At 32.8% G+C, this 144,179-nt stretch overlaps 1 protein-coding gene across 1 annotated transcript; it reads left to right on the top strand.

The window, feature by feature from the left end:
* Nucleotides 1–46,982: 46,982 nt before the first annotated feature.
* Nucleotides 46,983–134,153, top strand: LOC128217295 (RYamide receptor-like). Its single transcript, XM_052924342.1, has 3 exons — nucleotides 46,983–48,468; nucleotides 133,261–133,473; nucleotides 133,697–134,153. Exons 1-3 carry the CDS (start codon nucleotides 47,677–47,679, stop codon nucleotides 134,093–134,095), a joined length of 1,404 nt encoding a protein of 467 aa, XP_052780302.1. The 5' UTR covers nucleotides 46,983–47,676; the 3' UTR covers nucleotides 134,096–134,153.
* The last annotated feature ends 10,026 nt before the right edge of the window (nucleotides 134,154–144,179 follow it).

Below are 144,179 nucleotides of genomic sequence, written 5' to 3'. Positions count from 1 at the left end.
GTGTTCGAAAAACAGCTGGAAGTCAGCTATATAGGAGGTTTTTGAAAACTATATTTTTTCACACATATATGCAATATGTTATTAACGTTCTATTTACATAATCTTTTTTTTCTTAGTTTAAAATCAAACAATTTTTCATAGAAAATAATTATTTAACTTCTTAAAATGACTTTACGTGATTGAGATCATCATCGCGATAGTTGCGCGAAGAAGTGATTAACGGCAACGGGAAGTAACCGTTGTTATGAGTTTAAGTCGACAGTTTACGTTCCTGTAACTCCACTGTACTGCTTCTGTAGTCGCTTTGGTCTCTTTAACTTGTGCAATTTGTATGACAGTATATACGTATAAACAAATAGGTCAAATACAAACATATGTGTAACAAACATTGTAATAACATTTATTAAACTTTACTTGTGACATTTGTACTGTTTTGCCGTTAGATGTTTGTGTAATTGTTCATTTAGATGTGTTTTTATAGCATTATAATAGAATACAAGACAATTAGGTCATATACATATATTTAGAAATACATTGTAATGAAAATTGTATTTTTATTGTGTCAAAAGTGTACTGTTCAAACGCTATGCGTTTGTATTACTTTTCAGTTAGATGTGTTTTACATTTTGTTATCCTGACATTATTAAAATAGAATACATTATACAACTTATAATAAATTGTAGCAATTAATTGAATGTAATGCTTTCATGCCGCAAGATAGATTATGCTGAACATGAGTATTTTGCTTGTGAAAGTAAATAGTGTATAGCTTGTTTGTGATTTTATATCCATTGTGACAAGGATTTCTGACGTTAAGTCGTATCATTTTTGTTTGTTACGTTTACTATATCACATACAAAGAGAGCAAGCAACATAATATGCAATTATTAAAATGCTTTGTCTCATTGAACATACATGTTCTGTTGTTTTGTATATGATCATAGGATTATAGAAACTGATGTCATATAAATCCATACAATATTCTATAATTTTAATTGATTATATGTTTTCAATATATTTTGATAATCCAAGGCAAAATAAACTTACAACGGCAATTTGTTGTGTGCTCGTTGAATTCTCCATGATAATCCTCGTTCAATGAGATTACTTATTTTCTGCACATTTGGGAAGTTAATGTGTAAAAATAGGAACAGGTAACCTTGTAGCATAAACATATCATGCAAGACACTGTGATTAATTCTAATTTGACAGTATTATATGACCAATTCGGCAATATAAACGATCATTTGAAATTTGATGACTTTTTACTAATGGATTGAAAACGACCATGATAATTTTACGAAAATCAACTGACCTTTTTGACAACGCTAGCGTATCTGACTGAAGAGCTCTGACGGCAACATAGTTTTAGTGGGGTTTCAATAGAACTGTGTTGAAGACATTGGGAGGTCAGAAAAGTCCAGAACAAAATCATGTTACAGAACACAATCAGTTTGCTAATTGTCATACAAAAAGTCATTTCCCCTAGTTACCGGATAGATAACACGTAGGAAAAATGAGTTGTATGGATACTACATGAAAAACGTTCATATTTGGTCGATTTTTCAGCACTTTGCGTCTTCGTTTTTACCTTTAAAGTCGTTAAGCACTACACTGGACGTTTTATGCATGCACTTCAGACAACTGTACTTGTTTTACGCAAATATATGATCACATCTTACAATATCTCAACTTTTAGGGTTAACAACGATGCCATTAACAGTGTTGTAAAGTTGAATACTATCATTAAAAAGTATCGTTTATCTACCAAAAATATAATTCTGTCAGATAGGTGTATTATTAATTATACTGTCAAACCCTATTACCTTATGTCAGAAAAGACGAAGACTCCTGTACTCAATTTAACCCATGTTTGTCGAGCTCTACTTGTATTCATGATATAACTATTAAAAAGTACAAACTAGAGCTGTCAAAGGCGTGACGAATACCCCCAAATGACGCCTCGACACAGGATTAACCAAACCTTTTCTTTGAAACGAGGCAATTTAATACCTCTGAGATTATTAAACACTGTATCTCCACGTATTATGCTGAACCAAAATGATTTCCTTTATTAAAATACATTGCGTAATGTAGAAGTAACGCTGTTGTAAAAAAGTTTCGACGGGCAATTACTCTGTAATTAGGTAAAATAGAGTTATGGTTACTGCACTTTCTCTCACTATGCTCTAGCATTGTATGGAATCTTATTGAAATCCATCCGTTAGTTTAGAAATAAAGCTTCAGATGTAACTTGAAATATGTACGTCGAGGGATGAAAACAAAGCATTCCATGCGACACTATCTGAAGAAGCGACGCGAACTTAAAGCATATATCTTTCTCAATAACCACCCTCGCGACCGGCGGATCCCTTAGACGCACTCTTCCGAAAGTATGCCGGATAATAGAATGACTTGTCTTTGGGAATTACGCGGCTTCTTGAGAAAGGCACCGCTCACAGGTTAGAGTGAACATTTCTTGATTATCAGAACCAAGTCCTAGAGTAGAAAATAGTTCTTTACATTGTCTTAAATAGCATTGAGGTATTTTAGTACGCAAGAACTTCAAAGCAAAACAGCAATGATTAAAGGATTTGACCAAAAATCTACGCGCAAAAATAAATAATATTGCAGACAATAGTCGAAATATTTTAGTTACTGTCGCTGTAAATACAATTCACTCAAACAGCGTTTGTGAACTGACACTAATATTTTCCATCCGTATGTTTCGTGTCAAAAAAGAATATACGACCGTCTGTAAGTTGTGAAAGCCACAATTAAAGTTGTTGTTTTATTTGTTTTTAATATGAGTTTATGCACTGTCTGCCATGGTGATTCAACTTCGCATGACCCTTGCTATTTGCTATTAAATTGTTCATGGGAAAATGTGGAAAATATCTGCTTTTTTGGCATTACATATTAATTCTCTTCTAATATTTGCATAACCTTTTAATGTACTCAATGACTTTTTATGTACAGACGCATAACTTATTGCCTTATTTTAGTGTTAGACGAACATCATAAACAAAATAGATTAACCTTAAATAACGCAGAAACCTGTCGATGGAAGAATGTGAAACAAACGAAATCCTGCTTAATTCCTAGCATTACTCAACAGTTCACCTAATGCATACCCTTTATTTAAAACACACCAAACGTTATAAGACAAATTATGTATTCCTATCACCCCTTTACTGCTTCACATTTCCATTGAAGTCTTGGATTACTCATTTGAATTCAGCAGATAATTTTGCCGATGCTTTGTCACTCTGATGGACGTATCCTTTGGACGCCAAGTTCTCAACTAATACCAGTTAAATGCAATCCCGTTTGCAGTGAATTTAGTTGTCGTTTGCCGTATTTGAATGAAAGTGCTAAAAGCGGTGAAAGACTTTCGACGCAACAAGCGTGCTTTTTACTTTTTTACGATTCTGTTTATGGACAATACAAATCAAATAAAAAAAACCCTTTTGAATCGACTAAAACTGTAACCAATCAGTATCTGGCATTACTTGAGAACACTAGAATATATATTTTCTTCCGTTTTACATTATTCTCAGAGCAACGAGTAAATCCGTTTGGAAACAAGAGACAATTCCACCCATTGAGCTCTGCTGAATTACTTTTCGGTCCGAACTGCTTTTCCGACGATCAAAATGTCTGTTTCTTCCTTCATACATCCATCGTTTTATAATAAGTAAATCAGTAGCGAAGGGTCTGGTTATCTACCTCTTTCTTCTTTCAATATATCGGATTTTCACATCTTTCACTCAAACTTTCTTATTGCATTTTTAAATAGATATTTAGATAAACAATAAACTTGATTTAAACTTTACTTTATTGTATCTTGCCCTATGAACACATTTGCTTGGTAACTAATTTGATGATTTGGGAGAAGGCCGTAAGTGGTGTTGTTAAAACTCGTGTCCCAATCCTTTTGTATGCTTGGTAATTTAACTTGTTTTTCTGAAATACTATATAAGCCTGTCCATGTTGTATTGATTAATTCATTGTTATAACACTAATGCATTAAAATATCATTAAATTAAATAAACTTATTATGTAAAAGTAAAAATGAACATTGCTTACATCACGCTAGTTTAATGCTAGAATAAAATTGATTGAATAAAACCCTATATTGGCTGAGGATCGTTTGATTATTTGCTGTAGTTAATCTTAGACAGGGTCTTTAAGTAAACACAGTTCCATTTTTTGCGTGATTATATAGCATTTGCTATTCCCCTCGGTCCCTTTACAAGATTTATTTAAGAATATTTGGCTTGCTTTGAAACACTTAAACGGTTCGATCATGAACGTATTTAAATAAAGTGGTCTTTTAATTCCCACTATGTCAAACCGCATAACACCATACATCCCATTTGCCACCCTGGAACATTAACTCTTTAAACATGTCATGTAAAAAAGTAAATCTGACGAGGCATGATTTCGATTAATCATATCTGTAAGCCTGCGGCCTTTAGCCTCAAAACAACCATTACCATACAATACTTTATTGCAACATCAATTTATAAAACCCCAACATCAACAACAAACAAACAAAGTCCGAATTCCGTCCAGGTGTCGTATTCGATAAGCATGTTTTGATTGGTCTGTATATTTAGCTGAATGGAATTTCTAATACATGGATAAGGATAAGATCAATATTGAATAGTGACCCAGTTTTTAAATGAAAATAAAGTACAAATATTTTATCCATATTGGTAATTGTTTATTAGATGGCTTTTACGAAAATTATTAATAAATGCTAAGGGCATATACTTCCATCACATTGATTACAAAATGATCCAAACCATTATCAAATATAAACATATTTTGATATGTTTCATTCTTATGTTAAGTACATCAAAATTTAAAAAGCAAATACTTGTCAAACACACTATTTCACACTTCCAGTTGCTTTGTTCCTTTAATCAATAGTGTTAATAAAATTCGAGTTTCACTTTTTTGACAAAAGTATTTTTTTGTTTTGTTACAAAAATACTTCAGTTAGCAATGCAGCCAGATATCTGTATCTCACTCTGTTACTTCAAGTCTGCTTGTATCTGGATTTGACTGTGTATTACAGTCAAAATTGTAAAAACCGTTGTAAAAATATTTTTTATCTGTATTAATTGAATTTCGTTTGCCATTCATTTCCATACAAATTTGTTACTTCTGAAAAAAACGAATTGAAAGCTCCCTTTGATTTGCATTAATAGTCGTTCTTATATAGTATTGATACGCAATGCGGAAACACCTAGGAATGCGTTCGTGGCCCACTCGGATGCTAAGAATATATGCTGAAATACCTGTGATTAACAGGGTACCCGGTTCACAAACATGTTATGATTTAAACAACGGTGACGCCAACTTTACATGCAAACATTTATCTAACATATACATTTCGACATTAATAAAGAACGTTGTGTTCTGCCAATTGGTTGTAATTACAGAAGCCTATTACAATTGTTTTCATGTGTACGATGTTCTGGCATTATTCCGGGACGTAAGTAATTAGAATATGATAAAGAATACATTTAAGGAATTGAACTGAAAGCTTTTTTGTTGACCTATATATTTTCAGTTTTCATCAACAATATTTAATTTCTGCAATTCTTATGCCATGATTTCTAGACGTTACTTTGGCAAAGGAGTATTGTGATCCTATTTATCTAGTTCTTTCCAATGTTTATTACATATATCTTAAGTAAATGTTTTATATGACCAATACTAGTTGAAATATTTCAGCGAGTGAGCTTACCAACGAGAGAAATATTCACTTTTGGTATTCTCGAGGTTAAATATACTGCACAGATACACTGTTTTTTAATATGATATGCATAAAAGAGGTATTAAAACACATTTAATCGTATTTTATTTGTAACTATATGAGCACATCATTTCGGAAAGGACGTCATTAATATTGTGTCCTAGCCCTGCACGCTAATGTTTGATTTTCACAACGGACCTAAATTTTATAACAATAAAAGAAAATATTTAATTGATATTTCACTGCTTGAAACAAATAAATATCATATTTTACATTGAATAAATCTCTATAAACCATCGAAATGCATATAAGTTTAAAGTTTCGTCATCTATTTCATTATGCCAATACCTAACAAATATTCTTTATCATGTTTGTAATAAAAATATGAGAACTGATTTGTTTAACGGTCGTCTGTATAAAAAAGAAATGCAAATCGAGACTGATATTTTAAAACCCCCTGTATATCGTTATTTAGTGTCAAGCATTACAAATGGGGACATTTAATATAAAACACACAGTGGGTATAGATTTTAGCTATATTTCTATTTCCATATCTCAGTTTCTGCAGAACAGTGTCTTTTTCTAAGTATTTGTCGAAACACACTCCTGTAACTCCACGTACTGTTTCAGTCTCCTACGCAGTGATAGCCATTGACGAACAGAGAATATCAATGTCACCATAGCTGGTTTTAATTGTATATGCTTTTTTGAGACCTTTCTTTACACGCATATATGCAATATATAATTCCATTAAGACAATGTTGTTTTCAAAGTTTAAAAAAGAATAAAAGAAAATCAAATCAGAGTAAGTTTTAAATTTTTGAATGGTGTCTCGTGATTTAGATCATAATCACGTCTTTTGCCCGATGCCAATTATACCTCTACGACGAAAGGAAGAAACCGCTGTTTGGAGTTTGAAATATTTGGTGAACGTCCTTGTGACTCCACGTACGGCTAAATGGTTTTCGGTACGCGATTCTGTAACTACAGGTACAGCTTCTGTAGTCGCCATGCTCGACGGGTGCAATTAATATGACAGAAGCTAGTATAAAGACAATTAGGTCATATACATACATATGTGTAACATAAATTGCAATGAAATTTGTTAAAAAATTATTGTGACAGTTGTACTATTTAAACGTTAAATTTTTGTGTTATTGTTCACTAAGATGTGGTTTGCATGACACTACGAGGGATGTTCATGAAGTTCGTGGGTAGGCTTCGTATTTTTGATTATCAATATTTAATGTCGAAGATAATCATTTAAAAAGAGGTTGTCTAGTTATGACCATATCGCATTCTCGTGCCAAAGAAACTAATTGTATGGAACACGGAGCACTTTGAGAACGTTTTGGTAATAAAATACTTTAAATATCGTTTACATGATATAAATTCATATGAAACATAACTCAACATAAAATGGATATTTAATTGCTCAAAAACCCCTCGAAGTATTGTACAAAATTAGAATATGATCATAAACGGTATATTTTTTATGGGATTGAGAAACTCAAGGGTGAAAATAGCAACACTTAAAACCATCTAATTGACGTCAAACACGGAGCTAATATCCTTTTCTTTAACAATTATTCTCAATGCTTACCACTTACATCTCATCGTTTTTACATTTCATAGGAATTTGCATACTGTTTTCTTTAAATTAGGCATAAATTCCATCCAATTCTGGCTTAAAGCGAAGGTTTCTGGCATTGAAACTGTTTCAATATGCGCCTTAGAGGGTTTTTATGAACATTGCTATAATTTAATTTACATAATAATACATAAGAAAAAAGGAAAAAAAAAACAATTAAAAAATGAGCGATAAATTACTATTAATTGATCTTAATAATTTCATCATACAAAATAATAAAGAAAATACACGATATGATAATGCATAGCCATAATATTGGCAATCTTTGAAATATATTACATTTCTACTTCATGAAACCATGAGGCATTTAGAAAACAAAACCCATGCAACACTAATTGTTATGTTCATCAATTGACAGCCCACTAAGTCATATCCGGTCATATTGACGACCATTGAACCAAAATGATAATGTTAAACCTGTGCAATGGCTTCATACATATAATAAGAAAAAAACAACTTTACATTTTACTGACCATTCCAAGGCGGTACCTAACAATCCTTGATAAACATACCTATTTTTTATATATAGTATGTATGCACTGTGCTGTTTGTGGAGTTTTGTGCTGTTCTTCCATGTTTCTTGTTTGTGATTTTTTGTTTTTATGTTCTATGTCTTTGGCGTTTAATCAGTACCGTTAAACCGGGTTTGTGTTTAAACTTTTTGCTACTGAGCTTGTTTCTGTAGTTTTTTGCATAAATATTGGCATCGGAAAAGGTATCTTATAACGAGCGTTGACGATAAACATATCCTAGTGTTAGTGAGACTTTCAACAGAACTGTGTTGAAGAAATTGGTAAGTCAGAATAATCCAGAACAAAAGGATGCTATAGCATATAATATTTATGCTAAGCAAAGCAATTATAGATACTTTCGCTACACAAATGAGCAATAGCACATACAAGAACGGAGTTGTATGAGAACTATATGAAGGAAGTATATATTGAGCCGATTGTTAAGCACTTTGCTAAAGTAAAAAACTCGTTAAAGTTTTCGAGTTCGTTTTTGACTTTAAAATCGATACTGCACTGGAATAAATAATAGAAACACTTGTGTACTACATTATTACAAACAAGATTTGAAGCAACTAATTAAGCTGTACTTGTTTTATGTAAATATATGATCACATCATAGAATATTTCATCTTTTAATAACAACTATGTCATTACCAATGTGTAGTCGTACATTTCCAACAATCAGTTCCCTTAGATGCCCTCATCCGGAAATACGGTAGAGAGGACAATGAAAATGAATTTCGGGAGTTACGTTGCTGATTGAGTGCGGAATTGCTCATAGGTTCTTGATTATCAGAACCAAGCGCAAGAGTACAAAATGGTTCTTCTTATTGTCTCAATGGGTATTGATGAAATAATATATCAGCAATTAATTGATGTATTGCATTGAGACTATAAACAAATGTGTTCAACCATCCAACCTATTTAATTTATCAAGTAAGATCAGCTTTGCATATTACGCAAAATATGGCTCTTTATTATTCGACTTGATAATGTTGGTTGAGGTATTGCATTGCATTGCATTTAAGTCAATGTATCAGCAAATACATCATGTATTGCATTCAGCAAACTTCCGTGACATGTTTCCATCCATCCTAACAACTAATTAAGTTAATATCTTAGCAACAACTTGATGTGTTGCATTATTGTTTACAATGTCCTTGCAATCCAACAATGCTTCCATCCAACAAAATGAATAAAATCATTTAGATAATCATTGCATAGTTTGCAAATCATTACCCTTTAATTTGATAAAATTCTGGTTTAAAAGTTTGCATGAAAGCCTGCAAGAGCTCATATCTACTCATATAATTTTTGCATTAACAAAACACATGTAAGTCAATATCTTAGCAACCATTTGACGTAATGCATTGAAAGATTACAATCAACTATATATTGTTGATCATGCAAATTTTTGCTATTTATCATTTAATTTAGAAATTATGGTTAAGGTTTTGAACGTAAGCACACATAACTACAAACTCAGCAACTGAAAACTTACACTGAACATTTATACAAGGGGTCTCATCAATTCATCGTTTTAAATCATCAAGTTGTGTAACACATTTTGCATTTGATACAAATTATGACCGATTATAATCCGACCTAAAAATCATGTCACGGTTTTATACTTAAAAGCGGTGAAATAGTCGAACGCGTTGTCTCTGTGACAGCTTTTGTTTTATACGAAATCGTTCACTTAAGAGTGTACCTGAAGCATTTTAAGATTTGATTGCGTCGTCGGCATATGAATGTTCTTTTAAATGTGGTCAGGGCGGGTGCAGATTTTTAAATAAATAAAGAAAACCAGGCAACTGTCGTATATACTTTTCATCCCCTTAGCCGTCGACTGTTATGCCTGATTGCGATATTTTAGAACTCATCATAAGATTGATGTCAGAATGTGAATAAACGAAACCATTATTAATTCCTAGCAGAACACAAAGATCAATCAATGTTTACCCTTAATAAGTAAAACACTAAATGCTTTAAGACAAATTTATATTTTTCGTTCGCCCCTCTACTTTATCACAATTTGCAGACTTGGATGACTCAGAAATATTCAGCAGAAAATTCTGCCGATGCCTCATCACTCCGATGAAAGTATCCTTTTGGCGCAAAATTCTCAACTAATACCAGCTAAATGCAAATGTGCAGTGAATTAAGTTGTCGCCAACATAATTTGACCCCCCCCCCCTAAAAAAAAATAAAAAAAAATAAAATTAATTACCATACAACAATCTATGGTATTAACATTTTTGAAAAACGAATCAGTACTTAAATTAAGTACAAATAGTTAAAGAACTGGATGCATATAGGTTATAGTTTATTTGGAGGTCTTTTTTAAGTTAAAAGTCAAAGCTAATAGAAAATACTGCTATTCCATTTGTTAAATAAATGTGTTCAACCGTTATAAATTGTAAACATATCCCTTTATGGATAATCCTTTAGTATGGTATAATACTTCAACATCTTAGAGCATAGATTTGTAATAAATACTATTTCAGACTTTCATTTTTTTAGTTCATGTTATACAGAACTGAATATCAATTTCAGGTATTCGAGTTCCGCATTTTCGACAGCACCGGTTTATTTGGTGCAAAAATGCTACAAGTACTAACGCATATATGGTAAGGAAGTGTGAGAGATCGTGCAACTTTTGATAAGCCAACCCCAACTTAGGAAAGGGAAAACAAAGAGATACAATTTGTACAAAATCGTATAATGAACAGAAATTAAAGACAAAATAAGTTAAATTATACCCTTATACCAATAAAACTGGGGGTTTTGCATTTAAGGCTTAGACACAAAACTCTTTGTCGGCACTACCCCTCTTTGTTGAAGTACAAAATGTAAAAAGTTATTCTTGTCGTCACCATCTCCCTTTGCTCTAATATCCAAAATGTTGAAACCGTATTTGTGTGCAATACCTCTCTGTGTTTACATACGACATGTAAACAAACATAGTTACAAACCTAATACAATTTACATATTCTATTCAAAGTTGGGTTTTCAATTTTCATTTATTACATTCTGTTCCAGCATAAGTCTTTAAAGGACTCGTTCACGATTTGAAAGGGTAAGACGTCGACAAATCGTGTGAAATGTAAGGAAAATGCTGGTTTAAATAATAAAACTTCATCAAAATCATCAAATATTAATCCTACTGTTTATAATTATGTGAAGAAAATTGCTCTATTTTGCCAAACAGCGAAATAAATAACGCTGTTCAAAAATAAATTATTGTAGGATTATGTTGAAATGACCCAGTTACTCTTTTGTGTTTGTTTTTTAAAGTAAGCACAATATCTCAATTTCAATCAGGTTTAAAGGCCGGGGTAATAGTATTAAAACAGACAGTCAGAAAAATGGCAACTTCACTTGACCTCACAGAGCTGTCTGCTAGTAAAGACTGCCAGTACATTTTTTTTCAAATATTCAAATAATTAACTAACATATATTGCTAAAATTTGCAAGATGGTTTATTGAATGTATTGTATACATATCTTGTGAATTTCAAGTCTCACAAACAGTTATAAATACTACTTTCAAATTTGTTTTTCATAACTGTCAAACAAATTCAAATTTCCCAGCAATGTTGATTGACAGATATTGAAAGTTCATGACCCTCTAACAGCCAACTGAATTTCACTACCAATTCCTGTTGGCTACAGGTTTACTATCATAGTATGAGTATGTAACTGCTGTATAGTGGGAAACTTCCATTATCTGGGGTGATACTATCAAATGGCTTATTTTAACACAATTAGTGGAAGTATTGGTCAAGGAATATGAGACTTTATTTATCTTATCTCAAATGAGAAACCAATGGACAAATTCTACTGTACAACTCTATTAGAATCATATAACACCACAAGCCATGTAAATGTTTACAATCAAAACTGCTGACCAGAACAGATCTCATAAACCCGATTAACCACGCCTCCTCTGCCAAATATGCTTAATTGCTGTCCGGTAGGATATTTGGGGTCATGCACCCCGGCCTTTAACAAAATCGTTCCCAACATTATATAATATGTGAGTTAGTCCCTTTAAAATGTAAAGCGACTCTAACAAACAGTCAATATTTCAGCAACATAATTATGAAGGTTAGGGGATGAGATTGTTAACCCTCGCACTCTGATGAAATCCATTCTGCGAGCACGGTTCAATTTACATAAGCGATATTTTATTTGTGCCAACGGCACCTTTTTAAATACTTGCATATCGATATATATATATAGATTGCTGAAATTAAATTGTTGCCATTATAATTAGAATAAAGAAAAGTAATGCACCATAAAAAGACAGTTACTTAAAAAATGCAACAGGCATCATAAACCCTGAACCAGTCTAGGAACTGTAACACTATTTTGAATTTATATTGAAAAACATATCCTTGATATATACTATCAAATGGCTTATTTTAACACAATTAGTGGAAGTATTGGTCAAGGTATATGAGACTTTATTTATCTTATCTCAAATGAGAAACCAATGGACAAATTGTACTGTACAACTCTATTAGAATCATATAACATCACAAGCCATGTAAATGTTTACAATCAAAACTGCTGACCAGAACAGATCTCATAAACCCGATTAACGATGCCTCCTCTGCCAAATATGCTTAATTGCTGTCCGGTAGGATATTTGGGGTCATGCACCCCGGCCTTTAACAAAATCGTTCCCAACATTATATAATATGTGTGTTAGTCTCTTTAACATGTAAAACGACTCTAACAAACAGTCAATATTTTAGCAACATAATTATGAAGGTTAGGGGATGAGATTGTTAACCCTCGCACTCTGATGAAATCCATTCTGCGAGCACGGTTCAATTTACATAAGCGATATTTTATTTGTGCCAACGGCACCTTTTTAAATACTTCCATATCGATATATATATATATATAGATTGCTGAAATTAAATTGTTGCCATTAGAATTTGAATAAGGAAAGTAATGCACCATAAAAAGACAGTTACTTAAAAAATGCAACATGCATCATAAACCCTGAACCAGTCTAGTAACTGTAACACTATTTTGAATTTATATTGAAAAACATATCCTTTTGTTAAACATCTTATTTTCTTATTATTACTAAGACATCAATGGTAATTGTGAGACTTCTACAAATGTCATCGCAACCCATTTAACAGAAAATTACTTGCGTTTTTTTGTTGTAATTTTCCGTGTTAGCCTGACTTAAAATGTATCTGCGAGTAGCCTGAATCGACACGGGCTGAATAATGAAAAGCACATTGATAAAAAAATAATTTGCTGTAAAACAAACACGATTGGAACGGAAACGGTTAACCTATTGTTCAATAAGTGTTCCCGATGGGAGTGGAATGATTTATAACAAGATGAAAAGATGATAAAACAACAATATCGTAACCCACACATTATTATATAGGTGACAGACGATCACCACGTCAACATGAAATAAGGTGTGGTGAAGGTCTGCAAATTTTGGCTCGGTTGATTATCGTAGATCGGTAGCATGCTGTTTACGCAGTTGGCGATTTCTCTGTGGACACATTTTGTTATAAAACAAACAAGACACGAACAGAAACTGCCAGCCAAGTGTTCAATTAGTGTTCCCGATGGGGTGGGAATTAATGTGAATAAATGAATAACGAATGGAAATAGTGCCTAATGTGTCTGGAATATAAACTCTAAAACGCTTGAAAAAACCCTCTATATTATCGTTGATGTACCTCATTGCGATAGCCAGCACACCCACAGAAGAATTTACTGAATATCCCTATCTCAAAATGTCCTTATAGATAACCTAGTTTTCTGAAAACGAGGCTTGACGACATACATACAAACAAAAATATACTGCTAATATAATTGTCCGGAGATTAATTGAGAGAAGAAGTTCAATATGCAGGAATTTTCACTAATTAAAAACAACAGATCAAAACAGGGTGACACGCTGACGTTGCCCAATTCACCAGAAACTAGTGCAGGTTATATTTAAGGTCCAACATAAATATGAAACAGTACACGAACAAGCTCAGCTCAAAACTAAACTGCACAAATTGGTATTCTAAAATGGCATTAATATCAGGCAGCATTTTGACGTAAGATCTCAATCTTCTAACAAATAACAGGATACAAAATCTTTCATTATTTCATTTTTTTAAAATGTGCATTATTTCACATATTATGACATTGGTGAGTGATAATCAAATAACGTCTGTAAAAAGAGTATGCATAACTTGATTGAGTACAACTCTCATGCTTGAGAAATTGTTTAAGTATAATTTTACATGAAAATTATCACTTTAAAATTAGATTATTATACAATATGTATATATAAATATGTGTATCAATACATTTTAACAAACTTTATGGGAGAATGCACTTTTTAAAAAAGTAAAACACTTGAAGAGTTTGAAACATGCTATATTCGGTTGTGTTGTAAAATGAGTTCAGATCGAGAGTGGCCTTAAAGATGTTTTAATAATGGAGCCAGATCAGTCAAGGTTTTATTGAAAAAAAAATATCAAATAGCCACTCAATGAAAATAAACTGTATTTCAATTATCTTAAAATTTATCAATTTGAAAGGTAACATAAATGCCTCCTGATTGATAAAGATCGCCTATCAACAATTTCACGTTCTAGAAACTAATAAAATGTGTTTTTGTTGAACAATGTTTGGCGTTTCATTCAACTAAGTGACGTAGTAGTGACGTAGTGCCGCCTGATGTACAATACTAATCTAAAATAACACCTGTGAGCTTAATACCCTCATTTTCATGCTTTAGGATGAAATATGGGGTTTTAACAGTGAAATAACAACAGTGAAAATATGATATTTTCACTGCAAAATAAGGAGTGAAAATATCAACTTTCAGAACTACTTTTAAATTCCTTTGTTGTTACATGTACTTGCCTTGATCAAAACAGAACACTGGACTTCAGTAAATTATGTAAAAAATGTAAAAAAAATAATAAAGAAATATTTTATAAATTTAAATAAATATATAATTGGAAATTAACAACTTACCGTTTATTACCGGTTATCCCGTTTATCAAACATTTTACTGATCTTTGAAGCTGAATGTTCGAACATTTGCTTTCATACCAAACAAATTACAGACAAAAACAACTGTTCGAACATAAACAAAATTTTATATCATAGTTCAAATGTATATTGAACTGTTAACCGTTGTAGTACGTAAAATGAGCTTCCTGGAGAATTCACACACCAATTTACAGATATATCCGATATTTTTTACCCCACCCACATCTCAAAATGTGTCAACAAACTAGCGTGGCATTTACTCTTGATCTGGAAAAAGAACATTTTAAAGCGAAACAGACTGGTCTCTGACAGTAAGATGACTTAATATTAACTTACTATAAAAACACGCGTGCATACAGTCTTAAACTAAGAAGAATGGTTAAAATCCAATGAGTATCCACATTTGTTTTGCTAACACATTTGACCTTCCAAATGTTCATTCTTTCAATAGCGGCGTAGTAATTTGGTTATGTATTCATGCCTATCTTAAAATAAAAAGAGTTTTCATTATATTTTTGGAACATATGTGCACTAATAATACTTCATTGTTTACTGTTTTTAAAGCATTGCAAAAAAACGAGCGAATATTAAGCTATAAGAATGATTAGCAGAGAACTATTTCTCAGCAAACCGAAAGTAGAAAAGTTGACAGCTATAATTATGCATGAGGGGCGCCCCACGGGTAGCGGCGTAAAGCCCACCCTTTTCAAAAAAGGGGGTACTTCAGAAATAAATAAAAAAACAAATAAAACTCCGAAAATAAGCATAAAAAACTACATTTTCAATCGTGGCTTCGCCACTCGTGAAAAGATGTTTTTTTATGACACTCGTGAAATAAAATACGATCTTACACTGAAATAAACAAATATCCTCTATATCTATGAAAAGAATTCTCAGATGGCACTAACTGCGCTTAGAATAGAGAAAAAATAAGTGTAAGTTCATACTCTTATAATGACGGCAAGCACCTTTTGGTAGTTATGTTTTAGCTAATCCAATAATGCAGACGTGACTATCACGGAGAGAAGATACCAGAAGAACCATAATAAATTCTATTTTAACTAGACAAAAATGCATTTTTATCACTATAAACAAAGTGAAGGCGGTACCACGCATCATAGTCGGGTTTTCATCTGTACAATGGTGATGTATGGTATGTGGACAGTAATTAAAAATTTAATTTTACTATCATTTATTGCTTAGTTTGGAGCACAACTATAGAAAAAGAATTCAGTAAAATAAGCTTACCAAGTTTCATAACGATTTGATGAAAACTATTTAATATCAAGGGGGATTTGACATAATAACATAGTGTTTTTTTACCTAAGGTTACCCTTATTCATAATTTGCAGGCAAGTATCCTGACCAAGTTTTATAACAATTGGATAAAAAACTATTGAATTTAGGACGGGAATTTCACTTTTCAAGATTTGATATGGCGACCTAGTTTATGACCTGAGTTGACCAACACTCATCAATGTTCAAGATAACATGCAGACAATTATACTTACCAAGTTTTATAACAACTGGATAAAACAATTGAATTTATGGCGGGGATTTCTTTTTCTAAGAAATGAAACTGTGACCTAGTTTTTATCCCGATTCATAGTTGTTCTAGACAACATGCAGACAAATATTCTGAACAAGTTTTATATCAATTGGATTACAAACATTAAATCTATGACGTAAATTTATTTTTATAAGATTAAATAAAGTGACGTAAGTTTTGACCTGAGGTAACTCATACTCATATTTTTCAAGACAAGATGTTGACAAATGTTCTGACTAAGTTTTATAACACTATGAAACAAACTTCTGAATTTATGGCACCTAATAAAAACATTACCGAAAACTTAATTGTAGAAACGATAACGACATTAAACAACCAAAACTAACACAGTAATAAAATGTTTAAGTGGTACAGTCGAATGCTAGGAACATGTGTTGAAAAAACTGCGATAAAAAGGGTAACAGGTTCACAAACATGTTACGATTTAAAAGAGGTTGATGCCAACTTTACATCAAATATTTAACTGACGTTTATTCTCGCCATAAATAAATAATACGATACGTCTACCAATTAGTTATAATCTTGCAAAAGTCTATTATACATTTCTGCATGTGTAAGAGGTTCTGGCACTATAACGAAAGTTCAGGAACATAAGTAACCGGGATATGATAAAGAAAACATTTCATTCATTGAATTACCGAAAAGTTATTTATCTCATTTATTTGTGTTTTAAATCTTCATCAATTTTTTTATTTTTTTACATTTGTCAAGTCCTGATTTCAATACGTAATATTGGAGAACTAGTTATTTACATTACGTATCATAAATCTGATGTATACTTTTAATATTATCAATAATTGTATTTCCGTGTTAGATCGTAATATTTTTCACCGAGTGAGCTTAGCCACGAGTGAAATATTCATTTGTGTTTTTCTCGAGGTTTAATATATAACAATGTCACACGTGAACAAACATTTTTTTATTATATGCATGGCATGGTATTAAAGAAATTGAATTGCATTGTATTAGAAAAAACACATGCACAACTGTATGCGGACATACTGTCATTTCAGATAATATCAAATTTGATAATAACCTGTTTGAAACAGTTAAATATCATCTTTGCAAACCATAGGAAAGCATATACTAAAAATGTTTCGTCATATACTTCATTGTTTCAATATTCAAAATACATTAAGTAATTCTGTTATAAGAATATGAACACTGATTACTTTAAACGTTTGATTGTATGATATTTCTTTTTCTATTAATATTTCAGTTTCGGCATTACAGCATGTTTTGCTAAGAACTCGTTAGTACACGCTTCTGAAACTCGACGTACTGCTCAAATCACCTACACAATGATCTACCTTGACGAACAGAGGTCTTTGCTGCCACGTACGAAAATTTAATGGCTTTATAGGTTTTTTGATTGACCTTTTTTACGCGTAGTTATACAATATATTTTTAACGTGCCATTAAAGATTTTGTTTTCAAAGTTTTTTATTTCAAAATAAAAACGAACAAAGGTCTTTGCCGCCACATACGAAATTAACTGTCTTTATAGGCGTTTTGATTGACATTTTTTACGCTTAGTTATGCAATATTATACTAACGTGTCATTAAAGACTTTGTTTTCAACGTTTTTTATTTCAAATGAAAGAAAAAAATAACTTTTTGAATGGCGTCACGTCCTTTTGATCATCATGAGTTACTGTTACTCCACGTACTGCTATGAAATCATCGGTACAAGTTCCTAGAACTCAACTAAGGTACTGCTTCTGTAGTCGCTTTGGTATCTTTAACGCATGGAATTTGTATGACAGTATAAACGTTTAATGAAATTAGGCCATATACGTACATGTGTAACCTATATTGTAATGGCATTAGTGAAAACTCTGTTGTGGAAATTGAACTGTTTTAACGATATGTCTTTGTGTTATTGTTGATTTAGATACGATTTGCAAGCCATTATAATAGTATACAAGCCAATTAGGCCATCAATATAAATTAAGAAATGCAATGTTATGACTTGAACTTATTATTTTAGCAAGTATACTGTTCATTTCGGGCATTATATACTACTCTTGATGTATTTGCATACCGTTGAAATGTAATCGTTGCTAATTTTATGTACAGACACATAGATGTGTTATATTGAATTGCTTTTAGATGGGTATCATGAACAAAAATAAACAAACAGGAAATAACGCAGAAACCTGTCGATGGATGTCGAAATGTTAAAAAAAACGAAATTTTGCTTTATCCCAAATATAACGGTTTATTTAATGTTTACCTTTAATTGATTAATAATGCACCAAACGATGTAAGGCAACATATTCCGATCACCCTTCAACTACATCACATTTTCTTTGAAGTCCTGGAGCACTCATTAAAATTCAGCAGAGACCTGCAGATGCCCTGTCACGGTGATGGACGTAACCTTTTGACACTGAAATCCCAACTAATACCATCTAAATGCAATCCAATTTACAGTGAATTTAGTTGTCGTCTACTGCATTTGAAAAACAACCATTACCATAAATCAACCCATTGCAGTAGCATTTGGAGAAAAAAGGGAATCCCGTCCCGTGCTTAAATGGCAATCTTGTGTCGAGCTGTTAGGTAAGTGTTTGTTTGTATGCCTTTATGGAAATTAAACGTCAAAGCCCAGGGCATAATTGCCATCCCATTGGTTCAAAAATGATAAAATGTTTACATATTGCTAAACAGTTATTCTTAAGAGGGTCTCGCTCATGACTTGTAAAATGTTTTTTTTTGTGAGGGAATAAAGTGTGACAAATTATGAGTGTTAGAACTAAAATACTGACAGTTGAAACCCTTCAGCAAATGTTAGTAGATGCAGCGCATCACCTATTGTGTTTTAATAGGTTTTAACATGAAACAGAAGAAAGACGTTGTTGGTCAAATAAGGGCATACACTATGAGTATTTCATGTATACGGTAAGACACATAGTAATAAATATGAGTTATTCTTTCCCTTATGATGCATGCTATGTACCAACATTTTGTATGCTTTTCTTCTCTTTGTCTACATATATTTACACAATGTCAAAACCCATTTTTGTCAGCAATACTTCTCCCTGAAACACACTATAGAAACCCATTTCTGTCGGCTTGACCTTTCTCTAATTGCATTTAAAACGGGGGAACCTGTTTTAGTGGAATTACCTCTCTTTGTTTACATACTAAATGTAGTAACCTAGTTTTGTGTGCAAGTTTGTCGTCATGAACAGTATGCATTAATATAAAAATATATTATTTAGGTAAATGAGTTTAATGAACAGTACATTTATTTTTAACTATTTTTTGAATACGATTAAATTTAAACGCAACTGCCTCTAATTCATAATTGTAAGAAAAATATTTGTCAGCGTCGCTTTAAAATCAAAGAGTGATTGTCAATTATCTATCATTATTTTTATATGTGTGCTTGGGACAGTATTCTTTATAATTCTTAACCTCATCCTTATATTTGCCTCATTGATTCCAGTAAGTCTATTTGTCAATTATTTTTACAGAACACTCGAAATCCTTAGATTCTACTCTTTAACTCTAGTTAGATCGAAGTTGATTATTGAATACGCCCCGCGCTTTTGAACCCTTAGAATGATCAGTTCAGCAAAACCAAACATGAACTCCTGATGCTTAGGCATCACATATAGAATGTTGTTTCTTTTACATCAGATTGTTTAAAAAATATTTTGCAGTGTTTACTTTTGACCTTATCATTTTAATATCAAATTCATAAATAGTATACTTTTCGTCGAAATGTCAAATAGAGTGATATATATTACGTTGAGGTGATTTTATGTCATCATATAAATGCTATTTGATCACCAGTTCGTATTTCATCGCTGGTTGTGACAATTAACGTCACAATTGCTGGTATATTCTACGAATAAACAACAGAGTGACTTCGTAAATGTTGATCAGTTAAGAAACGATTATCTACTGTCGTTGAACACGGCTATAAAATTATGTATTTATGTGCACTTATATACCTTAAATATATATTTTTATTTCATAAAATATTTGTTGTGAGTTTTTATATCGATTATGTATAAACTAGCATACGAATTCCAGTAATGTCAGTTAAGTATATTGACTTCAAACGTATGTTTGATCAGTAGAACATTACAAGTACGTTAAATTCATTGATATCAACTTGGGATAAGAGTGAGGTTTGTGCACATCAACTGGTTTAAACCCCCAGTAAATTTACATTTTACTGTCCGTTCCAAGGCGGTACCTAACAATTCTTGATAAACATACCTAGAATTTTTTTATATATAGTATGTATGCACTGTGCTGTTTGTGGAGTTTTGTGCTGTCCTTTTATGTTTCTTGTTTGTGATTTTATGTTATATGTCTATGGCGTTTACCCAGTGCCATTAAACCGGGTTTATGTTTAAATATTTTGCTACTGAGCTTGTTTCTGTAGCCTTTTGCATAAATATTGATTTAAAAGTCACCATTGTTTCATCAACAAACTTCACTTTCGTCATCTTCTTTCCAAAATGACTGTATGGATTATTGAATTTCAAACTAAATAACATATTTGTTACGATATTGAATTAATTTCATAACGAGTAAGATTGGTACCATGACCACAGAAGTGTAAACTTTAAATGACATTGTATTACAGTTTTTAGGAGGAGGAGTGTGGGCTTATATGCGATGAAGATCAACATGATATTCACGTTTGCTAACCATTTGTGAAGGTCATTTACCATGGTTATCTTTATTGTTCTTTTCCTACATTTAGAACCTTTCTACTTGGAAATATCACGTACAATAGCAATAAGGAGATTTTGTTCGTCTGGACAGGTGGGGAATTTGTTCTGGGGTATTTTATCCTACAATTAGTACCACTATTGCACCCATCATTGCTGTCAATAAACAGTCACAATAAAGGCAATACTGTAAACAAACCGGCTCAATCGAACCAAATCTGTCAACGAAGAGTCTCAATCAGATTTAGACTTATAAACGAAAGTCTCAATTATTAAAAAACGGTCAACGAACAGTCTCAATCAAAAGCAGGGCTGTTAACGAACATCTTTAATCAAAAGCTGGGCTGTCAAAGAATAGTATCAATCAAAAGCAGGGCTGTCAACGAAAAGTCTCAATCAAACTTAAACTGTCCCCGTAAAGTCTCAATGTAACACGGGATGTTAACAAACAATCTCAATCAAAGCAAGGTTGTCATCGAACAGTCTCAATTAAACCAATATGAAAATATTTCAAGTTGTATCGGCAATATCGGCAATACAAAATCCTTTGTCTTGTCCTTGAACAGTTCAATAAATAAATATCAAATGAAAAACACAAAACAAAGGTTTTAACAATGTAAAAAAAATTGATATGACCTAATACAAAAACATTATTGAATGCACTAACCTAAGAAGCAACTGCATCAATGGAGACAGAACGCCTTAACGTAACATTGTATAGGAATTAACTACACACCTTAAAGTGATATTATTTTAATTTCAATATCTTTACATTTGTATTCAGTGTATGCCATTCGTGATGCCCCTATATAGTTAGAGGATTGGTTTTATCGCCATGTTTATGGATACACTAACACCTTTAGTCATGAGTTATGGATATAATCCATTATCATAACTATTGTTGAAAATAGTTACTGAAAACAGTAAAATAAAAAGAGCTTTGGCATCTATCTTTCTGCAAAATTACCGCTTATATAGAACTAATTGTATAAGAAATCTCATATAATATAAACGCACAACCAGATTATCTACTGAGATATTATCACCTTCATTAACATTATCTTTACGAAAACTACTCTCCTTTGGTGAAGATGACATATTTTTAAAATGATTAACAAACGTTATTTTTAACATGCATCACCAGATGCACAACTACCTTTCTTATTAAACCTTTTAAAAGTAATGCCAAAACTTTCTAGAATTAAGTTTAACCCAGTCAGTCTTCTCCTTTCCATAATAAAATAAGATAGCTTTACTTTTAACGAAACAATACTCGCTCCTTGCATTAAAATAGTTAAATCACGTCAGAAGCTTGCAGCTTTAACTGCACAATTGCTTCACAAAGTACAAATTTTGCTTGTCTACACTCAATATTAAAACATGTTTTGTTATACTTTGCATGTTTTCGTGTTCATTAAAATGTTTTATCATGTATCATATATGAAATATCATATACAATATCCGATAAAGTATTCATACATTTATAAATACTTATGTTACCACTAATGAGTTTAACAAATTGTTTCATCGAACATGTGTCATTTTTTTTGATCTTACAATGTTAACAAATCCTTTGATTTATTCCCAGACCAATTTATCATGAAGTACATCAATTTCATTGGAATAAATATTATTACCATTCAAATCAAATTCGAGCAGTGATACGAAAATTGGATAGTATAAAATACTTTTATTGGTTGACGGTAGTGCGTTAACTTTATATCTGATACGGTAGTTTTGTTTGGGTAATACATTTTTTTTTACATTTCCTTATAGTGGTATGCTGATTTGGTAAATCATCCGACCAACAAGCAGGGTTTAGTACACAAGTTTTAAAATAAAAGCTTTTGTTATTAACATAATTAGGATGTATTTGTTTGTAGATTGACATTAATATTTATGCAAAAAGCTACAGAAACAAGCTCAGTACCAAAAAGTTTAAACATAAACCTGGTTTAGTGGCACTGGGCAAACGCCAAAGACATAGAACACAAAATAACAAACAAGAATCATAGAAGAACAGCACAAAACTCCACAAACAGCACAGTGCATACATATACTTTATTTAAAAATAGGTATGTTCATCAAGAATTGTTAGGTACCATTTGTTAATTGTTGTTAACACAAAGCATTATTTAAGTTTGTTACTGCTTTCGTTACCAATGAACGATTGCGAAGTTTGTCCTTGTTGAGAGCTGTAATGGGTCATTGATTCAGGGCTTTACCCAAATTGCAGAAGCATTAATCACTGCGTACAGGAACTTTCATCCACTTTGGCTACTAATTCAGAGGAATCAGTGCCTCTGTGCATATATTTGAATTGAAACTACATATGCAATGAATTTGTGTTGCATTTATCATGTTTGAATCCTGCCTCATGCATATTTATCTTTTCAGTTTGGCATTTCATTAATGTGGGTGTTTCTAATAGTTTTCGGGGATTAGGTTAAATTGCTGAGAACCCAATCACATGTCAGTACAGTTAAAACAAATCGTATACAACAAGTGTCTCAACGGTCAAAATAGATTCGTTTCAGTTGAAGCAATCATTCAACGTTGACATAACCTTATGTACGGAAATTTTCGTGTTCGATGCTCCTCGCTGTAAGGGCTTTACACGGATGAATTACATGAAGTCGTCGCCGCCAGAATTCACGCTCAAAGAGACAGAAATATCAAACTCCAAGGGGTATCACATTGCCATGAGTTAAGACTTCGTCTGCGCATTTAAACCTTACGAGCATATTTGATGTCGCTCTGTATATGTTAAGATTGAACAGACACGACATAAGTGCATTATTTCTTTCATACTCGTTGCAGGGTGTGGTGGGTACAGTTTTCCAGAGCTTTTTACATTTCATATTTTGGCTGAAGTTTTATCTCTGGTTTTTACTCTCGCCTAGCATATCTTTGTGAGCAAGTGTGTAGTTTGATTGCTGATTATGCGTAATATTTTATTTGTGGACAATTTGAATAAAATCTTGTTCTGATATATTTACATTTGAAAAGAAATTGCTACATCAAATATATTGTGCTGTACCATTTATACGTGCGATATTTGAACAACATTCACCGTTTTTCACTGATCACTTTCATTAATGTTTTTCAAGTGCAGTTTTAACTTTTACGCGTTAATACTATGTGCAATATATATGTGCTGTCAATAACAAATAAAATTACCTGCTTGATGGAACACATTCACTGTTTTTGTGTGTTTATTTAATTCAAGCTTAAGATAATATATATTTTATTTTTTGGCATAAATGAAATGAAATATAAAACACATAACAGGTTTTTTTCGAAAAATATTTGAATGGAAATCTGATGGTTTACGTAACGTTTAATCGTTTGTTTTCACATCGCTTTCATAAATTTGGCATATTAACATACCCATGAAAATTAGTATTTTCAACCAGGTCTGACCGTTGATTTATTTTAGCATTATGATCACCGTTTACGATGACGTCACCAAGGTTGTAACGGCGAATATAATTAGCAATATTATCGAAAAAATCATATTCGAATAAAGGAGTTAATCTTTTCTTATAGCCAGTAAAGTTTTCCGGTGGAATTTTACTATGAATAATGAAATTTCCATTTGTATTTCAAAAAAAGGATTTACGTAGTTTTATGCGCTTATAACCGCAATTTCAATGTTATTTTCACAAAAAAAGAGAATAATTATTTTTGTCCGCACAGTGTTTTTACAACTTTTATCGGGGTTGTTTCCTCATCGAAATTAAAAATACGAGATAATGCGTATGAAAAACTACAGAAACAAGTCCAGAATCCGAGTCTGATAAATGAAAACGAACAGTTTAAATCAAACAAAGACTGTAAACGAACAATTTCAATTAAATCAAGATTGTCATATCAAAATACATTGTTAACATTTATTTTAAAGACGTTGGATCGATTTGTTCTTCATCGCTCTAATTTTACTGCTATATTTCCTGGAAAACTTTCATTCAATAGTTTACTGCTATGTTTACTAGTATTACAGTTTGCTAATTTAAAAGTTAAATTGTTGACATACAAAATAAATTAAAAAGAAATTCGTCATGAGCAAGACACTGACTTAACAAGCAATGCAAATATGCCTTATATACATTTATCAAGTCTAGTAACTACATTAATGTGTTACATTTCTATCGTTAAAAATCAATATCTATTTCTGTTCTGTTTTACCCCAACACATCAATATCAATCGTAAGATTACTGGGAGTACAAATGTCATCATAACCCACTTAACAGAAAATTACCTGCGTTATTTTTGTTGCAATGTTCAGTGTTAGGCTGACGTCAAATGTATCTGCGAGTAGCTTGAATCGACACGGGTTAAGTAATGTAATAACACATTGATGAACAAATAATTCTCGGTAAAACAAACACGACGGGAAAAATGATGTTAGGCTATTGTTCAATTAGCGTTCCAGATAGGATGAGGGATAATACATAACAGGGAGTAAAGGAGATGACACAGCGCTCTTGTAGCCTACCCATTATGATTTCAAAGTAAATGCGACAAAGATGAACTTGTCAAATGAAATATGGTTTGGTAAAATCTGCGAGTTTTTGACCGCTTTTGGAAGAAAAAAGTCGGATTTTTTACTTTTATTCAGTGAGCGGAATTGCTTTTTAATTTAAACCTTTGCGGTAAAACAAACACTACGCATTTAATAGCATACATGCAAACAAAAAATCTGCTAACATAATTGAACAGTGTTTAAGTATATTGCTGCATTCTATTTTGTAATTCTACGGGAGGGCAATTACCAAAAGCTATGCTTTCTCTGCTAAAATACGTGAGATAGTGAAACTTAGGCATTTCTATGGATTAAGGTAATATAGCATATTGCTACAGGAATATTGCCATTTAAATGATACAAAATGTTTAAGTTTGATACTTTTAAAGTTTTCACAGAGAGCTAAGAAACAAATAAATCAAACTGTTGTATTACATTCCGTCAATATCTTATCATAATAATAGCGTCTTATTTAAAAATGGCATCCATGTACAGACATTATTATGGTTAACCAATATAGATTGAACAATCAAAATAATGTCGAGGTTAATATCTTGTTATTTAAAAATGATATCCATGTACAAATTTTTTATGGTCCATTATTATGAAATAAACATACAAAATAGTCTCGATGTTATTGTATAACACAATTGTATATCCTATTGATGGAAGGGTTACAGTTAAATTTCGTTCACTAGACAATTGTCTGGTGTTCTTTCAGAGTTCGTGTAAAACACATCAAAACAAAGCTTGAGCCTGCTGGCAAAATTACAACCACCCATATTGTGCAATTAACCAAGTCAGGTTTTAAGTGATGTTTCTAATATTTTGCAGGAATTTTCAAAGAACAGCAGATCAAAACAGGAGAAACGACGTAAGTGCAGGTTATATTAAATGCCAACATATACATACAAAATATCACTACGCAAACACGTTGTGTTCCAAATGAAACTACGCACATTGGTAATATAAAATGACCTTTTGATTAAGCACCAATATCACAAATATACTGAAGTCATTTATTAATCAAAGTATTTTTAAACACATTATAGGATAGCAAGATACAAAACCTTTCATGTCATCATCCTTTTAAATGTCCTTTCAATCACAGAATCTATCAATGTAGTGTAGAGTGGTATTCAAATTATGTTGTCTTTTATGCATACAACAATCGAGTGCCCTACTATGTTTGAGTAGTTGCTTAAGAATATTTTTACACTATTATTTTCAGTGTCAAAATAGATTATTTAACGAATTATTTGTAAGAACATGGGAAAATGCAATATTTAAAATAGTATATCGTTGGTTTATTTTGAATCAAGCTTTTTTCTGGTTTCATGAGTTGGGATCCAGAATTAAGTTATGCATTTTTTGATAATGGTGCCAGATTGCAATCAGTTAGGTTTTTATTGTGCAAACATCAAATAGCCAATGATTGAAAACAATATTTCAATTATGTTTTAACAAATTGAAAAGGAATGTAAATGCCTGTTGATTCTAAAGGTTCGCCTATCAGACATGTCACGTTCTACAATCTAATGAAATAAGTTTGTTGAATAATGTTAAGTGTTTTTCCACTCAGTGACGTAGTTCCGCTTTATGTTTGAAACAATGAAATAATCTTAAGTAACACCTGGGAGCATAGCACCTATCCAGCTCTGAAAATTATTCTTAGATTGCACTTACTCTGCTTAGAACAGAGATACATTAATAGTTATTTGATACACATAGACTTACAGCAAATTAATTAATGCAGATGAGACTGTCAAAAGGATGAGCTTTCAGACTGACGAAACAAAAGCATAATTATTAACTACACAAAAACGATCTTTTCATCTTTATGAAAAATGTTGATCAATAAAAGTTAGCGTGCCTGCTTAAAAAGATAACACTTCATCTCACAGTTGTCCTAACACATGTTACATTTTTCAAGAAAACAACAACCACGACCAAAGTTTAGGATTGGCAAAAGATTTCTGATTGACAAAAACACTAATTTGTAACAGGTTGTATACTTCCCCCTAGTATTGCGGAAACACTTCAGAATAGCATGTGCACGTGGCCAACTCGAATACAAAAAAACATATGATAAAAATAAATGTGATGAGCAGAGTAATCGGTTCACAGACATTTTGACGGAATATAACAAAGAAAACATAACATTTGTATTATATATTTGAGCCTTCAGTTTTAATCAAAACTATGTTTTTTTTTCAATTCTCAATTCATGGTTTAATGAATTAACCATGACAAATGAGAACAGCCATTTATTTCGATTCAGTTTTTCTTCCCCATGATTTTATTTTATATAACGTATCATGATATATAATGAATAATTGTTTGTTTCAGAGTAAGATCGTAATATATTTCATCATATGAGCACCAAGTTTCATTTTTCATTTTCATTTCATTTGTAATATTCACTTTTGGTGTTCACGAGGTAGAATTATCCGTTTATTATTCGTCTAAAGGGAAATGAACACACGTTTGATTACATTGCTTTTAAATCATGTGTACAATATATTTACCTCTTAAATTTTTATCAAAACTTTTGTTTTACAATTGTCGTATGTTTGAAGATTTAATGGCAAATTAGTACAGTTTTTACTTAGTTATTTCCCCATAAAGTTTAACATAACGTATTATATATTTCATGTATAATTTTGATATTACTTAAATATAAATAATAGTTTGTATAAGTGTAATATCGTAATGTATTTCCTCAAATGAGCACAAAAAAGTTATATTTTATGTGTTCACGAGGTGAGATTTACTGTTTATTACATGCATAAAAAAGGTATGAACATACTTTTGATTCTATTTTATTAGAAAAAAGCGTATTACTGTATGCATTTAGATACAGCCATTTGGTGTTTGATTTGGAAAGCAGAACGGGCGTATATGGCAAAACAATAAAACAATACCAAATTGATAGTTCACTGTTTGTAAAACAATTAAACATCATTTTTACACTAAAATAAATCTCTATAAAGCACAGAGAAGCATGGTATACTAAAAATGTTTCATCATCTAATTCATTGTTTCAAAATCCAAAGTATATAATTATGTCCGATCTATGTGAGTTTGACGTATTTTAACAGTACTGTAATTGCGAATTGAGACAGACATTATGAAACAAGCTGTATAAAGTTATTTAGTGATTGTGTTCATATATATTTCAGTTATGCAGTACGTTTGTACACGTTCCTTTTACTCGATGTTCTGCTAAAATACCCTACGCAGTGATTTCCCCTGACGACAATGGAACATCTGGATTTCAGCAATAAAAGCTTTAAAAAAAAAGCTATTTTACACGCATAAAAGCAATATGTCATTACCATTCATTAAATAACGTTGATTGAAGAGTTTAAAAGTAAAACATTATTTCAAATCATATTTATTATTAAATCATATTACTTACGTCGTAAACTCAACTTCCGGTGTAAACAAACATAGTGTCTGGCGAGCGTTTTGCTTGCCTGATAGTGATACATAGTAACATCTGCATTATATGTTCAATTGTTGATAGTTGTGTTTTTTTTAATAATTTGCACATTTGTGATTATTGTTTACTATTGATCTTGATATATCTGTTTTAGTTCTACGTTAAAACTGAAAATTTAAAATCTATGATAATTTTTTTTAAAAGATTTATTCTGGGTTTATGTGAGACTATAGATTTAATAATAAAACAGTTGTTGCACTACAGTTTCGGTCGACGTGGTGATTTATCAACCTGATAAAGGGATATCAACTGAGGACGTAGCCATATCACCATATCGACCTCACTGTAGTGGAATAAATATATATTGTTGTGACAATTATACTGTTCGAACATTGTGTAGTTGTGTTACTGTTCATTTTGATTCAGGCAGAGGAAAAACAGCATTACATGATCCATTAATTTTAGCCAAAGAAAGAACACCATTACATGATCCATCTAGAATTTATATTATTTATCCTGACTTTATAAGATGTAAATGAATACTGTATAATACAAATTATAAAAAATGTGGCATTTTAATTTATGTAATGATTTTGTGACAATATAATGTTTTATTTGTTAAGTTATGAACCATATGGTATGCCATATTTGAATGGACATCGATAATATCTTATGAAAAGTAAATAGTATGTAGTTATTTTTGCAATGTTAATCCCATTGTGACGAATAGTTCAAACTTTAAGGTATGCCATCTATCATTAGGATGCAATGATTTAATGGTGAATGTCAGATATCAACATCGAGATATCGGATTATGAACACCAGGCAATTGTCTAGCAAGATATGGTCAAATGTATGCCAGCAGGCTCCATCTTTTTTTCGATGTGTTTCACACGAATTCTGAAAGATTACCAGGCAATTGTCTATTGAAAGAAACATCAAGGTAATCAATTCATCAGTAAGCTATATTAATGTGTTAAATGTCGACATCGATATTGTTTCTTTGTTTAATTTATAATGATTTACCATTATATTATTTTTGAATGAATTAAAATTTTGAGTAACACCATAATGATGCTTCTTATATGATATGATATAAATGTCATTCGTTGTGTCCAATCAAAGTTTAGTAGGTGTAGAATCCAGGAATCTACGATTCATCATTCGAGTATAGCATATTGTATAACGGTTGCAAAATTGCACACAAGTTCTGTATGTGTGTCTGAATTTTTATATTTAACGTTACCTGTAGTGATCACAGTAGGAACTTCATTGTACTTCAAACATTTACAGTTTATTTACGGATGAAAATGCTAATACGCTGTAAGTAGCAATCTCTTTATATTCTAATAGTTTATAAAACCTTGGTATCATAAGAGAATTGAAACACTTTAAAGCATCAGTATATAATGAATAAATATACATATGAAAATAGTTTTGTGATCGGATATTCATTCCGAAGAACAAACATGGAGTCACTGTGCTTTTGCTAATAAAATGACGGTACTCGGAATGACAGATGGTTGATTTTACTTAGAGACATCGGCCGATTATGTTGGAAATGGCCGATGGTGACGAATCCCGTAGAACATTCACAGGTACATCCGCTGCATGGAACATGTTTGTTATAGTAAGATGACATTAAGTAACATTTTTATGATTAAGAATGGGAGAAGTGAGCGTATCAACGCAAAAGTTGACGCAGGCAGTTTGTATCACTGAGTGGCAGTAGGCGGACATTTAAACACCCGTGAAAGGTGAAATTCGTGATGATTAAACCTAGTACTTAATGCTTGCCTATCTGCGGTTTTAATGAAAATATAGGATGTATTCTAATATCCGGTATAGCTGACATTTGGTGACATCAAAGGTATTTTACTCCGATCGGTTATTTATTTTGAGGAGCATGTATTGAGCCGCTATGTTATACAATGATATATGGAATTACTGTAAGTAATAATGTTTAAATAAATCAGCTTTACAGACCGTCGTCTGGAAAATCTATTATTCATAAAAAGACGCTTGATACCGTATTGAATTACAAAATAAAACTGCGTTTGATAAGGTAGGATTTATCCCGAAAATAATTAGACAAATAAGTTACGAAGCATTCGTTGACAATTCGGTACTATTTGGAATGAACGAAATATGGCTCCGATTCCTAGATTAAATATAAGTCAACAAACATGTAAATAGTTTGAGCACGAATCATACATCTGCAGACATTTGGTACCAAACCAGATCACGAGATCAAGGGATAAATTTTCCAATGACAAAACATTGAACGCGGTACAACGGTATTTGGAATGACCGATGGTTAAACTCCCCGGAATAAATCTTAACAACATCAAAACAAAGATGGAGCCTGCTGGCGAAATTTCTGTCCCGCATATTTTGCAATTACCCAAGTCAGGTTTTAAGTGACGTTTCTGGTATTTAACAGGAAATTTCAAAGACAGGATGACAAACTGACCATGCAAAGTTCACCAGAAACGGTATAGAAACCTAGTTTTGTGTAAAATTCCTCCATGTGTGTAATTTCAAAATGTAAAACAACATAATTTCAAACATAATAACGTTTACATAATCTATTTTACAGTCAGTGTTTCAATGAAAAATACATATACTTCTTTCCATTCCAGCATAATTCTTAAAGGGATTCGGTAATGGTGTTTAAGGGTCCGACATCGAACAATTTAATATAGTGTAAAATGTAAAGAAAATGGGTTAATGATACAACATCATCAAAATCATTAATTTATATCTCTACTGCTGTTAATAATATCTAAAAATATAAAAGAAAAAGCTTTATGTTGCTAAAAAGCGATTTGATAAAAACACATAACGCTTAAAGAACAAATTCCAGAGCAATACAAGTATGGTTAATTGCTGTTTGCGTTTTTTGCCCATGACTTTAATACGCCTTTAATCATAACAGACCGAGCAAGGCCATAGATCTAGAAAGCGTCACTGCAGAAAGCCACATCAGTAGTTTGCAAAAGGAATAAATGGCAGTCGATTCTTTACATTCCACTGTTGTTCAAGATATGTACAGTATGTGCGACGAAAGTCTATATGATATTCACGTTTATTTGCCCTTTTGAAGGTTATTTACCATGGGTAAACTATCATGTGCTGATATTTTTCTACATTTTAAAACCTTTATACTCAGACATCACGTACGATAGCATAAAGGCGATTTTGTTCGTCTTTGCACAAATAGGTGGGGGTGTCTTGGGGGTATTTTATCTTACAATCGATGCCACTATTGCATAAACAATTACTGGACAGTCTAACTCAAAGCAATACTATAAACGAACAGTGTCAATCAAACCAAGTCTATCAACAAACAGTCTCAATCATTTTAAAGACTTCTAACGTAAAGTCTCAATAAAAACCGAACTGTCAACCAACATTCTTTTCAAAGCAAGGCAGTCAGCGAATAATGTCAGTAAAAGCATGGCTGTTAACGAACAGTCTCAATTAAAAGCAAGTCTGTCAACGAACAGTCTCAATAAAACTTGAAATGTCCACGTAAAGTCTCAATTAAAGAAAGACTGTCAACAAACAGTCTCAATCAAACAAAGGCTGTAAAGGGACAGTCGTAATCAATATAAAAAACGTCAGAAACAAGTCTATTAAGTGAAAAGTCTTTGGATCAATGTTGTGCCTCAAAAAACCCAGTTTCAGAATGCATCTACTATAGTTTACTGCTAATTGAATATTTTTACATTATTTTACTGCTAACTGAAAAACTTTCGTTTACAAGAAGTATGGTTTACTAAAATTTTGGTGTTGTCATACGGAATAAATAAAAGAAATTCGTCATTAGCAAAACACTGACTTAACGACCAATACATATAAGCCTTATATATATTTTACCAGTCTAGTAAGCACATCAATGTGTATCGTAAAAACATATTATTTTCTAAAATATCTTTTTGCACCAAGACATTTATAACACTCGTAAGAACACAGGGAATACAAATGTCATCATAACCCAAATAACAGAAAATTACCTGCGGTATTTTTCTCGCAAATAGTTTTGTAAGTCTGACGTCAAATGTATCTGCGAGTAGCTTGAATCGACACGGGTTGAGTAAAGTAATAACGCATTGATGAATTAATGAAGGAATAGTTTGCGGTAAAACAAACACGACGGGTAGGGATACTGTTAGCCTATTGTTCAATTAGCGTTCCAGATGGGAGGAGAATAATGTATTACTCGGAGTAAAGGAGATGACACAGCGCTCTTGTAACCCATTAATTAGGTTTTTAAAGTTCATGTAATGTTAATAAACCTGTCAAATTGCATTATAGTTGGTGAATGTCTGCAATGTTTATGAAATAAAAAGGTAAAAATATTTTTTTCTCAGTTAGCGACATCGCTTTGTAAAACCTTTGCGGTAAAACAGACACGAAGTACGGATAGCATACATGTAAACGCAAATATATTTTTACATAATTAGTGTTTCAGTGTATTTTTGAAATTCTAGAGAAGGTTTTTAAGTTTTGCAGGCTTTAAATACGTGTGCTTGTGTAACGTTTGCATTTCTTGTTTAAGTTAATCCATCCATCACTTATACAAAATATTGCTACTGGAATATTGCCATTTTAAAGATACAAAATGTTTTAGTTTGATATTTATTTAGTGTTCACAGAGAGTTTTATTTAACAAACAATTAAATCAAACTGTTGTATAACATCCCGTCAATATATCATATCATAATAGAAACTTGTTATTTAAAAATGATATCCATGTACAAATTTTTTATGGTCCATCATTATGAAATAAACATACAAAATAGTCTCGATGTTATTGTATAACACATTTGTATATCCTAATGATCTGGATGGGCTCCCTTTAATCTTCTTTCACTAGACAATTGTCTGGTGTTCTTTCAGAATACGTGCGAACCATATCAAAACAAAGCTGGGGTCTGCAGGCAAAATTACAGCCACCCATATTGTGCAATTAACCAAGTCAGGTTTTAAGTGATGTTTCTGGTATTTTGCAGGAATTTTCAACGAACAACAGATCAAAACAGGAGGACCAACTGACGTTGCCCAACTCGCAAGAAACGATATGTGCAGATAATATTAGGGTGCCAACATAAATATGGAACTAACAGTAAACGAATATATTCAGTTCCAAATGAAACTACGCACATTGGTTATATGAAACTGACTTGCAGGTCAGGCACCAAAATCACAAAGATATTGAAAACAATTCTTTATCAAACTTTATTTCTAACACAATACAACACAGCCAATTACAAATATTACATGTCTTCATCCTTTAAAATGTCCATTCATTCACATAATATGAAATTGTAGAGTGATATTCAAATATTGTAGTTTGTAATGCGAAAATAATTGAGTGCAACTCTCCTGTTTAAGTAGTTGCTTAAGTATATTTTTACTTTATTATTTTTAGTGATTTTTTTAAAAATCATTTAACGAAATAATTGTATGCAAATACTCTTTTGGAGAATGCAATTATAAAATAGTAGACCGTCGGTTGATTTTAAATCATGCTCTACTACGATGTGTGGTGACATGAGTTGGGATGTAGAATTGAGTGACGTTCTTCGTGATAATGGTGCCAGATTGCAATCATTCAAGTTTTTTCTTGTGCAAACATCAAATAGCCAATTAATGAAAACATATTTCAATTATGTTTTAACAAATTGAAAAGTAATGTCAATGCCTGTTGATTCTAAAGGTTCGCCTATCAAACATATCACGTTCAACAAACTAATGAAATATTTGTCTTTTGAAAAATGTCTCGTGTTTGTTTCCACTCAGTGACATAGTTCCGCTTTATGTTTGAAACAATGGAATACTTTTAAGTAACGCTTGGGGGCATTGCACCTATCCAACTCTGAAAATAATTCTGAGACGGCACTGACTGTGCTAAAAACAGAGATACATTTATTTTCATTTGATATACTTAGTCTTACGGCAAGCTAATATTTTTTTATGCAGATGAGAATGTCAAGACGATAAGCGACCAGACTGACAAACAAAAAATATAAACTTATCAAACACGAGCTTTCATCTATTTGAAATAAAAATGTTGATACATAAATGTTAAGGTGCTCGCTTAGAAAGATAAACTTTATCCCGCAGTTGGCCTTACATATGTTACCGTTTGCTAAAAAATCCCAAGACCGAAGTCGAAGATTGACGAAAGATAGTTGAATGACAAAAACACTTATTTGTAACAGAATGTATACTATTGTGGAAACACCTCAGAATAACATGTGTTCGTGGCCAACTCGAATACTAAGATTATATGTTGAAAATATATGTGATGTGCAGAGTGATCGGTTCACAGACATGTTATGAATTAAACAAGGGTGACGCCAACACATGCATATATGTTTTTTTTATAACGTATCATTTATATCAAGTATATCTTTGATATTACTTATACATAAAGGATAATATTATTGTTGTTTCAGTGTTGGATCGTAATGTAGTTCACAGACTGAAAACAAATTTATGTGCAATATTCATTTTTGGTGTTCACGAGGTGAGGTTGTATGCATTCACTCTTTATAATCTGATGATTGATTTGAATAGCAGAACGGGCTTTATTTCCTTAACAATGAAACATTATCAAATTGATTTTTCGCTATTTAAGCACTATACCAGAAACCTGACTTTGTTAATTTTATTTTTTCACTGATAAATCTCTTTAAAGCACAGGAAAGCAAACCGGTTATATTAAAAATCTAATAAATTGTGTCAATAAGCAATATATATATATAATTATGTCTGTACCTGATTTATTTGGACTTGACGGTTTATAAAACCTTCATTACAAACGCTATGAAACACCCTGTATATAGCTTTTTAGTTATATATATACATATATATTTCAGTTTCTGCAGTACAGCATGTTTTCCGAAAACTCGCCGGACATTTTTCCTTAACAGGACGTGCTGCTTTAATATCCAACACATTGATCTCCCCTGTCGCTCAGAGAAGATCTCTGCAACCTCGTACGAAATTATATGGATTTCAGCAATATAGGCGTTTTTATAAAAAAAACTTTTCTTCACGTGTATATGCAATATGCAATTCAAGTTCCATTAAATAACGTTGATTGAAAAACTTGAAAATGAAACATTATTTCATATCACACTTATTATGACAAGTATACTGTTCGAACGTTGTGTGTTTGTGTACTGTTCATTTAGATGTGTAAGCAGAGAAAGAACACCATTACCTGATCCATCAATTTTAGCTAAAGAAAAAGCACCGTTACATAACCCATCTACAAATTGTATTTTTATCCTGACTTTATTAGATATGAATGTCTACTTTATAATACAAATTTTGAAAAGTGGCATTTGAATTAATGTAATGCTTTTATGACAAATATACTGTTTAATTTGTTAAGTTATGAACCACATGTTATGCCATATTTGATTGAACATCGATACTTTCTTTTGAAAAGTAAATAGTATATAGTTATCTTTGTAATGTTGGTCCCATTGTGACAAATAGTTCTTAATTCAAGGTAAGTCATTCTTCATTAGAAGGCAATGATGTGATGGAGAATGTCAGATATTTACACCAAGAATATCGAGATTAAGACCAGGCAATTGTCTAGCAAGATATGTGTGATTTTTTTGCCAGCAGGTTCAAGCTTTGTTTTGAGATGTTTCGCATGAATTCTGAAAGATTACCAAACCATTGTTTATTGAAAGAAATATCAAGGTAACCCTGCCATTAGTAAGATATAGAAATGTGTTAAATATTAACATCGAGATTATTTCTTTGTTTAATTTATAATGATTTACCATTATATTCTTTTTAAAGAATTGAATTTTTGAGTAACACCATAATGATGCTTCTATTATGATATGATATAAACGTCATTGGTTTTGTCCTATCCAAGTTAAGTAGGTGTAGTTTCCAGGAAGCCACGTTTTATCACTCATACTATTTTAAGACGAACGGAACGAGTATAGCATTTATATAATTGAAACAACTGAAATTTTCATATTTAGCGTTACCTGTAGTGATCACAGTTGGCAGTTCATTGAACTTCAAACATTTACAGTTTCTTTACGGATAAAAATGCTAATACGCTAGAAGTAGCAATCTCTTTATATTCTAATAGTTTGTAAAACCTTGGTATCATAAGAGAATTGAAACACTTTAAAGCATCAGTATATAATGAATAAATATACATATGAAAATACTTTTGATATCGGATATTTATTCCAAAGACCACGCATTGAGCCACTACACAGTTGCTAATATAATGACGGTGCTTGGACTGACAGATGGTTGATTTTAATACAAGACACTGGCCGATCATGATTAAAGTGACCGATGGTGACGAAATTAAAAAACCGTTCCATGGAACATGCACGCTAAAGTTAGATGACATGAAGTGGAATCTATAAGATTAAGAATGGGCGACGTGAGTGTAATATTGCTAAATCTGACACAGGGAGTGTATATCGAATACGTGGCAACATGTGGACAACTAACACCCGCGAAAGTTAAAGTTCTTAATGATAATGTCTAGTTCTTAATGATTGTATATCTGCTGGTTCATTGGTTGAAAATGCAGTTTATATTCTAATATCCGGTATAGATGACATTTGATTAAATCCAAGGAATATCGTTCCGAGCAGCTTCGCATATTGAAATGCTGTATCGTGCCGCTATGCAATTCAATGATATATGGAATGACCGTTGATTATTATGTCCAAATAAAACAACGGATATAAACCATCGACTGGATATCTGTCATCTATAAAACGCTTTATGCCGTGTTAAATTACTTAATCAAGTTCTGTTTGATCAGGTGGGATATTCACCGAAAAACATTAATGAAACGCATTCGTCAACAATGCGATACTGTTTGGAATGCACAAAATATGGTTCCGATTCCAAGAATAAATATGATTCGACAAATATGTAAACATCTCGGCTAGAACACAAAGCATAAATCTGCAGACGTAAAATTACAAATTTAATACACCAAATCCAAATCAAGAGATCAAGAGATGAATATTTCAATGAGAACAAATTGATTGAGATACAATACTTTGGCTGACAATACAACGGTATTTGGAATGACCGATGGTTCAACTGCCCGGCATAAATTTTCAAAACAAAGCAGGAGAATGCTGGGAAAATTCCCCCCAACACCAAATTTCACAATTAACAAAGTCAGGTTTCTGTTATTTAACTGGTATTTTCAAAGAACAACAGATCAAGACAGGAGGACAAACTGACGTTGCCCAATTCACCAGAAACGAGGTAAGGGCAGCTTAGATTTAAGTGCCAGCAAAAATATGGAACCAGCATACAATAACACGTTCAGTTTCAAATAGAACTGCACACCTAAATAATTATAAATGACATTTAGATCAGATACCAATATTACAAAACTACTCAAGTAAATCCCCAATTACAATTCATTCAAACAATGTACAGCATAGCAAGGTACAAAGTTACAAATATTTATTCTTCGAAATCATGGAGTCAAATAAGTGTTTTAAGATGCATTACCGAAAAATTTAATTTTAAAAACATGAGCGAGTCCCTTTAAGAAAGGTACCTCAAAATCATAAAATAGCATGGATTTGTAACATATTTTAGTTCAGGTTTTCATTTGATTTGTTATCTTAATAAAGATTTGAGTATAAATAGCATGGAATTTTATTCCGCATCTTATAGGGTACCAGTTTATATGTACCAACAAACCAACCTTTAAGAAGGGAAAATGAATATACACCCAAGCGAGGGAAACTGTGTGATGAACCAAAAAAAAATCATAGATTAAATAATTCAAATTATACCCATACTATTTTTTTCTATTTTTTTTAAGTTCCTAACTTAGACTGAAATATATCTTTAGATATATTTGGTAATAGTGCATACAGCTCATGTGGCATTGTAACCATTGTAATAATAGGAGAGGATATTCCTTGTAGGATGAAACGTTTTATGAAAATTTTCATTTTTTGTCGATTTATTTTTGTTATAAACTTCAAACTTAAGCACTGAAATGTAACGTATACACCAGGAATTACCATAAGAAAGGGCGTAACTAAGGAGCGCAGCCATTTTACGTGCACTGAAATATCAGAGTGGATTTAAGGTTGCTCGTAGATATAGCGTATCACTTAATGTGTTTTAATAATTTTTAACATGGAATACAAGCTTACTCACATGATATCTTGTTACAAAGACGTTTTCTCTGTGACTCAGAAACATCGGTCTGGCTTCCTTTTGCTGGAACAGGAGAAGAAAAACGCTTTTAGTCAAATGAAGGCATACGATGTAAGTATTTAATGTGTATAGTCAGAAACATATTAAACAAAATATGTGTATTACTTTCCCTATGACGCAGACTATGTTCCAAATTTTGCCTGCCTTACTTCTGTTTGTTTACATACAAAATGTAAAAGAAACCCAGTTTTGTCTGCATTACTTCTCTTTGCTCTTTCTCTAGTTTTGTTGGAATGACCTCTCTTTGTTTACGTACAAAATGTACAAACCTAGAATTGTGTGCAATTCATCCTCTTGTTTAATTGCGAAATGTAAAACAACATAAGGTCAAACATAATAACATTTACATAACCTACTACACAGTCAGGTTTTCAATGAACAATACATATACTTCATTTAATTCCAGCATTAATTTTAAAGGGACTCGTTCATGTTTTTTAGGGTCGGACGCCGAAAAATATTATATATTCGTGTAAAATATAAAGAAAAAGCATGTTTCAATTTTAAAAAAAAACACCATAATCGTTAATTAATTGTCTTCTGTAAAAAACTATTTAAAAATATGACAGAAAATTATTTTTTTCGCATAGCATCATCGCTCTGCTGTACGAGAATGTATAATAATTGTAAATTGTTGTTTGCGTTTTTGTGTCAGTGACGTTAATATACCTTTAGTCATAACAGACCGAGCTAGGCAAAAGATCTTGAAAGTGTCACCGCAGAAAGCGACTTCAGTATTTTGCAGAAGAAATGCATGTCAGTCGATTCTTCACATTCCACTGTTGTTCAAGATAGGTACAGTATGTACAGGGGGGGGGGGGGTTGATTTAATGCGACGAAGATCAATTTGTATTTACGTATGCTTGCCATGTTAGAAGGTCATTTAACATGGGTATATATTACCAAGTGTGTAATGATATTTTCCAAATTTGTAAAACCTTTCTACTTAGAAACACAACGTACGATAGCATGCATGCACTTTTGTCCTTCTTTCCACGAAAAGGAAGGGGATTTTGCTGGGGGTATTTTTTCTTTCAATCGATGCCACCACTGCACCGACCATTGTTGTCAACGAACAGTCTCAATCAAAGCAATACTGTAATCGAACAGTCTCAAGAAAATCAAGACTATCAACACATAGTCTTAATCAGATTAAGACTTCTTACTGAAGTCTCAATAAAAAACAAAACTGTCAATCAACAATCTCAATCGTAGAAAGGCTGTCAACGAAAAGTACCAATCAAATCAAGGCTGTCAACGAACAGTATCAACCAAAGCAAGGCTGTCATCGAACAGTCTCACACAAAGCAAGGCCGTCAACAAACAGTCATAATTAAAGCAAGACTGTCAACGAACAGTTTCAAGCAAAGCAATGCTGTCTAAGTTAAATCTCTGCCAAAAGCAAGTCCGTCTACGAACAGTCTCAATGAAAGCAAGGCTGTCAACGAACAATCAAAGCAAGGCTGTCAATGAACAATCTCAATCAAAGCAAGGCTTTCAACGAACAAAGTCGATCAAAGGCAATGATGTCAACGAATAGTAACGATCAAAGCAAAGCTGTCAAGGAACAATTTCAGTAAAAAGAAAGGCTGTCAAAGAACTGTTTCAATAAAAAGCAATGCTGTAAACGAACGGTACCAAGCAAAGCAAATCCGTCAACGAACAATCTCAATAGCAAGGCTGTAAACGTAGAGTCTCAATCAAAGAATGTCTGTCAATGAACAATCACAATCAAAAGCCAGGCTGTCAAACACTAGTCGCAATCAAAAGCAAGGTTGTCAATCAACAATCTCAATCAAGAGCAAGGCTGTCAACGAGCAATCTCAATCAAAGCAAGGCTGTCAATGAACAGTCTCAATCAAAAGCAAGAATGTCAACGAACAGTTACAATCAAAGCAAAGCTGTCAACGAACAATCTAAATCAAAGCAAGGCTGTCAACGAACAGTATCAATCAAAGCAAGGCTGTCAACAGACAGTCTCACCCAAAGAAAGGCTGTTAACGAACAATTTTACTCAAAAGCAAGGCTGTTAACGAACAGTTTAAGTTAAAAGCAAGGCTTTCAACAAACAGGGGCAAGGTTGACATTAAATGGTCTCAATCAGACTTAAAATATCCAATTAAATCTCAATAAAAGCAAGACTGTCAACAAACAGCCTTAATTAAAGCAAGGCTGTCCTTGAAAATTTTCTTTTATTAGAAATATAAATTGAAGTGTTGTCATACAGAATAAATAAAAGAAATTCGTCATAAGCAATAAAATGACAACAACTAATGCAAATACCCCTAATATACTTTTAACCAGTCTAGAAACTACATCAATGTGTTACATTTCTATAGTTAAAACATATAGTTTCCTAAAACATCTGTTTTGTTTCAAGACATCAATATCATTCGTAAGAATAATTAGAGAACAAATGACATCATAACCCACTTAACAGAACATTACCTGCGTTATTTTGTTGTAATTTTATGTGTTAGCCTGAAGTCAAATGTATTCGCGAGTAGTTTGAATCGACACGGGTTGAGTAATTTAATAACATATTGATAAAGGAATAATTTGTGGTAAAACAAACACGACGGGTAGAGATACTGTTAGCCTATTGTTCAATTAGCGTTCAAGAAGGGATGAGGATAATGTATTACTCGGAGTAAAGGAGATGACACAGCGCTCTTGTAACCCACTAATTATGTTCTTAAAGCACATGTGATATAAATAAACTTGTCCAAATGCAATATGGTATAGTGAATGTCTGCAATTTTTAGAAAATTAAAAGGTCAGAGTTTTTCTCAGTTAGGGACGTCGCTTTGTAAAATCGTTGCGGTAAAACAAACTCGAAGTACGGATAGCATACATGTAAACGCAAACATCCACTAACTAATTAGTGTTTAAGTGTATTTCTGAAATTCTAATGTAAGGTATTTACCAAAAGCTATGCTTTACATGCTTTAAATATGTGTGCTAGACTAAGTGTAACTTTTGAATATCTATGGTTTAAGGTAATTCATCCATCATTAATACAAATTATTGCTATTAGAATATTGCCATATTAAAGATACAAAATGTTCAAGTTTGATATTTCTTTAGTTTTCACCAATATATTTTATCTAAAAAAACATCAAATAAATCAAACTGTTGTATTTCATCACGTCAATATATCATATCATAATAGAAACGTGTTCTTTAATAATGTTATCCATGCACACATTTTTTATGGTTCATCATTATAAAATACAAAATGGTCTCGATGTTAATATTTAACACATTTGTATATTTTAATGATCTGGATGGGTTACCTTTAAACTTCTTCATTACAATTGGCTGGTGTTCTTTCAGAGTTGGTGTGATCCACATCAAAACAAAGCTGGGCCAACTGGCAAAATTTCAGCCACCCATATTGTGCAATTAACCAAGTCAGGTTTTAAGTGATGTTTCTGGTATTTTTTAAGAATTTTTAAAGAACAACAGATCAAAACAGAAGGACAAACTGACGTTGCCAAATTCACCAGAAACGAGGTAAGTGCAGATTATATGAGGGTGCCAACATAAATATGGAACTAACAGTACACAAATATATTCAGTTCTAAATGAAACTACGCACATTGGTAATATAAAAATGACTTTCAGATCACGCACCAAAATCACAAAGGTACTGAAGACAATTCTTTATCAAACTTCAATTTTAACACAATAGAGCATAGCCAGATACAAAATCTTTCATGCATTAAAAAACGACATTTTTTTCACATAATATGACATTGTAGAATGATTATTTAAATATTGTAGCTTGTAATGCAAAAATAAATGAGTGCAACTCTTATGTTTGAGAAATTCCTAAAGTATATTTTTATTTTATTTTTTTAATGGTTTTTTAAATTATTTAACGAAATAGTAGTAAGCACATAATCTATGGGTGAATGCAAGTGTAAAAAAAGTAAATCGGTGGCTGATTTTAAATCACGTTTTATTCTTATGTGTGGTAACATGAGTAAGAGTCGAGAATTAAGTTACGTATTTTGTGATAATGGTGCCAGATTGCAATCAGTCAAGTTTTTATTGTGCAAACATCAAAAAGCCAATTAATGAAAACATATTTCAATTATGTTTTAACACATTGAAAAGTTATGTAAATGCCTGTTGATTCTAAAGGTTCGCATATCAAACATATCACGTTCTACAAACTAATGCAATAGTTGTTTGTTAAACAATGTTTAGTGTTTGTTTCCACTCAGTGACGTAATTCCGCTTCATGTTTGAAACAATTAAATACTCTTAGTAACGCCTAGGGACATTGCACCTATCCAACTCTGAAAATTATTCTCAGACGGCGCTTACTGTGCTAAAAACAGAGATACATTAATTGTCATTTGATAAACTTAGTCTAACGGCAAGCTAATTAAAAATGCAGACGAGAATGTCAAGAAGATAAGCAACCAGACTGACAAACAAAAACTATAAACTAATCAAACACGGGCTTTTCATCTTTTTGAAAACAAAAATGTTGATACATAAATGTTAGGGTGCTCGCTTATAAAGATAAACTTCAACCCGCAGTTGGTCTTACATATGTTACCGTTTGCTAAAAAATCCCAAGACCGAAGTCGAGGATTGACGAAAGATAGCTGAATGACATAACACTAATTTGTTACAGGCTGTATACTATTGCGGAAACACCTCAGAATAACATGTGTTCTTGGCCAACTCGAATGCTAAGATTATATGTTGAATAGATCTGTGATGAGCAGAGAAATCGGTTCACAGGCATGTTATGAATTAAACAAGGGTGACGCCAACACATGCATATATTTGGCTGACATTTAAGTTGTAATTTACAATAGAAATCATTATATAATGTTCGCATGTGTACGGTTCTCTGGGGCACTTTTCCAGAAAAAAGGTTAAGGAATATGACAAATAAAATATAACAAAAAATTACATTGATAAAAGAAATTTGCGCCTTCAGTTTTCAACAAAACTATTTATTTTTGCAGTTCTCAATTCATGTTTGTTTTTAAATAAACCATGGCAAATGAGTCCAGTTACCCCTTTTTATTAAGCTTTCTTCCCCATGATTTTTAGATAACGTATCATTTATATCAAGTTTATCTTTGATATTACTTATACATAAAGGAAATTGTTGTTTCAGTGTTCCATGGTAATATATATCACAGACTGAAAATAAATTGATGTGTACTATTCACTTTTGGTGTTCACGAGATGAGGCTGTATGCATTCACATTATGTCATCTAATGTTTGATTTAAATAGCAGAACGGGCTTTATTTTCTTAACAATAAAACAGTATCAAATTGATATTTCGCTATTTTAAGCAGATAAATCTCTGTAACGCACAGGAAAGCAAACCAGGTATATTAAAAATCTAATTCATTGTGTCAATCAGCAATATATATATATAATTATGACTGTACCTGATATATTTGGACTTGACGGTGTAAAAAAGGTCATTACAGTCGCAATAAAAACACCCTGTATATAACTATTTAGTTTCATATATATAATAGCTATTTAGTTTCATATATATATACATTTCATTTTCTGCAGTACAGCACTTTTTGCATATAACTCGTCGGTACATTTTCCGTTAACAGGACGTGCTGCATAAATATTATACGCATTGATCTCCCCTGTCGCGCAGAGAAGATCTCTTCAACCTCGTACGAAATTATCTGGATTTCAGCAATATAGGCTTTAAAAAAACAAAAAAAAGTTTTTTTACACATATATATGCAATATGTGATTCACGTTCCATTAAATATCGTTGATTGAAAAGCTTAAAAGTAAAACATTATCTCATATCACACCTATTATGACAAGTATACTGTTCTAACGTTTGATATTTGTGTTACTGTTCATTTAGATGTGTAAGCAGAGAAAGAACACCATTACATGATCCATTAATCTTATCAAAAGAAAAAACACATGACCCATCTACAATTTGTATTATGTTATCCTGACGGAATTAGAAGTGAATATATTTACAAATAAAAAAAAATGCCATTTCAATTGAAGTTTTACTTTTGTAACACACATTGTTTAACTTGTTAAGTTATTAACCACATGTTATACCATTTTTTGTAATTTCGTGTTAAAAATAATTAGTATGTAGCTATATTTGAAATTTTATTTACATTGTGACAAATAATATAGCTTGAAGGCAAGCCATGAAGTTTATTTTCATATTAAGCGTTATCTGAAGTGTTCACGGTTGGCAATTAATTCACTGTACATCAAACATCTAGTACAATTTATGTACGGATGAACACGCTAATACGCTGTAAGTAGCCAACTCTTTATATTCAAATAGTTTTGTAAAACCTTAGTATCAAAAGAGAATAGAAACACTTTAAAACATCAGTATATTATGAATAAATATACATATGAAAATAGTTTTGTGATCGGATTTTTATTCCAAAGAACATGCAGCCACTGTGCGTTTGTTGATAAAATGACGATATTTGGGATGGCAAATGGTTGATTAAACTACAAGATATCGGCCGAAAATGTTTGAAAGGGCCGATTGCGACACGATCCGGAGAAATTATACTGGTACAACCGTTCCATGGAACATGTACGTTAAAGTTAGATGACATGAAGTAAAATATTTATGGTTAAGAATGGGTGAAGTGAGCGTATCATCGTTAAATCTGACACAGGGAGTGTATATCGTATAAGTGGCAGTAGGCGGACAATTAACACCCGCGAAAATTAAAGCTCTTTATGATAAAGCCAAGTTCTTAATGATTGCATATCTGCTGTTTCATTGGCTGAAATTCCAGTGTATATTCTAATATTCATTAAAACTAACATTTGGTAGATTCAAAGGTATATCGCTTCGAGCAGCTTCGCATATAAAAAAGCTGTATCGAGCCGCAATGCCATCCTATGATATATGGAATGACCGTTCGTTATAATGTCCAAATAAAACAACGGGTATTAACCATCGACTTGAAATCTATCATCTGTAAGACGAAGCTTTTTGTGGTGTTAAATTACGCAATCAAGCTGTGTTTGATCAGGTGGGATATTCTCCGAAAAACATTAATGAAACGCATTCGTCAACAATGCGATACTATTTGGAATAAACGAAATATGGTTCCGATTTCAAGATCAAATATAATCCGACAAATATGTATAAATCTCTGCTAGAACACAAATAATAAATCTTCAGACATTAACTACACCAATCAAGATCAAGAGATCAAGATATGCATTTTCCAATGAGAATGCATTGAACGGGTCACAACGCTTTGGCTGATAATACAACGGTATTTGGAGTGACCGATAGTTCAACTGCCCTAAATAAATCTACGAGTATAGAATTAAACTGGAACCTGTACCATCTGTTAGTAGACATTTTATTTCATCTTTAAGTACCAAAATCAAGCTGTTCTCGCTCAGGTGGGCAGTTCACCCTACCGCAATCACAAGAATGAAATAACGAACATCTGTTTGATTGATACTGTTCACGTGGTTAAGTCGATTCATGTGAACTCTATAATGTTTCTGATTCTGCGATCCCTTCTTTCATAGATGGGTGGCTTGCAGTGGCTCGCTGTTTTCCGATATGCTTCTCTTAGACTCAGAGGCATTTCTACAGGAGATTCCTTGACGCATTCTCTGTATGTCTGTATTCTGCGAGTAATTTCAAGCTTTCTCGACAATAAGTGCGACCATTAGCTATCAGAGAAGAGTTCTTTCGGGTCTTACCAGAACTATTGCATTATCCGAATGCTGGATTATTAGATAAAAGGAAGAAATAAATTTACACAATGAAACAATAACATGGACTAATTAATAAGATAACGTGTATAGCGTGGTAATAATGGAAATATATGAAGTGTTTGGAATTAAACAATAAAGGAGTTTTAGAGATATTAAAACTGGAATTTATAATGAGTTTTGAAATTCGTCGGACATTTTGATATGCTTCGATTAAAAAAAACAATTAAAAAAACCCAACATTTGTCTATTCACAAATGTCACGGATTTTAAAATTGGATTTTTGAGGTATTGTGGAACATCGTACGGTTTTTCATTTGACATTTTTCGAATCGTTAACATTGAATTTTTTCAAGTTTATTTTTTCACCTATGTATCATAACGCTGTCAACAGATTTTTTTTCAATGAAATTGAATAACGGATTTATCTCTTTTCTGTCATCGTTGGAATAATACGAAAATGTGCAACGATAACATGTGCCTGGATCTGCGTGACATAAATAATGAATCATTTACACATTACAACATATCTAGGATTGTGACTAAAACAGGTTTAATTCCTAATACTAATCAATCAAATTCCACCTATTCCGAGAAAACCCTTTCTGGGGATTCTGCCGTAGGATTGATAGTCCTCTATTCGTTCACAACAATATTTTCCATCGTAGGCAACGCCTTTGTGATTTTAGTATTTGCCCGAGGGCGTAGGTCTAGAACTGACCTAAGGCCATTTTTAATAAATTTAGCCGTTTCAGACCTCATAATGGCTATTTTCTGTATGCCTTTCAGCTTCATATATGCAATGCTAGATAACTGGATATTTTCAAAACCAGTGTGTGTGATAGTTCTTTTTGTGCAAATGTTGTCCGTTTCCGGGAGCGTTTTTACCAACATGGCCATAGGGATAGACCGCTTTATGGTAGTGATGTTTCCGCTTCGATCAAGACTCACCAAAAAACGCGCTAAATACGTCATAGTGTTAATCTGGTTCGGGGCTGTAGCATTGTCATCCGTGCAATTTAAGGTCGCCCGTGCCTTGGATACTGAAGATAGGCAGATATGTACCGAGATCTGGGATACCCCGGCTCAGAGGAAAATATTCACAGTTTTTGTGTTTGTGCTAACATACGTCGTTCCTCTGCTTATATTATCCATAACATATTCTATTGTTGGAATGTTGCTATGGAAGCGGACTGCACCCGGAAATAGAGACAGAGCAAGGGATATGCACCAGCTGCGCTCAAAACGAAAGGTAGGTTGAAAAATTAACCAATATTGTAGTTCCAATTTTGTTAATGCTATTAAAATAAAAAAAATCAGTTTGATTGTGAAAACAACAATAAGCTGATGCATAACTACTCTCGTTTCATTTTTATGTCTACATACGAGAAATTTATTTAAGAGGCCTATATATCGTGCCCCTGAAGGGTAACGACATTTTGCTGGATAATCTTGTAAGCCTACATTTTTAACTAGCATAATATTCCCCACATACATAAACTGAGACGGACAAAATATTCCCCGTTCCTTTTTATTTTCTTTAATGTTGCTGTAAAATATTATAAAATAACATGAATAAAATTTTGAAGAATTTTGTTCCACTTATGCAAAAATTGGTTGGGGCAAAGGCGAATCAAGGAACGGAAGTGAAATGGTTTAAAATGTTTGCAGGGGTCAATATTTTTTCTAGTCCGAAAAAGTGCATTTTAAGCGTATTTTTCTTCTTTTTTTTTCTTCGATAATAACATAAATAGTATGGGGATTTTGTCCGGAGGGGATTTTGTCCGTCTTCAATGTACCTGTAAATCACTCTCACACTCTGACGCTGCGTTTGCTATTTTTTATCCATTATACTCTGGAGGCTAGTGCGCTATTATAATGCATATTACTGAGATGATAAGTGTTTTCATAAATATATGGGTAATACGATAGTGTTAGAAAACCAGGCTCAATTTCCCATCGATAATCAAATCGAATCAAAGCAAGCATTTCAATTAACCATCTGACAATAATCGAAATTTATAATATAATTTGGGAATATATCCAGTTTTACCATTACGAAAATTTAATTGGTTGATTACGGAATCCATAAATGTGATACTATAATCACGCTTATTTGAACAGTTATAAAATCTCCATTAATTTTTACTGTCTTTATTAAATTACAGGCGCGTAGCTAAGGCCAATTTATGATTACGCAGATCGATCCCTTGGGGGAATATAAATCCCTTCAACCCCTACCCCCCTTTCAAATTCGATTTTTTTGGTATGCCAAAAACTTCCACCTGTCAGAATTTCATTACGCAACTGTGTATTTTCGTACAGAAAGCTACGCGCCTGACTCAATGAAAAGATCATAACAACAAAGCACACATGTAATTATTTCGCATCAGTTGCAAAATGATGCACACCGCATCAAGAAAGTTATCTCAGTATTTGATTCATTCAAAAGCATACCTAATAGTTAATAATCTTCAATGAAGTGCTTTATTGACAATTTCTTTAAAAAACAAAACAGCTTCATGTCATTACACTGTTCACAAAAGAAGTAAGTTACAAACGATATCAAAAATTGGATCAAGAACAGAATGTTTCGATACCAGATCCCCGGGATTTGCACAGGAATGCGGACCCCTACACAAATGTGACGAATGTTTGACACTGCCATTATGAACGGGAGTAACCTTGTTAAAAGGAGCTCAACGACGAATTACCAGAAAGAAAAAAATGTTCACAAGATTTTAACCGCATTACAAAAAATACCTTATAACCGGAAGTTACATTGATAATTACTATCGTTGCTCCGATTTATCGATTGCACTCAATAATCGTTTCATCACTAGTATATGTTAATCATAACTATAGGGATAAATGATTTAAATTCATCCCAAGTGATAAGTTAAAACCGTCTCTATTTACAATTTCAGCAAATCAAAAATTATTTAACAAAAAATATAGGAGAATACAGGAGGATTTTTTTTCTGTCTGAAAAAATGCCCATATACATATATGTATAAATTAAATATACTAACTTTGCGAAGGACAACAATTTCAGGGCGAGGTCAATGACGTATATGTTTTTTCCTGTTTGTTATGTGTGCCAGTATGCAATAAAAAATCAGAGAGCGGAGTACTTGCAAAGAATTCGCAAAAAAATAAACATAGCTTATGTAACAATGTAACAGTTATACGATCTATGTTCATAGCTATGGAATATATCACGTTCCCCTGTTTATTGTTACTACATAAAAATAACAATACCGTAAAGCTAATTATTTAGTTGGAAAAGATTCAACGAAATAATTTTTATTATAACTCCTACGATGTTATCTCCCTTGAATTCAGAAAGGTTCTTAGCCTCCACGTACGCATTCCTTTTGCATTTCATGTATTCATACTTGAAGAAATTCAATTTGATTTCATTGTCGTTTTATTTCGTTGGGAATATTTTCGAATTAGAAAACAAATCAACCAATGTTTCAAGACCTTTAACACGGTTATATGATTTTAAACATTATCACGTGATACGCCTGAGTGAAACAAAGGGAAGTTACCGCTGATTAATGTTATGAAACAGAACGTGTGCTCGTTTTTATTTTTATATTTTTCGTTTGACAACAATGTTCATATAATGCATAACTGTTTGGTTGGTGTAATTAGGATACACCGATTAGACCATACACTCGCATAACATCATGCCACCGGTAGTGATTAATATGATATTGTTATAAATTATAGAAACATCGTTGTTAAATAAATGTCTTTTAATTAAATAAGAAGAACATCAAACGATTAAAACAGGACTATACATATGTTATTTTTTAAATTGATATCAAAATATTTCATTTTGAAAGTTTTTGGCGTTCAAGGTTTAAAATTGACAGGAAACCAAACGGTGCTGTTTCGTTTCACCATGATATACATAATACGTGTTCTGCTTGTGCCAGTGTAGTATTGATCTACATGTTTACCATATATGCCTATGTGAATAAATTTGATAGTTGCTTTAATGACCTCCGATCATGGTTTCTTGACAAGTATGTGTATGTAATCCTGCGTGTTGAAATTTATTCCACTTGTTAGTTGTAATAACAAACCATCTATTCAAGGCAAAGAGTAGAAGAAACCTGCTAATCGGTGGGAGTGTTGAAGTTTCAATTGTGAAATTATCGTTATAACCATAAACCCGCATGTTCATAAGATATCGAATTAAGTATCTATACAAAATCTTTTAAATATTTGATTGCGCAATATTGCCAAAGATATCCAGATTCCAGATTCCTAATCACGATGATTAAATGCATTTGTTTACATGCATAAGTTGAAATAAACCTCTGGTTTTGGGCGGTATTCAATATACAACTTATGGTCAAACATCATTTTATTCACACTATAAGTCAGTTAATAAAAACAAGTAATCCGATTAGCTACATCGTTCTTAGATCAAATTAAGACCAATATTGAGTACCACCCCTGTTCTATAATAACTTAAGCATCTGATATAATACTTATCTACTATTTATTGAAAAGCCACACTTTTCCAGAGCAATTACTGTCATATGTTTACGAAGCTCTCTGCAATTAAATAAAAGTTGTTGTTACATAAATAAGATAAAATGGATAAAACCAGACCGCCTTTCAAATGATAAAATAATTAATCGTCTATGATCAATTTAACTCAAGGTATTCGGTACATTAAGTCCTGTTGCCTACTATAGTTAGCTCAATGTTATACCTTTATCTTTGGTAAGAAAGCATTACAAAAATGACTAATAGAATGCGAAAGAAATCTCTGAAACAACTCGAAAATATTTTTATCGCCTGAAAGACTGGTATTAAAATACCAACTTAACTGTTATTCACGTTCGCTTACAGTTAATTAATATCACACGCTTAAATCCTGAAAGGAAAAAAAACCCACATGTGTTTGTAAATTGTAACAAATGTAAATTATCTTAAATTAAACATCTTTTAAATGTTACTTAAACGTGCTAAAATGTTTCGCGAATTTGAAATGTATAGCGTTGAGAGTTTATAAATATTTAAGGAGTTACTTAAACAAGAAATTGCTTTTAACATGTAATTCATTTCGAAGAAAACTATTTCTTAAGAAATTTAATTCAATAAGTTGTTCTCGAAAGACATAAAAAAATCGTTTCGTATTGTGTTTCAAAACCGGAGAAGAAAAACATACTGCCAGCACTTTTATCCATATCTGGTATAAAAGAACAACGTCTCTCTCCTCCACACAAACTGAAAATCACTTATCCTGTCATTTGTGTGCAAACGGTTATATTACTAACAGTTGGTTGCAAAATCCACTTTTTCACATGTTTCAGTAAGATATTAACCATTTTACAAATCATCCTGTGAAACGGTTTAGAGCAATTATTCCACTATAAAACATAAGGTTATGAAAAAATGAGATGAACATTCATAATAACTTTTACATAAAGTCATGTCAATGCATTTATAATAGCGTTTGGCCCAAACTTCTAAAATATATTATTTTGAATGCAAACTTTTTAAATGTTATGCTAATTTTTATTACAAATGGATACAAATTACAATTGTTATAATTTAGACTTAGATGACTAAATACACCCATAATGGAACTCTCCAGACGTATGAGGGTTTCAACGTAGAGGTTCGAATCCATTCAAAAGCACAACTATTTACATTTACCTTGTTTGTTTTCTTAAGCTAGCATATTTATATAGAAATAAATATTATTTTGTCATTAAAAAAGTAAATAAAAATATTTGTAAACATAAATAAAAGCTTCTTTGAAGATTTTATTATTTGCAGGCCGAGCTGAAATAGGAGGTTCGGAATTTCAAAGACTGTAAAACATTATGATTTTTTTGCATACTTTTCCATTGTTGAAGTTATTTATTAATAAAGAATAGGTCATTAATATTTCTAAAACTTGTCGATTTTGCTTTAAAACGTCAATGCTCCAATGATTACAAACAACACGTCAAAATGTTGTCAAATCTGATATCAACGCCTTTATGATATACACTATAATTAAACTAATTATTTGGAATAATGAAGGTATAGAATAAATAGGTTATTTAACATTGCTTTGCACAATACAGGGTATATTTGGACTCGTACATACATGTAGCGGTCTATCGGCTCGTCCAAAATGATTTTCACAGCTGTGTATGAGTATATGATTTCACAGAAACTTTCTTTACGTGGACATGTACGAACACAAACACGTAGAAATTAATTTTAATTTTTACTATGTTGAAGACTATAGAATCTCAAAATGTTAAAACTTGTGCTGACGTAAGCATCAATTGGTAAAAAATATCACAAATTATGATGACGACCGATGATTTGTATGTACCATGTGCTCTGAAAACAACAGTAACAGTTTGCTTGAGATTTTTTTTCTATTAACAGCAATGGCAAGTGCAAAAAAATATTATATATAAAATAAACGCTTCGGTTATAAGTCGTCTTGATCTTATTAAACATCAATGTACGTAACTCGAATGATAATAATCTGAATTGCCATTCAGCTGTGATTTTCAATGCCTCATCAAAAAGCTTTTTCAATCAAAGAGATGGTATTTATATATTGTTAAACATACTCTGTTAAAGTACTCTATTTCTGACAGGAAAAGATTAACACACCACGGTTACTCTGATAGGTTAATCATTAAATTTGGAAAGCTTCTGAAGTGCCTGCGAACATGATAATCCTTAGCCGAGGTTAGTTATTAATTTTGGGAAACTTCTGAAGTGCCTGCGAACATGATAATCCTTAGCCGAGGTTAGTTATTAATTTTGGGAAGCTTCTGAAGTGCCTGCGAACATGATAATCCTTAGCCGAGGATAGTTATTAATTTTGGGAAACTTCTGAAGTGCCTGGGGACTGGATAATCCTTAGCCGAGGATAATTATTCATTTTGTGAAGCTTCTGAAGTGCCTGCGGACTGGATAATCCTTAGCCGAGGTTAATTATTAATTTTGGGAAGCTTCTGAAGTGCCTGCGAACATGATAATCCTTAGCCGAGGTTAATTATTAATTTTGGGAAGCTTCTGAAGTGCCTGCGGACGGGATAATTCTTAGCCGAGGATAATTATTCATTTTAGGAAGCTTCTTAAGTGCCTGGGGACTGGATAATCCTTAGCCGAGGATAATTATTCATTTTGGGAATCTCTGAAGTGACTTCGGACTGAATAATCCTTAACCAGGCCATGATGGTACCAAATACTAAAATAAGACGTTGACAGCGTTTACAGTCCGTGTTTTCTTTACCAAATTTGTAAAAAGTAACGTTTGTTGGACACAAAGAGTCGAACGTTTCCAAGGAGATCCGAACACCATTGTCAATTGGGTTTATCGTCTGTAACAATGTCTAACCAGTCAGTGCTGCCTTTGGTTTTGCAGCATTTTTGTGACATGATTATTACTCTGGGCTGGCTAAAATCCAAACATGACGAGTATTTTCACAAACAATAATACATGCGCTATGAGTTAATTCTTTTACGTAACAATAGCTTTGAGACCTTCGGAAAGTTGAAAACTTCATTAAATTATTGACGAACAGAGAGGTAGAGAGGTTGATAAATTTTACTAATACTATTGACAAGGGACGAATTGTCGAAACTTTGTAAAAGTTCACAACGTGATAAAATATTTATTGTTTACATTTAAACGTGAACACTTGGATGATGTTCTCATATATTTTTATATAAACATGCACACTTAGAACTACAGCAGATCACTAGTGTATGCATTCACTTTCCAGAGCAGTGAAGTTTTGAAATTTAACAACGATGACGGTAACAAATTTGTTTTGAACAATGGGCACATGGTCAATATTTATACTAACCTATTTCTATAGAATGTCTGTAGGAGTACAATAGTATTGTCAATTCTACCGAGCGTTGATTGACCTTAATTAAACATTTTTTTTGTTATGTGACTTTCCCCTGAAAATGAAACTAAAGGGAACTCCGTAATAACGTCTGTGTTTGCGGTCTGACCAAACGGGAAAGCCCAACAATTCCGTTATTCATTTATTTGGTCAAGGCACATCTAAATTGTTCATAAATCATTGCATACATTTAAAACAAATTTAAGACGAATGTCCATGATGCAATAAGTGTTATACAGCATATTGTTAAACAAAACACAAAATACAAAAATTCAAATGTCAGACACTATATTCTCACAATATGAATTACTTATTAACAGCACGTAAACATGGTTTGAAAATAAGAAAGGAAATAAAAATACCCTCATCTGACAAAACACCATTTAGATTGATAAACGATATTTATTACAAAATGTATCAACCTGTAAACGCGTTTGTTGAATTATTCTAATTTGCTTTGGTTATTGATCAATTCAATAAGAATAACAAGTATAACAAACATAAATTTTGAGTGATAAGTATTGAACTACTTACTAAATAATGCATTTATGGAAACTATTTATTACTGATAACACGATTGTAACCGTGTATTTAATAGCTGAAACCGCACAAATATTAAATGACTGGTGAGTAATAAAAGATTTACAGTGATCAACTATCGTCTCATAAGTCAAGAATACCGTGTTTTTTGCACTTTTATTTCAAATTAAACACGGTATCCTTCATAAGAACCATTGTTTTCGATATGTATACATCCTTTTCGGTAAATTAACACAATTGTATTAATTATGGTCCCGCTATTTGGAAGAAAGAGTACATCTTTTAAGAAAGTGAATGGCTGCAACAACTGTTCCTGTAAAATACATTGCATTATAATCAAATAACAATAAACAAATAATCGTTAAATATTAACCATGCAATTATGATAAGGTATTGTTGATATATGTACAATTGTACGCGTTGGAGAATCTATGTAATACCGTTAACATTATCTATCTAAGATTAATACTTTCTAATGATTTAAAGTATCTCTAGTTTCATCTACCATGCGTTCATCTACTCTTCATCTCAAAGCCAGTGGCTGAAACTACATTGGCAATACATGCTAAAACAGAATTTCCGCATTTTCCTGCGTGAAGTTTTGTTTGAGTAGGTTCAAAATCAGTTATTTATCAGTAGTTTTACAAAATTAATATTAATGTGTTTTGACAATCTGACGATCGAGCAGTTTTTCGTACGTTTCATTAATTTGAGATCATGTCTACCGTTTGTTTCTTCCGAAATTTGAGTCTTTAATAAGCAATTAAGAAGTCGCATTTATGAGGCAATTCTATCTGAGAAAGATACTTCGACACTTTTCCGTTTTTTCCAGTTAGCCAAACATACATAAATAAATATATATAATGTTTTATTTTGTGAGGAAATCGATTGCATTTGAATTTTGAATCAATTCCAATGAGGATTAAATCGTCCTACACAAGGCACCATTTGAATGTCTGCTTACCTGCCATGCGTTCAATAAACGCGTTTGCGGCGAACGTTTCTGTTTGGTTCTCCGCTTGCTGTGTTTGCACTGCGTTGCTAAAGGGATACACCGCAAAACCGTTTGCTTACGTTTGGTAAACGCTCGGCCTACTGAACGCAATGCCGATTAACGTCGTTTACTTTGATTTTTGTAAAAGGTCTTTCTCGTTTAATGTTTGCTAGGCCTTATCCTGAACGATTTTAAAATGACAGGTTATGTAATCATATAAAGCTACAAAAATATATTCGATACAAAAAATATATGGCTAATTCTGAATACAATTTCATAATCTTTGTAACTTGTTTCTATTAAAGAAAATGATCCTAATATTTCACATCGAGAAAGAGACAGCTGTCTATTTTCATAAATTGTTTTTTGTACCTTTATATGAGACGAAAGGTAAGAAATGTGTGTCGAAACAAAACCATTACTTTACGTATATCATATAACAAAAACTTCCTTAGAATTATATAATGATAGCCACTCGAATTTCGGTATAAATGCAATGAACAAGGTCTCACAATGGCGTTCTGAAAGTCGTAAAATGATACCATAATTATACTGAATGTGACAGTCTACTCTCATCAGTCATCATATTTCCAGAGGTCCACAGTCCGTGTCGTAGGGTAAAAGCTAAACAGTTTTAACTGACATTGAAAAGATAGGCAAATAGTTTGTTTTATTTTCACCGCACTTGGTCTGCTTTTCTTGACGGATTTGCGTTTCAAACGCCATTAGTTCTCCATATATGAATAACGCAGCATGCTGTTCGGCGTCAGTTAACTAAATATGATCAAGTTCGTCTAACACCAAGGAAACTATTCCCGACATGGTAGATGAGACTAAGTGCTGCTGTGATTGCCCGAGTATGTAATATGATACTTCCTTTACAGCACCAGTCTCTTACCGTCTGGAATGGATATTCAGAAATATTCGTACGTTTCATAAAGGTCTGTGTTTTGGTTGATGCATAAGCCATATGATCTGATATTTCTTGAATAATTCAGTCCTAGTGGCAAACTATTTATTATGCCAGTTAATTAGAACTCTTCTATACGAATTATAAGAACCAAAACGAGATGCGTTTTTGGATATGCTCCTTGAAAACACCTACATGACATACGAACGCACGAAAATTTGTGTATCTACAGTACATAATCTTTTTTTGAGAAAAAAAACAACAAACAAAAACAATTCGTTGTAACACGATAAGCATGAGACGCCCCTTTGCATAATGAATGAAAGTGAAATGCTTGAAAAGTGATCGTTGCCAATTTATGATAAACAGTCTAATCTTGCAAAAATCAACGCAATAGGAATATTTCTATTTCAAATAGTTTAAGGCAGATGGTAATGATAATTTTGTGTACAAATTCATTTTTAAGATTTTAAAATGTTTACAAATTGGCTTCATAAAAAAGACACAGTTTATTAGATCGGTTAAGGTTTGGCAGCGTAGGAAAGATATCTTACGCTAGAGGCGAACATGTAAAGTGGTGCCTACGTCATACCCAATAAATTTCTTGTCGTGCAAAACGTCTTTTAGCTTACACTTCAATTTTGAGAATAAATTGTAAGATAAATTCATATTTATTGAATGTAGATGCATGAAAATCTTAATTGAATAAGTCTTTATCAATATTTCAATACTTCAAGCCAATGTTATAAAGATAACTAATTACATTTTAAACTGTTAAAGATCAGAACAAAACATTTATTTATAACCAGAATGCCTGAGACATTTGAAGCCAAATACTGTTCAAATGACGATACATACAATACTTATACATTTAAAGCTATAAATCACAATCAAAAAACAATAATTATAAACAATAATAATGAGTTCATTTTTATAACCATCTGTTCAAGATACGCATGCATTTTTTTATACAAACACAATTAATGTTGTACTCTTTATGGAGGGCGTTGTAAAGTGTTTCATCTAATATATAAACATACTAAGAGATTTATATTAAGATTCGTCTTTGAGTTTTTGAACCGAATAAAATTTAGTTTACTCGAAGAAAAAACTGATGAAAGTGACAAATGAATATAAGACAGAAACTTTAGACAAAAAATTAAGATATCAAAGCAAGTGTAGTTCTCGGTGTGAGAAAATGCTGTAAAATACAAGATATAAGATATTATAGCAGAAAGAAAATGACAATTTTTAACCCTCTTGTAAATTCTTGTACACTATGTTGGGTCCAAGGAAATAATCTCACTCCCAAATCTCCCTAGTTGATAATCATGTTCACCGTAAATCGTAATAATACGGACATCATAAATACTTTTCACGCCAAAGATAACGTTCATGGATGTGGAGATGTTCCGTAATAGCAATATTAACAACATCAAATGATATCAAAATGTAATAAAACCAATCATCTGATGTTCGATCAGCCAGTATCAAAGTCTAATATTGTAAGAATAGCCCAATATACTCAGTCAGTTAAGATCTCATTGCTGATAACAGGGCAAGAAAATGTAGAGTCAATGTATCAGAAAATATACGATAGGTTGCAAAACGCTTATTTTACGTCACAATGTACGCACACAAACACACAGAAATCGAATGTATGTTAAAGCGGCACTAGACACCAGATGACACATTTGCAAGAAAAAAAGAAAATTATAAAAAAAATACGTGAAATTAATATCGTTATGTACAATGCATTGAAACTTACTGATTGATCACCTTGCTTACGAAACATGTAATTGTCGCTGTTTTTGCGTATTTTTCAGCTTTGAGTTTTTCTGGGTATGTCAACCACGTTAATATCAGTGCATAAAAAACGTCGGTATGTATCAATGTACTAATTACGTGACTGACTCTACCATGCTAATTATTGACACTATAAACTGGGAAACCATAATGCGCTATATTTATACAGGTAAACTCAGATAAGACAGCGATGAAATATTCTTTTAATCGTGAAGAGTGACAACTTATCGGCCTAGTTCGAATTGACATTTTAGGCTTGTTTTCAGGAATTACTGTATTTGTCGCTTTTATGACCATCTTGTGTCTAGTCCATTGAGAGAGAAGGGACCAAGATAATTGAAATTTTGCTGACGTTAGCATGATTTGAGTGAAATTCATCACACATTTTGATAAAAATAGATTTGTATTGTATCGACCATAAATTGTGTTGACGAAATCATCACATGTGTTAAATTATCACAAATTCAGATGACGTAAATTTCGTGTACCATGTGACCAGAAAAAAAACAGTCTCGGTTTGCTTGAGAATGTTCATTGGTACAAATGGCAAGTGCGTAACTATTCAACACGAAGTGAAATTTAAGATATACGTCATAGTTATAAGTCGTTTAAAGTGACACTCTTATTGAGAATCAATACATAAACATGTGTAACAAACATTCTTTTTGAGTGATAAACCTGTATCTACCTACTAAATAATTTATGGAAAATGTTAATGATTGATAACAATATTGTAACCTTGAAATAAATAGCTGAAAACGCCAAAATATTACATGATTGGTGAGTGTTAAATTTTTTTTTGTGATCTACTACCGTCGCATAAGGTAGAAATACCGAGTTTTCTGCACCTTTCTTTCAAATTAAACTCTGTATCCTTCATAAGAACTATTGTTTTCGACATTTATTCATCCTATTGGTATACTAAAATAGTTGTATTAATTGTGGTAAATCTTTTTTCGTAGTAAGAGTGCATCTTTAAGCTTTCTTCATAAATCAAAGTATCTTACTTCAAAAACTTCTTCACAACATCAATATCTGGTAAAGATATATATCGCAATTTAGCTGTGATCTTCTATGCTTCTTAAAGAAGCTTGTGTAATCAAAGAGATGGCTACTATGATATGTAAATCATTAATTTGGGGAAGCTTCGTTTGTGTCTGCGGACTTGATAATCCTTAGACAAGCCAGGATGATACCAAAGATTTAAAATAAGACGTTTTTAGCGTTTACAAGCAGTTTGTGAACAGATTTGTTAACAGCAACGTGTTTTTGACATAAAGAGTCTTACATGTCAAAGGAGTTCCATCCATCGTTATCAATTGAGTCTGCTTTTATACGCTCTTACCAAGGCAGTGCTACCTATGTTATTGCAGCATTTTTGCGCAATGATTATTACTCTGGGCTGGCCAAAATCCAAACATAATGAGAATTTTCACAAACAATAACGCATACGCCAGCAAGTCATACTCTTACGTAGCATAGGCTATTAGACCATCGAAAAGCACTGCAAGATATTTTGTAATGTTTAAAATAATGTTCTTCTCATCCCGTTGGTGCTGGTCAGCTTGCCTGCCTTATTTATTAATGTGTTTGCTATTCCATTTGATTATATAATAAATACAATGACAATAGGGGCTAAGGGGCAAACCTGACAGCCGACACACTCAGTGCATATTAATATCACTAGATCTTTAAGCGGCTGGCACACTTAGATTGGACTGCCATCCAGCGGTCAATCAATGATCAATACAATTGAAGATATAATATATTGTGAATATATTCCATCAAATTCTTTACGAAAATGAGAGACATTGTATTTACTTATACTACTGACAATGGGCGGATTGTTAAAAACTTTGTTAAAGTTAACAGCGTGATTAACAATAACGTTATTTACTTTCAAACGTAAAGATCTGGTGATGTGCTTAGAGATTTAAATATAAACACGCACACTTAAACAGCTGTGTCATATCTTGTTTGAAATACAGCAGATCAAAAGGTTATCCATTGAATTTCCAAAGGCGTTAAGATTTGACAAGTTAACAACGACGACGATAACAACGCTGTTAACTTCAACAAAAGTCTGAACAATCGACACGTTGTCAATATGTTTAGCATCTTACTTCTGTAGAAGGGTTGTTGGAGTACAGTATTATTGTCAATTCTACCGACCGTGGATTGATCTCTAATTAAACATTTGTTTCACGATGTTAAGAATAAATTAAACATCGTGATATGTTCCAATTTTTGCGAACTGACAAAAGGCGGAAGCCATACATGTTTTATTCATCAGTTTTTAATTCGCATCTGCGTAGATTCATAATACATTCTAGATATAAAAACTTACTTAAAACATGTATTCATTCTGCATTATAAATAATACAGCCAGAGTACAATACTATGGATACAATTTGTAAGACAATACATTTTCTCGCATTATGTAACTATAGACGAATGCGCGTATACTAACCGATTTGACGTCTATACAAAGCAGACATAGAACAACTAGGGTTATATGTTGTACAGGAGTCGTCGTCTTTTTCTACTCTAAGGAAACAGAGTTGGGCAATTAAAATAACAATTCATTTATCGAACAGAATATCTTTATATTACCGTTTGTTTTCTTGTTCTTGTCTTGTGGTAATTAATCTATTCAACAAGATTATATAAGGCAAACGGCTGCTAAAATGTCTCCTGTAGTTTCAATCGCATTATGACGAAATAAGCCATTACTTTAATGTTCGCAATATAACTGCACCAGACGGGATGTTCTGTTTGCTAGACATTTATGAGGATTTTCACAAACCTGTTTTGACACACTGGCGTATAAGCCGTTATCTTACGTTCTAAGGTTGAGAGCAATTGTAAGTTTAGCTGTTGTTTCTGAGATCTCAAAAGTAGAGGAGATAAAACAAATATGATAATCACTGTTTTAAAAAGACAATTTCACCGAATTCCGATCATTTCGCAGAAGCTGTTAAACAATAGTTTTTTAATAACCAAGCAATCAATAAAAGCTAGACTAAGTGTTGATATCTTAAAGATCGTACGCGTAGGAGAGTCTATGTAATCTCGTAGGTATTACTATCTCAAGTAAATACTTTCTAATGATTTCAGATATCTCTATTGTCATCTGCTATGAATCTTCTCTTCATCTCAGAAGTCTTTTCAATCACCGCAGTCGTAAAGTGGCTGAGACTACGGTGGCTTTGAATGCTTGAACAGATTTTCCGTATTTTTTGCTCATGCTGGTTTCCTTTAGTTGGTTCAAATCCAGACATTTATGAGTATTTTTACAAATGTGTTTTGACATGCTGGCGAACGAGCTATTATCTTTACGTAATATTGAATATAAGATCAGTGGTACCGGTTAATTTCTCCGATATCAGAGTTTTTATTTAACAATAAAGTCGGCGCTCTTGGATGCCTACTTGCAAACGTTTATTTAGGTAAATATATCGGTAAAACAGATTTCGCCACTCTACCGCTACATCCAGTTAACCAAATATATATAAATGTAAATGATGTGCGGAAATTGAATAATTTTTAATCATATAATTCAATAAGGATTAAATCGCCCTATAAAGGGGGTCATTAAAATATCGGTTTACCCTATGACCGTTGTTTGTCACTCATAAAGTGCCTCACCTTAGGCCTCAAAATAAGAACCGAATCGTTTGACTACCGGTGTTGACTGTAGTGCAACACAGAACATTCGGAAAAATGGTCCGTCGAAAGCAGATAGTTCAGACAATAAAAGTCTCGCTTCGATTGAGACTGTTGAATTGCAGCATTGAAATTTGAAACAGTGTCAACGTCCCCAAGCGCAAGCCCTGGGTTTATTCAATGGTAATTTTCAGCTCAATTTAAATAGAAAAAAATTGACAACACATTTAAACGAATTGGCCAAAGACGGACATAAATACATCTGGTTTATACATAAAATAAAGAACAAAATGTACATCAAATTAAACGCTATGGCGTTTTGGATAAAACTATGTATAACTTATCAAAATGAATATTCGACTGCGATCATGACATTTACATTCATACCTTGCTAAATACTAATATTGCAGTTGAACAAACTTTGTTATTGATATACTTCAAAAACACATGCAAAGCTGTTTCTGAATACAGTTTTCTTATTTGCTTAACATGCGTCCATTTAAGAAAATAATCGTAGAATTTCACTCTGAGAAAAAAACAGTCCGGTTTATTTTAATTTCTATTTTTCTATTACTTTTTACCAGATGAGTGATAAGAATGAATTTTGGCAGTGATTCTTGGAGACACTTATATGACATGCGATAGCACAGGAGTCTTCATGTATCTATATGATCTCTGTTTGAGTAAAATACAGACAATTCTTGTTAACATGATTAACATTTGACGTTTTTGATACAATGAATAAAAGAAAAAATGCTGCAATATTGCTTGGCGCATTTTTTTTTTAAATATTGAATCTTGCAACAATCAAGGCAACGATTTACATGCATTTGATGATCTATTTTTACTGGAAATTATTAGGTTATAAGGTAGACAGATGGTACCGTTGATTTTACGTGCACCTTTAGGTTTAGATGTTTACAAACTAGACTCATAAAAAGAAACATGTTTTGAGATCGGTTAAGATTTGGCAGCGTAAACGATTGTAATATTTTAAGCCACAGACGAAAAAAGTGGAGCTGACGTCAAACCCAATTTCTTTTCATGTCGTGCTAAAAATAACGTTATATTGGTTGGATGCATTCATATACATAGGCTATTTCTAAAAGTATTACGTTTTTAACAGTTTTAAAGCTACCAAAACTATTTGGTGAGTTTTGATAATTAATGTAATATCTGCCTAATTTCAAGCTGCTGTATTATTATTAGTAGTAGTATCGTGGTTTTCGGGTTGCATCATAACTTAAAAGTTACGCAAAAAGTGTTGAAAGAGCACCTTAATAAAATTTAGTTATTTATGGCAAAACTGGTGTAAGTGATCTGGTTTTTATTTCATACACTTAATCCAGTAGACTTCTATGCATATCAATGTTTAAAAATAAAATATAGATCTGCAAGCAAAACAAGGAAAGTAACTCATTGTCAGCCTTGTAAATGCTGAACACCATTATGGTGTGAATTTCTTGCACCACTGTGATTATCTTATTTCCAGTTTGAAAGATTAAGTTTAAAATCATGTTCATCGGTAATTATAATATTCTGACATCATTGATACTTTCCATGCCGTTTATTTAGTTCATGTATGTCGACATGCTTCGTAATAGAGATATTAAAAACATAAAATGTTATAAACATGAAATAAAACCATCAAAGTCTCAATTATGATAACTGGGTAAAAAAAGTTTGTCAAAATATCAGATAGTAACAAGTAGATACACAAACACGTGAAACAGTGTTTAAGAGATATCATTTGGAAGATCAAAATGTTTAAAACTGTGTTAACGGAAGTTTATCATAAATTCTAATGAAATAGTATTTTAAGTACCATTGGACCCTTTAAAATAGTCTCAGTTTGCTCGAAATCATTGTCAACAAGTGCTTCACTAACAAAAACGAAGTAAAATGTAGAATGTTCGCTTTTGTTATAAGTGGTTTAGGCTTTCTTCATAGATCTAAGCATCTTAACTCGAATGCGCTTTCGCATCATCCAAATGTGATAATGATCTAAATCGCCAGTCAGCTGAGATCTTCTGAACCTCTCAAAGAAGCTTGTTAAATCAAAGAGATGGTGACTCTGATAGGTTAATCATCAATTTTTCAGATGATTCTAAAGTTTGTGCCTGTGGACTGGATAATCCTTAGCATAGCCACGATGGTACCAAAACATTAAAATTGGACGTTTTTAGCGTCTACAGTCAGTTTATTATCCAATTTGATATCAATCAAAAAGTGTGAGAAAAGCTCGTTTGGACCCAAAGAGTCTAAGATGATTATGGATACAGACCACTGTTGTCTGTCGGTAAGACTGGCCTTGAGGCCAGTGCCAGTGCTGGGTTTTCTAGCTTGTTTGAGATACAATGATTACTTTTGTTTGGCAAACATCAAGAAAAGTATGGGTATTTTAACAAACATTGACGCATTGGCGAGAAAGTCATTTCTAACAAAAGGTTCGAGACCATCGGTAAACAATGCAAGAGATATTGTCGTGTTTCAAAGTGTTATTCCGAACCAGTTGATGTTTGTCAATATGTTTTTTAATTGACTATTTTGTTTTTTTATTTAATTACAAATTCATTAAAAAAGAAACTGTCGATACAGTCCCATCAGCCGAAACACTCAATGAATCTTAATACCACATGATGATGCGCGAAGAGCACTCTAGGTATAACCTACCATTCAGCGACCAATACACGAAAAATAATTCTGGCAATAATATTGTCCATATTGGACATCGGCAATAAGTGGGCAATATTAAAGACTTGATCAATATATTGATGAAATGAGAAAGTGCAAATACTTATTGACAAATTGACAACATAAATCATTCTAATATAGAAAGGTTGTCGGAGTACAATATTATCAAGCATTGATGAACACCTTCTTAAATTGGACTACTTGATATATTCTGTGCTTGCTGCCTGACCAAAGGCAGAAGACAAACAATTTATTCATTTTTTATGAATGTTCAGAATATATTATATATGGATAAGACCAATATATCATCTCTGTAATAAGAGTAAAATAACCTTTAAAATTCACTGTTTTGAATACTTATACTTATCAACTTTGCTTATGCTAAACGATATATATCTACCTATACAAGCAAACATCGAACATCAGGTATAACATTTTCTAAAGGAGTCTTCGTCTTTTTCACATTTTAAGGTAACAGGGTTTTGCAATTATATTAACAATACACTCATCTGACAGAATAATATTTTGGTTGATAAACGTTATTCCTTACGGTATGTATTAACCTTTTAATATCTCTGTGTGTTGTCTGGTTTGGGTTTGCTTTTGCGATTGATCTATACAGCAAGGTAACAGAGAGTGAATGGCTGGTAACATTGTTCCTGTAATTCCCATTGCGTAATTACGAACACAGACAATACTCTGATATCCGCAGCATTTCTGCACCTGACAGGATGTTTTGTTTGCCAGACATTTATAAGGATTTTAACAAATTTGTTTTGACACATTGGCGAACAAGCCGTACACTTAGGAAACAATACGTTCGAGGGAATTTGTGGGTATCGCTGATTTTTCTGTTATCTCAAATAATATAATCGAAGCCAAAAACCTGATTAACAACTATATGTAAGAATCAAAGAATAAAACGATACGATTATCTTTGTAATAAAAAAGATTAATTCATTGAATTTCGACCGTTTCGCGGAAATGATATAATAAAGTATCTGTTAAACAATAGTTACTCAATAACCAAGAAAGAAAAGGTACTGTTGATAGCTGAACAAATGTACGTGAAGGAGTGTCTATGTAATCCAGTAGACATGATCTATCTAAGATTAATACTCTCTAATGGTTTGCAATCTACCATGAATCTACTCTTTAATTCTTTTCAATCACCGCAGTCGGTCGTAATGTGGTTGAAACTACGGTGGCATTGATTGCTTTAACAGATTTTCGGATTAATTTTTGCTGCAGGGTATTTCTTTGAGCAGCTTCAAATCTAGACATATATCAGTTTTTAACAAATGTTTTTTACCGTACTGGCGAGCGAGTTCTAACTCTTATGTTAAATTTAAAATCAAGGGTACCGTTTGTTTTCTCCGGAATTAGAGTGTTTAATTAGCAATTAATTAGACGCCCTGATACCTAGTTGCAAAACATTTATGTTGTTATTCTTTCTGAAAAACATACTTCGCAACTGGAGCCTTGTATGCAGTGAAAAAATAAACATAAATTTCAGAATGTTGTTTTAAGGCTGAAAAATTTACGTATTTGAATTCTGAAATCTTATTAAGAAGAGAATCGTCCTACACAGGGGGTTAATTAAAATGTCGATTTACCTTAATATCGTTTCATGTCGCTCGTTCAGTGGTTGCTAGGCCTTAACGTTGTGCTTCTTACCAGGGTCTTCGTTAAACTAGTTGTTATAAGGGTATGTGAATATGGGGTGCCTGGTGACAGCTTATTATTCACATAACGTGTTTTGTGTGCTGGTAAAGAAGGAATGTAAAACATGTACCAAACCTAAATCGTTAACCGTTAAGGGATGCAACATATGTCGTTTACATCAGATTTCAGAGAAAGAGTAACAATACAAATTGAAATAACGTTGTGTATAATGAACATCCGGTTTCTTAATTGACATACATTAATTAGCAAACATTACCTTTCAAATGCTTCCAAAACTGTCAATTTATTATTGAGGTTAATCGAGCTATAAGGGAACTATAGGGTCCGAATCTTAATGCATATCATAATACGATATGATTCATTTTAGAAAAAGCAGTCCGTACACGTGTATAAGGCGTATACCTTTACAACTTGATATAAGATGGTTCGTGTAAATAACATTGAATCATTAATCATAATCCGAAAAAAAACATAACACCAAAATTGTAATTCTTGAAGCCACTCCAATGGTTGAGCAGGTACATATGTATTAATGCTATAAACACTAGATCACAATGTTGTAATGAATGTCGTAAATTAGTACTATCATCAAATTAAATGCGACAGTAGGCACTCAACCAGCGGCATGTTTCCAGTGGTCCAAAGCTCATGTCGTAGGGTGAAAGCGAAATAGTTTTAGGTGGCATTAATAAACATACGCATTTAGAAGTTTTTGGATTTCACCTCACTATGTGTGATTTTCTGGATGGACTTACAATAAGAAAACCATTAGGACTCACCATATGACTAAATCAACATGCTGTTCACCTCCACTTTACTTAATATGATCAAGATCGACTGTCTACCAACACCCCGCAAACTATGCCTGGAATTGTAGGAGAGCTTAAGTGCTGCTCTGAGTGCATGTGGATATAATCTGTTATTTCTTTTGACTTCATCATTGTCACACTCCCTCTAAATGTTTGTGGGAAAATGGGTAGTCAGAAAAAGTCGTTATTTTCATACAGAATTGTGCTTTTGTTTGTGGCAAACGCTAAATGATTCGATGAATTTAGACATAATTAACAACTAGTTATTTTACGTTCTGTTCTTTGACATATATTAAGGTAAGGCTTCCATCATCAAAGGATGCAAATATATGTTTATGCATTTTTGATTTTAACATTGAGATTATTAACATTTCGAATTCATATTGATTAACCATTGCATTATTTTTGAAAGGATTACATTTTTGAATAATATTTAAACACCCTAATTATGCTTCTATTATAATATGAAATATTAAAAGGAGGCTGTAGAACATAATTTACTCATGTACATTAATTATATAGTATTGTATTTAAATTTGTTTCTAAAATTACCTATTGTCTATATAAAAAAAACTCAAGGGGAAAACTTCAAATATTATATAAATATTCAAACTGAACGTTTTGTGACTTTGAAATGAAACTTTACCAGTAGCAAAATTTGGTATCAATGATGAATATATACCCTTTAAAGATAACAACAACCGCGATGAGATGCTCTTTAGCAGTGTTTTCAGATAAATGACACACGATCACACGAATCTTCGTGTATCTTCATGGTATATATTGGAGGAAAAAGGTAACAAATTCTTGTAAACATGATTAAGACGACTTGTATAACACGAGACGCCTCTTTCATAATGAGTAGAAATAGAAATGCTGGAATATTGATCGTTTCCAATTTACAATAACATTGAATCTTGCAAAAAATCAAGGCAATAACACACATGCATTTGATAATCTATTTTTACTTTAATTAATTACTTTCTTTGAAAAAGAAGGCAACCGTAAATTTGTGTGTACTAAAACTTAATATGCTAACAAACTGACTACTTAAATTTAAAAAAAATATGAGATCGGTGAGGATTTGGCAGGAGAACGGTTCAAATATCACATGCTGGAGGCGGTCATAAAATATGGAACTTACATCACAGTCAATTTCATTTATTGTCGTGCAATAGCGTTTTAGCTAAAATATCAATTTTTAAAATAAAAGGAGTATATAGGTATTTGTTTTGACTTATAGATATACATCTTTACCAATAGATAGTTTAATTATTAACGCTGAACATTAGAACGTGATAATTTGCACAACGTAAAATATAATTTAAATGCTATCATTTAACTTGTTTTAAGTGGCTATAGAACCCCTGATGTATAAAAAAGTTTTAATATACCTTAAATGTAGATCTTTCTTCGAACGTTTTCAAATGGTCTGAAGAGATCAAGTTAATTCGCTTAAAACGTAATTTTTAATTTAAATACTAGCACTTGACTCTTTTTCAACTGGCTCAGAAACCCCCATTGGTAACCGAATGTGATATAGCGTTCATGTTACCCTTTCTTTGAACGTTTTAAAGTGTGCTGAACATATCTTGTTAGTCGTGGGTAAACAAGGGGCTCGACCTGTTGACTTGCATCGGGCATTTTGGGCGTATTTTTCTACTTTTTATCTCCTATATTAAAATGAATCGAAAACTTGGACAATGTTAGGTGGGGGCTAGGGGTGGAGGGAGATCCGCTAGTGATTCTTATTTTAATGTTTACCTTTAACTTTATTGGTAAAGCATGCTATCATATCATATTGTCTTTGAATTTTAATGAAAATATATTATTGTCGGCTATAGTAGAAGCATCCGTCAGTAAATGAAGCATCCAAGATCAGCAAATATCAGCTTAAATGTAAGGTTTATAGACCATTGTATATAATCAAAAAATAATCAACAATAAGTTATTACCTTATCACAAATTATTTATCCAAAGGCTGTCTGCAAGTTGATACATATAAAACGTAAACGTTTTTATAAAATAACTAGTTGATGTTATGATTTATAATCAAGTGTCTGTTTATTACCGTCATAAATATCGTTTGTTCTCTCATCACTTGACGTTCATATGTTTTTAAGGTGTAAAATCAACAGACATAGTACTTCGAGCATTTCTCAATTTGCAACGATGACATAATAAGCAAATATTGCTGTACGCCAAACGCCCACGCTCCCCGAGATACCAAATAATGAGAATTGGACGTGTTTAGCGTATACAGTCAGTTTATTATTCAATTTGATATAACTCAAAAAGAGTAAGAAAAGCTCTTTTGGGCCCAAAGAGTCTAAGGTGGTGATGGAATACAGACCAGCGTTGTCTGTCGGTAAGGCTGACCTTGAGGCCAGTGCCAGGGGTGGGTTTTCTAGCTTGTTTGAGATACAATGATCATTACATTTGTTTGGCAAATATCAAAAAAGTGTGGGTATTTTAACAAACATTGAAGCAATGGCGAGCAGGTCATAATCGTACTTAACAAAAGGTTCGAGACCATCAGAAAACAATGCAAGAAATATTGTCGTGTTTCAAAATGTTATTCCGATCCGGTTGATGTTTGTTAATATGCTTTTGAATTACTTTATTTGTTATTTTGTTTGATTATAAATGTATTAAAAAAAACACTACCGATACAGTTCCATCCGCCGAAACACTCAATGAACCTTGATACCACTTGATGATGCGCGAAGAGCACTCTAGGTATAACCTACCATTCAGCGACCAATACACGAAAAGTAATTCTGGCAATAATATTGTCCATATTGGACATCGGCAATAAGTGGGAAATATTAAAGACTTGATCAATATATTGATGAAATGAAAAAGTGCAAATACTTATTGACAAATTGACAACATTAATCATTCTAATATAGAAAGGTTGTCGGAGTACAATATGATCAAGCATTGATGAACACCTTCTTAAATTGAACTACTTGATATATTCTGTGCTTGCTGCCTGACCAAAGGCAGAAGACAAACAATGTATTCATTTGTTTTTATGAATGTTGAGAATATATTATACATGAATAAGACCAATATATCCTCTCTGTAATAAGAGTAGAATAACCTTTAAAATTCACTGTTTTGAATAAGATTTGTAAGACTGTGTTTTTCATAGTTTCTACTACTTATCAACTTTGCTTATGCTAAACGATATATTAACATCTACCTATACAAGCAAACATCGAACATCAGGTGCGATATTTTCTAAAGGAGTCTTGTGTTTCTTTTTACATTTTAAGGCAACATCTTTTTACATTTTAAGGTAACAGGGTTTTGCAATTAAATTAACAATACACTCAATTGACAAAATAATATTTTGGTTGATAAACGTTATTCCTTACGGTATGTATTAACATTTCATCTCTGTGTGTTGTCTTGTTTAGTTTGCTTTTGCGATTGATCTATACAGCAAGGTAACAGAGAGTGAATGGCTGGTAACATTGTTCCTGTAATTCCCATTGCGTAATTACGAACACAGCCAATACTCTGATATTCGCAGCATTTCTGCACCTGACAGGATGTTTTGTTTGCCAGACATTTATGAGGATTTTAACAAATTTGTTTTGACACATTGGTGAACAAGCCGTAAACTAAGGTAACAATACGTTCGAGGGAATTTGTGGGTATCGCTGATTTTTCTGTTATCTCAAATAATATCATCGAAACCAAAAACCTGATTAACAACTTTATGTAAGGATTACAGAATAAAACGATACGATTATTTTTGTAAAAAGAACGATTAATTCATTTGATTTTGCAGAAATGATATAATGAAGTATCTTTTAAACAATAGTTACTCAATAACCAAGCAATAAAAGGTAATGTTGATATCTTAACAAATGTACGCGTAGGAATGTGTATATTATCCCGTAGACATTATCTATCTCAGATAAATACTCTCTAATGATTTGCAATCTATCATGAATCTACTCTTTAATTATTTTCAATCACCGCAATCGGTCGTAAAGTGGCTCAAACTACGGTGGCATTAATTGCTTTAACAGATTTTCGAAATAATTTTTGCTGCAGGGTGTTTCTTTGAGCAGCTTCAAATTCAGACATTTATGAGTTTTGTTACAAATGCTTTTTTTTGCCGTACTGGCGAGCGAGTTCTAATTCTTAAGTAACATTAAATTTGAAATCAAGAGTACCGTTTGTTTCCTCCGGAATTAGAGTGTTTAATTAGCAATTAGGTAGGCGCCCTGATACCTAGTTGCAAAACAATTATGTTGTTATTCTTCCTGTAAAACATACTTCGCAACTGGAGCCTTATATGCAGTGAAAAAAATAAACATATATTTCAGAAAGTTGTTTTTTAGGCTGAAATATTTACCTTATTTGAATATTGATTCATTCATTTTAAAAAGAAGAGAATCGTCCTACACAGGGGATAAATTAAAATGTCGATTTACCTGAATATCGTTTCATGTCCCTCGTCAGTAGTTCAGTAGTTGCTAGGCCTTAACGTTGTGCTTCTTACCAGGGTCTTCGTTAAATTAGTGGTTATTGGGGTATGTGAATTTAGGGTGCCTGGAGACAGCTTATTATTCACATAATGTGTTTTGTGTGCTGGAAAAAAAGGAAATTAAAACATGTACCAAACCTAAACCGTTAACCGTTAAGGAATGCAACATACGTCATTTACATCCGTTTTCAGTTGAAAAAAAGTAACAATTCAAATTGACATAACGCTGTGTATAATGAATATCCGGTTACTTATTTTACATACATTAATTAGCAAACAAAACCTTTCAAATGTTTCCAAAACTGTCAATTTAATATTGAGGTAATTCGAGCTATAAGAGAACTATATTAAAGGATCGGAATTATCATGCATATTATGATACTGATTCATTTTATGAAAGAACAGTCCGTACACGTGTATAAAGCGTATACCTTTATATCTTTATATAAGATGGTTCGTGTTAATAACATTGAGTCATTAATCATAATCCGAAAATAACATTACACCAGACTTGTAATTCTTGAAGCCACTCCATGTATTAATGCTATAAAAACTACATCACAATGGTGTAATGAATGTCGTAAATTAGTACTATCATCAAATTGAATGCGACAGTCGGCAATCGAACAGCGGCATGTTTCCAGTGGTCCACAGTTCATGTCGTAAGGTGAAAGCGAAATAGTTTTAAGTGATATTAATAAACATACACATTAAGAAGTTTTTCGATCCCACCTCACTATGTGTGATTTTCTGGATGGACTTACATTAAGAAAGCCATTAGGACTCACCATATGACTAAATCAGCATGCTGTTCACCGCCACTTAACTTAATATGATCAAGATCGACAGTCTACCAACACCCCGCAAACTGTTCCCGGAATTGTAGGAGAGCTTAAGTGCTGCTCTGAGTGCCTGTGGATATAATCTGTTATTTCTCTGGCTTCATCATTGTCACACTCCCTCTAAATGTTTGTGGGCAAATAGGTAGTTAGAAATAGTGGTTATTTTCATACAAATTTATGCTTTTGTTTGCGGCAAACGCTAAATGATTCGATGAATTTAGACATACTTGACAACTAGTTATTATACGTTTCGTTCTTTGATATATATATTTAGGTAAGCCCTCCATCATCAAAGGATGCAAAGATATGTTCATGCATTTTTGATATTGACATTGAGATTATTATCATTTTGAATTCAATTTGATTAACCATTGTAGTAAGGATGACATTTTTTAATAAATTTTTGAACACCCTTATTATGTTTCTATTATAAAATGAAATATTATAAGGAGGTTATACATGTATACATTAATAATAAAGCATTTTTTAAAATCTGTTTCTAAAATTACTAAGTGTCTATATAAAAAAAACTCAAGGGGAAAACTTCAAATATTATATAAATATTCAAACTCCACGTTTTGTGACTTTAAAATGAAACTTTTTCTGTAGAAAGATTTGGTATCAATGACGAATGAATACCCTTAAAGATAACAACAACCGCGATGAGATGCTCTTTGGCAGTGTTTTTGGAAACAAGTAAATGACACCCGATCGCACGATTCTTCGTGTATCTTCATGGTTTATATTGAAGGAAAGAAGGTAGTAAATTCTTGTTAACATAATTAAGACGACTTGTATAACACGAGACGCCTCTTTTATAATGAGTACAAATAAAAATGCCGGAAAAATTGCTCCTTTCAAATCTATATTGAATCTTGCAGAAATCAAGGCAATACCACACATCCATTCGAGAATCTATATTTACTTAATTTAATTACTTTTAGAGAAAATTTGTGTGCACTAAAATCTAACAAGCGTACAAACTGACTACTTAAAGCAAAAAGAGTTATGAGATCGGTGAGAATTTGGCAGGAGAACGGTTCAAATATCATATGCTGGAGGCGGTCATAAAACTGTGGAACTTACGTCACAGCCAATTTCATTTATTGTCGTGCAATAGCTTTTAGCTTAGATATCATTTTCAAAAATAAAAGTTTATATGTATTTGATATGCCTTATAGATAAACATCTTAAGCATTGTAAAAACTATTTTTAAGTTTACTAACGTTGAACGTCAGAACGTGATAATTCGCACAACGTTAAAATAATTTAAAATGCTATCATTTAACTTCTGTTTACTTGCTATAAAACCCCTGATGTATACAAATATTTGATATACCTTTAATGTGAATGTTTCTTCGAAAGTTTTCGAATGGTCTGAAGAGATCATGTTAATTCGCTTAAAAGGTAATTTTCAATTTAAATACTAACACTAATGACTCTTTTTAAACTGGCCCAGAAACCCCCATTAGGAACTGATTGTGATATAGCGTTCACGTTACCCTTTCCTTGAACGTTTTAGAATGTGCTGAACATATCTTGTTAATCGCAAAACATTTATGCTCATTGGTGGGTTCATGATTTGATGTTTGAGGGGGTGGATAAACAAGGGGCTCAAATTTGCATGGTGCATTTTGGTCGTATTTTATTACTTTTTATGTCCTATATTGATTTTATCGAAAACTTGGACTATGCTGGGGGGGGGGGGATCCAATATCAGCAAATATCAGCTTTAGTGTTCGAATTATAGATCATTGTATATAAAGATATAATCAAGACATAATCAACAATAAGTAATTTCCTTACCACAAGTGATTTCTCCTAAGGCTGTCTGCAAATTGTTACAAATAAAACATAACGTTTTTATAAAATAACTACTAGTTGATGCTATGATTTATAATCAAGTGTTTGTTTATTATCGCCATAAATCTCGTCTGTTCTCTCATTACTTGGCGTTCATATGTTTTTAAGGTGTTAAATCGACAGACATACTACTTCGAGCACTTCTCAGTTTGCTACAATGACGGAATAAACAAATACTGCTGTACCAAGGAAGTTAGATGTATTGCTATGCACCCATCGATTGTAATCACGCCCCCCAGGTCCGGGGAATAGTGGGGACTTTGATTTTCGGTTCAGCCATTCCCGGGTAAAATCCCCGCACTGCGGGACAAACTTCTAGTAAAGTCTCCGCCAAATGCCCCCATACCCCGGGATATCTATATAAGGCCCATTCTCCGCTATTTTCGGAGCGAAAACAAAACCACCGCATAAACTCGACACTGTGGGGCCACCTGAAAGGTAAAAACACGGCCCACTTCCCCCGCTATCCTTGCCCTGGTGTACCCAAGGACCTGGTGGTTGGGTGGGGTGGGGGGGGGGGGCGTGGCTACAATTGACGGGTGCATTACTGTATGAGAAACGTTCTTTAAGTCATCGGAAGTTATTTGACATTGCATTGATAACCGACGTACTATGTATCAAAATGTGTTTCGTTTGTTAAGTACAAGGATTTGGTCTCGGATGTCTTCTCTAAATTTAAGATTAAGAATGCCACTTCAGATTTCTATTTTGTTTAAGTCTGAGTTATGCACATTCTTTATACTTGTTATATTTTAAGTTCTGTCTAATACCTGCACTCAGAGAGAAAATGTTCATAAATATCTCGGAGATTAAATATTATTTGTTTGAACAGAAATTGGCTGTCTTCCGGCCTGATGCACAATTGATTCCATAAAAAATGACGATGCATAATTTCAAAGTGAGTGAACTATCGTAGGAGAACTGCGACATACCGTTGTTATTGTTAAATAAATTTGGATTGAACTGAATTTCAAAGAAATGAATGATTGTCATATACGTGAAATGTTAAAAATGGTAGTGTACAACCCTATTTTTCAATATATTTTATGACCAAAACTTATTTGGAATATAACTTCAAGAAAAACTTTATCATAGTACACGACCACTAAACGCCATTCTGCAGTAAAAGTGTTCTTACACGGTACCACATTCTCCGATGGTCGAAATATGTCCTTTTAATAAAATTATCAAAGAAAATTTTAATCATGTACACGTGTAAAGTAGTAAACAAAGGCCACAGCTGCACAACGGAAGTGTCGACAGCTCATTTTTTTGCACCGCTATTGAGAAGTGGAGCTGGCGTTGAGCGGCCATGTAGTATTTCTCTACTCATTAAGTCGTTCCAAATAATACCAAAATAAAATGGGGAACCAGGCATCTAGAAATCATATAAGTGCACATATAATTATACATAAAATTGTTCATCGGATCCCATAAGTAAATTTTGACTCTTTTGGTTGATTTGTCGGCAAAAGCGATGAGGTGAAAATAATTAAGTGTAAACATTCTGTAACTGAGAAGAGTTCCATAGATGCCAACTAATAAACATAAATCATATCAAGTTATGAGCAGTTTTATATAACAATGGTAATGAAATCCCGCTTTGTTCTGATTCCATTAATTTATCATATTTTCTGTTTATCTCGGTTAATGTTTTTCACGTATCTTTTAATTGTTAATATAGTTGTTTTTATTGTTTCACATAGAACAGTTCTTTTTGCAATGATATTTCACCTAAAACTAGTTGATCATTACATGGACTGTAAAACCAGCATTTGACAGAATACATTATTTGTCTAGGACTATTGACCGGTTGCATGAAATAAATTACTTGTCATTGTTACGGCCGACACAACAAGTTTAAAATGTGTTGTTCAATAATGATAGATATAATATTACTGACAAGGTAATATATAATATGAATTATCCCGCGGATTGTCAGTACAATTGACCGGCAGATTATCAATACAAGCGCCTCGCGGCTTGTAAATTCTTGTAAGCAATTCGCGATCACTTTCTTTTATTTCTGCAACTAGTTTCAAATGGTCCTTTTTTGCAATTTCGACAAACAGAAAAATGGTCCAAATAAAGCAAAACAAAACATTCATATAGTCTTTTCGGCATCAACGTATATTTTGACCCTTCAAGGTGACTTACTCGGACGCTATCGTTTAATACATAATCATGTAGAATGAAAGAAATAAGTTTGAACGGATTGCAGAAGCCGAAAACGTGTTGTTTGGCAGCTTATTTTTCTCTGCATGGTTTCATTGCGAATTTACTATTACCTTGCATTTTCTTCAATTACCAGTTTTATAACATACGTGCGTTATTTTCCAATGAAGCTCAAACCGTTTGGAACGAAAACATAATAGATCATTTCCAAGCATATTGCAGCTATTATATGTTAAGGCGTTATAAACCGGAAGAATGGGGATTCATATCTTGCTCATTTTCCTCTCATTTGCAGTTTTGGTAAACATTATGAATTACAAATTACTACAGCGCGGTAAAGAGAAAGCTTATTTTTTATACTTATTTTTACACTGTTTGTCGTATATTGATTGTACACAAGATGCACATCTTGCTTCGATGTCATACCATTACTTAATGCATTATTTAAACATGGTCGGAAATAAAATAAATAGACAAGAAAAGCTGTGCTTGTCTGTCTCCGGTTTAAACACAGCCATCACCTTTCAATTAAGTCAATAATTGGGTTAAACACGGTTTGACATGCGCGCTTGCTAATCCTGAACTATTTGCGCCAACCCTTTTTACATTTACTTTACATACCATTGAATAAGGTAGAAGCAGCCGGCTCTCTTGCGAATCAATGTTTAAGTAAACAAAAAATAAACAATCACTATTACAAATACATCATAAACTAAACAAGTATATGAAAAGCAATTTGCAAGGCTAAATTAATAATGGGTGGACTATTCTAGAAACGACAGGTTTAATATGTTGGAAATCATTCATACTTCTATATGCCTGTCTCTCAAAGATACATTGGACGATTAACCATATTTCTTTACGTTGGAGTTTTACTGAAACGACAAGTTTTAATGTGTTGTTATTCATTCATAATGCTATCTGACTGTCCCTAAAAGATACATACTATTAGGTTGATCGAAAATATTTCTTATCGTTGGATGATTACAGAAATAACATGCTTAAACATGTTGGAATTAATACACACAGCTGTCCTCCTTTTCTCAACAGATACATGGCTCGATTAAGGATATTTCTTATCAGCGGATAAGTACCGAAACGACATGTTTTAACGTCAATTCATTCATACGGCTAGTGCATGTCCTTCAAAGATACATTAGTCAATTAACCATTAGATTATAGAAAAAAAAAAAAACAATATGTTTTTTTTCATATTTTTGAATTATTCCACACCGCCAGTGCTTGCCCTTCAAAGACCTATCCAGCGCGTATTCCAACTTTTGACCTGTGATATGTACGCCAATAATGGGCGGTATTGGAATATGATCAAATCATTGTCTAAGAGAGTTCAATTAAAATCTCATTTTCTTATTAAATCCGTAGAGAAGGGATGATGGCCCAAGGTTATCTGATCTCTAACATTAAAGGTAACATTGATAAAACACACTGCAATTCTTGATGGTATTCTAGAGATAAGATAAAATATTTTTATAAAGGTCAGGGTGTTATCGATATATACTTGTGACTTGACCGGTCGCCGACTTCTGGCAGCGACAAAAACAACCACTGCAGACTTTTAAATTTGCAGACTGACCGTAGATGATTGTCCGGTTGTTTGCATGACCTATGGCGCTTTTCGCGTATATCGGTTCTACGATCAATTGATGGCCGACTTCCACTTAGATCGGTTGTACAATCGTTTGCAAGTCTGATGGCCGACTTCCACTTAGATCGGTTGAACAATCGTTTGCAAGTCTGATGACCGACATCCGTCTAGATCGGTTGAACAATCGTTTGCAAGTCTGATGGCCGACTTTCGCCCAGATCGGTTATACAATCGTTTGCAAGTCTGATGGCCGACTTTCGTCAAGATCGGTTGAACAATCGTTTGCAAGTCTGATGGCCGACTTTCGCCTGGATCGGTTGTACAATTGTTTGCAAGTCTGATGGCCGACTTTCGTCTAGATCGGTTGAACAATCGTTTGCAAGTCTGATGGCCGACTTTCGCCCAGATCGGTTATACAATCGTTTGCAAGTCTGATGGCCGACTTTCGTCTAGATCGGTTGAACAATCATTTGCAAGTCTGATGGCCGACTTTCGCCTAGATCGGTTGTACAATCGTTTGCAAGTCTGATGGCCGACTTTCGTCTAGATCGGTTGAACAATCGTTTGCAAGTCTGATGACCGACTTCCGTCTAGGTCGGTTGTACAATCGTTTGCAAGTCTGATGGCCGACTTTCGTCTAGATCGGTCCTACGATCATTTGCAAGTCTGATGAACGACTTTCGCCTAGATCGGTTGAACAATCGTTTGCAAGTCTGATGGCCGACTTTCGTCTAGATCGGTTGAACAATCGTTTGCAAGTCTGATGACCGACACTCGTCTAGATCGGTTGAACAATCGTTTGCAAGTCTGATGGCCGACTTTCGCCCAGATCGGTTATACAATCGTTTGCAAGTCTGATGGCCGACTTTCGTCTAGATCGGTTGAACAATCGTTTGCAAGTCTGATGGCCGATTTTCGCCTAGATCGGTTGTACGTTTATTTGCAAGTCTGATGGCCGACTTTCGCTTAGATCGGTTGTAAAATCGTTTGCAAGTCTGATGGCCGACTTTCGTTTGGATCGGTTGAACGATCATTTGTAAGTCTGATGGCCGACTTTCGCTGAGATCGGTTGTACAATCATTTGCAAGACTGATGACCGACTGTCATTTGTCAAGAACTCATCGGTTAGCAATAAGTGCTCGCACACTATTGGCCGACATTCGTAAGGGAATCGGCAACTTTTCAAAGCTGTTTTCACACCTGCATATATTAAATGCTGGGCTGCATGGAAGACACAACATATTGAAAAAGATCTTTGCTAGCATAAGCGAGTACAGCTAGATTTCGTCAAACTAACAAAGTCATAATTTTCTATTCTCGTTTTTGGATATATTTTTTTTTTTTATCAAATTTCAGTTATTCAAAACTAAAGATAATCGACAATCCTTACCGATAATAAATATGGTCACGTGATTTACACAGTGGCAAAGATTAATGTATTGTTAGGGAGGTACCATACTCTACATGGAGTTGGGGCAAAAGCTAGTCAAACGGTTCACAAGCTAGTGCCAACCACTCTCCAAATACTTATTGTTAACCGTCAATATTTGGAAAATATTTGGCGAACAGTCGGCGGCTGATATTTGTTTAACTGCCAATCAGTTGCTGACTAAAATTGATATGCGTGTGGCGCCAACTATTCCTAGACGATTGTTTGATCAGTTATCCACCCTTGGGTAATGGATGGAGCGCTAGTCATACCTTATAACGACGTTTGGTGGGCAAAACGAAAATAAGTAACCATTTACATGCTGAAAATAAAACAGTTGTCGGAAGGCAAAGATCGATCGTGGCTCATGTACTATCAGCACTTCAGTATTTGAAAACGTCCTTGAGTACATGATAAACAAACAAAATCCTAAAAATCCAATTTATTTAAATTTGCTAAATCTCAGTTTTAAATGAAATCAGATGCTTAAAATACTTGCACAAACATATGTGGCAGCGATTTCGTCCCTGCTATCTTTTTAATGCTTCATAACACTAATAGTCCTAAGTAAAACACTAAAGAATCATTTCTTAATTGCCCATTATATTTCTACCACAAAAGCAAACACATGCTTGTGTGATTAGGAAGTCATATTATCTGCAATGAGAATGCATAATCGAACAATAAAAGTTGCATTGATGTTATAGACAGAGATTAAGAAAAGCTGGCAGAATCTTCGAAAACATGCACAAAACATTAGCTTGAGGCCATGATAAATTAAACGTTAATCAGTAGCATCTCTATTATTTCGAAATGTCTTATTGCATGTGTTCCGTAATAAAGAACTTATGCAAAATAACATATTTGCATATTGATGTGCATCGTGTAAGTTAAGTGAAGCTGCCGTTTAAACTTGATTTATTTTGCAGACATTGTGAAGAGATTAATATCAACTCATGCACTCGATGGCACGATGTTGTGGGGCTTGGTGACGTTCAAATATGTTGCTATGATTTTTCTTGCATCCTGTACACAAGTACATGCCCTGTTAACAAATGAACAAAAAGTACGACTGAATAATGTGTTTGTTTACTCTGCGCAGAAGTGATTACCTCAATCTAAACTATACCTTGCAAGATTTAATTTACCATTGTATAGATATTAACCGTTAAAACGTTAACATCAACCGTCGTCCATTAGGATAATATTTTGTTGTATTTTTGTTCTAATTGCTTATTGACAAGGTACACATCAAACGGTGCAATAAGGACGGATTTAGTAAATTATTTGGCCATTCCCTGAATTTGTGCTTGGAACGATAGTCATGTAGTAACCAATGGTACCATAATAGATCTTCAATTATACTGTAAAAAGGGGATTTTTTTTTATAAAAGTATGGCCTGCATTCACATTTCGAGTTGTTTTAATGTAATAAACATTTCAAGATGTTTGGCACAGCATATCGTTCATTGTGATCTAAATATAGTTATAATTTTGCAAAGTAAAATTATCCATTCTTCACTGCTGGGAAATATGTGTTGAGTTTACCTTTGAATCTCACCTGAGATGAAAAATCCAGCTTGAATGAGAGATGGCAACACCCGAATTTGGAAAGACAATTTCTCACGCGGGTGGAAATGTTGCTACAATATTGACGCATTCAGTTGAGGGGGAAACTAACGTCACAACATTCCCGTTGGCAGTGCAATATCTTGGCTACAGTAACGATAAAAACACATAAATGACAACACCTCTTATGATTTATCACATATCTTAGGCTGCAGTAAATGAAAAATCTCGTTTACACAAGATGGCATGTATGTGTACATGTCTACATGAGACAGTACGTTCCAAGTTCATGTTTTACTTGCACCTAGGGCTTTATCTGTCAATGTAGATATCTGTAAATCGCATCAAACAACTGTAACCGTAAATATACATCAACCTATTAAAGCTTAAAATGCCAGGGCCCTTATTCATTGGTTTTACTTTTGTCTCTTCACGGTTTGTCAATCAAGGTGATATTTATGACTTTTTGTCTGATTTAAGATATCCGAATTAAGAGTGTGGCCCCAATTTTTCGAAACTTCTTAAGCTTAACAGGCTTATTTCAATTAGCCAAAATACATACTCAAATTGAATTATGATAAATGTAAAATGGTTTATTGTGATTTTCATAAAGTAAATTTCTATTTTAAGTATAAACACTCTGAAAGAAGTCAATATTACGTAATTTTTGGAACACCAAAAATAATCAGATTAGCTTAATCCTGTTATAAGGGACGTAAGAAGTTTCGAGAAATTGGGGCCTGATTCTCAAAGTCTGAGTTTGGTTTAAACAATATTTATTTCGATATAATATTTACAATTAGTTTAGTTCTACAAATTTGAGCATAATCCAAATTAACAAAGACCAAATACGTAATGCATTAAAACAGAAAAAAACATGTAAATTATGCACAAAACATACCCATAATTGAGAAGAAAGCCTTCAGGCTTATATTATGTCTCTCTTCTGAGTTTGAGCCACATATTCAAATCGTTTGTAAATATATGCCCTGCATCTAAGTGAAACCATACTTGAAGATATTTTACATACATATGCATCTGTTTTAGATTCCAGCAAGCATTAAATTCAAAAGGACAACCATTTCATACAAATGAAACAGACAAAACAAAACGATTCCACACATATACCCCAATTTCTCGAAACAACTTATGAAATCACTACGTTTGTTTTGGTACCATTTGCGTAATATTTACATAATTAAGAGTTATTAGACTTAAAAAAACAAATGATATTTTCGATTATTGCGATAAACTATTTTAATTAGTAAAATCAAGACAATAAGGAAAATTGGATTACTCAAATAAGATTCGGAAGCTTGTTACGCATAAAAAATTGGGGCAGGTTACTCGGATATTTGGATAAATTAGAACTTGGCACAGAAACAAGTGATAGAGTTCTTTATTATAAAAATCTTTTTATTGTCCTCGTAAATGTCTTGGTTCCTTGTTTATATGCAGTCTAACTCTTTGAAGGAGAGTTAATGTTACAAAGGCTTTTTATATCGCACTTAGATATATTACAACTCGGAGGCTAATCTGTAATTAGTTGTTGTACAACACCTTTTTAAGCTTAGGCAATAATGAGCTAACCGCTATTGTCTTCTTCCTTTCTATGTTATTTCAAAGAACATTCTGTTATAAAGTCAACAAGATATTGCCAAAAAAATGAAATGTTATTTCAAATTATTTTCTTGATATTACATTGAACTAAAATATTTAATAATCAAACAGTCCCATTTTTACTTAAAAACGAATTCACTCGCTTTTTTAAATAGGTTTTTTGTTTTTATTTATTTACGGTTGGTTTTTATACTGAATAATATTACAGGTATATTACGCTAGTTCTCTGACAGCTCCATTCAGAATGCTTATTCCAATACCTGGTGACCACAACTTTAAAAAAGGGTTTGGTAATTTTGAAAAATGTATAGTTTCTAAAACATTGTAAATGAAATCATCTAAACAAGATATAATTTTGGTCTAAATTAATCAATTCCTTAAACAAACGTAAGAAGCATGGAGAGCACAAATGCTAAACTGTTAAAATTAATGAGTATTTTTTTGTCTGTTTTCTGCTCATACAATTTGTTCGAATGACACTATGGATTTATTGGGATACTACGCAAATATGAGAATTACCTCAGAGGGGTGAGCGTACATGTGTGTGTTTGGGAACGTCTTTGATTCCAGTACACCAAGGTCATATTTGCAAAGCCAGTAAACTTCACTTCTCGTCATTGCATTATTGAGAATGCAAACAGATGACGAGGGTGCCTCAACAAGAATGTAGTAACTAACTAATTTGCAAGAAGGACTTACTACATTTTACAAGTAACCCTTAATGTGCAACAGGAAACGTTTGCCGTGAACGTGCTTATACTAGTCAAGAACAAACCACTTAGTTTGATCATTAACCGACAATGACATCGCGATGAAACCGTGACGGATTGAACACACTGAAGCACCAACAGCATTCTGTTATTGAATGGCATGATCAAGCCTCACTGTAACACACCGTCAAGCAACAGATAAACACAAAAAGTGCACAAAAAGTTGAAATATGACAAATGCAACAGAAGCATTTAATTTCAGCTGACTTTATGTAAACTTGTAGCGTCCGTATAAAAATACAATATTGTTTGTTTATTGCATAGCTATCTAGTTTTTGGCGCGAACATGAGGGGTCATTAAAACTGACCTGGTGATTCTTAAAAATAGAAACGAATAACTGATAAGGATAGGCTTATAGGGAGCAACTTACATCCATATTCCATAGTGTACAAATCACTATTAATTGTCGGTTATATTATGTTCGTGAAACTTTAACTGGTCATGCCTTGTAGGAAGCGACTGTTTTACATTTACTTTCTTAGAATTTTCTTATTGAAACCGAGTTTTAGTTTATGTTTTCGAAGGTTCTTTCTTGATGTGTCATTTGATCTTATGACTTCATTTCAATCCCATATTGAAAAGGACACAAAGGTTCACTTTTTTATTTCACAATCAAATTAATCGGGTAAATAGTTCACACATTTCTGATGACAATATATTGTCAATTACACCCGAAATCACAAAACCCTGCACACAAAGCTGATGACTGTGGATCGATAACATTACACACAACATTTTAATTAAAATTAATACCTTAACACGTGCTGTTTTTAGTAACATGACAGCCAACCCGACCTTCACCATGTGGTATGCAGGAAATGACATCAGAAGGCAAGTAACCAGGCAACCTGCATATGCATTGGTTATATAGAAACCTTAAATGATGATAATAGTTAAAAAGACTTTAATGTTATTGTTGTCAAGCCTGAACATCATGAATTCCATTTCATACACAGGCTTCGAATAATAAATCAAACGCACACAGAAGGCATACTTCAATTTTTTCCACTTAGTTTTCTCATTGGAATGTATTGTGTAATGATCCATTCAATCATAAAATGAAAATCATTACGAAACATAAACACTTTGCTTTGAACAAGGTACGTTATTATGAAATTTCAATAACGGTAAAACGAATACCTCCGAGACTCATGATCATTTTGGTGCACATTATGTAGTATTTTTTAGACATTCCGCAAACGCTTGCAGTATGTCATCTGCACATTAAGATAAAATACATTTATGTTGTAGTATTGTGTAGAATTTTGATTAGATAATTTCTGACGTTTATAACGTTAAAGAACCGTCAAGTATTTAGCACTTGCAAAATAAAGATCAAAGAAAGGAATAGTGTTCATTTCAATTATTTGTAAATGGCTCACAATAAATAGAAGTATTACATAAAATAAAACACATGCTTTTGCCATTAGAAATTCATAATTGTGCAATGAGCAAACACATCCATTTTAGCGAACAATATATCTCTGTTTTTAGAAACATGTTTTAGAATGGTTGGCTAAAATGAAAACAAGCATGATCGACCTAATTTCGAAATCCTTTCGAATGATATTTATAATATGCTGCTTGAGTTATATTATAACAATTGATTGTTTATATCCAGGTTATAGAAGTATGTTAGATCTCTAAGATAACCACATTCTACTTTGTTTGGTTAAAAAATTATATTGTCACTATTAATACGTTAAAACTTTATATTTAGAGATAAAAGTTACAGCTGATATCTTATTCTACATTCAATAAACAAAATTCAAAACATTTCCTGTAAAATACGTACTAATCAAGTTCTTCAAAACTCAAATAAAATGTACCCGTGTCTCGAATAGCACCATGTCCTTCTCCAGCAACCTGTTCGTCTTCTGCAGCACCATGTCCATCTGCAGTGCATCACCCTGTCTTTCTGTAGCAACATGTCCGTCATCTGCAGCACCCTGTCCTACTGCAGCACACTGTCCGTCTTCTGCAACACCCTGTCCTTCTGCATCACCCTGTCCTTCTGCAGTGCAGCACCCTGTCTTTCTGCAGCACACTGTCCGTACTCTGCAGCACCCTGTCTTTCTGCAGCACCCTGTCCTACTGCAGCACACTGTCCGTCTTCTGCAACACCCTGTCCTTCTGCAGCACCCTGTCCTTCTGCAGTGCAGAACCCTGTGTTTCTGCAGCACCCTGTCCGTCCTCTGCAGCACCCTGTCCTTCTGCAGCACCCTGTCCTTCTGCAGCACACTGTCCGTCTGAGTTATACTCCATTTGTTCCAACCAAAAACCAAACGGACAACAGACGAGCGTCGGCAACGGCTTTTGTTGCTCTTGTGTCTAGAACATGTCAACACACTTTAAATGTTTCAATTAATTGCATTGCTTTTTAAATGAGGCGCCGTCAACACCACGGTTTTGATTTTTTAACCGTTTTATTAACCTTTTGGGAAACATCTTTCCTGCTTTCATCACAAGCTTGGTTCTACTGTTTACAATTTTGCGTTTTTTGTAACATGCCATAAATACACAGTTTTAACGTGTTTAGCTTTGCCTCTTTTAAACACTTGAGAGAATGATTACCCTGATGGTTTTGCTACAAATGGCATTTTTACTTAACTGGTAAACTGTTGCCCGACTGATGTTTCACTTTCACGTATCTTATCAAAAGCAACTGATGAAATGCAATTAATGGATTTCAGAACATAGAGGATAAAAACACCAACAAAAACGGAGCTCCCATCGAGACATATGAAAAACATTGATGTTTTGTTCAGGTAAAGATCAACAATACTGTTTTAAGTGGAATATTTATAGATTGATACGAACATCAAAGACATATTACAATATATATTCATTTCAATACAACAACGAATCCTTCCAAGGGATAGGGCTTAGTGGCGAATGATTTTAATGTGCCAAGTTAGATGAGAACGAATATTATTATTAATATATGCTTTCCGGGGGTTTATAGAGATAAAATCACTGTTTCAAATTTAAGCTTGCTCTGGAGCACAATTTAAACGTCAGTGCGCACAGGGCACACATTTTCATCGACGTCTCTAGCGATATAACACTACGTTCCCAATTTGGCGCTCATTTGAAAAAAAAACAACAACAACAACCTACATTGTCAATTTACATTCTTTTAAGGCATGATTAATATCAGTATCAGTTTGACATCAAATTCACCGCATGAACACCACTAAAATAAAGCTTCATTTGGTGAAATAAATTGCGATTTTACACCAAAACACACATTATCCGTTTTTTAACTTATTTCACAAAAGCATAATAACTGTGAGAAGATCATCGATATATAATCACTAATAGAACTTACTTCAAATTACATGCCAATACCCAAAACAAAGCAACGCTCTTTGATGCTAGGTATATTTGCTTTTATAATTGCACAAGAATTAGAAAATACTGGGTTTATGATACATACTTGAAAAATCGCAGCATATCAACTAAAGTAAACGTAGACTAACGGCTTTGTGTTTCTGAAAATACTAATAAATAAATCGCTTATTCTGTATTTTTTTGCAGAATAAATTAGGAGACAAGTAGAACATTTGGCAGTGATTTCTTTGTTTGCGTCTATACATATCGGAAAGTTAACTAAAGGCGAAACTTACCCGTAACATTACTATCGTATAACTTAATGATAACGGTGTTCCCTTATGCAAAAATATGACACACTCGCGCTAAAGCACTCGTGTTTAATTATAGTGAGTCGGTTTACTCGGGGTGTGGGTTACATATAAATAATGGTACATTGATAAAAAAACTTCCTAGAAGACCCTCGAAGTTAATATGGTGCCTTTCAGGCGAAAACTGGTAAAATTTGTCCGCAAAACATAATATATATGTTATTCCTTTTGCTGTCAATCTGTGAACGCTTTTCATTTGCAAATCATTGCTTACAGTGTTGCCACACGCCTTATCGTTTGTCTCAAATATCTGTTAACCAATATAGCGTCCCGGGACAATTCCAATTTAATTAAGAACCGAGTTTGAAGAGGTTCCGTTGCTATAAATTAATTATAGAACACTTTGAGCGTGACAAAGTTCTGTTAACAAGACATAACGACAGTGTCCACTGAGACGATGTAACCAATTTGATTTTGTCAATTGTCTGACAAGTATCTGTGTTGAGTAATTTACAGGACCCTTTGAAACATATTCAAGTTGGATTAAGCGTACATAATTAATACGGGACTCTCCTTTTGACTGAGTATCTGACGTAATGATATTAAAGAAGCAGATAATGTATTGTTCAGGTGAGAGACCGTAATACATTTCACCCGGTGAGCACAAAAGCTATATTTCACGATTGGCTTTTCCAAGAGTGAAATATTGACTTTTATTGTTCACGAGGTGAAATATTACGATAACAAACATGTTTCTATTAATAGGATACCTGAAAAAGATGCTATTACAGTTAATTGTAGTTTTTCCCCACCAAATTATTTGCGTAACGTCATTTCGGAAAATAACGTCGTTGAAATGTTCAAGCACTGCGCGCTTACGTTTGAATTGGATACATTTGAACCAAGTTCTTATTTCCCTGTCACTGAAATATCATTTTTATTTCGCTGATTAGTCTCTATCAATCACCGGGAAGCATAAACATAAATGTATTTTACTGTATGTAGTTGTATGCATAATATGCATATAGTGTATCCTTTATGGAAAATGGAAAATAAGCAAAGGCTCATCAGTTTTAATTCGTTCCTATTTAAAGTTGTGATATTACAAGTACTTTTTGCACTATATGTTTTTATCTGTTGCCTGTCGGTATGTTACCGTGAGACTTGAGCATTCCATTATGTAACGGAAAGCTGTTGGTGCTCCAGTGTATTAAATCCTTCACGCTTTCATCAGAATGTCATTGCCGGTTAATCGTCCAACTAGGTGGTCCGCTCTTGACTAGTATAAGCACGTTCACAGAAATCGTTTCCTTGTGCAGGTTTAGAGTAACTTAAAAACGTAGTAAATCCTTGTAATTCGGCAAGTAAATGCAGTCTTTTGAAAGCATACTCGACATTTTCGTTCTCAGTCATAGCAATGCTGTGATGAGCAGCGAAGGTAAATGGCTTTGCAGGAATGCCCTTAGTGCAGTGGGTACAACACAGTTTCAATATACACACATGTATTCTCGACCTTCGATGGATGATTTTTTAGCGAGTTCCTATGATTGTGTTCCTACGCAACATGTGATGCCATGTATGTGACATGGACTTTTTTGTTTTTAGGATGGTATGCTATTAACACGATGGCCAGGCGAGAAGTGCCACTGGGATTATCTGTTGTTTATAATTCATTATGGTGTTATAACAAGTAACAGGTGAAAGTGTTTGGAGTCCTAAGATAATTGTAACGTAAGCTTTACAAAATGTTCAAGCAATTTGCGAAGGTTTCTCATTTAGTATTTATGTTTAACATTTGACTTAACGTTTTTTATATATAGAATGTATGCACTGTGCTGTTTGTGGAGTTCTGTGCTATTTTTCCATTTTTCTTGTTTATGATTTTTTTTTTTTTTTTTGAAATCTATGTCTTTGGCGTTTACCCAGTGCCATTAAACCGGGTTTATGTTTAAATTATTTGCTATTCAGCTTGTTTCTGTAGGTTTTCACATAAGAATTAACGCATCTCTTTCAGGATATAATTGTGCATTATTTTTTTCTGCACCATTTGTTATGTTAGTATGTTGTAAAACACAATTGACATTTTTATCCCTAACTCAAAGTAAAGACTTCAATTACAAGTAAAAAATACAATAAAAATAAAACGTCTCGTTCACTTTATACTGTAACTAGAGAAAAGTTTTTCCAAAAACACATTAGATAGTATCATTAAAATAGTATAACTAACCCTAAAATTATAGATAAGTGTGCAGAAACCTCTTCTGTTTCCTTTCTTGAGAGGCAAAGTAAAGTATCCTTGGTGTGGAACGAACCCACACCATGTTGAGTGAGAGGCGGACACCTACCCTATTTGTACACCTACATTCATTTGTCCTGGCTTGCTTTAAATAAGTAAAATTATAGTCCTAGTTGAAAGTTTCTTTAGCTAAACCATCATAAACATTTTTAATTCAACTCGAAGACAGTAAGCGATGGAATCCATCGGTTATATATGTCCTAGAAAATATGTAGTCTAATATAGGTACAGACAATTTCGATGAATGACAGGTAATTAATAAGATAATAAGAATGAAAGTGGATGAAAATTGAATGGAGTATTTCTTTCAAAAAACAGGTGTGTGAAAAGATAACAGTAATGTTTGAATCGCAGTAAATGTGCCATACCAAGTAAAATATATATCAGAAAGATATTTTCTCTGAAATCCATAATATATGGAAATTATAGAGACAAGTCCGGTGGCCAGCAATATAATGAATGGACTTTAGAGACACAAGTTTCAGATTTAACACACACTCAACGAGAAACAAACAATACTTAATATATAATACCACTTTACTAATAAGCTTGTGTAGGAAGCGACTGTTTTGCATGTTCAATTGCAATCGTAGAACTTTCTTATTTAAACCGACTTGTAGTTTATATTTTTCAAAGGTAATTTCTTGATGTGTTATTTTATCTAATGACTTCTTTTTAATATCATATTGAAAAGGACACAAATGCGGAAGAAAATTCATACCTTCTTCATAACAGTACATTGTCATTAACACTCGAAATTACAGAGACAAAGATCAGATGAATATGGATAGATAACATTACAAACAGTGTTTTAATTAAGCGTGATTAAATACCCCCGACACATGCTGTGTTGTGCAACGTGACGGCTAACTTGACTTTCATTATGTTTTATACAGGAAATGACGTCATAAGGCAAGTAAGCAGGCAGCCTGTAAATGTATGGGTTAAACAGAACCCTTAAATGATGAAAATGGTTACGACATCTTTCATGTTATTGTTGGCAAGCCTGAACATCTTAAATACCATTTAATAAACAGGCTTCGGATAATATTTCAAACGCCCACAGAAGGCATACTTCCAATTTCTTATGATAAGGTTTCTCATTGGAATTTATTGTGTAAATGATCCATTTAATCATAAATGATAATCATTACAAAACATAAACAATTTTGAATATACAAGATGCATTATTATAAAATTTTGAATACGTAATTAACCGTTAAATTTATAACCCCGGCTGCTGCATATTATGTTATGTTTTCTAAGACATTCTGCAAAGGTTTGCAGTACGACATCTGCACATAAGAATAAAAAACATTTATGTTGTTGTATTGGTTAGAATTTTGATAAGATAATTTTTGACGTTTATAGCATAAAAGAACCGTGAAGTATTTAGCACTTGCAATATCAAACACAAAGGAAGGAATTGTGTTTATATCAATCATTTGTAAATGGCGCCCAATAAATAGAAGTATTACATTAAATAAAACACATGCTTTTGCCATTTGAAATCAATAATTCTGCAATAACCACAAACATCCAAACTACGAAACAAAGTACCTCTGTTTTCGGAGAGAAATTTTAGAATTGTTGGCATGATGCAAAAAAGCATGATAGATATAATTTCGAAAACCATTTGAATAAAACTAATAAGATGCTGCTTGTGTTCTATTTCAACAATTCTTGTATATAGTTTGTCCGTACTTAAATCCCTTGATTGAAAACAACAACGAATCGTTTTGACTTTGTTGGCTTCGTCGTCGTCGTCGAGCAAGATATATTATCTCATTATAAAGAATAGCATTTAAGATGTTCACATATGTGTGATTTTAGCTACAGATTCATGAAGGATGCTGCACCCTATTCTTTTTTCGTAGCAACCTTATACACAAATAGAATGTCCCAAGTCTTCCCTTCTGTCTTCACATAATTAGATGCTTAAGATAACCATATATTACTTTTGGTTTTGAAAAAAAAATATTATATAGCAATAAATAGGTTAAAACCTTACATTTAGAGTTAAAAGTTACAGCTGAAATCTATTTTTAATTCAGTTAACACAAAACGGAACATTTTCTGTAAAATACTTAATATTAAAGTTCTTCACAACTCGATACAATGTACCTATTTCTCCTATAACACCCTCCTGTCCCTCTTCTGCAGCAGCGCCTTAGCTTAACCCCATACGTACGTCACAACATTTGCTTCAATTAACATTTACTTTAATTTTGAGTTATATCCCATTTGTTCAAACAAAAAACAACAGACGAGCGTATGCAATAATTCTATAAATTGAGTTGTTAATGAAATTAAGCGCCGTCGACATCACGATTGTCGTTTATCTAAAATCGTTTCATCACCCTTTTGGAAAATGTTTGTTTTGCTTCCTTTACAAGCTGATTTCAATTACATAAAAGTTTGCCTTTTTTGTCACATGCGATACAAACACAGTGTTAATGTATTTAGTTTTGCCTTTAATATAAACTCGGGAGAATGATTGTTTCACTACAAATGGCATTTTTATTTTACTTGTAAACAATTTCCCCATTTATCTTTCGCTTTAACGTATCCTATCAAAAACAACTGGTGAAATGCAATTTATAGAATTCAGAACTTTGAAGGTAAAAACACACCAGCAACAAAACAAAGCTCACGTCGGGACATGTGCATATTTTTATGTTTTGTCCATGTAATGATCAACTATTATTCATAACAAACATTATATGTACGTGTTTTCCTTTCTGTCAACCTTGCTTACATTGTTGTCACCCGTATTATCGTTTGTCATTCCAATTTGATTACAACTGTGTTTGAAGGGGTTCCGTTGTAATAAATTAATTTTGGAACACTTTGAGCGTGACAAAGATCTCTTAACGAAAGATAAACTCATAACGACAGTATCCACTGAGACGATGTAACCAATTTGATGTTGTCAATTGTCTGACAAGTATCTGTGATGAGTAATTTACAGCAGCCTTTGAAACATATTCAAGTGGGATTAAGCGTACATAATTTATACGGTACTCTCCTTTTTTCTGAGTAATTGACGTTATAATATTGAAGAAGCATTTTTCCTGAGGTGCTACAAATTTCATTTAAAGAGTCAGTAATAAAATATTAATTTCGTTTAAAAGAACACGTGCGTTATCTTTAAACAAAGTCTTCACTGGATACTGATAGTTTGATAGTTCTCCAAAGTGAATCCCGCTTATATCTCCTGCATCAAGGTGCATCACCTAAATAACAGTTGAAATTGCAATTGTTCTAAATGTGGAAGTAAAAGTATACATGTCCATTCTTTTTCAATTCTCATTTTCTAGATATGATGACGATGTCGTTTGGGACATTGCCTTGAGTGGTAAACAGAGACTACAATTTTTAGTTTTCCAAAAGCACCAATGCTAAAATGTTGTAGTAATTCAGTAGTTGTTTTCGTGCTTTTTACTCGTATGATTATTTCAAATGATAACAGAGTTAAATCGCTATCCAGTAAACCAGAAATTCATGCATCGAAGATCGAGAATACATGTGTGTACTTCGAAACTTTTTGTACCAATTGCACCAAGGGCATTCCTGCAGAGCCATTTACCTTCGCTACTCGGCATAGCATTATTGAGAATGCAAATGTCAAGGAGGCCTCAACAATACTGTAGTAACTAACTAAATTGCAAAATGGAGTTACTATATTTTTTCAAGTAACCCTAAATGTGCACCAGGAAACGTTTTCCGTGAACTTGCTTATACCAGTCAGAAGCAAACCGCTTAGTTTTATCATTAGCCGACAATGGCATAGCGATGCAGGCGTGAAGGATTGAACATACAGGAGCACATCATTCCGGTATTAAATGGAATGCTCAAGGTTCACGGTAACACACCGTCAGGCAGCAGCTTCACACATAAAGTGCTGAAAGTAGTTGTAATATCACAATTGCAACATAAACTTGTTATTTTAGGTGGCAGTATGCGTGCTTGTACCGGCCATAAAAGAGGGTTATGTAGTTTGCTTACAACAACGGTATCTAGTTTCTGGACAGGTTTTTAGGGGTCAGTTAAACTGACCCAATGGTTCTTAAAAATGGAAACGAAATATTACTGATGAGCCTTTGCTTTTAGGGAGCAACTGTTTTGCATTTTCTTTTTTCACGTTGTACGATCTTGATAAAATGTCGGTTATGTAAAGTACTTGAAAATATTATACCATTTAACTGATAAGCTTGTGTAGGAAGCAACTGTATTGCACAATCAATTGCAATCGTAGAACTTTCTTATTTATACCGACTTGTAGTTTATTTTTTCAAAAGTTCTTTCTCGATGTGTTTTTTGATCAATGACTTCTTTTCGGTAGCATACTGGAAAGGACACAACGATCACTGCTTGATATCACATTGGAATTAATTACGTTAGGAAAATTCATACCTTCCGCATGACAGAATATTGTCATTTACAGCGAAACAGCAAAACCAAGCACACACATCAGATGAATGTGGATTGATTACATTACAAACAGCGTTTAAATATTTAAAGTGATAAAATACCCCAACACTTGCTGTATTTATCAAAGTGACGGCCAACTTGACCTTCATCTTGTTGAATAGAAAATGACGTCTTAAGGCAAGTAGGCAGGCAGTCTTTATATGTATTGGTTATACAGATCCTTACATAATGATATTTTGGCAAGCCTTTACATCTTGAATACCATTTAATACACAGCTTCGGATAATAATAACTCCCCCAGAAGGCATACTTCCAATTTCTTCCAATTAGTTTACTCATCGGAATTTATTGTGCTAACGCTCCATTCAATCATAAAATGAAAATCATTACGGGACTTAAACAATTTCCTTTGAGTATACAAAGTACATTATTATGAAATTTTAATAACGTAATAAACTGTTACATTAATAACCCCAGGGTTCATATTGCTGCACACTATTAATGTTTTTAAGACATTCTGCAAAGGCGTCAGTTATGTTGTAGAGTTTTTTTTTGATTTTGAATTGATAATTCCTGATCTTAACAGCACTTGCAAAATAAAGAACAAAAGAAGAAATTGTGTGCATATCAATCATTTGCAAATGGCTCACAATGAATAGAAGTATTACATTAAATAAAACACATGCTTTTGCCATTAGAAATCCATAATTGTGCAATGAGCAAACACATTCAATCTACCAAACAATGCATCTCTGTTTTCGGAGAGATATTTTAGAATTGTTGGCAAAAATGCAAAAAGCATTAAATTCAAAACCTTTTGACTGATAAATATAATATGATGATTGTGTTTTATTGGCACTTTTTTGTTTATATCTTGGTTTTTGTAATAAATTCCTTGAATTAAATCAAACAATATAGTATTGACTATGTTGGTATCGTCGTATAAAAAAAGCACGTATATGTTGTTCACAAAAAAAATATTCATAATGTACCAATGATATTACAAGGTAATTTTGTGTTTAAAGCTAACTTATGAAGTGTACTGCACCCTGTCCTTTTTGGTAGCACTCTTCTGACCTCATGAGAAGCCCTAAAGTCCACCCTTCAGCCTTTTTATAATTAGATGCCTAAGATAAACACATGATACTTTGTTTTGATTAAAATTTAAATATAAATACGTTAGAACTTTACATTTGCAGTTAAAAGTTACAGGTGATATCAAATTCTAATTGCAATATACACAATTCAACAAATTTGCTGTAAAAAAACATATTATTTAAGTTCTTCACAACTCGATACAATATACCCGCTTCTCCAATAGCACACTGTCCCTCTTCTGCAGCAACCTGTCCTGTTAAAAAGCTGACTTTACACCCTAGGTACGTCATAACAATCGCTTTAATTATTTCCGAGTAATACCCCATTTGTTCAAACAAAACACACCAGACGAGGAGCGTTTGCAACTTTTTTTTGTTATGTTTGTGTCTAATAAATAACAACATGCTTTAAATAATTTAATTAATTGACTTTTGTCTGAAACTAATCGCCGTCGACACCACGATTTCCATTTAATTGAAACTATTTTATCAACATTTTGGGAAATGTACAGCTTTGCATATTTTATCACTGTCCATACATATACAGCTTTTACGTGTTACGTTTTTTTTTCTTTTATAAACACTCGGGAGAATGCTAAACATGATTGGTATACTACAGAGGCCATTTTATTTTACTGTTAAACCGTTTCCCTACAGATGGTTTACTTTTACCATTATAAAATCACCTTTTTTTCTAGAACTTACTTCAAATGATATGCCAAAGCCCGAAACAGGCATTTTTGATTTTTGTACTGGAATTTGATAATACTAAGTTTATCATACATACTTAAATGCTTTGTAAGGCCACTACTTTTTTATTTTTTGGTTTACAAGAATTTTTGGGAAAAATGTCCACCGGGCGGTCGAAAAAAAAAAGAAAAAAAAAAGGAAAAAAGTCACAAAACACACTCTTACTTAAAGGGTTAAAATCAGAGAACAACATAAAAACATTGAAAATTTATATCATTTACATGACATTTTAAATTTTTAAACTGCTATTAATGCATGTTTTGATACACTCAAAGTTTCAAAGTTCTAATTAAACACACAGTTTAAATCTTACATACTATGCATATAAAACATCAATGAAATTGACTATAAAACATGTTTACATGTATAAACTACACTTTTTATCAAAGATACATTGATTATCACTCAGCAAGACATTTGTTAAGGTTCAAGGGTATGCTAAAGCAAAAGGAATGCAGAACACTAAACTGAACAATATAAAATTGAAAAAAAGAGAAGGCAATTTTACGCATTAAAATACAAAAAATTGCACTGTATTTAAACAATACATAATATTTTCTAAACATTGTTTCAGTTATTTCAATATTGGAAAATGCCAATAAAGTGAAATAATTACCAATTTTGTAAATAAGGAAGCAACATTTTATGAAGACATTTGAGCTTTAACATTGTGAAAGCAATTCCTGAAAAACTAAAAACCAAACTAGACCTAGATTTGAGTTTTAATAACCTTTACCATGGTGGGTCCTAGTTGTGTGTAACCCGATCCATGCTAAGTTCGGATATTTTCGGACCGGGATATTTACCACGGGATGTTCACCAAACCCATTTCAAATTCAAATCTTTCAGCAAATTACCACATCAGTACATAAAAATCACATAACAAAATAATAAATCTAGCGTGTGACTTAACTTTATGTACCAATGATAGTAACAGAGAAATCCATAATTATGTATCGGATATTTTCATCTTCTCCCAACTCCGCCATTTTGTGTATACACGAGTTCACAGGGCATCTATACTTCATGCTTGTTTATTTTTCATTTTAAAGAGTATTCCTTGGTTACAACAACAAATCTCATTTATAGTGAAATATCAAGTTCATTACAAATTTAAATGGACTTATTCAAAATAGTTTTCCGTGTTGTTTTATCTAAATGTTTTGCACACAACTCCTGGCATTAGTATTAAAATGTCATTGAGACATGTGTTCAACTCTTTCATTGTTTTTACTCTACTATTAACCCAAACATGAATAAACATGTAATCTAGAATAAACACAAGCTTTACCTTGACTCAATAACAAGTATTTCCAAACCATTTTGTGATTTCAAATCCATAAACACCATCGACCGAACTTGTGAAATTAGGTCACCGGTATCAACTTAGAATTTTTACTTTCGATTTCACCACTCACACTTAGTGCACTGTTATTTGATATTTAACCATAAAATGTTATAAAATGTTTTTCTCACACATAATTTACAGATGTTTGTGTCTACTAATTCGATGGCAGCCGCTGACAATTTTATTTTTTATCTATAAACAACACTATTTTCATGACCTAAATTGGCGGGGAATAACAACAATCACGTGACAGTTATTGTTTGTGTCGGCTGTTAAATTTGCCAATGTTTATTGCTATTGTTATTTTAACAACTCCTGCATATTTGAATTAATTATTTCATACAAAGAATGACTGCTATCGTCAATTCCGCCATTGCCATCGGCGCTGCCATAACAGTTGACTGGCTCACATGCTATCACTATAAATTGGCAAATACGGCCACGGAACAACAAACCAGTCGAGATCTACTGCATTCGTACTCTTGTCTGTGCGTTTTTCTTTCGTTTCGCACCAAAGTCAATACGGTCGGGAAAATAATTTTGAAAAAATAGTGAAATTCATTTTTTATTTTTATTGTACTTTTCAGAAAATTAGACACGCCGGTTTTGTAAACCAATTTATATAAAAGTAGTGGCCTAATTCTCCAAAAAAATAAATCAATATATCGCTCATTCTGTAGTTTTTCCAATATAAATTACAGAATGGAATCCAGTAGAACGCTTAGAAGTGATTTCTTTGTTTGCTATATATACATATCGGAGCGGTAACAAAAGGTGAAACTTACCTTTACAATTACTATCGTATAGATTAATTATATCGGTATTAACTAACGCAAACAAATGATTATACACTCCCACAAAAGCACTCGTGTTAAGACTCGAGTTGTAGTTCACATACTAGAAGTGGTACAATGATGAAAAAAAACATTTTATACGGCCAAAAACCGAAATGTGGTGATTTTCAAGCAAATCCCAAATTAGTCATTAAATATGATAGCACTTTGTACACAAAACATAATAAAAACGTATTTTCACTTTATGTCAATCTGTGGACCTTTTTTCATTTGGAAAACTTGCTTACAGTGTTGTCACTCGCATTATAGTTTGTCTCAAATACCTGTTAACCAATAAATGTTCCGGGAAATTTCCAATTTAATTAAGAACCGTGTTTGAATAGGTTCCCTTGTAATAAATTAATTATGGAACACTTTGAGCATGAAAAAGTTTTGTTAACAAGAGATAGACTCATAACAACATTGTCCACTGAGACGACGTAATCAATTTGATTACGTCAATTGTCTGACAAGTATCTGTGATGAGTAATTTACAGGACCCTTTGAAACATATTCAAGTGGGATTAAGCATACATAATTCATACCGCACAATCCTTTCGTCTGAATATCTGATGTAATGACATTAAACTAGCAGATAATTATTTGTTAAATTTTAAGACCGTTATATATTTCACTAAATGCTATATTTTACGAGTGGCTTTTCAACGATTGAAATATTTATTTTAAGTGTTCATGAGGCGAAATATATTGCGATAACCAATATTTTTTTGATAATTTGGATGCGTGGAAAAGATGATCTAACCGTTAATTTTAGTTTTCCAGAAAAACCCACCAAATTATATTTGTAACGTCCTTTCGGAAACTAACGTTGTTGAAATGTTCAAGCCCTGCGCGCGCTGACGCTGATTTGGATACAGTTTAAAAAAGAGAAAAAAAGTTTTTATTCCCCGTTTGAATCTTAGAAATATCATTTTTATTTCACTGCTTAGTCGTTATCATTCACTGGGGAGCATATGATAAATTTATATTCCTGTATTTAGTTATATGTATAATAAGCGTATGTTGTATCCTATATGAAAAATGGAATATACAATGTACCATGATAAACAATTACAATTAAAAAAAAACAATTTACTGGTATGGTGCACTGATTGAAAGTCAAACGGACAAAAACAATTAACAAACAAAACACCCGGGGATCAAAAACAACAACAATACATTATTGGCTGATATACATTGGAAGCAGGGAAATTATTCGAGCTCGAGTTCCTATGATTTCGTAACTTCACCACATGTGATGCCATGTATGTGGCATGACCTTTTTGCTTCAGTCTTTAGGATGATATGCTATTTACACGAGGCAAGGCGAGTAGTGCCTCTGGGCTTTTATCTTTGTTTATGATTAATTATGGTGTTATAACAGGTGAAAGTGGTTCAAGTCCTTTGATAATTGCAACGTAAGCTATACAAAATGTTTACGCAATTTGCGATGGTTTCTCATTCAGTATTTATGTTCTTATACTGACTTTATTTTATTTTCTGGCTTTCATTACTTAAATTCTCCGTTAGTTTATTTGCATCGTTTATTATGTTACTAGTATGCTATTAAACAACATTGACATTATAATCCTTACCCAAAGTAAAAACCTTAACGTTGGAAATGTATAATTGAATTGAATATATCTTCAACGTTAATGTTTTACCATGAGTTAAAATGATAATGTAAATAAAAACTAAAACGTCTTTGTCACTTGTAACTGTAAATAGAGAAAATTATATTTACCAAAAATATACTTAAAATAGTATAATTGATATATTATTACTAACCCTATAGTTATTAGCAAATTTTTTGTACCTTGGACATTTACCCTGGTACTCATTATAGTATCCCTATTCATAGCGAAAGCAACTTCTGACATAAATATTTTCAAAATTTCAAACATATTTAAATACAAGAGAGACGTCAAATAATCGTAATGTTCAACGTCATGCTATATCTTTCAGCATTCTTCCAAACGTAGTTTGTATTTTCAATACACAAATAATCCAACGCATACAATAGGTTGTGGAAGGTCACAAGCGTTTCTAGACTTGTTTTCAAAAACGTTTAGACTGAAAAGTCGAGAGTGTAAGTGTAATTTGTTGGACACTTGTCTCTCCTTAATAATTAGTGTTGAAAATAACTGATTTTATAACCTGTTACATCTACTTTGTCCAAACTAATAAAAGTAATTATAAATAATAAAGTGTTATCGTTATTAGAGTCTGAGTCTCAGATTCAGTCCTAAGATGTAAGTGAAGATGCGTGAATGGCGAAACGATACACAAAAATGCATTTTTCCTATGCACTTCACTTTTCTTGGTTTGCTTCAGCTAAAGTTTCATTAACACCTTTCATTCATAGCGTAAAAGTAAGCGCTGAAATACACCGGTAAGATTTTTTATAAAAAATACGAGGTCTCAGACAATTTCAATGAATGACAGGTAATTATTGAGGGAATAAGAGTGAAAGTGGTGTGAAATTGAATGGAAAAAATGCTTTCAAAAATCAGGTGTGAAAAGGTTACTGAAATGTATGGATCGCAGTAAAAGTGCCAAACCGAGTACAGTATATGTCAGAAAGATAACTCCATTAAAATCCATAATATAATGGAACTGTCAGGGATAACAAATACCATTTTAAAAGGCACACATTTCAGACATACCAGACCCTAAACGAGAGACAAACAAGGTCACGACAATCCTGTCTTAATAACTTGTTTGTATTATAGAATTTCAGTTAAAAAGAGTTATGAAAAAGTGTTGCAACCTGTCCGTTTGTGGTCGCACCTTTCTGTCCTCATGGAGACTTACATGGGAACCCTAATGCCTTGATGAATTGAATTATTGAGATATTCAAATATTTCTTTCGTTTTGATTAAAACTTTAAATTTGATTATAAATTCGTACACACTTGACATATTTCGCAAATAGTTGAAACCTATCATATTACTTCCACTAAGCACATTTCCAAGCATTTTCTGATCTTCAAAGCCGGAGAGAATGTGGCCTTTTTCCGTAAGCATCCTCAGCCTTTTCCGCAACACCCTATCCTTTTTAAAACCTAGCTAAAACCCTAAATTATGTGTGTGACTGTACCTTCTGTGAATTAATATGGTCAGAACATGTCCTGCAAGAAATAATAAAGATGAATATCTTAATTAAAACGGAGTAAATGATCGAAACGGATTCATTAGCATGGGGGTGTTATCTTCGAAGCCTATTTATTTATGGCGAAATAAATTCGCAAAATGAAGCGATCTCAGTTCCAGAGATTCCAGGATTGCAGCCATTTTATTGAAAACCAAACAAACAATGTATCTGATATAAGAAAAACACAATACAGTTTGTCTAAAAGTGCAAACCATGTTTCTCAATACAACCCATGCACAGTACGTCTGCTACCTATACCAAGCGAGTGTACACCATTTGTATATGTGTCATGTATTTTTTTAAAGTGTACAATGAGTCAGAACCTACTTCTCAAAGACAGCCACATCTCCGTAATTGCATACCAATTAAAGTTTACTCATTTAACAAGAAACACACATTGTACTTAAAAACACATTTACTGCCCAAAATTTACATAAAACCCTCCTCTTCTAAATCGTTAAACAATAAACAAGATAATTTGATTACTTAGTCGGCACAAAAAACGAAGGTCGTTATTATAAAGATTGTTTTATTGTGCTCGTAAATGTCGAGGTTTCTCGTTATCTTATGTTTTTCTCTATACAGAAGAGTAGCTTTTAGAAACGCTTTTGCTGCTTTTATTCTCCTAATATATTAAGTTCAGAGTACATTTGCAAGTAAAAATACAAGTTAAAGCCGCATGCCTTCAAAACAAATGTTGACGTTAATATATAAATTTTAGTTTCACCTCCTCATACGCGTTTTTGAATTATATAAAAACCAAAGGAACGAAATTAAATGAATATTGTTGAACAAGTTGCTTTGTTTTTAAAACCTGTTGTTGACATGCTTGAAAAGTACGGAAAACGTTTTACTTTAAAAGGTAAGGTTTTTCCACTACTTTAAAGTGGTACAGCCTTGTCAGCCAAGTTTCGTAGTCACTCCCCCATTCAATTCGACAGATGTCCTATGCAATATTTAAAGCAGACCGCAATTTTTCTATTCATATAAAGTCCCTTTCAACATGATCAAGCTGAACATTTGCGACACGTGCATTGATGAATATATTTACTCGCGATTCCTGTCCTATTTGCCCGGCGCCTGGCAACAAAGCAATCGGTATCCAATATTTTATAAGCTGCTTTAAATGTGTTAGTAATTGTAAACCTGCTTGAACTGAAATTTAATGCTTATTCAATAACGAAATAATTCAGAACAAAACAACGTTTTTACGATGTAATGAAATAAAGATTTGCACCTTTGAACGCGATTCTGAAAATAGACTCCAGACGTTACTGAAAATAAGCTTAGTGAATATAGAATATCGCGGGTCTCAGGTTGCCCCTACCTTCACCCACAGTCAAGATTGTCCCGAAAAATCGTGTACGAGTATAGGCTTGAGCTATCACGGGATCAAAGTTATCTGATAAAGGCAGCCAAATAACATGTTTTGAAATAAATATCATTATTTCAGAGAACAAGCGTTTGTACAAAACATTCGGTATAATACCGGTCCTGATTGGTCAGTGCACCTAAAATAAAATAATACGTAAATATTGTCTGCCGTGAGGGTGACAGTGCATAGTGTTTACCTTCAGTTAATACTGTCGACCGAGGAGAAGCCAATGTTAACAGTATTGTCCAAAGGTTTACAATACGCTCTGCCATCTTCAATGCAGTGAATATCTATTCAAATATACAGAACAAAAACTGTCGAATTTGAAAGTATTCGATTAAAATTATCATATTTTGATGCGTCTTATGTAAATAAATCATTTACACTAACAGCTGCAAATCTTGCTTGCAATTTTGCAACAAGTGTCAGCTTGTAAACAAAGCTCTCAGGTGGTACAGAAATTTAGTAAAAAAATTTCAGTATATCCTGTTTTGCAAATGTTAAATGATTAGAGGTGAGGTATAATAATTAGTATCATAATTTTCAAATAAAAATCGAACATGGAAGCGTAATAGTAGCGTTTTGTCAATTTCATGCGGACAGGGAAACACTCATGGTGATATTGCGGGGTGACAGTCGAAAATATTACTATGGCATTTTTACTATATGCACTATGAAATCAGTAGTAGCGCTTTAGCGTTTGAAAAAAAAATCGTGGATTTCTAAATAAATGGCATATAATCACCTTCATAAATGCATCACTTGCACAAACAAATTAAAACATAGACTAGTGTTCATTCTATCCAGCAGATATTGGCTCAAATATCGGATTTTCCAAATAACCCATGCTGTTGCAATTATAAATTAATAAACTATATAATATGTGAGATCATCCAAACTTGCAAACAATTTAGAGCTGAGTCAAAATTGTTGGGAAAACGCAGCAAGGCGTAATAAACCTCAATTTAAATACCATAAAAAATTATTCATTTCAATAAAGAAGGAAATATTCAGCTAATGTTTTTTTCTGTAAAAGCTATGTATGAGCAAGGTTTCGAGGCTAACACGTGCATAATAAACATTGACAAAACTCAACAAGAGTTCCTCAAATTTAATGGGTATCCTGTAGGGAGCGCGAACTACAACTTTTACCTTATGTCAAAGGGGTTATCTATTAACCATTACCGATGTGCATACTTCATCTGAATACTACCCGAAATCGATCATTTCATTATGAATAGGAAACGAAAGTTCGACGCCGACGCGAATGAAAGAGAGGACGACGGCGATGTCAGATAAATTAATCACTCTTTGTTTATCACTATTTTACTTGCAGAGTTATGAGTTACGAACACTCAAATTAAGTACCTTGGTTATTTTGTCAAATGAAATCGACTAAAAAATCATTAATGTACGACGTTTTTATTTCGGTTTTGGGAGATATTGTTCTCCATGTGCGTCTATATCCAAATTCTGATCGTGATATTGCTTGTTTGATTCTGTATCCTATGGAGAGGAATACAAATATTCAAATAGATTGTAAAAGTCCCCCCATGCTGGTTTCATCATGTTTTTAAAGCTATCGATTTTTTGTAATACCTTTTTGATGGTTGAGTAAATGCATTCATTAGAAGAGATCTTGTCTGGATAAAGGAATAAGTCTTGGGAATTGGACCTTATTTAAAACACGTAATATTGTTATAAAATGTAATAATATTAATATTATAGTATAATATGTAGAATTTATAAACGATTTAATATATATAAAAAAAAACGTAATAAATTTACTTCTTTGGATAAATCCATGAACGCTGCCGAGAGCTTTGGACTAAAAGCGTATTTCATACGAAATGTGTAGATTACCATTTGTTTAATGATAACTTATACACGTTTTTCTTTCAAATATAATACAACAGATAGAAGGTAGTTCAATATTAAATATTTCAAACCTTACTAACATGATGTTTATACCGATAAGATTAAATGGCTTTTAGAATTTGTTAGCCGCTTTATCCTCCAGTTTACTATTTGTTTAATGACCGTTCACAGGCGGAAGCCGAAACAGTTTTTAGTAGCGATGTTTTACTTTTTGTGTCAGACTCAAGTCAACTGTAAAAACCAACCCAGCTGTGTTGTTCTTTCTGCTGCTGTTCGTTGTAGTGTCATTTGTTAGTGAATTCGTTTGTTTACAATTGTGTGTACAAATGTGTGCATCAAGTGAACATTTATTTATGCAGATTTCTTTTGTTTAAAGAGCGTATCATGGAAAGCCTCGAGCATTCTGTAAGACTTGAGACAGAAGTGTCCGCAGAGACGGTGTAACCAATTAGACTTTGACATTTGGCTGACAAGTTCTACGTAGAGATACTCAACGGAATCTAAGAAATTGGATTGTTTATACATTATATATACGAGACAATCCTTTATGGTTAGTAAGTGAGCTCATATTACAAACATATTAATAAAAATAAAAAAAATATTTAAAACACCCATACATTTATTTCATACGAGACAACCATATTTGTAAACATAAGAATAATGATTTAAATTAAGTACTATTATATGCAACAAATCGTTTTGAATAAGGTCACAATAACTGATGATTCAAACATTTCAATTATAAAATGCCCGTCATATATTGCTGCCTCAATTGTTTTATTATGGACCAAATGATCGCAAGCTAAACAGGTGACAAATGCATCAAACCTGTTCGTTAAGGACGTAAACAAGCCCCCCCCCTCTCAAAGTGTAATCTATTTATTTATTTTCGTTTCGGCTGATGAAATCCGAAAATACAACTTGCATAATAGTAGGCATAGCCATAAACATTTATCACTGTAATTAAAAAAAACGAACATTTTACTTACTCAATAATAATTACCGCCCAAATTCCACAGGAAAACATTTTCTCAATCATAAAACAAAACACCATTTCCGTGGATAACGTAATTACCTAGTCGGCACAATCACAAGCAACTGAGTTGTTTATGATACCTATACTTCTACCTTGTAAATTTTTGGGTCCTTTTTGTTTTCTGCTTCACAAGACATAGAATAGAAGTTGTTCGACAAATTAACGACCTACGACGGGAAATACTTCTTTTTTTAATCATAAAACAATGCACCGTTTCCTTGGATAATTTAATTACCTAGTCTGCACGGATACAACCAACAATATTTTGTTGTTCTGGTATTCTTTATTTATGAATAATTTACTTTGTAATCATTAACTGCTTGACAAAGTTAACGACTTTCTTTTGATATTGTTAAAGACGTTTTTAATAATATATTGTTTTAGTAAAATGAAAGCATCAATGTTTTAATTTATTTATATTTTATACCTTATGTTTTTATATTGTTATAAAATAACAGACAAGTATAGTGTATTGCCAACATAAAAATTGATAAATATCTGTAAGGAACGTTTTGATTTCATTTATTATGCGACCTAAGGTTTTTTATGTAAGCAAACACGACAAATCTGTTAAAAGATTACAATTATTCACGCTATTAAAAGTTTAAAATAATACCTGCATTGATGATTTAAATGAAATTCTTAATAAATACAAGCAAAATAAAGGACCTAAGTTTTTTTTTATGTAAGCAGACACGACATATCTGTTAAAAGATTACAATTAATTACGCTATTAAAATTTTAAAATAATACCTGCATTGATGATTTAAATGAAATTCTTAATAAATACAAGCAATATAAAGGAATCGTGATTATTTAATACGTTTTCTTATGTCTCGTGAGAAATGCATTAAAACACATGGTTTTCCAATAAAATTCATAAGCTCTACAATAATCATGATTATGCATACACCCAAACACTGTACATCCGTTTGAGAGGGATATTGCCAGAAGATCCACAGAGCATGATATAATGTATTAAAACTTTGAAACTTTGAAACTTTGAATCAATCACTTAATAGTTTTTAAAAGCCAAATTACAAGTCTGTTTTTTTTAATTGGAAGCATATCACAGTTTTACTATGGTTTGTTTTACAGAAAACTGAATTTTAAGTGTCTCTGTTACAAAACATACGATTAAACCAATATCATTACTTGCACTTGTAATACAATTAAGCGCACTCAACGAATTTCACTATCAAATAAACATTAAATTATCATTTTGGAAAATAATTTTCTTCTTTCATTACTCGTATATTTAAATAATTTATAATAACAATCCGTGTTAATTTTTTACAAGCTATAAAAGGGCATTTAAAGTTTTTAGATGCCTATCCGAGATATTATATACTATATTACCTTAAGTCTTGAATTATTTCTAGGCTGTCAGAGTAGCAGCATTATATCAGTGCACTGCATAATGTCATCCAATCTGAAAATGTGTGTTTATCATAGAAGCATAAAGACTTCAACAAAATAGTGAAAACATGTAAAATAAAATTAAAAAAACAAACAAACAAATGGCATCAAACGAAACAAGCTGCTATTGTCCACCTTTAGTTCATTCTGATCATTATTTAAGTCACACATGTCATGTAAAAAGAATTATATTAAAAACTAAAAAATAAAAGTTAATAACAGAAACAGGGAAAGTGACGGGATAATAAACAATAATGAAGTTTGCAAGTAATGTAATGAATGTGTAATGAAATTTAAGTGTTTGATGTTGAACGAATCAGTATATATCTATTATTATTCGATGTACATGTAATTAATTTTTTAGACATACTTTTGAAATTGCATTATCGGACCCAGCAACATATTGAAAGACAATTACATCATATACACTGAAACATAGCTTTAAATGCTCAAAACAATCAGGTACAAACGGCAACTGTCTTTGAATACCTTGGTCTGTATTGGACTTATGAACTGAAAACTGAACCCTATTGGTAAGATCAACCATATTTGCAGAACAAAACACCTAAACATAGTTTGCAATGTTTCACTACTAGGCCTTTTTCAAAAATGACGAAAAATAAGCTGTTGGTTCATACGCCCCGGTAAGGCGAACCAGAATCAACCAGGAGCGAGGTTCTCGAGACAAATAGCACCAGCCAATATGTTTCCGAGAGATATCAAATAAACCAAAAAGAAAGTAAAATGACAACAGTCCAATAATGTGGCAAAAAATCTTGTCCAAGCATGTGACTCGACCTTAGAATACGTGGAACAATGCCCTGTTGTCTGTTTAGAGACAACACTAAATAACGCTAGGACGTTTTCGTACTAATTTGAGTATCGGTGATTTAAAAGGTATGCTTAGTCAAAATAACTTTACAATTGTTTGCAATTGCAAAAGGAAAACACAAAAGCGTGAACCGTGTTTCTTTTCATTTTTTTTTATTCTGGTCAATATTAATGAACATGCACTTACACTCAAATCATGTACTAATGTTTGTGAGGCTATTTAAATAGTATTGCAAATGTTCCACAGAGCAAGAACTAATCAAAATCCTTTCACGATTTAATCAGTGAATAGTTTTAAAGAGCCAAAATACAAGTCTGGCTTTTGAAATGGTTAACGTTCCACAGTTATATCTCTCTTTTTAATTATTTTGTTCTCAAATTGGGTGTTTCTTTTACAAATGAACACAATATAAATATTTTAATTCATTGCATTGGGTATTAAATTAAGCGATTGTTTCTTTCAATCTGTCATTTTATTGTCCATTTTTGGAACTCATTATCTTGCTTTTGTTATAAGTTTATTTTTTAAAACTAAAAAGTACAATCCTTGCTTATGTTTAACAAGCAATAAATGTACAGTTTTGTTTGTTTTTCAATATTAACCAAAAATTGACTACCTTGAGTCTTATTCTGGTTAGCCTGTCAGTGGACATGTTTACTAAAGGCTTTGTACCTGTGCACCGAACAACGTCATTCAATCGGAACATTTGTTTATATCTAAGAAACAATATGACCCATACAAATAGTCAAAAAAGAAAACTGAAACTAGACCTCGAAAAGCTTGTATTATCTTTTTTTCATTCCGATAACTCATTAAGTTGTGCATGCCAGGTAATAACTAGGATGCAAGACTAAATAATCAGAGTTAATCATAGGAAACAGAGATCACATTGTTTGGATTAGAGCATAATGAAATGTTATGGTCATGTTTTGATAAAAATATTATTCGATTTATGTATTATTTAATATTGCAGCAATCTGCTTTCAGGTTCGATACATTTTTTTTTAATAACATGTACTTACGAGTTAGCACTGCAATTGAACGAGTGTAACTACAGGGACAAACAAAGAAACCTTACGTTTATCAATAACAACAAAATACACAACGCTACAAGGCAACACACAATGGACAACCATGCAACTATCGCTATTGGTCAATGTTGGATACTCTGCATTGGCTCGGTATTGGCTAGATCAGTAAAAACTAAGTGGGGAATAAACGTTTTTTGGGCAGCCAGCCACACACGTCATCAGTATTGATCAACACCTGCAGCAATAAACATTCAAGCCTCATCGGAACCAGAATCATGTTGAAAAACAAAAAAATGCAAACAATACAAACTTTTCAATTTGATAACGACCATATACTGACGTCACCTGTGAATGAAAGCAAATATCTGTGGTGGAATAAGGCACTAGAAAATCCGTTTTTTTATATTATTAATATTTGCAGAACGAAATATCGATGTGAAGCTGCTAGGCCTTCTTTCAATACATCAATCAATGACTGAAGATATTGATCTTTCTGCAGTTATCATTCTTTTGTGGATTGATTATTATTTTTCGTGCGTTCGTGCAGTATTGCAGATCCATGAAAAATTCGTTTTCAATTTATACTAGATTATAAGCATTCAACCTCACAACCTTGTCACACAATTTATATAATAGAGAACAAAAATCAGCCATAGCGTAAGAATGAATTTTCTTTGTGCTTTTACTCTGTAGAACCATTTGACTTTGCTTACTAACAGCGATACCATACATATCCACTCTTGTCGCATCTTTTTGTCTACCACTTTTACATTCACCGACTACTTACTAAGATACATGTTCGCCGCCGTTCTTTTTAGTAAATTATTCATGGAAAATTTCTAGCGGGACAACATTCTGCTAGACACGAGAACAGCAGCGTCCGTTACGAGCATATTACAAATCAGAGTCGACATTTGACTTACAAGTTCCGTGTCAAGATTGTCAAAGGCATGTATGAAATGGGATTAATTGTTCATACATAATATAAACGAGACAATCCCACTTGCTTAGTATGTGACATTCTTTTCATCGTATTTGAGTTACATAACGCTTACGCCAGTCACATTCGAGTTATTGCCTTTATCATTATCAAGAGATAACCACTTTTTCAATATCTGCCTTTTCTTCATTTACAATTCTTAGAAATGGACAGATTAGCGTTACATCGAACGTTTAATAATTAAAGCCGTTAACTTCTACATTCTACATTCTTGGCATATATGATTCGACTAGATTCATTTGTTGTCAGAGGATGTATCTGGTCGTTAAGTACTTGAAGCTAGTTTATCTATCTATATGATTTGCTTTACTCTTTATGTCGTTGTCTTTAAGTTGATGCTAGCTCCGATTGTTCTTATATCTTTGAATTTGATTAATTATTGATGATTGTTGAGACATGTGACATTGGATATCCATCAATTAGTTTTAACCCCAGTGAACGACGCGTCAAAGACGGTTGTGCAGCCTGCTATAACTATGTTTGATTGAGTCGTAAAAGATTGTCCACATCATCAACAAAATATTAATTTAATGGTGTAATTTATGCTTCCGAACAACTGCTTCAGGATACAGTATGTGTACAGTAACCTACCATCACAAATAATGTGTTATGCTTGCACATTTAGATAACATGGAGTTGTCTGAAAGATCTAGCCTATTAACATGTTTTAAACATCCTTGGTAATACGACTGGTCCTAATTCCTCATTGCCGTTAAAAGACACTTATCTGTAATAAAGATGTAGCGAGTTCATAAACAATTATTTGATTCATGATTTAAATATCGTAGAAACACATTTATATTTGTAACTTGCACAGACAAATTAAAGGCTGGAATTGTGCTCATTCCATCCGGCTGATTAGGGCTCATAAATTGGCAATGCATTGAACGCATGCTTTTGTAATTAGAAATTCATTAACTGTGCAATATGTAGGAATGTCCAAATTTCCAAACAATGTATAGATTTATCTAGTATGCTTTTTTGGTTGGCAAAATGCAACAAAGTATAATGTATGTAACTTTGAGTACCCTTAAAATTAATTAAGTAACAAAACGCAGCAAAATATAACTTATGTATTGTATATAAAAGCTCGAGCTAGCACAGTAACTCTGGCTTTATTCGTTTGAAGATGATGTTTGCATCAATTTTATTGTCGGTTGGGCCCTAGCCTCGTACTTCTAATACGGGTTTATTATTTTTATTTTCGACTTATGGGCTCACTGTTATTCAACAATAACATTTATAAGTGACATCTCAATTTAAGTGGTGAAGAAGTTTTTATTACACGTTTGTTTAAAATATTAACTATTTCAATCATTTTTCGATAGAAGGGGATACAATGATATTGATTAATTGTAATAGGCCACCAATGTTGGTTTCATCAAATTTATTTGTCCATCGATATTATTTAAAAGCCATAGTTTAGTGTAAAAGTTCATGAATAACGATCTTGTGAGGATATATTGTTAACCTTGAGAAATGGATCTTCTTTAAGTCACACTGTGTTGTTATTAAACGTTGATGAAATACAAGAATGAAATAACCTAAGAAAATTTAATAATTGGAACCTTAAGATAAAGCCAATACCTTAAAGGCAACATTGGGACGAAATGAGTGGATTACGGTTTGCTTTTCCATTCGAATAAAATATTGTATTCCTTTCTAACTTTGAGATTTACTCTGATTATTAGATTATTTTATAACCTTGTAAGCCGATTTAGCTTCCAGTTAGTTGTTTTGCATATTGACCGTTTACTGATCGTTTACAAGGCAGTACCCGAAACAAATAGTAGTAGCAATGTTTTACTATTTGCTTTAGGCTCGATATCAGTTATAAAACATCGGCGCAGTTGCGTTTTTTTCCTTTTGCGGCTGCTGGTTCTTTTATCATGTAAATTCGTTTGCTAACAGGGCTGGGTACATATTTGTGCATCTGTTGAGCAAATGTCTATACAGATTATTTTGTTTGTTGAGTTAATCATGGAAAGCTTCGAGCGTGACAGCATATTGTGAGCCATGAGACAACAGTGTCCGCTGGGACGATGTAACCAATTAGATTCTGACACTTGTCTGACAAATTCTGTGTTAAAATATTCAAAGGAGCCTATGAAACCTATTCATACGAGACAGCCATATTGGTTGAGTTGTATAAACAGAAAAAAAACGTTTTCACTAGCAATATATATAACATATTTATTTGAAAAAGGTCAATATGACCAATTTAAATAGTTCAATGTTCCAATATCATATAATGTCCATTGATTTATTAATGGCCAAGTTAACACAAGTTGAACAGAATAAACAACAACATCAGGCTTGCCAGGTTAGAACGTTAAACAATCTCCGCCGAGTGCAATACATTCATTTAAACGTTTTGGCTGATGAGTCCGGAAACAAAACTTGCATTAAGGTAGTCGCAGATCTGTAAATGTGAAACCATTTAAATTAATGACTGCAACTAGAAAACAAACCTTTTATTTACGCAATAACAATTACTGCCAAAATTTTACGGGAAGTCTTTCTTTTCTTTTTCATAAAAAAATACATTAGTTATCTGAATAATTCAATAACCTAGTCGGCACAAACACAAGTAATACTGCAGTATCGTTCTTTATGATATATATTATTGTATTGCCGTCGTAAATAGTTTGGATCCTAGTTATATGTTGTGTTTTCCTGTTCCAAAAGTGTTTGTTTTATTTTGTAATTCTTTTCTGCTATTTTCATATAAATGTGTTTTTGTCAGATCGTTAAAAGCAGTGAAAATTAAATACTTAAACCCAATGCTTCAAAAAGAGTTGTGTATCTTATTTTATATATTATTTCTTTGTCATTATTAACTGATCAAAATCATATTGACGAGTTTTCTAATGCTTTTGTTCAAAGAATTTAAAACCATCCATTCGTAAAACATATAGACACATATATTTTCCATTTAAGTTCAATTTCTAAACAAATGAACCATCCGAAATTTACAATTCCAAAAACTGGTATTATAGTATGTTGTCAACATGAAAAATAGTTAAGCTTTGTCAATAAAGAATCTTAGACACAAAGACAGGTGACCTTTTCAATATAGTCGTGTTTTGGTTTTACTAAACACTGGGTTGTTTCTGAGGAATACGGTTACGATAACAATCAACAGGAGGTAACCTGGTAGCCTGTTAACCGGGTTTAATGAATACTTAGATATGAACTTATTCACGAAATCAGACTTTTATTGTTAGTAAAAAGATTGGTGTCTTAAGGGAAAATTAAGACTTTTTGAATCTTACTCATTTAAAAACGGGATACCATTTAAAAGGAACAGAACAAGCTCTTAGTGTGTCGGATTAAATTGCAAATGCGATGAACAATATTAAATATTTAAATATTTTTGATAGTGTTTAAACATGGATATACAAATTACAAACATAAAAAGATATATCGTCAAAATGTATAAATTGTATAACCTTCACAAAACGTATGTAACGCTTTATGCATCATGTGTATTGTGTTACATATGTTCAATTAATCAGATTTCTTTATTCATTAGAATTTCATGTGTAAACGATTAAATAAGTCATTAAACGAGAGCCTTTTTGGGAACGAAGCAAGGCTCTTCCCCTTTGATTAAAAAGCATGAATTACGGCTTTTAACTATAAAAAACAAAGTAAATTCCTGGTTAATTTTGTTTATTTTCCCTACACTAGCGCATTCAAGTATGCGGTTTAGGTATCTGCACAGATGAAACAAAATGCATTTGTAAAAACATAAACATTTTCGCATAAAATGTCTTGGGAAGATCTTTTGGTAAATTGGAAAGTTCTTTGTTCACTTATAATTAACGGAATCATAATTGTCAATGTTTTACATTGTTTGAACAATTGTTTGTAAGTGTACGTTAAAGAACTAAAAATAAATTAGTCCAATCGTGTTGCCGAAAAGTATTGACTTAGTTTGCTATTCAAACATAGAAAACAATGCTCCGCTCGTCTGCTAAGAGACAAAGCTTAATTAATCTCAGTCGATTTCAAAGTAATGAGTGGATTGGCAATTTAAATGACATATTAAGTTAAACGCATTCAAATTGCAAAATAAAGGAAAGAGAAAGGAATCGTGCTCGTTTAAAACATTTGGTAATGGCTCATTAGCCCTGAATTAAAAAAAAGTAGTTTTTAGATATTAAAAATCATAAAATTCAATACTCCAGAACATGTACTGACTCCCAAACCATGTATTTCTGTTGTGTATGATATTTCAGAAGTATTGCTAAAAGTTTCACAGATCCTGAGCATGACAGAACTAATTAAAATATTTTCGTAAGTTAATCAGCACATAGTGTCACAGTATTACCATACTTTTTAATTATACCTTTTTTCCTTTACGGTGTGTCTGTTTCAAATGAACACGATTAGAATAATTCAATAAATTGCAATGGTTATTACATTGGGCGAAGTCAACAAAACGATATTCACATTTTATTATGCTAGTGATTAATTCCACCCTGCTTTGACAACATGTTTATCTTTATAATTAAAAACGAAACAAAAAACAATACTTGTTTTTTAACCTGAATTATCGTTAAAAAATTTCCATGCTAAATTAACAGATAAACTATGAAATACCCTGAGTCTTGTTTAAGTCTGATAGCCTATCATAGGGATCTTCTAATAAAGATACCCTGGACTCTTGCTGTGCATCGACCTATGGCATTAAATTTGAAAATGTGTTCTACTATAGAAACATAATTACTTCGACATAACTATAGGTAAAACAAGAATGAAAGAGAACAAATGAAGAAGGTGAACAAAAAAAGATAAAGAACGAAACTTTTATTGTCCACCTTTAATTTACTCCAATAATTTATTTAGTCACGCATGTCATATGCCAGACTGAATGATAAGAGTAAATAATAAACTTCAATGAACTTTCGATGTAATGTTTAGAATATAATAACAAATAATGGTCAGATTGTGATGGAAAAGTATGTATCTAATAATATTTGTATACTCTATAACGTTTGCTTATACATACACCAATGTGTTTACACTAGAATTGTTATTAAATAATTGAAACTCCAGGGACAAGCTCAGAAGCGTAATATCAACCAAGATTGCGCGAATAAAGATCAGGCAAAGATACACAAAACAAAAAACATAACGCTACAAGACGATCTAAATTGTAAAGCAATTAACTTATCATCATTGTTGAACGCCGCATTGGGGTGGTAGGTGAAGACTAATTAATAACTTACAGGTGTTTTTCGTAGGGTTACATGCAGCCAGCCCCAAATGTGCCGAACATTAAAAATAAAATAAAAATGCTTTTTCGGAGCCAGCATCATTACTTTTGCTAAAGAACACAAACATCAAAAACAACAATCACACCTCACGTGTTAATGAATTCCAGCATCTGCTGTGTTAAAACAACACTGAACTTCCCTTTTGGAAGATCATTTATGTTTGCATAACAAAAGTTCACAATATCTAACTGCTAGTAACAATCAACGATTCAAAGTACTGATAGTTCTTTAATAATTGAGTAGAAGTCACACTGACAAGTCAAATTGCCCTAAACTTTCCTTTACACGAGTATAGTATACTAAAAGTCACATAATGCACCATACTGATGCAATCGCATTTGATAGGCAAACAAGGTGTACCAGAATCACGGTATTTAGACACGAACAAATTAAGCTAATGGATATGGTAAGATGTTTTGATCACGTTTTATAATTGCAGGAGTATCTGTAGTGAAACAGGTGTTTGACATCTTTATCAATACACTACATTGGTTTTCCTTGATGAAATTACCGTGTCTTTTAAAGAAGCATCAATGTTTTAAAAATAGAGACATTAAATTTCTTAACCTTAGATTGTTAGGAGTTTGACCCCTTTAAAGATAAAACAATGGAAACTTCAGGGACAATCCCAGTAGCCAAAGCTTAAAAAAATACCATGTTTACAAGCACAATGCGATACACAAGGTCATAATACAATATATACAGATGCATTAAACTGTCTTTTAATAAATGATAGGATGTCGCCTTGAGCATGCAGCGGTGAAGAAAGCACACTATTAAAGTATTCTTGAGTATAGGTAATAAAGCTAACACACCTTTCCAAAACGTTACAGTAAATACAAATGAGCTCTCAAATACATGTTCCTTCTGCTACTAAAATGTAATGTCATGTAAATTTTGCTTTTTGTCTGCGTTGCCATACATGTTCACTCTAGTGGCAAATATGGGCATACCACTATTTCATTATATGAATTATTATTAAGACATATGTTTCCCGACGTTCATTAACCTTAATTTCATCGTAGAAAAATTTGTAGCATGAGGCCTCGGAAACATCTGTGTACCGAACACACTTCGAAAATTGGGGAGTAGCCATTAAATATCACTGTCAATTAATTTACTGCTATGACTGATAAACTTAACGTCAATGGTGTTTGTACAACAAAACAGCAACATCCCGGATGTGAAATCAGATTTACCACGATCTTGCAGCCTGTTCGTAATGTACAACAGGAAGCGTGATCATATATATAAGTCAAGATATAAATATGCAGCTGCAGCCAAATGATGTGTGTCACTGTTGTTGAAAATACAATTTCCAGCCACTCTGAATGTCATAAAAGAGAATGAGAAAAAATATGTGAGTGTTCGTACAATAGTATGTAAGTCAAGAGAAAACTACTAAGACTGATCATTAATCGGCGATTAATACGACGGAAGAATGATATCAACTACGCATAAACAGCAATTCTATTTGATGGAATGCTCAAGATAAATGCTAAGACACTTACAGACTAAGATGTATTTTCCCAAAGCATTCATATTTAACGCTTAGAGTCGATGTAATTTCACAGGCGGCCTATATTTGCCAACGTCTTGTATCTAAATAAAATCAAAATAATTGATATCACTCCTGTGATTTTGAAACGTGCCAGTAATTGTATACCTGCTTTTTCTCAAATATTATGCTAATCTTGATAACATTCAGAATATTCATTTCTACGATATAACATAATTGAGATGTAAAACCTTCTAGTCCTGTCTCTGGAACTCTGATTCCCAAGGTAAGCGGAAATATGCTCGGTGACTTCAGAATGTTGCGGCAGAAAATGGTTGCCCATAACCTCACCCACAGTGTAGATGTATTATTTATTTTATGGTGAAAATTATGTTCCCGAATAGTGTTTATGAGAATAGACTAAAGCCTTCACGATACAATTAAAATGACCTACTTACGCAAATAATGTGTTATGACTGCACATTCAGGCTAAAATAGCCTGCAAAAAACATGTTTTGCAATATATTTTATTGCTTTAGTGAATACGCGATTGTACAATATTCTCGGTAATTTGAAGGGCTCTAATTCTTAAGTGCAATTAAAAGACAATAATCCGTAGTTAATTTCAAGCGATTTCAAACAATTTTCGTGGATTTCTAATTTTCATTACATAGAAACACCTAAATACGTTTTCCATTCTCCCAAAAATATTAAAATATAAAATTGTGTTCATTCCATCTGACTGATTATGGCTCATATATCGGCATCGCATTAAACGCATTGTTTTGCAATTAGAAATTCAAATAGTTAAGATATGATTGAGACTTTAGGCAAAATGCAACAAAGCATTATAAATCTTACTTTTAAACAAACTTTGAAGTTGATTTATCAACATTATAAAACAACGATTCAACTCATGATTTTTCTGTCAAGGCTAGAGTGAGTGCACGCTTTGGAATCTTACAACACACATTGCTTCAATAAACTAGAATGCCGCGAACTGTATTTGTCGTCTGTAGGGAGCGCCGATCAAAACATTGAACAAGTGAGCACAACACTAACAGGGTCATCTTCCGACAACTATCATTATGCATTCGGAATAAGAATACCATACCAACTCATTCAAACGTTTTGGACAGGAAACGAAATTGTTTCGCCGACGCGGAATACAACGCGGACGACCCTCAATACCTTTTCGTAGGCAACACACATAGGTATCGCTATGCTATTTACAGAACAAAGCGAACAGAGCAATACAAATAATTACCTTGGTTATAAAATAAAACGAAATTGACTAAACAGTTTATTTATAAATGACATGTTGCTGTTGCTGGGAAACATTTCAAGTTTTATGATTCTTTTGTTTAATTTATGTAAAATTTCCACCCATTTTCATTGCATGCACAATTGTAATTTATTGTCACTGTTAACACAAACGCATCCAAACACTGATGGTTAAATTGTCTTGTTTTATTCTGGTAATTGCTACATAGGAAAGTATAATTAAACTGATACATTGTGTTAGCCCACCCATGTTACTTTCATCAGTTTTAACAATGTTTTGAATATTCTAGTGACTGTTAAGAACTAAAACTAACACTTTGACTTACATAAATTACATAATTAATATTCCGCCATTTTTACACATTATAAAAAATACGCTTGCAGCCTAGACCATGATAATGTCAACATATTTTTTGTGGAATTAGCAGTCAAACATATATGTTAATAAATAAGTGATTTGATATTGGCCCTATTATTTGTCCGAGGGCAGTCGTATTGGCACGAGGCCGAAGAATCTTTATAATTTTTGGCCCTGTTTAATAAGCCAATTAAAATCTTTAATAAGCGGGGTTTATATCTATATAAATTTTCGGCCCCCGGCTGCTAACTGATATAGATATTGGCACTGTTATAGAGGAGGCCTTTGTTTTATTGGACGAGCCAAATGCTGTGTTTAAAACACGCAATAAAAAGCCATACCCTTCTTGCGAAGAATAAGTTATAGCCTGTTGATAAAACGGCTTTTATTTTTCCATTAGGAACGAGTTGAAGGAAAAATAGCAGGACCACACAATATTTCTCCGTAGGTAATCCTATCAGCCAATTAGAAATTAGAAAGTAAAATCAACAGTCACATCATTTTGTTGAAAGGCATTAGCTTAGCTTATTATGTGTCTTAAATTGTTCTTTTTTTCGCGAAACGAGGTTCGGCTTGTCTTTTAAAAGCCGATAATAAATAAAGCCATGAATACTTCGAATAAATGAGTGCAATGGTGATTTAAATGACGTTCAAAATAAAAACGAATTCGAATTGTTTGCACTTGCAAAATACAAGCAAAACAAACGGAATCGTGTTCATTTCATATATTTGCTAATGGCTTTTATAAACACATGTTTTTGCCACTCATCAACTGTGCAATAATCATGAGCATGCAATGTACCATCGTTTGGGAGAGGAATATTAAAATCACTGCCAAAAATTCAACAGAGCATTATAGAAGTAATTACATATTTTTTATTATTCAATTAGTAAATAGTTTGAAAGAGCCAAATTGCATTTCTGGCATTTGTTATTGAAAGCGTTTCACACGCTTTTACAATATTATCTTGCTTTTCTAATTTAGATAAAAGCAAAACAAATTGTGTGTTTCTGTTACAACAAAACTCGATCCAAATTATTCAATTTATTGCATTTGATATAAAATCAAGCGAAGTCAACAAAACGAATTTCACTTTCAATTGAACATTTTATTATTCTTTTTGGGAATTCACGTCCTCTTTGAAATACTCGTTTGTTTAGTAATAATTCAAAATTTTGCAAATACATTGAGTCTTGTTTTATTCTGAAAGCTTGTCAGAGGGCACTTCTTATAGATGCTGTAGCTGTGTACCAAAGGACGTTATCAAACTTCGAAATGTTTGTATAGCATAGAACCAAAATTACTTCAACACAAAAGTCAAAACAAGAAAAAAAAGATTAAAACAACTACATCAAAACGATAACGATCGAAACAGGCTGTTTTTCAGCTTTAAATTCATTGCATTTATTCATTAAGTTACATATTTCATGTTCCAATGTAAATGCAAAACTAGATGCTACGATTTTGTAATAAAAGTACAGAGATCATGTCGAGCTAAATTAAACATAAATGAAGTGTGCATGTTCTGTGTAGAAAATAATGAAATAGAAATAGTATGTATTTATCAATATATGATTTAACACCCGAGAATCGCTCTTTAACGTTAGACAAAGTATAGTGTTAGATTTGCATGCACTTATGTGTTAGCGCTAGAAATGTAATAGAACAATGGAAACTACAAGCAGAAACACAGAAGTCCATAGATGTGTCTACACTATTACAGCCAACGCACTTTTATTAATGCACATGTCTCTAGGCGTTTCCTTTGTCACAGAACAAAGCACTGAGAATCCCTTTCATAAGGTCAAAAATATTTTCAGATCAAAACAGCTTAACTTTTTCACGATGTGTAAAAGCTAGGTCATCTTCTAAAAGTATAATCCCTGATTCAATATATTGATATTTCTGTAATTATTGCGTTAACATCACGAAAATAAGTCGTACTTTTATGCGAGTTTATAATACATGTAGCCACATGATACATCATAATTGTCCCCGCTGATAGACATATATCGAAATCACAGTATTCAGACATAAACGTATTAACCTAACGGTTCTGAGTTCATGTATTTTATCACGTTTTATATTTTCAGCAGTACATTTAATGAAACATGTGTTTGGCTTCTTAACTTACAAACTATTTCTGTCTTCGTTTTTTTTCTATTAAGGCACTTCTGCCGTTCTGTTTTTTTAACATATTAAACACAAATTCTAGTAGGACAACATTATGTGAATTCATGAAATAAAAGCAGTGCTCGTTAATATTATGTTACAAAAGAGATTCTAGCATTTCTTTGTCAATTTCTGTGTCGAGATTTTCAAAATTTGCTTAGTATGTGACATAATCATTATCCAAACATAGTTTAAAAATAAAAGCACTTGCTTTTGACTTTTGCCAATGCCCATATTGTTCGAATTACATAACGCGTACGTTAGGCGTACAAGGGTTATGAACCTCTTCATTATCAAGAGATAAATCTTACGTTTTTGTGTGTATATTTAAGTTCGATTAGTTTTCTAGTTCCAAAACAAAATGTATTCGGGTAGGTCGTTAAAGCAGTGAAATAAGAATAAACGCCTCACGCGTTCAAATGGAATTTACTTATATTTTCGAACATACGAAAAGCGTTATTGTTTACATATTACCCAAATTCTTAATAAATGAACAGTCCGAAATGTCAATAAATGGTATATTGTTTTGTCGAAATGGTTACGATTTGGCAGTGAAGTGTCTTAATAACTCAGATATTTGATATATTTAACATAGTTGTCTTTTGTTTTCAACAAACCTTGGACTATTTCCTATAAATACGGTTAAGAATACAGTTAACCGAAAGTAACCTGGTAACCGGGTTTATTAAAAATCTTGTCTTGGAAACAAACCAATCAACAAAACCAGAAACAACGTTATGGTAGGTTTCATGAATACTACAACCTTTTTTGTGGAGGATAAAATTTTAAATGTTAATGTAAAGTATGATTATCTAAGATTCAAAGACGTTTTGCAGTACGTAAAAATCTGTGTAAATACGGTAACATATTACATGTTTATATTGTCAAAAGTTTTAAATGGTGTGTTCATCAGTCAAAAGAGCAAATTGTTTCGATTTTAGAAGTCATTTGTACTGTGATATGCATGCTCATTTTATTAGGCTTATTTTACCCATTACAATTTCAAGTCTTAACGATCAATTAAGTCATAAAACGAAAATCAAGGTGTTTCCTTTGTTTATAGAGCATAAACTAAGAGTTTAAACTAAAATAAATGCACACTAAAAGATGAAGTTTATTCCTCAAAGTTGGTTTAAATGTCTGAGCACTTGTGCATTCATTATGCTTTCAAGTACGCCGCTATAAAATCTGCACACATGAAACAAAATACAATTGTTCCTAGGTATGTCCCGATAAATCATTTTGTTAATTGGTAAAATAGTTACTTCTCTGATAAATGACGGATGGAAAATTGATTATTGTTTATGTTATTAAATTTCTAGTCACTATAATGAACTGAAACTAAAACAAGTACATAATTAAATGACTTTGTACCGAGTATTCCGCGACAGTTACTTAACTATATTTATGCTTGTAAAAATAATATAATGAAAATTCCAATGATTGTCTGAAAAAACCAGTCGAAAACCAAGGTGATTTTTAAGCATACATATCCTTGTCTTAAAAAAGGTTTTGGTTTATACGCTTAAATAAAGCTGACCACGGTCCATCAGGAGCGAGTTTACAGAAAATAATAATAAGACTAGACAATACTTTCCCGTAGGAAATCAAATAACCCAATTAGAAAGAAATAACAACATTCCAATCATGTTCTCGAAAAGTATTAGTTTACTATATGACTTAAGTTTCTTTTTCCTGCAAGCCAAGGCCAGGCTTGTCGAATTAAAGACAGCACTAAATAACGCTATGAATATTTTGAAATAATGAGGGCAATAATGATTTAATGCCTTTGTAAAAACACTATCAAAACGTTTGCAGTTGCAAGAGGCAATTAAACGGATGGAAAGATTATCTGTTCATACGTTTGCTAATGGGTTAAGCACTTCATAAATAAACATATGGTTTGCTACATATATTTATAAAATGCGCAACAATCATGAGCATGCAATGTATTTCTGTGTGGGAGTGGTGCTTAAAAAGTATTGCTTAAAGTTCAACATGATAATAAAGAGAGAAATCAAAATATTGTCATAATTCAATCAGTAAATAGTTTAAAAGAGCTACAAGAGAAATCTTGCATTTGTAATGAGAAACGTATCACAGCATAACCATACTCTTAAATTTCGAAATAAAAATCAAATTGTGTTTTCTGTTAAAATAGAACACGATCAAAATAATTCAATTAAGTACAATTGTTGTAAAATCAAGCAAAGTCAACGAAAAATTGATCAGTTTCAATCAACCATTTTATTATCGCTTAGGGAAATTTACGTCCTGTTTTAGTACTCGTTTATTTTAATAATTTAATATTACGATCCTTAACGCTTTACGGTTCTGAACATAACGCAGGGGAATGAAACATACCCAAGTGTTTGACTTCTTAATTAGTTAACCTTTTCGGTCTTCAGTAATAAACAACCCTCTGTTTAAAATGAGGAACAATGTTTCAAAAATAAAAACTTACTTTTCGTTACCTGAAATTGTTAAGGTCTTTGACCTTTTTAAAAGAAAACAACAGGGACAAACGCAGTAGCACAATATTTGAGAAAAAACATGTTTACAGAACAATGTTCAAGGTCAAATAGATATTTATAGAGAAGCGAACAACATCAAAATGCGACAAAAACAGAATGCATATATGCATTGAGCTATTCATTATTCCAGGGTGGGATACCACATTGAAAAGGTTCACTACGGATTTAAACTTCTTGATGAGTACTCAAACACCTGTCCAAACATTTATAAAAGCAAAGACATACGCCCAAGGGGTAAGGTCAACTTTACTTTTTGATACAGCTTGCATTCTCGATAAAGGATTAAGTCGTTGCTTCAATTATCTTGTATCTGTATAAATCTCACAAATCTCATCGCGTGAGTTTATTCATTGCCTCAAAGTTCTGTTCATTTTTAATACTGGCTAGTTTTCGATTTATTGAAATATGTAGCCAAATAATGAAACAATGATAGTAAATTAAATATGGCTATCGACCAAAAATGAGTTCTATATTGAAACGGACCGGATCTCTTAAAGTATCCATTTATTTCTCTTTTTTAAGGTAACCATACATTCAATAAATAAATATGTGTTTCACACTATTACTTCACATTAATATTTATTTAATAATATTTAAGTTGCATGTTTGCCGACAGTCTCTTTAATAGATTAATCATAGACAAATTCAAGCGTGACAACATACTGTTATACATGAGATAACGACATTGTCCGGTGAGACGATGTCACAAATTGGATTCTTAAGTTTGTCAGGGAAGTTCTGTGCCGAGATATTCAAAGGAATCAATAAAACGTATTAATTTGAATGGATTGTGCATACATAATATATCCGAGACAATCCTATCCGCTCAGTATGTTGCATAATCAAAAAATATTTACATATTTACGAAGAAGTGCGCATTGGATTCCAACGACAGTCGTACAGTATCAATGGCCCTTTTCGCTATCAAGTGAAAAACACAAACTGAAGGAATGCCAAAGAATCATGACGTTATGTAACAGTTCATGGAAATGGACAGTTAGCGTTATACAAGTATATTTATTATTGCTAAAATATTTGAGGCGTATATAAGACCATGATCCTAGCATGTGTTGATTAATTTATTACTATTTCTGCACTTCTTGGCACTGTTTCTCCGGCTGGTTTAATAAGTTGGCAGCTGATACCTGTATCTTGAAGTTGAGTTCTTAAAATTCGTGTATATTTTTATATAGCTTTTCCATTTCATATTCAATGTAATTTAAGCAATCATAAGAAATCATGAAATCGGTGTGACTACACATATCATATACACATATCGATATTTCGTTCGAAAATCAACTGTAAAATATGATAATTGTACGTTAGAAGTATTTGAAAAGGGTGTAAATATTGCATTTTTCAATGAAAAGCTGTAAGTAGTTTATTAATACCGAGTAGCAGGACTTGCAGGAATCCTTGCAAACACTAATGAGTTGAGCTTCGAAAAACTTCTTTATAAAAGTTATTAAAATCTGAAGTCGGCAGGCCATTCACAAAAATAGATGCAACGTTTCGTGGTGTTGAACGCCTCTATGTAAGCCAGTGTGATTCTAATTGATGAACTTTATACACCCAAATAATGGAAACTGAAAATTTGAAGGCTGCCTTCGCCAGGCGCGTTCTAAACAAAAAAAAGTGAATCCTGCCAGTGATCAAGTTGGCAGAGAAATTATCGTATGCACTTATGACCAACAATTGTTTTGTACAATTTTCATTCGTAAATCAAACATCATAACATTTCTTTACCAAGATAAATGTTGCTGTAAAAGCAAAGCCGGAAGTCACCCAGTACATCTATGTCAAACTCTGTCATTCATTCCGATGCATTGATTACATTTTGAACAATTATTTTGCATTGTGATCATAATAAAGATTTAAGGTTTTTGTTTTTTTGCTCCATTTCGTGAAGGATTTTTACCAAAATATTTCATTTTGAATTTGAAAGTATGTTATGCTCTCATCTCCGAATGACGAAATTGTGGAAATACTCAAACAAATTCTATGGAGCAAAAACATAATTTCTGGTGCCAGATCGCAAATACGATGGGTTTAAAATAAATAAATATATGTTTTTGCATTTGCTTAATTTTTAGTCAGTCTTGTTGATCACCTTCCTTTTAAACTTGAAAGGACGAACAAAAATTACCGGCAAGATATGTAGAGGAAATGAGATGTCATATTGGTTACAGACAATTTAGATGAATGGCAGGTAATTAGAAAGATAATAAGATTGAGAGTGGATGCGATTGATGAAAAACATGTTTTTACATCCTACAGGTGTGCAGATATACCCACTGAATTGCATTCCAACTGCAAAACCAATTCCAGCAAAGATGTTTGAGATTTTCGACTATGTCCAAACGTTTTGTCATCATGCGTACTGCATTAGAATACCTCTATAACCATATTCTCAAGTATCACACGACGTCACAGAACGTGAAGGAATATAGCGAACGTCGCGATTTGATCTTAATAAAGCTGAAAACATTGCAGCTGTCAGCCTTTAACATTAATTATTATTTAACCAATCGCTCAAGTGAGCAGTTCGTCATCAAAATTGACTTCACTGCACATTTTCAATTTTAGCCTTTTGTTTAGTTTTTACTTATATCCAGAGTACGTTATAACCGTTTTTTTGTTTATCTTGAAAAAAGACTGACAAAAATCGGACCAAATTATGTGTTCGCTATAATTGATATTTCGTTATATCCGGAGTCAATATATCCGAATTAAACTGTTAAGCGAACGGCATGATGATTCGTTATGAATTTTTTGCTGCTGTGTAAATTTAGCAAAGATGATACAAAGAATCGCCAGGCACTGATAATCGCGGAGAACTTTTAAGCACAAATCAACGGGCCCCATGGAATAAAACTGTGTGTACTGTCATTTACTATTAGAGATTGCGAGATTTGAATAAAATAAATAAGTCCTGCTGGTAAAGATTAATTACAGCATATCTGTGTCAAAACTTTTGATCAGAAATTCCCAGAAAGGGTATTCACATAGGGGCTTTTTCAATGATTAAATAGAGGATGGCTTTGAGCGTGACTACATGTTGTTGAAAATAAGATAGACCATGATTTCCAATGGAGTCCGCTGGGATGCTGTAACCAATTTAATTCGTACATTTGTTTGGCAAATTCTGTGGTGATATTATCAAAAGAACGTTTAAAACATATTCAATTTGGATTGATTGAACATAATGCAGATAACGCATTTGGGAGAGTTGTGTATGCCGAGTAATCGAACATAATGATGTTAAAAACATAGACTCGTCGTGATTGCTTCAGAGCATTGCATAAGTCAGAGTATGATATAACATTAATAATAACATTGTTTTGTTCTATTTTGTCAGCCTGATGACGTCAGAAAAGGTCATGGTAATTTAGACTATCAACATAAGAGAACCATGCTGGTTGATATCGAAAACAATGTATATCTTAAAAGAGTGTGTCGAATTATTTTATTGAAAAGTATCATCATTGTTGGAAAATCTTTTTTAAATCAAAAGTCTTCACATTCAGTGGCCAAGATTTTCTGTTTTGTCGTTAAGCATTTCGTTGTGTGCACATTTCTCCTGTCTATTTATTATTGTTACAGTAAATCCATCGATTTAAGTCAATCCTTGTATATTCGGATATCCATCCTATGCGATTCTTTTGGGACTTCCAGAAAGCAAACTTTTTAATTGGGGCATTTCATAAATATTTAGTTTGATTTTTGGCGTTTTCAGAGAGCAATTGTTTGACTTTTAGGATTTTCAGAGAACTTACGTTTTCCTTTGGGGACTTTCAGAGAGCATAACTTTTACTTCGGGGCCTTTCAGAGCATTAGTTAATAATGAAGGCGATGTTTGCCAATCTCTGGTAAAATAGATCATTTATTATGAATGTCTTTATGAACTGTTTACCTTTAATATTGCTGTAGTTTACGAGTTATTAAATTCCAAAAAAAAGTTGCAGATTTAAATGTGGTAACTCGGAAGATGCAATTATTAAAAATATTCAAGATGTTTAATATTCCGATCATAGAAATTTAATTGAAAGTTAATCCCCTTTTGAACTTTGAATTATGACATAATGATCGCCTGAACCTTTTTCTATGAAACAAATAACTACCACTCTATTACATTCGCCTGTATCGGAGAGTTAAATTCTTAAAAAAATGGTTATCTCTTCATATAGCTTTTTCATTTCCTATTCAATGTATTTTAAGCAATCATTTACAATCATAATATCGGTGTCAGAGAACAGAGTCGTTATTAAATAAGCATGTATAAATCTCTAAAATAATCGACATGGTTGTACAAGCATGTGTGTCTTCTCTCTGTGAGTATAATATGGAGCAAAAACGTACCTATCAACTGATATATAAACAAACCCAATCATGCAACCGCGTAAAATATTTTTGCATTAATCAAAGCATAAAAATCCATATGCTCAACGATCTCATTCTGCACAATTGTTTCTTATTACAGACCAGCTAATGCAAATTTAATTACAATATGTTGCACCGTTATTGATATAATGAAAAACTATTCAAAAACATTGAGACAAGGTAATATGATTTAAGTGCCCAAGCAATTAGATTGATTCTAAAGTTATGGTTTCTTAAGCAACTGAAGTTGAAAGGAGGCCAACATTGGTACAATTAACAATATTTATATGAAAAACAAATCCAGTTAACCTATCTTAAAATATGCTTAAATTGTTTTGTAGTAAAGACAATTATATTAAAGACAAATAAAATTAAAAATACGATGTTATTTTTCATAAACGATCTGATTCTATCTGTTTGGATGGAAGTAGTTGTAAACATCATTTAATCATGGCATTAAATATTGGTCTTAACAAGATCGGATTGCGTTGTATGAATAACCAACATAAACAGTGATTGAAATCAGTAATATATGCTCGTAAGATTTACTTAATTTGCATATTGAATACAACCTCTGATCTGTAATTAAGCACTCCTTTGAGAGCATTGTCAAACGGCACTTTTGTGTGCTACAAGTCATTTAAATTGGAAGTCCCAGTGCCAATGCCAAGTTGAGGACGACTGACGGCTTCAAAAAATGAAACTATTTGAACAATAGGGAAACGTTCGACATTTCTATATGTTTGGAGTTTTATATGATTTCAAATGTCACTACCAATCTGCCACATGCATTTGTCAGGCAGACAGCTATTCTACAAGTCCGAGTTCCTTAGACTAATATTCACCCATAGGGCTCCAGACGTGCTCAACACTGATTATCTTTTAAACTGAACACACTTGAGATCAAACTTTGCCTTCGCTGGAAATTTTGAAATGCAGCATATTTAACCAATTTAATAGAACGATAAATATATGAACTTGGTATGCAGTGCCTATTATACATGCATTTCTATGTTAATACTAAATTTAACATTTGTCCACATGGGCAATGGCCTTTACGAATTTATGTAAAAAATAGACTTTGAACACTTTGAAACTAAACAAGCAGACGATTGTTCATACCATCTCGTAAGCGTTCAAGTTTCTGTTTTTATCACTTTGTTTCCGGATACTAAGTTTCTATTTAATAACACGCTACTTACAAACTTCGACAACCAGCCTCGAGATTCAAACAGCACGCATTATTACCCCTTTGGATATATCCGTGTTGATTAGATTATATTAGCAACCGTAAGGAAATTATGTCAATCGGACGCAAGATAAATTTCAAATGGTGGGCTTTATATCCGTCTGCACTAAATGGTATTAGTATTGTAAAATAAGTAAGAATATCATTTACGTATAAATGTTTAGTAGCAATTTAGGATGCATCCTTTCTTGCAGCGAGATATGTTATAAAAACAGAATAACAGGTTAATTAAGACTGTTCAAAAACAATCATGCTATTACAGGCATTAGTAATATTCCATAAAAAGATAATCCTTTATTGGAGCATATTTGTTTTAAGCTATTTTGACGTTACAGTGGGGGTTTTGTGTTACAGAAAGTAATAAGCTTTTTCCATTGTCGTTAGATGTTAAGACAGATGCTAAATCTATTCATTTATGAACGTTCTGATAAGTGAGAAACGGTAAAAATGCATTGATATTCTTAGAATATCAAACACAGGTATAAACATTTATTTTCGCAAGTATAAACTTTACTTCACCTAGAAAAATAGAACCGAAACCCGAAGTACAGTTTACTTCTCCGCTTCAAGATGAATTGATGCTGGAAAAAAATGTTGTTTTTTTTTTATCAAAATTCCTTGCTATCCGAACACTTCAAAATGGAATCATTTGTACACACATAACTTATTTCCGGCAGTCGATTGTCAAGGCGTCACCTCACATTCTATATTACACTACATGCAGCTGCATATGCCGTTACTGAAAGTGTTAATAAACAGATCTAGACACAGTCCAAAAATATATTGTTGTTTGAAATTGGATATATGATGCATATTAGGTAACAGATAGCATATTCGATTAATTATCTCCTTGATAAAGGTCAAAAGTGAGTTTTGAGTTATGTGCTATATTTTGTATTTACTTACGTTTCAATCCTTAATGTGATATTTGTTACAAAAGACTGTATACTATAAGTAATAACTTTGTAAATTGGGCTTCATAAACTGTTTCCCTGGATAATGTTTGTATAAACAATGGCTTTTTATTTTTTGTAAATTTTTCGTGAATGGTGAAATTCCTGCGTATTCTATAAATGCTACCATGAATCAAAATGAAACAACAGTGCCGAGGAGCGGACAACAATCGCCCGTCTGGTGTTGTTTTTGTCGAAAAGGAGCATACGAGTATCTGGACACCTATTACACTCAGACTTATGTACCTTGCATGTGCATATAAGTTCTGGCAACATGTGTACAAAGTGTTACCTTTATTTGTGTTTGAGTTATGGCTTAGGTTAATGTTTTTCGAACGACTCTAACGACACCACAACTGTCAGAATACATCGACTTTTATTTCGATAGACTGACGAGCTAAAATACAAAAATATTACTTCTGGGATTGTAAGGTTGAAACAGACATCGTTACTCGATTCATATAATGTTTGTTGATTAAAGGAAGTTCAACCATCAGGGAGAACTATCTGTTTAATTCCATACATTACGCAAACACTGTGATTTTTTAGCATGCCATTGGAAGTGAAATTGGGGAAATGGGTTTATTCGGTGTAGTTTAATTTCTCTTGGAGCTTTTGATGCTCATAGTGTGCTCTAAGGTCGAAGCATGTGTATTTATCTGCTTAACCACAGCAGTTCTTCTCAGTTTGATAAAACGTGTTGAAGTATGCAAAAACTACTAATGATGTACGCATGATATAATTGAAAAGTAATCTTAAAACCTACCTGATATATTTTAATATTTATTGATGTGTTTTTTTAAATTAAAATACTACTTTTTAAGACGTCTATTAAGTAGCAACACAAACTGGTCGTTTTAAACAGTAAGATATCTTTCGGATAAATTGGCATCTTGGAAATTAATGGCAGTTAAGTATGAAGGGAAATTAATTATAAATGAAATCATATGAGTTATATCGCAATTGAAATGAAGTTCCCAGGTTCGTTGAAAGGATTGTTTGACCTGCAATTAAATTTCCTTTGGAGTTTCTGGGGGTTATCTCGACTGAACACTTAATGACTAATTACACTAAAGCAATAAGGATAAATGGCAATCATTTCATTCAGATTCCAAGATGAATAATAACTATCTGCTGATCTATTTAAACACAGTGTAATTTCAATGCAGTAATTAATCTTAATGGCGTCACGAGTTGAGCTATTTTATGCATAATTGCTTCCGGAACAGCTGCTTTGAGCAGCGTACACAGTGCAGCTATTTGTTTATGATACTTAAAAATAATTGTTTCGTGATTGAGAGGTTTACCACCCCAATGGTAAAAAGTAGACGGATCATAACTGTTCAATAACAAGTATGCGGATAAACTACAAGGTAATTGAATTATGCCGCACCCTTGTCCTTGAGACTTGTCCTCAACATGGAACAAACCAGTTACTTCGTCCATTTTCATCGTGATTGACTTTTAAATACTCGGGTTGTTTGTGCTGTAAATGAATTGAATTTCTTGTTTCTTGAAACAAAAGGTTATCGCTTATAAAGGCGAACATATTGTTGCTTCATCGATTAGTCTCCATTCGAAACATTTCACTGTTTTCATATAAGAAGTGAATATTTAAGATTGGTGATCGAGCAGTTATAAACATCTTTGGAGTAATTGACAAGGTGTTGATAAATATACAGGTTACTTCTGGAAAATTTTACTATGCTAGTGACGTCTCTAAACGTACTTTTCTCACACAAATACTAGATAAGGGGTGATTATACTGAAAATGTATTGAAACACAGCAAAAAAAGCATATATACGCCCCGTCTGGAACTTTCGTTCGTTTGAGAACAGTTTTCTCTAGTCGTCAAATTTTCTTACGTGCATATTTAATCCCTAATTTCATTGCCAGTGACGATCATAAGGTAGCATGTGCGCAACTTATAATAGCTTGCTCATTTACTCATTCAATATTAATATTTTTAACAAAGGCTTAGTGCCTTTCAAAGATTGGTGAACAGAATCTGAAATTTTATAATTTAGTAGAATTGCCTTTCAGTTTAACTCCTTCCAGTGATCTGGGTTTTTTTTCTGCATTAATCTTGCCGTTTGCAACAAAAACGCATTGCTTGAGTTCTTCATTCCAGTGCTAAATGAAGTGTGTAATGATTGATTGCCGGTAATTGCAGAGAATAATTAGTTATAGGTCGTTTGCTGCTGTTGCAAATAAGCAAATAAGACATAAATAATTGCATGGAACTAATAAAAATGGAGAACTTTCAAGCAAAAAAAACCAAAGGACCAAAGGGTACAAAACTATGAATAATGCCATATGCTTTCAGAATGGCAAAATTTGAATAAACAATACCTCTTCCTTGTAAATTTTAATTACATAATATCTGTGTTATTTACGTTGATCAGACATTCAGAAAATCTGATTTCAAACTGGGGGTGAATAATGAATATGAATAAATACACGATGGCTTTGAGCGTGAAAATGACAGTTTAATACGTTTAGTTTCTTACACATTCTTTCTTCCGATAACGGATCAAGATATGAAGGTGTCCGGATAACTGTCCTAGTTATGTTAAATATTGAAGAAGGTCTTCGAAAAAATAGTAAATACTAATTGAATGAAAAAAATGAATTTACAGTTCCTATTTGATATTGGTAATCGACGTAAATGTTTGGTAGTGCTTGATCTAAAAATTGTATTCACTTCTCCCTTAGATTACGTTTTAAGGTGATGGAGATTTTCATGTCTTGTGTTTGTTCAATAACTGGCAAATATTTAGCGTCTAATGATAACGGATCTCTTCCTTATTTTTTTCAGGTGGTAAAAATGCTCGTTATCGTGGTGGCCATGTTCGGTATCTGCTGGCTTCCACTCCATGCCTTCATTCTCGTCCTCGACTTCTTCCCTTCAGTCGGTGAAACCGTCAGTGGAAGCACCCTAACTAGCCTCTTCATTAGCTGTCACTGGCTTGCCATGTCCAATAGCTTCGCAAATCCCATTATCTACGGATTTACCAATGAAAGTTTTAGGGTAAGATTGCTTTGTGTATATACGTTTAAGACATTAATATGTACAAACAATTTGTCAATCATACCCGTTCCATTTTTAAGCAATTTAAGGCTTTCTACTTTTGATCACACTTTTAACTTATATTTTTTCATTAACAAAGCCAATGCTAATATACAGAATTAAACAAGTATATTCGGGTATTGTACGCTTTTGTCTTATTTATCTCAATAACTCCGTATTTCAGGCTGACCTCGTCACATTGTTTTATATGTGGTTCCCCTGTTGCGTCTGTCTAACTAAAATGATGCCTCGATATTCGAGTGGGTCCACTTACGAAACCGTCGTCTTCCGTCGTCAAAGTTTATACAAACAAGGAGCCAAATTCAACGGAACGTACCAAACGCGAACAGTGCGAGCCCAAAGGACTAACGAGTACTTTCCAAATCGAAGTCGAACTCGGTTTGAGTATGTTGACTTCCCATGTGCTAATGGCAAGGCGGTTGTCAACGGCAAAGTTGATAGGGTAAAGAACGGTTGTGGACAAAGAGTGATAATGTCCTTAGAGAAAGACTATGTCAGATTGAAGCCTGTGGATAAAAATTCCATAAGTGCAAATTCTGAACCTAGTGTTGAGGAATCGTGATTGAATGTTTTTTTAAATAAAATGTAATTTGAAGTTATTATTAAAAGGATATGATATAGTTGTTTCATTTGGTGTTTCTACCGGGACAAAGATGCATCCCGCAATTATGTAGTATTGAGAAAAATCGCCACAATAATGGTGTATTTCATATGTATGGAGTCGGACAAGAGACCAATGTAGTTGATTTTGGTTTACAGTAAGGTCGATGCAATGAACCAATAATTTAAGTGTGTCAAAAAGCCCTTTGAATAGCATGCGTAAAGTCTCGTGGTAAGTTTAAAGATTGGTGTATAATAACATTTTGTTTTATCTCGAAGTCAGTATTTAGTCATCTGTAAGAATAGACGATTATGAAGAAATTGAGTGTCGTGCAGATAAAAAGGCGATATCCAAGCATTCCTATTCAGTGGTAAAGAGGGCAATTCCTTTTAAATTCAGTAACTCTGAGACGAAATGGCCGTTGGTCTCGAAAACTGCCAGCATTTATACGTTCTTCGGTGGTTATGATAACCAAGTATCAGAGTAACAAACTTTTACCAAAACACCGACGATCTAATAAACGGACAAACCAACCGACCGACTGTATGGTGACTGATATAAAACCCCTTGCAAACTTTGTTTGCGTGTGTATACTCCTGTTCGACTCCTGTAACAAGTATCTGAGTAATATTTTTATAACTATGGGATAATTGTCTTCAAATTTTTCGGAAGTTTGACGGACCAATCAAGCGACCTAAAAACCGTATGGGGACTGATATATACCTCCTTGCATACTGTGTTTGCGGTTGAGTACACGGACATAAATTATTGCATGGAACTGATAAACGTGGATAATTTTTAAGCCAAAACCAAAGGACCAATGGTTATAAAGCTATGAATAATGACATATGCTTTTGGGACAAATACGTCTTGCTTGTAAATCTTAATTATAGCATTTCTGTGATATTTCTGTTGATAAGACATTTGGAGAATGTGTTTACTCATAATGGGGCTCTTTCAACGAATAAATACAGGATGGCATTGAGCGTGACAAAATTTTGAGATAGCCTTCACCAATGGAGTCCGCTGGGATGCTGTAACCAATTTAATTCTGACATTTGTCTGATGAGCTCTGTGGTGCGATATTCAACAGAACGTATTCAATACATTCAATTTGGATTGGTCGCACGTAATGCACATACGGCATTTGGGACATTTGTGAATGCCGAGTAAACTAACCTAATGATATAAAGCACCCAGACTCGTGATTGCTTGACGTCATAGCATTTGCCATTTTATTTTATAACGGATTTATAAATCATCCGTTCAGATTCATTGGCCATTATGACGCCAGAAAACGTCATGGTCGTTTAAACTTCAAACATGAGGGAACCATTCTGATTGGCTTCGGGCAAAATAGTAATGAAAAAAGTGTGTGTCCAACTGTTTAATTGAAAGTGTTTTATCATAATTTAAACAAACATCTCTTAATAATCAGTATTCGATACAGTCAGAGTCCAAGAGTTTCCGAACTGATTGTGTTTGCAACATCTGAAGCACGTGTAGTTTAATGGAGCATATAATAACCTTCAAAGTTTTAGTCTCAGTTCTGTCGTGAGTATTTTTTTATTTGATTTAACATCGCTTATCTATATTTGGCTTATTTGTTTTTACTTTTGTGTGAAATTAAGAGAGCATTAGTTTGACTTAAAAATAGAAACATTTAGAACCAAATAAATGATGTAAACACAGTCACTGCGTTTGAGCTCTTCACACAAATGCGATGGGACACGTACTCAGAGTGTAAAATACAGGGCAGGGTCATACATTTATTAAGCACATTTGAATTAATGATTTGGCAATATCATTAAATTAATTTACAAGTTTTTAGAAGCTAATGTGGTCAAATTGGTGTCCTCTACACGAACATTAAAATGAGAACCATCAACTGAAAAACAAACACACCGAAGCATGCATTCGCTTAAGAGTTTTACAGTATAAGCCCAAATGGTTTTTCGATCTCATTCTGCACAATGGTGTGTTAATGAAATGCAGCAAATGCAATCTTACAATATTTTTCATTGTTACAGTAATGATATCATGTCAAACTAAGAAGATACAGGCAAGGATAACTGATTTACGAATATTGCCGATGAACTTGATTATGTTTAATGGTAATTCCTGAAACACCTAACGTTGACATAAGAGTAACAGTGATACAGTCGACACACAGTCATTACACACACCCCTCCAAGGTATTAAGTTGATATTTACATTCAGTTAGCTTTTATGTAAAATATCTAGTTTCTTTTCTTCAAGATCTTCTAATAAACTTCGACAACCAGTCTTGAATTTCAATAATGACACTTTTTTCTCGTAGTATATATTTGCGATATAAATTGGATTATTACGACAAATGTTAGGTAAATTTGTCATGCGTACCAAAGATATATTTCGAAGTGTGGACTTTATGTCTATAGTAACTTATATTAGTATGGTAAAAGCAGGTTAGTATATCAGCCATTCGATATTTTAAGTAGCAATGGCGGATACATCCTTTCTGGAAGAAAAATGTTTAAGAGCAATAAAAAAACAGGTTCATTAAGATTGATCCAAAACAGAATCGGTAAAAACAACCCTGTCACATTCCCCCAGCATCGGCCTTAGTGATATTCTAAATAAAGAAAACAATTTCATTGAGTCGTCATTATTTCAAGTTAGTTTGTCATTACAATTGGGTTCAATGCTACAAAAGTATTAAGCTATTTTCAACGCCGTTTAATGTGAAGATAGATGTTAAATATATGTATTAAAGAAGTTTTTATTAAGTGGGAATTGTTAAAACACGCATAAATATTCTAAGAATATCACGAACATAATATTATATAAATATTGCATGGCTTCCAGTGTGACAGTATATATTGTCAACATGAGGGAAATACTGTATTTACCCGAATGTTGACAATATGTACTGTCACACTGGAAGCCATAATATATTTATTTTATTATACCGAACACAGTTACATGTATATAAATATATAAGATTTTTACCATTACACAACTTTCAAATTAAATCAATTTATTCTGTAATTATTGTTTGTTTACATTATAAGCTGTCATTTTGTTGCAAATGACTTTTAGAAATAATGCAAACACCGGTTGTAACCAGATTAACAACACATTTTAATAAGCGCCTACCACCTCAGCCTTGGGAAACCAAAAAATGCCTATTTTAGACCTTTTTGTACTTTTGGAATCTTTATAGACTCAACTAATGTATTCCATCGGCCTCCGTATGAGAAGCAAAAGGTTAAGAATTCAGTTTCCACTGCCTATGATGTCCTGAAAAAAAACATTTTTTTTCATATCGTAGTCGATAACTTGAACCGTTTTGTTATGCAATTTTATTTATTGTATGGGTATCAGCTCTTATTATTAATGCGGCCATTAAAACTTCTAAAGCGCACGCGCATCTTTTCTGCGCAGGTGATATTACTCTGCCAGTCAATATTACCGGGTAATATTTAGAGGTTAATACACGGCGTAGCCGGGCCGTTGAGTGATAATTGGCCCGAGTGACTCATAATGGCCCGAGACGGCATCACCCAAAAATCTAAGGTGTTATAGACACATTTGCATAAATAGTTGCGGTATATCAAGTAAAGTGTAAATAAATAAAACTAATCTAGAAACAGTTTTTTCCCTATGACAAGAAAATATGCTAAAGGTGAATTCATGGTTGTTTAGAATTGGAAATTGGATATAAGATACATGTTATGAAGCACACTATATGATATGTATTTCTCCTGATTGAGGGCAAAAACGAGTTTTGACTCGTGTGATAAATTTTGTATAAACGACCGCTTTAAACCTATCCCTTCTTCACGTTTTTTTGTAAAAGCCAGTATTCCATAACGTCTATAAATTTGTATAATGGGGTTTGATGTATTGACTTCCTTGATATTTTGTTGTAAATGATTCGTGAATGGTGATATCCTTTCGTAAACTAGAAATGATACCATACGATACCATACCACAAAAATAAAACAAGAACGTCGAGGAGCGAACGCCTTACGCTTGTGTGTGGTTGTTTCGGATCGAAAAAGTGGCATAACTCGACAAACATTAAAATCAGAATAAAAGTCCTTTTTGTACATGTTTATACGTGTGTGTATTGTTTCTGGAAAACATGAGTACCAGGTTTCATATACTTATGGTTTACTGTGTTGTTGAGTTATGGACAAGGTGAAAGTCTAAAACGTATCATAATACCTATGCCTTTTTTCTCCGATAAACAGTCGAGCTAAATTGACAGTGCAAAATTATAACTTCTAGGTTTGTTAGGTTAACACAGACACCGTTACGTTCATCCTTATATGTTTGTTGTTGAATCATTTGATTTACCAGGGCGTATTGTTTGGTCAATTATAACGAAAAGACTGTGCGTTTTAAACACGGTACTGTAATTTGGGAAGTTGTAGGGTTTATTTTTTTGATGTATTTGATGCTCAGGATGAGCATCAAGGTCGACACATGCGTTGTGTTTGATGCTTAACCGAAACAATGTTTGATTTCAGTTTGATTAATCGCGTTCAATTATGCAAAAACACGAATGGGTTATGCAAGATACCATTTGAGGAGCATCCTTAAAATCAACTTGATTTATCTCATTATTGGTTGATGATTGTTTAATTGAATAAACAACTTTTTAAGACGTCTATTCAGTAGCAACACATACTGGTATTTAACATATCTTCTCTTATAGATGATTTGGCATCTTGGAAATGAATGACAGGGAAATTATTTACAAGTGAAACCATATGAGTAATGAGGGCATTTGAATTAATGTTGCCAGGTTTAATGAAAGAGTTGTTTGAACTACCATTAAGTTTTCTCTGGTTTCTCTGAGGGTAATATTACCTGAATACTTAATGATGAATCACAATAAGTAGTAGTTCGTACAATATGGGAAGATGGCAACCATTTCATTCTCACTTTTATTTTTCAAGATTATTGTAATACTATGGTGATGTATTAAAAAAACATTTAGTAAAACTTCAATTAACTAGTAAATCTTAATGACGTCAAGCGGAGTTGAGTCAATTTTTATGCAAATTTGTTTCAAAACAATTGCCTTGAACGTCGTCCACAGTGCAGCTGTTCATTCACGATCATTGACAAATTTTCCCTCGTAATTGAGAGTGTTCCATATGTTTCGTCTAACACCCTTATCAGAACGGTAACATGTAGGCGGATCAAAGTTGTTCAGTAATTAGCATGGTGATAAAAACAAGATTAAACGCAAACTGACACTAAGCGAGAGATATACATCGTTCAACACAACACAGACAGACCACATTCAAAACAACACAGGCATATGAACATGCATTATCAAAAACAGTAGCACACGGTGGTTACTAGTTTTTGAATATTCAACATATGGCTTGCCTCATCATCTACTTTTAATTTAAATGTTAGAAACACAGTATAACAATGAAAATTATGGTGTGAACAACAATATCAACATTCAATTGCGCAGGAATATGCTTTGTTCTAAATTTAGAATTTCATTGATTGAATTGAAATGTAAAACATAATTCGACTTGCAATTTAGGTTCTGTAATGCGAACACCATTTCTAACTATTAACAGGACCTGTGTTACCAGATGGTATACCTCTTTATCAATGCTCGTCATGATAAGTGAAAATGAAATAAATAATCATAAATATTTTTATAACAAAACAAGCTAAGGTATAAACATTTTTTCATAAGTCTAAACTACATTTCTTCTGTCAGAGTAGAGCCGAGACAGAGCGTAATGAGGTTGCAACCACTTTCGTCTTTCAAAGGGGAACTAGGGATTTAAGTGGTTGGTTCGCAGTGCGTAGGAACCCTAAATTGGACAATTATCAGTATGCAGTCTTCCAAATTAGATTCATATTATTTGTAAGGCACGATTCGGATGGAAAGTGGAGAATTTAATTCACAACGGGTGAGGGGCAGGTGTTTATACCACGTGGTGTAGTTTATTCGTTATATTTAGCATGAATGATGTTCAAGATATAGATAAAAATAATTATAAAATGATTTGATATCAATGCATTGCAACACTAAACCAATTGTATAAATACATATTTGTCTTAGGCACTGGTTAACAAGTCAACCAATCATTTAACAATTAGACGTTAGGGATCATCAGCAAATTGTTTTACAATCTAATATTAGTCCAAAGGTTATCTTTCTTTTAGTTTGCGTACATAAATGCTTCCATTGGTAAATAATATGTTTTGGATAAAGATTGACAACTCAATATGCATTTCGGGTAACTTTCATCAAATGTAAGAGAAAAGAGAGCGTTAACCTGTTGAATAAAGATAACATCTAAGAAATATCGACAATCGGATACACTTTCTATCCCCATAATACCAGTGCGTTTAATGAATTGCTGTAGGCTTTCATATATATGTAACAGATGATAACAGTGATTTTATCTTGTTAATTGTCAAATATTCGAATTGTGTTATGACACTGAAAGAATATCAGAGCTTTAAAAGTATATTGTAATAAATTGGAACTTATAATGGATTCATCGTTCGGAGGGACAAAGAACGCTTGCCCTACTACACAAATCAGGTTTCAATTCAATTCTGGTTTAAAATCATGTTTTTATGAATAAGTTGAAGGGAAATGTAACCGACAAAACAAGTTTTAAATAAAGTTTTTTAACGTTAAAACACAACACCTAACTAGGTTAAACTTCTTTTGATATGGTTTGAGACTAGTCAAGAAAATAATATGTATTATAAGATTAATCACGATTGTGATATATTGTTTTGAAAAATCAAAGTTCAAATAGGAAATTTATCTAATTGAAATAAGCTGCGTCAGTCTGTTACGCTTTTGCGCTTGAGCCATATAATGGACTTTTGGGAAAAGCTGAGTTTGTTTGGTGTAAAGTAATGAATTTAATGTTCTCAGTTTGATTGATCGTCTTATTTTTTTCAGAAAAAAAACATGCTAATAGAAATACAATTTCAAGTGAAGGTTAAATATTTATTTTGTTATATGTTCTTTTTATATATCGAAATATCCATCCTCGTTGGTGTTTCTCGGTTTAACTGATTGCTTTTACAAAAGACGTTTATCCTGGAAGAAATCATACTTAACTTAAATCACAGACAAGTTGGTATCCTTGGATTTTATGACTTCTAAGTACGAAGGGAAATTAATGAACAGTAAAATCAGGTGTGTAATTCGGAAAACTAATGTACATATCCAGATGTTGTGAAGGGTCGTTTGACCTGCAATTCAATGGCATTTAGTATCTTAGAAAAGTAATTTACACTTATCTGTTAATGGTCGACTAAATTAAGTAATACAATAAGAGAGACATGGAAACATGTGATAATAAGATAAGATAATAAGGCTACAAACTTACGTGTTATAAAATATGTTGTCACGACTGTCAAGTCAATGCATAAGAATCAACATATAACAAGAGCTGTCGTAAGACAGCGCGCTCGACTACGCCGCTTTGACTTAGAAGTTAATACAATAACGATATAATTTGTGCCTGTCAAAAGCAATAAAACAATCAAATTAAAAAGTGAACAAGAATCGCGATGTGACAAAACCAGGTTTTTTAATGATAGGCAGAAGAGATTCAGTTTCAACTGCTTTCTTTTATATTTTGTAACAGTGACCTTGATCCTAAAGGCCCGAAACATAATCCCATGGAAGTCCTCAAAAGACTCTTCCTACATATCAAGTTTAGTCACAGTATGTCAACCATAACTGAAACAGTCATCTATTTTTAGTAACAGTGACCTTGACCCTAGGGGGCCTAAAGGCAATCCATGAAAGCTCTGCATAAACTTGTCCTATATACCAAGTTTGGTCACACTATGTCAACCCTTACCTGAGTTATTCAGCACTAACCATATTTCTCATTTTAGTTACAGTGACCTTGAACTAGACCATAGCTCTCGGGGCCCAAAACCCAATCGCAGGAAAGGTCTCTATAAACTCTTCCTATATACAAAGTTTGGTCACAATATGAAGACCCTTACTTAAGTTATTCAATACCAGCCCTTTTTCTAATAATAATAACCTTGACCTTGATCCTAGGGGTCTCAAACGCATTCCAATAAAAGGTATCAATAAACTCTTCATATATACCAATTTTGGTCTCTTTATGTCAAACCTAGCTAAAATTATTCGATACATAAGGTGACTTTGACGCTGCCCTCCAACCAGCCCGCCCGAACAATGACGCAATTCATTCAAATAACTTGTTTTCCCTTTAAGAAAATGTGGTTATGAATTAAAAGATGTGCCTTTCAAAAGAAATTAAAAGAAAAATTAAAAAAAAAATCATTCAAGGGCCATAATTTGTATGTAGGGTGAAAATGGAGTTATGTTCCTTGATGTAAGATGGTCGTCAATAATTATGCGTAGTATTAAGTGCATTGAATGAAGAGTATAAAAGGTTTTTTTATTTAAATCCCAACTTGTCCTAAAACTTTAACCTGCCCTAAAACTTTAACCTAAGTCAATCAGGGGCCATAACTTTTATTAAGGATCATATGGTCCTGAACAATTGTGTGAAGTATTAAGTCAATTGAATGAACGGTATAGAAGTTATCAATAAATATCCCAACCTGCCCTAAAACTTTAACCTAAGTTCCATAGTCAATCAGGAGCCATAATTTGTATAAAATATAATATGGAGTTATCTTACCTCATTATGTGATGGTCCTGAACAACTGGGTGAAGTATTCAGTCAATTGAATAAAGGGTATTGGACTTATAAGTGAAAATCCCAATTTGCCTTAAAACTCTAACCGGACGCCTACGCCGACGCCGACGCTGGGGCGAGTAGTATAGCCCTCCTTATTTTTTTGAATATTCGAGCTAAAAATAGTACATGTTGTGGCAGAGGAAGACATCATACATTGAATTGTCGTCTGGTAGCCTTGTGATCACACCTAAATTGCAATACGACTAGTATGATATTTCTGAGACAAAATAAAATGCATTATCACTTTCCATCTGCGATATATATTATATGCTGAAAACCTTTCCCTTTTTACACCCATTAATTAGCATCCTCTATTCAAATCCGTTTAAGTCGTCACATGACTTGTAGAGCGGTTATTTTTATGCAAATTTGTTTAAACACACATATGCTTCGAATGTTGTCAGCAAGGCAAGAATTTTCTTTTTTTATTATTATATATATTTACTCTTTGTGACCTCGTACTATTCAAAAGTTCAAAGTTTATTGGCAACTCGATATATTGCAATGGATATAAAATTTCATTAATGGTAGCCATTGTAGCTCTTTGTGACCTCGTACTATTCAAAAGTTCAAAGTTTATTGGCAACTCGGTATATTGCAATGGATATAAAAAGTTCATTAATGGTAGCCATTCAAATATAAATATAATAAATTTTAAACATGTATTATAGAAAAAAAAGCATACAACTTATGTTATATAGAACGAATAAATATATTTAACAATATTAATTTATACATTATGGTATTATTTTTTCTCTCTTAGTTAAAATTTCATATTCTATTTAGCACAAGAATACATTTATACATATGTGATGTTGACGCATTTTGGTTAGACTAAGACCTTATTCTTTATCTTATACTGATCTATTTTGGGTAGATTGAATATATATGTATATAAAAGCACTCCATTCGATTACATTGATAATTGTGTATTTGAATAAACATATTCTAGGGTCAAGCCCTGTAGTCTTAAGTTTAAAAATAAACTATTTGAAACAATGTCCAATGACTTGCACCAATGATTTGTGCGTACACTTACACTATTACTGTTTGAAAACACGTCAAATTGGTAACAAAGAAAGTTTGTTTATTCAATATCATAATCCAATAATAACTAGCCCTTTGTTTGCAGAAAAGTTCTAATGGGCATTTATCCAAATCCCCAAGAACTTTGGATTGGATGCACCGGAAAGACACCAGTTAGTCAAACAGCGTCTTCAGGCAGTCAGTTTCAACTGTTCAAAGATTTTAGTTTGTTACCGCGTTGTTCATGTGGGTGTTTTTAAAACTACGATTTATTTGGA

Source organism: Mya arenaria, chromosome 2 (assembly GCF_026914265.1).
Source record: "Mya arenaria isolate MELC-2E11 chromosome 2, ASM2691426v1".
NCBI lineage: Eukaryota > Metazoa > Mollusca > Bivalvia > Myida > Myidae > Mya > Mya arenaria.
This window is presented reverse-complemented; position numbering and strand designations above follow the sequence as displayed.

Bases quoted from the DNA above. Each gene is read 5' to 3' on its own strand.
- LOC128217295 (XM_052924342.1), top strand. From the start codon at position 47,677: ATGTGCAACGATAACATGTGCCTGGATCTGCGTGACATAAATAATGAA. The intron at 48,469-133,260 runs GTAGGTTGAAAA...TATTTTTTTCAG, and splicing joins AGCTGCGCTCAAAACGAAAG to GTGGTAAAAATGCTCGTTAT. The intron at 133,474-133,696 runs GTAAGATTGCTT...TCCGTATTTCAG, and splicing joins TTACCAATGAAAGTTTTAGG to GCTGACCTCGTCACATTGTT.